This window comes from Zingiber officinale, chromosome 9B, assembly GCF_018446385.1.
Source record: "Zingiber officinale cultivar Zhangliang chromosome 9B, Zo_v1.1, whole genome shotgun sequence".
Classification (NCBI taxonomy): Eukaryota; Viridiplantae; Streptophyta; class Magnoliopsida; order Zingiberales; family Zingiberaceae; genus Zingiber; species Zingiber officinale.
This window is the reverse complement of record NC_056003.1, coordinates 32,051,867-32,196,045: the sequence shown is the minus strand read 5'-3', so window position 1 is coordinate 32,196,045 and position 144,179 is coordinate 32,051,867. Positions and strand designations below refer to the sequence as shown.

At 39.0% G+C, this 144,179-nt stretch overlaps 3 protein-coding genes, 3 long non-coding RNA genes and 2 pseudogenes across 9 annotated transcripts; 2 read left to right on the top strand and 6 right to left on the bottom strand.

Annotated features, from left to right (window-relative positions):
* Positions 1-25,629: 25,629 nt before the first annotated feature.
* On the bottom strand, positions 25,630-26,215 carry LOC122025689. The gene is made up of 3 exons (XR_006123808.1): positions 26,049-26,215; positions 25,848-25,956; positions 25,630-25,676 (listed from the first exon to the last, which is right to left on the bottom strand). It is a non-coding gene; the product is annotated as an uncharacterized LOC122025689 (long non-coding RNA).
* A 6,859-nt stretch (positions 26,216-33,074) lies between these two features.
* On the bottom strand, positions 33,075-34,129 carry LOC122025488. The gene is made up of 3 exons (XR_006123733.1): positions 33,494-34,129; positions 33,293-33,401; positions 33,075-33,121 (listed from the first exon to the last, which is right to left on the bottom strand). It is a non-coding gene; the product is annotated as an uncharacterized LOC122025488 (long non-coding RNA).
* Positions 34,130-40,640: 6,511 nt separating this feature from the next.
* On the bottom strand, positions 40,641-41,148 carry LOC122022354. Its single transcript, XR_006122961.1, has 3 exons — positions 41,060-41,148; positions 40,859-40,967; positions 40,641-40,687 (listed from the first exon to the last, which is right to left on the bottom strand). It is a non-coding gene; the product is annotated as an uncharacterized LOC122022354 (long non-coding RNA).
* A 3,014-nt stretch (positions 41,149-44,162) lies between these two features.
* On the top strand, positions 44,163-62,083 carry LOC122022731 (flowering time control protein FCA-like). 4 transcript variants are annotated; one of them, XM_042580813.1, is made up of 20 exons: positions 44,166-44,653; positions 45,709-45,779; positions 46,338-46,416; positions 51,694-51,776; positions 51,859-51,910; positions 52,527-52,597; positions 53,089-53,155; positions 53,247-53,326; positions 53,397-53,461; positions 53,550-53,612; positions 54,228-54,372; positions 54,442-54,537; positions 54,618-54,689; positions 54,774-55,184; positions 55,344-55,514; positions 55,595-55,888; positions 55,963-55,998; positions 56,832-56,891; positions 56,970-57,015; positions 61,807-62,083. In XM_042580813.1, the coding sequence occupies exons 1-20, from the start codon at positions 44,335-44,337 to the stop codon at positions 61,824-61,826; spliced, it is 2,301 nt and encodes a 766-aa protein (XP_042436747.1). In that variant the 5' UTR covers positions 44,166-44,334; the 3' UTR covers positions 61,827-62,083. The 4 variants fall into 4 exon arrangements, with proteins under 4 accessions (XP_042436749.1, XP_042436747.1, XP_042436750.1 ...); XM_042580814.1 differs by having other exon boundaries at positions 44,169-44,653; positions 54,442-54,516; XM_042580815.1 differs by lacking the exon at positions 55,963-55,998 and having other exon boundaries at positions 44,163-44,653.
* Positions 62,084-64,792: 2,709 nt separating this feature from the next.
* On the bottom strand, positions 64,793-69,544 carry LOC122024758 (ubiquitin C-terminal hydrolase 22-like). Its single transcript, XM_042583446.1, has 3 exons — positions 68,303-69,544; positions 67,335-67,456; positions 64,793-66,032 (listed from the first exon to the last, which is right to left on the bottom strand). The coding sequence occupies exons 1-3, from the start codon at positions 69,253-69,255 to the stop codon at positions 65,257-65,259; spliced, it is 1,851 nt and encodes a 616-aa protein (XP_042439380.1). The 5' UTR covers positions 69,256-69,544; the 3' UTR covers positions 64,793-65,256.
* Positions 69,545-69,807: 263 nt separating this feature from the next.
* LOC122025279 (ER membrane protein complex subunit 7 homolog) lies at positions 69,808-73,833 on the top strand. Its single transcript, XM_042584057.1, has 7 exons — positions 69,808-70,009; positions 70,096-70,139; positions 71,892-72,000; positions 72,189-72,252; positions 72,344-72,460; positions 72,539-72,647; positions 73,615-73,833. The coding sequence occupies exons 1-7, from the start codon at positions 69,897-69,899 to the stop codon at positions 73,698-73,700; spliced, it is 642 nt and encodes a 213-aa protein (XP_042439991.1). The 5' UTR covers positions 69,808-69,896; the 3' UTR covers positions 73,701-73,833.
* Positions 73,834-80,479: 6,646 nt separating this feature from the next.
* Positions 80,480-114,004, bottom strand: LOC122022914 (annotated as a pseudogene).
* Positions 103,966-104,063, bottom strand: LOC122025973 (annotated as a pseudogene).
* Positions 114,005-144,179: the final 30,175 nt, after the last annotated feature.

Below are 144,179 nucleotides of genomic sequence, written 5' to 3'. Positions count from 1 at the left end.
GCTCAATATAATGCTACAGTAGGCATTTTAATAGCTCAGTTAATGCAGTAGAAGCATTTAAAATAACTTATTTAGTCTTGCTTCAGCTTATATGGGACTACAGTCCAATGGGTGGGCTCCCACAGTCGCCTCTAGGTTCAGATAACCTAGTTCTAGGTTCAGATAACCTAGTTAAAGCAAGGTAAGAAAATTAATTATGAAATCAGTATTTTATTTTCAGCAGTGGCACTGTACTGGATTAGATATTCATTGGGTTGGGCTCCCACAGTCGTCCCTAGGTTTAGATAACCTAGTAAACCCTACTAGACTCGGAACTTGCAATCCCGGGTTTAGTTAGGGATGCGCGCACAGCAAGTACAGTTGCCGGGCCCATCAGCAGCATGATTACTATTTTGATCTATTATGTAAATAGTTTTCAAAACTTCACAAATTAGTTATGTGAATACAAGTTAGACTCAGTTTAGCATTAATTAGTTCAGCTAATGTATCAGTTCAGTTTCCTATTGATACACATGATAGTTCTATGATTAGCTATACATGTTTAGTATTTTAGTTAGTATGATTCCTTTGCTATTTATGAGCATGATTAGCTATACATGTTAGTTTTTCAGTTAGTTGATTTCTTTGCTATTTATGAGCATGAGTAGCTATACATGTTAGCTTTTCAGTTAGTTGATTTCTTTGCTATTTATGAGCATGATTAGCTATACATGTTTAGTATTTCAGTTAGCATGATTCCTTTGCTATTTATGAGCATGAGTAGCTATACATGTTAGCTTTTCAGTTAGTTGATTTCTTAGTTATTTATGAGCATGAGTAGCTTTACATGTTAGCATTCAGTTTTAGCATGTTTTTATTTATATACATGCATATCGAGTTTTTGTGAGTAGGATAGCGCTCACTAAGCTTTTAGCTTATAGATACTATTTTCCTCCTACTGCAGATAAAGGAAAAGCTAAAGTATAAGGAAGAAGGCGACAAGGAGATGCTGTGATGGTGTATGATGTGTGGACTATGGAGATCCTTTGGACTTAGCTAAAGAACTCACTTAGTTTAAGAATTTGTTTAGTTTAATTTCTTATTAAGTTGATAAGAAAATTTTGTAGTAAGAAGTTATGTTTCCGCTTTTCATTACCTGCATGTTTTGATTTATTAAACTGCGTGGTTGTGAAAATATATGTTCCAGCCGCCTGTGGCTGAGTATACTCTATATGTATTTACGGATATGGTCACCGGTACAGGGGAGACTCTGCCGAAATTTTTAGGTAGGGTTTCCATGTGATTTTTTTTATCATACCGGTTAAGTAGAGTTAGTAGTCAAGTAACGGTCATCCTTAGAGTGTAGTAGTAGTAAGAAGGGTGGTCGTTACATTAATAGTAGGATGTGCTAACATTGTGGATGCAGGATCCAACTATTATGGCTTATAGTTATTATGTGTGTGATTGGACCCTTGGACTTGTCAAGGGCATTTTATTGTGTGTGCATGATTGTATTATAAAATACAGCAAGAGCTGTATTTAGTTTTATTAGGATTTTATTTTTGATCTAGTTATATGTACATTCCTTTTATGGAATATAGGATCGATGGATGTAAATTTTATTTTATGTTCGATCTAGTTTACATGTACATTCCTTCAAGGAATATAGGATCAAAATGTAAAATTCTATTTATGTCGCGGATCGAATCTTGCAAAGCGTGGAACCTTCTAAGGACCAGAGGCGCAGCGGAACTAGGAGCAAGATGGATGCGACAGCTAGACCCGGTGGCAGTGGCCAAATATGGCAGCAGCTTGGGATGACAACACACGGAGGACAACAAGAGATAAAAGTCATAATAGTTGAAAATTAGATTTTCTATTTATTGCTTTTATATTGTGCTGTGTGTGCATGTTAGTTTACATATTTAGTAGGTTAGCATAGTTAAAATTCCTCATTTATAAATAACTAAGTGGGAGAGGGATTTTTAAGTAAATCTGTAACGCCCGAAAATTCTCAAACTTGCATTAGAATTATTCTATGATTTTTCTGAAATTTTTAGATATTTTTCCGGAATTTTCCGAGTAGCGGAAGTAGCAAAAATAATTAAAAGAATAAAATAGCTTAGGCGGGAATCGAACCCGAGACCTATGGTGTAAGGGATAATGCTAGTAACCGGTGAACCCAGCAGGGCCGTGCTGAAAGGAAAGGGAGACGATTTAATTTATATTAGAGTTGGGCCGGAATTACCACTTAATATAAATAGAAGGTTTAAGTGGGGTTTGGGTTATTTTCTTTTATTGGTTCGGCAAAACCCTTCTTCTCCAAAGCCTCACGCCGACACCTTCCTCTTCCTCCTCTCTCGGCGCCCAAGCTCCAAGGGCTCTCGGATCATCATCCGGCGACGACTCCAACACGAAAGAGGTTCTTCTCCGCGAGAGGAACGCAAAGACGTGAGCGGATCGTTGAGAAGGTCATCTCCACCGGAATTCTAGCGAATAGAATCGTAAGAAATTACGAACAGGAGGTAAGAAACCCCTCACCTGCAGTATAATAGCTACCGTTTGATTTTCTGTGCATTAGTTTAGTTATATGCGTATGTTTTCGACATATAGGGTGTATTTAACCTTCCTCGCAGGTTTAGGGATTTAGTGAGTACCTTTAGATGGGCCGGACACGTCTTTTCTCCTTCAGTTGGAGGTTTAGATGATGTTGGGTGCCTAAAGGTAGTCTCCCTAATAGAGAGGGGAGTTAAAGCACACTAGGTGGTCGATTAAATAACTAGCTTAGAAAAAATGCAACCTAGGTATTTTTATTAGCACAGTTGAATGCATTAGAAGCATCTAAATCAGTAAATCAGTTATCCTAGCTTATATGGGACTACGGTCCAATGGGTGGGCTCCCACAGTCGCCTCTAGGTTCAGACAACCTAGCTCTAGGTTCAGATAACCTATACTCAGCTATTTAGAACAGTTTAGCTATACTCAGCTATTGAGTACCCAGGGCAGGTTAGAAGCCCCTCCAGCTACGGCGAATGCGAGGATCAACTCACTCACCAGAGAGGACGTAGCCAATGCCTCGACAGTGGTCACAGGTCAGATTAGCATTTTTCAGTATAGTGCTACTGTTTTATTTGATACTGGAACAACCCATTCATATATAGCCAGGGTGTTCTCCGAAAAATTAGAAATACCCTCAGAGGTACTCAGTGGTCAGTTTCTGACGGCACTACCTTCAGGAGAGATCATGGCATCCACGCACTGGCTCAGAGCAGTGCCGGTCATTATAGCAGACAGGGAACTCTTTTGTGATCTGATCCTGCTGGAAATGACTGACTACGACGTCATCCTTGGAATGGACTTCCTGATCAAATACGGTGCTTCCATAGAGTGCCGTAAATAGAAGGTCGTATTCCAACCCGAAGCAGAAACACAGTTCGAGTACATCGGAGAACCAAAGAGAAAAGCCAGAAAATTTCTCTCAGTTATGAAGGCACAGAAGTTGATGGATTCGGGTTGTACGGGGTACCTAGCACATGTAGTCAATACCAGCCAGGACAAGGACCAACAGCTAGCAGGGGTCCGAGTTGTATGTGACTACCCAGCAGTCTTCCCTGAGGAGTTACCAGGCCTAGCACCAGTCAGGGAGATTGAATTTGAGATAGAGCTCTTCCCCGGCACCAATCCTATTTCCAAAGCGCTATATCGCATGGCTCCAGCAGAGTTGAAGGAACTTCAGGAGCAACTACAGGAGCTGCTCGACAAGGGTTACATACGCCCTAGTCACTCACCATGGGGAGCGCCTGTGTTGTTCGTGAAGAAGAAGGATGGAAGCATGCGACTGTGCATAGACTACAGATCACTGAACCAAGTCACAATCAAGAACAGGTATCCCCTTCCCAGAATCGATGACCTGTTCGACCAAATCAAGGAGCGCAGTGTTCTCTAAGATAGATCTCGATCGAGTTATCACCAGTGAAGGTTAAAGAGGGGATATACCCAAAGTGGACAATATCATGCAATTGTGGAGATATCTATTCTTATCGATGCTCCACTACATTCATGGATCTCATGAACAGAGTATTCAGGGAGTATTTAGATAAGTTTGTTATTGTGTTTATCGATGACATTCTTATCTACTCAGGAACTCAGGAAGAACATGCAGAGCACCTGAAGACAGTACTACAGACACTTCAGCAGAACCAGCTATACGCCAAGTTCACGAAATGTGAATTTTCGTTAGATCAGGTGTCCTTCCTGGGTCACATCATCTCCAAGGATGGTGTTATGGTAGATCCCAGCAAGATAGAAGCAGTAAGTAACTGGAAGAGACCTAAGAACGCCAGCGAAATCAGGAGCTTTCTGGGATTAGCAGGATATTACAGAAAATTTGTAGAGGACTTCTCCAGGATAGCCTCCCCACTGACAGCTCTTACCAGAAAGAACAGGAAATTTCAGTGGACAGAGGACTGTGAGAACAGCTTCAGCGAGCTAAAAAGGAGATTGACCAGTGCTCCCATTTTGGCTCTACCAGACGACACCAGCAGCTTTGACATCTATAGTGATGCCTCTAAGTTGGGACTAGGAGCAGTACTGATGCAAAACGGCAAGGTGATCGCCTATGCCTCCAGACAACTCAAGGATTATGAGAAGAATTACCCTACTCATGACCTTGAGCTTGCAGCAGTAGTGTTCGCTCTCAAAATTTGGAGACATTACTTATATGGAGCTCAGTGCAGAGTGTATACAGATCATCAGAGTCTGAAGTACTTCTTCACTCAGAAGGATCTGAACATGCGACAGCGCAGATGGCTTGAGCTGGTCAAAGACTACGATATAGACATCCTCTACCATCCAGGGAAAGCCAATAAGGTAGCCGACGCACTTAGCAGAAAATCCAGTGCTACCTTATTATCTCTTACAGCCATGTCACCGCCCCTACAGAAGGAGTTCGCAGATTTCGGTCTCGAACTCATCGTTGGACAGCTCTCTACTATGACCTTAGAGTCTACCTTACTTGGTGATATTCAGTCAGCTCAGGAGCAGGACCCTGGAATTCAGAAAATCAAGCAGAATCAGAAAGTAGAGAATTCAGAGTGTCCGATAGCGGGGTGTTGTATTTCGGTGACAGACTCTGTGTTCCCGATCAGGAGGAGCTACGGAGACAGATTATTGATGAGGCTCACAAGACTCCCTATGCGATGCATCCAGGTTCCACTAAAATGTATCAAGACCTGAAGAAACATTTTTGGTGGCCCGGGATGAAGCGAGACATCGCCAGATATGTTAGCACCTGCCTCACCTGTCAGAGGGTCAAGGCAGAACATGAGCGACCAGGGGGAGTTCTGCAGCCTATACAGATTCCAGAGTGGAAGTGGGAGGATATCTCTATGGATTTCATAGTGGGACTGCCCAGAACCACGAATGGTTTTGACGCCATCTGGGTAATAGTCGACAGGTTGACTAAATCAGCCCACTTCTTAGCTATCAAGATATCCTACTCCGTGGAGAAGCTAGCTCAGTTGTATCTCCAGGAGATCGTCAGACTACATGGAGTCCCACGAACCATCATTTCAGACAGAGACAGCAGATTCACATCACACTTCTGGGAGTGTGTACAGTGATGGGCACTAAGTTAAAGTTCAAGACAAGATTCCATCCTCGCACGATGGTCGACGAGAGAGTAAACCAGTACTCAAGATATGCTCCGAGCTGTGCCCTAGACTTCAAGGAAGTTCGTAAATATCCTGAGTTTAGCAGAATTTGCATACAACAACAGTTATCAGGCCACTATCGGCATGACACCTTACGAGGCTCTCTATGGGCGGAGGTGTAGATCTCCAATTTGCTGGTACGAGAGTGGTGAACAGAAGGAACTAGAGCTTCAGACAGATCTAGTCGCAGATACCACAACAGCCATACAGCAGATCCGCCAGAGGATAGAGACAGCTCAGAGCCGCCAGAAGAGCTACGCTGATACGCGGCACATTTCAGTTGGGGATTCAGTGTTCCTCAGAGTGGCTCCCATGAAGGGAGTAATGCGTTTTGGGAAAAAGGGCAAGCTAAGTCCCAGATATGTGGGACCATATCTTATTAGCAGAAGAGTGGGCAAGGTAGCATATGAGCTAGAGCTACCCCAGGAAATGCCAGCTGTCCACAACGTATTTCATGTCTCTATGCTGAAGAAGCATACCCCAGATGCCACCCAGGTGATTGAGTCCCAGTCGGTACAGATCCGCGAAGATCTCAGTTATGATAGTCGGCCTATTCAGATAATAGACCGAACAGTTAAGAAATTGCGGAACAAGGAAGTACCATTAGTCAAAGTCATTTGGCATAGTCACACAGCAGAAGAGGCAACTTGGGAGACAGAAGTACCCAGAATTGTTCTAAGTTCGAGGACGAACTTTTTATAAGGTATGGGGGATTGTAACGCCCGAAAATTCTCAAACTTGCATTAGAATTATTCTATGATTTTTCTGGAATTTTTAGATATTTTTCCGGAATTTTCCGAGTAGCGGAAGTAGCAAAAATAATTAAAAGAATAAAATAGCTTAGGCGGGAATCGAACCCGAGACCTATGGTGTAAGGGATAATGCTAGTAACCGGTGAACCCAGCAGGGCCGTGCTGAAAGGAAAGGGAGACGATTTAATTTATATTAGAGTTGGGCCGGAATTACCACTTAATATAAATAGAAGGTTTAAGTGGGGTTTGGGTTATTTTCTTTTATTGGTTCGGCAAAACCCTTCCTCTCCAAAGCCTCACGCCGACACCTTCCTCTTCCTCCTCTCTCGGCGCCCAAGCTCCAAGGGCTCTCGGATCATCATCCGGCGACGACTCCAACACGAAAGAGGTTCTTCTCCGCGAGAGGAACGCAAAGACGTGAGCGGATCGTCGAGAAGGTCATCTCCACCGGAATTCTAGCGAATAGAATCGTAATAAATTACGAACAGGAGGTAAGAAACCCCTCACCTGCAGTATAATAGCTACCGTTTGATTTTCTGTGCATTAGTTTAGTTATATGCGTATGTTTTCGACATATAGGGTGTATTTAACCTTCCTCGCAGGTTTAGGGATTTAGTGAGTACCTTTAGATGGGTCGGACACGTCTTTTCTCCTTCAGTTGGAGGTTTAGATGATGTTGGGTGCCTAAAGGTAGTCTCCCTAATAGAGAGGGGAGTTAAAGCACACTAGGTGGTCGATTAAATAACTAGCTTAGAAAAAATGCAACCTAGGTATTTTTATTAGCACAGTTGAATGCATTAGAAGCATCTAAATCAGTAAATCAGTTATCCTAGCTTATATGGGACTACGGTCCAATGGGTGGGCTCACACGCCTCTAGGTTCAGACAACCTAGCTCTAGGTTCGGATAACCTAGAAACTATTTAGAATTTAGCTATACTCAGTATTTTACTTTTCAGTTGGCACTGTACTGGATTAGATATCCATTGGGCTGGGCTCCCATAGTCGGTCCCTAGGTTTAGATAACCTAGTAGCTCTACTAAATTCGGGATTTGCAACCCCGGGTCTAGTTAGAGATGCGCGCATAGCAAGTGCAGTTGTCGGGCCCAAACAGCAGCATGATTACTATTTTCACTTATTATGATATTAGCTTTCAAACTCCTAATCTAATCCAGTGATTATAGTTTAAGATTGGCTTAGTTCAGTTTCAGTAACAATATCATGCTCCAGCTTAGTTTTTCCGTGTGAATATGCATGATAACTTTATGTGCAGTTGTTATCCATGTTTATATGTTCAGCTTTAGATATGCCATGATTGTATGCTTATATGCCATGCCATGCTTAGTTTATTCAGTATATCCAGCATAGGTTTTAAACAGCATGATTTAAAATCATATTTGCATCGTTGCATGTTTTTGTGAGGTAGATGGTTTCTTACTAAGCTTTTTAGCTTATAGATACTACTTTTCTTATACTGCAGATAAAGGTAAAGGAAAAGTGGACCAGTAGCGGAGGCTGGAGGTCAATGCAGATCAGGATGTGTGTGGAAGGAACTGGAATAAAAGATCCTCAGGGGTTTTAGTAAGCTTAAATAGTAGAAGTCTTAGTATTTCTTCCTTTATGCAATTTTGAACCTTAGAGTGTTTAAATCATGGGAGATTCATTTAGTTTGTTAGTAATTATGTTAGAATGCTGGTTAATAGTTGTTAGAATGTATTTCCATTGATTTTAGAATTGTTGTGTGAGATTTTGGCACGCCAAAGTGCTGAAATCAGAGTTCCCGGGCGAAATCAGAACTCTGATCGGTCTCCAGACCAATCAGAGCCTGGGTCGTGCCGACCGATCCAGCGCGATACAGTAGCGATTGCAGGTGTTTCGGGTGCCTGGATCGGTCAGTCGACCGATCCAGACATACCTGGATCGGTCTGACCGACCGATCCAGCCACACCTGGATCGGTCAGCCGACCGATCCAGTTGGGAACAGAAACGTCCCCAGCTTCGATCGATCTGTAGATCGATCAGCAGGCCGGTAGGTAGTTGGGAAGTTAGTTTCTAGTCTCTAGCTCAGTTGGGATGTTCAGTTTCCCCTTCTTAGCATATGTACACCAGCAAAGGAGGTCTTTAGACCTTTCTTATCAGTTGTATCCGTCATTAGTAGAGTAAAATTTTAATTAGCCCAGCTTTCCGCACAGTATAGTTTAGCATTATTGTGACGATCGGCCTTACAGCCAGTGCCCAGAAGGCGGGTCGTTACAAAATCCCATGGTCTCCATTACTGGTTTGTAAGTGATACAAACAAGCTTGCGCGTTGGCTCTGAGTGCCTTCCTCCATAACGGATGAGCTTGTTTGTGGATCACTAGAACAGACTTCCATTTTTGGATGACTATAGGAAGTTAATTAAGAGCGTGTGATCTTCCCCAACGGAAGGGGCATAATCTTATTAATGGACTTAGTGTCAAGTAATGGTATACACTTAGACACATCTAATAGTATCCTCCCCATCGGAGTCACTACTATTATTTGTGTGACCAAATGATACCAACTATTAATTTTATTTGTCAAAAAGATAGGTTGACAAGATAATAAAATTAATGGGTTAAAACCCTCCTTTTACAAATGTTGAATTTGTATACGTCCACACTAACGTGGCATGCAAAATTCACGGTGTTTTAGGTGTTGGTGAATTTAAATAATATTGTTTGAGGAATCAATATTTTTTTAAATTCAAAAATTTTTGACCAAATATTTGATCAAAGACAGATCAACTATTAATTTTATTCGTCATAAAGTAAAGTTGACGAGATAATAAAATTAATGAATAAAATCTCCTCTTCGATTTTGTATACACAAAATTCATGGAAATTTTAAGGAGTTGATCTTGACCAAATATTTTTGTAATTCTTAGGATTTAAAATGTTTGTCAATCCCTAATAGTCATACTATAGAAAAGACTTAGTAGTCCCAATTGTAATGATTGGAAATAGGACTTGGACATTAAGGTAGACTGTCTTCTTAGAACTAAGAACAATATAGGTGTATTTAATTCATTAGTTGAAACATGTTTAGTGGTGTTATCTACCAGAACTTTGAGTGTAGATACAGATGCCATCAATCATGTCCGCAATTCATTGCAGGGTTCCAGGAAACCCGACAACTAAATGAAATTAAAACACCATCAACATGGGCACTACTGTAAAAATGGTAGTTGTTGCAGTGGGAGATGTTTATCTTTTGATAAGAACAAAACATGGATTTTTGAGTAATTGTCTTTACGCACCAAGTTTAGAAAGAACTAGTTTTCAGTTTCTAAACTATTCAAAGAACTTGATATTCTGTCTCTTTTAATAACAAAGTTGTTATTAAGAAAAAGAGGGAAGTTATCTGTTCTGGTACGTTGGCTGGCAATTTATAAATCCAATAACTCTCAAGATACAACAAATGAAAATTAGTAACGCATCTTCTAATTTTAACAGAAAGCAACCTTCGGAAATGAACCATTAATATCTTTGGCATCTAAGGCTAGGTTATATTAACTTGAGTAGGATTCATTGGTAGCTGATGAACTTTTGGGTTCATTAGTAGTGGAAATCTTTCCAACCTGCGAGTCTTACTTGGAAGGAAAAATAACCAAGAAGCTTTTAAGTCTAAGGGGTATGGAGTCAAAGATATGTTGAAATTGGTTCATTCTGATTTGTGTGATCCTATGACAATCCAGACAAGAGGTAGTATTGAATATTTCGTCTATTTTATATACAACTATTCAAGATACAAATAAATTTACTTAATGTACCGCAAGACTAAGTACTTTGATTAGTTCAAATAGTACAAGGCTGATGCGGAGAAATGTTAAAGTAAAAGTCACTATGGTAAGAACATAGTGGCAAGTACCTCTTGGGAGAATTTAGGAGTCACTTATCAGAAGTAGGGATTCAATCCCAACTAACTGCACCTGGTACACCCCAACAGAATGGTGAAGAAAAAGGAAGGTATAGGACTCTTATGGAAATAAGTAGATTGATGACTTATTTAGAATATTACCAAAATCATTTTTAGGATATACTCTGGAAACGGAAGTGAATATAGTACCTTCCAAAGTCAGAACTCTCTACTCATATAGAATTGCTGAATAAGCATAAGCCTATTTCGAAACATATTCGGATACGGGTAGTCCAGCACATATGCTGAAGAGAGACAATGATAAGTTGGACAGGAATTCACTTGTTTGTGGGTTATCCTAGAGAAATGAAAGTAGGTTTATAGTCTTAAAAATCAGAAGGTCATTATTAGCATCAATGACCGATTTTTAGAAAAAGACTATGTAATAAACCACGTGCCCATAAGAAAATTTGTTCTTAAGGAAATATTAAAAGGCATGTCTAATCTAGTACCAACTGTACAAGATGAGATATCACAAGGAAACTGCAACACGTATCACAAATGATACACAATTGCAGAAAGTACCTTGTCGTAATGGGAGGGTTGTTAAGCAACCTAAAAAGATTCATGTTTTGGGAGAGTTTTTGGACTCGATCCCTGGAGGACATGAACCTGATCTCCGGACATATGACGAAACACTCCAAGATAAAGATGCAATATCTTGGCAAAGAGTAATAAATAACAGAATTAGAATATATGTATTCTAATAAAATCTGGAAGCTTGTAGAACCATCAAATGGTGTAAAAGCCTTTGGGTATAAAAAGGTCTATAATAGGAAAAGAGGGATAGACAGGAAGGTAGAAACTTTCAAAGCAAGGCTAGATGAAAAAGGAAACTTTTTCACTGGTAGTCATGCTTAAGTCTATCCGGATTCTTTTATCTATTTGGTAAGTGGATGTCAAGACAACATTCCTTAATGGAAGTCTTGAAGAAAGCATCCATATAAAGCAACCAGGAGGGTTCATTGCAAAGGGCTAAGAGCATCTTGTGTGCAAGCTCAATCAGTCTATGGATTGATACAAAGCTTCAAGGTCTTGGAACATCCAGTTTATCAAAGTAATCCAGACCTTTGGATTCATTTAGTAACTGGATAAGTCTTGTGTATACAAAAGGTGTGATGAAAGCGTGGTGGTATTTCTTGTACTATACGTAGATAACATTTTTGGTAGTTGGAAACAATATCAAAATGTTGTCAGAAGTAAGGGTATGGTTGTCCAAACAATTCGATATAAAGGACTTGGAAGAATGTATATATTCTTGAGATCAAAATATAAGGGATCGCAAGAAAAGAATATTTTACTTATTCCAAGCTTCATACATCAGAAAAATCCTTGCTCGTTTTAAGCATGCAAAACTCCAAGAAAGGTTTCTTACTTTTTAGGATGGAGTAACTTTATCTAAAGATATGTTTCTGTAGACATCAAAGGAGATAAAGGAAATAAAGGCAGTTCTTTATGCTTCGGCTATCGGAAGCCTAATGTATGCTATGCACGAGATCAGAAATCTGTTTTACCAAGGGCTTTGTTTGCAGATATCAAAGTAACCCTAGACAAGGACATTGGACTGCAGTAAAGCATATATTAAAGTACCTTAGAGGCGCTAGAGATTATATGCTAGCTTACAAGGCAGTTAATTTGGTCCCTGTGGGTTACACGGATTTTGACTTCCAATCGGATAGGGACAATAATAAGTCGACCTCGGGGTTTTGTGTTTACTTTAGGAGGAAAAGTCATAACTATGGAAGAGTGATAAGCATAGGTGTTTTTTCTGGACTCCACTATAGAAGCTGAGTATATGGCAAGCCTCTGAGGTAGCCATAAAAGCTGAATGACTTAATTACCTCAAGATAGACTTAGATATAATTTCTAGTTTGTCCAAAGATTATTACAATTTATTGTAATAATAATGGTGCAGTAACAAACTCGAAGAAACCATGAGTCTATAAGGCAAGAAAACACAATAGAGCGCAAGTACTACCCAATACAAGAAATTGTATAACGAGGAGAAGTTGTTGCCGCCTAGATTGCATCAGATGATAACCTAAGGTCCTTACGGCAAGAGCTTTTTGAAAGGCTTGGGAATCAGATGTATGGCAGCAGATATGGCAGCTTAATCTTTTAGTATAAGTGGGAGATTGTTAGAGTGTATACTAAAAGCCTAGCTTTTGGTATGAACATTTATCTAGAAATAAGAATCACATTGGTCAAATGTCTACATTTATGATAAATGTAGTTGCTCAATTAATTTATATTGTAGATAACATGGTGTGTGGTGTCACACACAGAAGATCATATTATCGGTTCCTTATAAATTATAAACAGTGGCTCACGACCAAGATGGAAAGGAACAAACCATTGAAAGGTCATAGTGTAATTAGGTATTAGTTTATCTTAACTATATAATTACACTAGTACACTTAGAGTGTATTTAGTAGGACCATTTGAGGTCGTTCCTTTTATACTGACTTTATAAAGGAACAAAGACCTCAGTTATTATGGAAGTGTGTGCTCTTAATCCTAATATAATAACAAGCACATATATTTGATATTTATTTCTTTAATTTATCAATGGGTGAGATTTAGTTCAATAAATCAATAAGCCCGATAAGTTGGGAAATGATATCACTTATAGTGTGTGTTGTTGATTATAGAAGGAAACTGTGTCCTAGTGATCTAGGTTGAGAATATCCCCAAGAGGAGCTCATAAGGATTGTCATGTTAAACCCTGCAGGTGGACTTAGTCCGACATGACGATGAAGTTGAGTGGTACTACTCTTGGAGCTAGATATTAATTAAGTGAGTTGTCAGTAACTTACTTAATTAGTGGACATTTGTTATCTTAAACACAGGGAGACTAACACACTCATGATAAGAAGGAGCCCAAAATGTAATTTGGGATTGGTGCGGTAGTTCAATAATAGTTCTCTAGTGGAATGAATTATTATTGATAAAATTAAGTTGTGTGTTCGGGGCGAGCACGGGATGCTTAATTTTATCGGGAGACCAAAACCAATTCCTCCTCTCGGTCCCTATCGTAGCCTTTTAATTATAGAGTACTATACCCACCTTCTTACCCATCCTATAGGGGCCGGCCAAGCTATCTTGGAGACCAAGCTAGGACCGGCCATGGGTATGTTCATAGGTGAATTCATGTGGCTGTCCCTATTAAAATAAAAAGGAATTTTAATTTTAAAATTTTTCTTATGTGGATAATATAATTTAAAAGAGAGTTTAAAAATTTAAATCCTTCCTTTTATAAGATTCTACAAAAGATTAAGAGAAGAGTTAAAATCTCTTTCCTTATTTGTAGATTAAAAGGTTGATTTTAATTTTGGTAAAAACTTTCCTTTAAATTATATTTATGATTTAAAAGAAAGTTTGAAAATTAAAAATTCTCTTTTATTAGTTTCTACAAAAGATTAAGAAAAGATTTAATATCTTTCCTTATTTGTAGATTGAAAGGATATTTTAATTTTTAGAGATAACTTTCCTTTTTGGAAATTATCCACATGTTTAAAAGAAAGATTTTAATTTATAAAATTTCTTTTTATTAACCAATCATGAAGGGATTAAAATTATTGGAGAAATTTTTATAAATTTCTAGAAACAAATTAGGAAGTTTTAATTTTTGTTTTAATTAAAACTCTCCTTGTTTTGGGGAGAAGAGTGGCCGGCCATTATAATTTGAAAAGAGAAAATTATTTTAATTAAATAAATTTTCCTTTCCAATGGCAAAAGAATTAAGGAAGTTTTTATTAAATTTTCCTTATTTGCCAAGACCTAGGATTATAAAAGAGGGGGTAGAGGAGGCTTCAAGGCTAACGACTCTATTCTATTTTTCCTCTCTTTTCTCCTTGGGTGTGGCCAGCCCTTTCTTTCCTCTCCTCTCCTTTGTGTGGCCAAAACCTTCTCATGGTGGAGATAGATTTGGTGGCCGGATCTAAGAAGGAGAAGAAGGAGAGAAAAGAAGCCTCTTTTCTAGCATCCCTTGGAGCATGGTGGTGGTGGCCGAACCTCTTCATCCTAGGAGAAGTTTTGATGGCCGAAACTTGTAAGGAAGAAGAAGGTGCTTGGTGGTTCTCATCTCGGAAGATTGTTGCCCACACAACGTCCGAGGTTAGAAGAGGAATACGGTAGAAGATCAAGAGGTCTTTCTAAAAGGTATAACTAGTAATTTTTGTTTCTGCATCATACTAGTTATTTTTGGAAATAATACTAAATACAAGAGGCATACAATTCTAGAGTTTCGAATTTGTTTTCGATATAGTGTTCTTTTGTTTTTCTTTCCCTTGTGATTTGATTGTTCTTTTCAGTTAACCTAAAGTTATTTTAGGAAATTAAATATTAGCTTTCCATAAAAGGCTTTGTCTAGTCGGTGGTGGTTGCTCCCATATCCAAGAAGGCCATGTGCCTCGCCACGTCAGTACTGGGAACCAATTATGGAAATTAATAATTAATGGAATTAATAACTTAAGGTGATTTGGATCGAACGTGTTAAGTTCCGCAGAAGACCCAAGCCAAAACCTAAAAGAACGAATAGATTAAGTTTTGGATCAAACGTGTTAAGTTCCGCAGGCGATCCAAAATTTAATTTAAAAGAACACATGGTAGCTAGGAAAAGGTTCAGACCTTTGTACAAAATTTTTGTACAGTGGAACCTCTAGGTTTTCCGAGTAGCAACCAACAACTAAATCTATAGATCTGGATTACTTTGATAAATCGGATGTTCCAAGACCTTGAAGCTTTGCCTCAGTCCATAGACTGATTGAGCTTGCACACAAAATGCTCTTAGCCCATTGCAATGAACCCTTCTGGTTGCTTTATATGGATGCTTTCTTCAAGACTTCCATTAAGGAATGCTGTCTTGACATCCTCTTGCCAAATAGATAAAAGAATCCGGATAGACTTAAGCATGACTACCAGTGCAAAAGTTTCCTTTTTCATCAAGCCTTGCTTTGAAAGTTACTACCTTCCTGTCTATCCCTCTTTTCCTATTATAGACCTTTTTACACCCAACGACTTTTACACCATTTGGTGATTCTACAAGCTTCCAGATTTTATTAGAATACATATATTCTAATTCTTTTATTCATTACTCTTTGCCAAGATGCTGCATCTTTATCTTGGAGTGCTTCATCATATGACCGGAGATCAGGTTCACTCTCCCAAAACATGAACCTATTTAGGTTGCATAACAACCCTCCCACTACAACAAGACACTTTCGTGTTGCAGTTTTCTTGTGGTATCTCATCTTGTACAGTTAGTACTAGGTTAGACATGTCCTTTATTATTTCCTTAAGAACAAATTTATTTATGAGCACGTGGTTCATTATATAGTCCTTTTCTAAAAAATCAGTCATTGATGCTAACAATGACCTTCTGATTTTTAAGACTATAAACCTACTTTTGTTTATCTAGGATAACTTACAAACAAGTGAACTCCTATCCAACTTATCATTGTCTCTCTTTAACATATGTGCTGGATTACCCGAATCCGAATATGCTTCAAAATAGGTTTTCACCTATTCAGCAATTCTATATAAGTAGAAAGTTCTAACTTGGAAGGTACTATGTTCACTTTCGTTTTCAGAGTTTATCCTTAAAACAAATTTGGTAATTTTCTGAATAACTCATCATCTATCTAATTATTTCATAAGAGTCATTTACCTTCATTCTACTACATCATTCTATTGGGGTGTACCAGGTGCAGTTAGTTGGGATTGAATCCCTACTTTTGATAAGTGACTCCTAAATTCTCCCAAGAGGTACTTGCCACTACGATCTTACCATAGTGACATTTACTTTAACATTTCTCTGCATCAGCCTTGTACTCTTTGAACTAATCAAAGTACTTAGTCTTGCGGTACATTAAGTAAATTTATTTGTATCTTGAATAGTTGTCTATAAAATAGATGAAATATTCAATACTACCTCTTGTTTGGATAGTTATAGGATCACACAAATCAGAATGAACCAATTTCAACATATCTTTGACTCCATACCCCTTGGACTTAAATGCTTCTTGGTTATTTTCCTTCCAAGTAAGACTCGCAGGTTGGAAAGATTTCGACTACCAATGAACCCAAAAGTTCATCAGCTACCAATGAATCCTACTTAAGTATAACCTAGCTTTAGGTGCCAAAGATATAATTGGTTCATTTTCGAAGGTTGCTTTCTCTTAAAATTAGAAGATGTGTTACTAATTTTCATTTGTTGCATCGTGAGAGTTATTGGATTATAAATTGTCAACCATCATACCAGAATAGATAACTTCCCTATTTTTCTTGATAACAACTTTGTTATCAAAATAGACACAATATCTATAATAGTTTAGAAACTGAAATCAGGTTCTTTATAAACTTGGTACGTAAAGACAATTACTTAAAATCCATATTTTATTCTTATCAAAGGATAAACATCTCCCACTGCAACAGCTACCACTTTTACAGTAGTGCCCATGTGGACGGTGATTTACCTTTCATTTAGTTGTCGGGTTTCCTGGAACCCTGCAATGAATTGCAGACATGATTAATGGTATCTTGTATCTACACTCCAGGTTCTGGTAGATAACACCACTAGGCATGTTTCAACTAATGAATTAAATACACCTAAATTGTTCTTAGTTCTAAGAAGACAGTCTACCTTAATGTCCAAGTCCTATTTCCAATCATTACAATTGGGACTACTAAGTCTTTTCTATAGTATGACTACTAGGGATTGACAAACATCCTAAGAATCTCAAAAATATTTGGTCAAGATCAACTCATTAAAATCTCCATGAATTTTGTGTATACAAAATCGAAGAGGAGATTTTATTCATTAATTTTATTATCTCGTCAACTTTACTTTATAACGAATAAAATTAATAGTTGATCTGTCTTTGATCAAATATTTGGTCAAAACTCTTTGAATTTAAAATAACATTGATTCCTCAAATAATATTATTTAAATTTACCAACACCTCAAACACCGTGAATTTTGCATGCCACGTTAGTGTGGACGTATACAAATTCATCATTTGTAAGAGGAGGGTTTTACCCATTGACTATCTTGTCAATATAACTTTTTGACAAATAAAATTACCTCAAACACCATGAATCTTGTATGCCACGTTAGTGTGGACGTATACAAATTCAAACATTTGTAAGAGGGGTTTATTAATTTTATTATATTGCCAATCTAGTTTTATGACAAATCAATAGTTGATTTCCTTTTGGTCACACAAGTGATAGTAGTGACTCCGTTGGGGAGGATACTATTAAATGTGTCTAAGTGTATACCATTACTTGACACTAAGTCCATTAATAAGATTATGCCCCTTCCGTTGGGGAAGATCACACGCTCTTAATTAACTTCCTATAGTCATCCAAAAATGGAAGTATGTTCTAGTGATCCACAAACAAGCTCATCCGTTATGGAGGAAGGCACTCAGAGCCAACGCGCAAGCTTGTTTGCATCACTTACAAACCAGTAATGGAGACCATGGGATTTACTTAAAATCCCTCTCCCACTTAGTTATTTATAAATGAGGAATTTTAACTATGCTAGCCTACTAAATATGCATACTAACAAGCACACACAACATAAAAAGCAATAAATAGAAAACTAATTTTAACTATTATGGCTTTTATCTATTGTTGTCCTCCGTGTCACCAACCCTAGTTGCTGCCATCTTTGGCCACCGCCACCGGGTCTAGTTGTCGCATCCATCTTGCTCCTTGTTCAGCTGCTCTGGTCCTTAAAAGGTTCCACGCTTGCAAGACTCGATCCATGACATAAATAGAATTTTATATTTTGATCCTATATTCCTCGAAGGAATGTACATGTATCTAGATCAAAAATAAAATCCTAATAAAACTAAATCCACTTCTGTATTTTATAATACAATCATGCACACACAATAAAATGCCCTTGACATGTCCAAGGGTCCAATCACACACATAATAACTATAAGCCAAAATTTGGATCCTGCATCACAAAGTTAGCACATCCTACTATTAATCTGCCTAAATTATGTATGACATGTGCATAATTAAACTAATACCAAATACACAGAGGCAATACCCTAGCTCTGATACCAATTGTTGGTTGCTACTTGGAAAACCTAGAGGTTCCACTGTACAAAAATTTTGTACAAAGGTCTGAACCTTTTCCTAGCTACCATGTGTTCTTTTAAATTAAATTTTGGATCGCCTGCGGAACTTAACACGTTTGATCCAAAACTTAATCTATTTGTTCTTTAAGGTTTAGACTTGGATCTCCTGCGGAACTTAACACGTTTGATCCAAATCACTTAAGTTATTAATTCCATTAAATATTAATTTCCATAATTGGTTCCCAGTACTCACGAGGCAAGGCACATGGCCTTCTTGGATATGGGAACAACCACCATCGACTAGACAAAACCTTTTATGGAAAGCTAATATTTAATTTCCTAAAATAACTTTAGGTCAACAAAAAAGAACAATCAAATCACAAGGAAAAGAAAAATAAAAGAACACAACTTCGAAAAACATATTCGAAATACTAGAATCGTAAGCCTCTTGTATTTGGTATTATTTCCATAAATAACTAGCATGATGCGGAAAGGAAAAATTACTAGTTATACCTTCTAAAAAGACCTCTTGATCTTCTACCGTATTCCTCTTCTAACCTCGGACGTTGTGTGGGCAACGATCTTCCGAGATGAGAACCACCAAGCACCTTCTTCTTCCTTTCGGCCACCACAATTCTCCAAGAGAAGTAGAGGTCCGCCACCACCACCAAGCTCCAAGGGATGCAAGAAACAAAACCACCTTTCTCTCCTTCTTCTCCTAGCTAGAACCGGCCACCATCAAGAGCTCCAAGAGAGGTTGCCGCCGGCCATAAGAAGAAGAGAAGAGGAAGAAGCTAGGGCCGGCCACCAAGGAGGAAAAGAGAGGAGAAGAATAATAGAGTTGATCACCCGTGAAGGCACCTCTACCCCCTCTTTTATAATCCTTGGTCTTGACAAATAAGGAAATTTTAATAAAAAATTCCTTAATTCTTTTGACATAAAAAAGAAAAATTATTTTAATTAAAAAACAATTTTCTTCTTTTAATAATAATGGCCGGCCACTTCTAATTCCCCAAAACAAGGAAAATTTAATTCACACAAGAATTAAAACTTCCTAATTTGTTTCTAGAAATTCCCTAGTTATAAGAGAAGAGAACTTAAGTTTTCTTTTTCCCCGAACCTTTCTCTCCTTTTCTCCTCTTCCCTTCTGCGACGGCGCCGATTCTGCCGAGTGAAGAAAACAAAGCCCTAGCTTCGTTTCCGGTGGCCAGCGAAGGCGTTCTCTGAAGGTTCCTTCACCGTCGTGATTCTTCGTCGAGGAGGACCCGTGAGCACGAAGAAGAGCCGGAGAACTTGAGTTTTCTCCGAACCCTAGCAGCTCCTCTTCCCGGTTTTGAGTCCAAGGATAGGTAAGTCACTGCTCACCTGCAGTAGGATAGTTCCAGATTTCTATCTCCTTTGTTTTCGAGTTCTTTCTGTGATGATTGTCGGTTTAGGGTTTTTGTCGTGAGTTGCTTGTTTCGGATTTGATCAGGAAGTATAATTAGGCATGTGGTTTATTTTTCGAAGCATGAAGTAGGGAGCAAGGAATTTATATTGCTGCCGTGAGTTGCTGTGCAGTTTGGAATTTGTTGTTCTAAGCAATGAGCATGAAGAACAATTGGGATTTTAGGTTTCCAGTAGCGAGTTGTTTACAGTAGAAATTCCTTCTTTGGTTTCCTTGCCGTTGCACATAGCAATCACCTTTTAATGGCATGAGCTTAACAAAAAAATCTGTCAATGCGCTGCTTAACAGAATAGTTGAGGTTTCGGGTTAGATTTGCAGGCTTCCTTTTTCCTTCTCCCTTGCAATTCTGCTGAAGCAATGAATCAGTTTATATAGTTTTGTTTTAAGTCTTCAGCAAGTTTAATTTGGTCTGTTTTGTGCTATGTATGACATTCATGAAAGCTGTTTTGCTAATTAAACTGCCAACATATATAGTTATTATTAGTGGTTGTCTATTACTTGATTGTTCCTATTTTTCATGGAGGAAAAGAACACGAAAGAGGATAATTGTGAGGAGCATTTAGCTCCTTTTGGTTACCTGCCATGCCACAGTTCCAGGAGGAATTGCCCCCTTAGTTTTAGGGATTTTGGCACAGCATTCATTATATGATTTTAAGAAATTTGAGCATAAAATGGGTTAATCTGGAACATGCAGTCGGTTGTATTGGATAGTACCTTAGTTTAGACTTCTTTAGTTTTGGCAGTAGGCGGGTACCATATTTAATAGAAGTGTAGAATTTTAGATTCCTATAAGCATCAAGTTCTTTTCAATTTGCAGTTTAGCAAGTATAAGATTTAGTTTTTCTTACCGTGTAGTTTTAGTTTTCCTCTTCGTGCTCAAGTTCCAGATTTAGTTCTCTTTAGTTTTCCTTTTGTTAACTTTGTATCTAAGTATAAGATTTCAGTTTCAGATTTAGTTTCTTATGCTTCCTTAACTAGTTGGAACAACCCTTATATTTAGCATACAAGTTTAGATCTTTTTGTGCCATTAATGGGCACGAACAGCCCTATGTTTAGCATTTTCTGTTTAGACTTTTTTGTGTTATTTAGAGGGCATGAACAGCCTTGAATCTAAGTACATAGTATTAGTTTTCTTTGCTATTTTAACAAACATGATCAGCCCTGTTTATTAGCATTTTAGTTTTAGTTTCTTCTCTGTTTTAACAAGCATGAACACCTACTCTCTAAGTGTATGCAGTTTTCCTTTTAAAGAATGCAGATCTTTCTTTCTTTGATTTATTTCTGCTGTAGCATGTCTAAAGACTTTAGATTTGTTTTCCTTTGTTTTAATCTGTTATAGCATGTTTGAAGAGGCTAGTATTTTACTTGAACAAGTATAAGAAAGATAAAGAAAAGAAAGAAAAAGGCCAAGGCCTTAAGTAGATCTCAAAGTCAAGACTTTAGGGATTTTGGCACACAAGGTGCTAAAGAAAATGCCGATGCATTATATAGAAGTATTAAAAGATAACAAGTATTTTACTTTTATCAGTGACACTGTGTTGGACTCTCTGTCCTTGGGCTGGGCTCCCATAGTCGTTCCTAGGTTTAGATAACCTAGTAGTAACGGCTCGACCGACGGTCGACGACCATAGGGTCGCCAAATGGGCCGCCAAATAGGTCGGGTCGTTACAAAAGTAAAAGCACAGTTGCCGGGCCCAAGAGAAGTTGATTATTATTTTAAAGTATTATAAGTATAAGTTTTTGAACAAGTAAAACGAGTTTTACATAAACATAAAGTATTAAAGATTAAGTTAGAACAAATGAAATAAGTTTCATATAGTTCTGAGAATCAGTAAGATTAGTTCTTTATTCTACCATGTTTATCTAGTGGATGAGTAGTTTTCATGTTTACCTATTAGATGAGCAGCATGATTAACTATTAGAATTACATGAGTAGATTCCTTAGCTTTTCTTTGCTATTAGTTTGACATGAGCAGTTATGTTTATGCTTTATTTCTTTTTAGAGCATATAGTTTCTAGTTCTTTTCGTATACATGCACATTCGTGATTTTGTGAGTTAGATAGCGCTTACTAAGCAAATTTTGCTTATAGACTACACTTCCTCTTACTGCAGATACATGAAAGAAAAAGATATAGAAAGGAAGGCGACAAGGAGGTGTTCGAAGGATGTGTGATGCCAGGACTATGGAAGCCTTGGTACTAGGAAAGAAGTTTTAATTTTAGTTTCCGCATTTTAGTTATTGTAAACATTTGAGATTATTCTGTTTAGATTGTATGTAGGATGAGTTCAGTTTAGTAAGTAGAGTGTTTTATACTTATTTAACTGCGTGGGTGTTTGATAAATGTTCCAGCCGCCTATGGCTGATGTATACTATGCTTGTATCTCGGTTTATGGTCACCGGTACAAGGGAGATTTTGTCGAAATTTTTCGGTAGGGTTTCCATGTGATTTTTAATCATACCGGTTAAGTAGAGTTAGTAGTTAAGTAACGGTCACTCTTAGAGAGTAGTAGAGTATTAAGAAGGGGGGTCGTTACACCTCTTTTAATCTCGGACGTTGTGTGGGCAACGATCTTCCGAGATGAGAACCACCAAGCACCTTCTTCTTCCTTACAAATTTCGGCCATCAAAACTTCTCCTAGGATGAAGAGGTTCGGCCACCACCACCATGCTCCAAGGGATGCTAGAAACAAAACTTTCTTTCTCTCCTTCTTCTTCTTCTTCTCTAAATTTGATCCGGCCACCATATGAATCTCCACAAGAAGGATGAGGTTCGGCCATCAAAGAGAAGAGAGGAGGAGAGGATGGCCGGCCACACCAAGGAAGAAAAGAGGGAGAAAATAGAATAGAGTTGTTCACCATGAATCCTTCTCTACCCCCTCTTTTATAATCCTTGGTCTTGGCAAATAAGGAAAATTTAATAAAAACTTCCTTAATTCTTTTGCCATTGAAAAGGAAAATTTATTTAATTAAAAATAATTTTTCTTTTCAATTTACAATGGCCGGCCACACCATAAAATTTCCAAGCAAATAAAATTTTAAACACAAATTAAAACTTCCTTATTTGCTTCCGGAAATTTATAAAAAAAATTTCCAATAATTTTTCCCTTCATGATTGGTTAATAAAAAAGAAATTTTATAAATTAAAATCTTTCTTTTAACATGTGGATAAAAAGAAAGTTATCTCTAAAAATTAAAATTTCTTTTAATCTACAAATAAGGAAAGATATTAAATCTTTTCTTAATCTTTTGTAAAAACTAATAAAAGAGAATTTTTTAATTTTTAAACTTTCTTTTAAATAATAAACATGATTAATAGGAAAGTTTTTACTAAAATTAAAAACAACCTTTTAATTTACAAATAAGGAAAGAGATTTAGCTCTTCTCTTAATCTTTTGTAGAATCTTATAAAAGGAAAGATTTAAAATTTTAAACTCTCTTTTAAATCATGTTATCCACATAAGAAAAATTTTAAAAATAAAAATCCTTTTATTTAAATTTGGGTCGGCCACACCAAGCTTGAACCCAAGCTAGGGCCGGCCACCTTGAAGCACCCATGAACCAAACTTTGGCCGACCCTAGCTTGGTCTCCAAGTTAGCTTGGCCGGCCCTTATGGGATGGGTAAGAAGGTGGGTATAGGTGGGTATAGCACTCTATAATTAAGAGACTACGATAGGGACCGAGAGGAGGAATTTGGTTTTGGTCTCCCGATAAAATTAAGCATCCGGTGTTCGTCCCGAACACACAACTTAATTTTATCAATAATAATTCATTCCACTAGAGAACTATTATTGAACTACCGCACCAATCCCAAATTACATTTTGAGCTCCTTCTTATTATGAGTGTGTTAGTCTCCCTGTGTTTAAGATGTCGAATGTCTACTAATTAAGTGAGTTACTGACAACTCATTTAATTAATATCTTAGTCCAAGAGTAGTACCACTCAAACTTATCGTCATGTCGGACTAAGTCCACCTGCAGGGTTTAACATGACAATCCTTATGAGCTCCTCTTGGGGACATTCTCAACCTAGATTACTAGGACACAGTTTCTTTCTATAATCAACAACACACACTATAAGTGATATCATTTCCCAACTTATCGGGCTTATTGATTTATCGAACTAAATCTCACTCATTGATAAATTAAAGAAATAAATATCAAATATATGTGCTTGTTATTATATTAGGATTAAGAGCACACACTTCCATAATAACTGAGGTCTTTGTTCCTTTATAAAATCAGTATAAAAGAAACGACCTCTAATGGTCCTTGTCACGCCCCAGAGGAGTCCCTGTCCGAGAAAATTTCGGCAGCATCTCCCCTGTACGGTGGACAATCTGAAACTTTTCTACATCTCACAAATACCTCAGCCACAGGCGGCTGGAATAATAACAATAAAATAAAACATCACCACGCAGTTATATATAATCTATTCAGCCTCTGGCTGTCACAACCACGCAGTTAAGATAATTAAACAGTAAAATAATACTCTGACTCGAAATCCACCCTACTCCACTACACTCGTAAAACTCACCTCTTCTGCCGTCCAGGCAGGCATGTAGTAGAATAAAAACCAAATCCAAATCCATCGATATAATAAAATCTATATCATGTCCATAAGCAAATAAATCCAGAACATAACAAGTGCAAACAGTCTAGAACAGAGAAGGAAACCAAACGAAAAAAACAGGAACTCTCTCCTGACAGCATCAACCTGAAAATATCAACAATGGAGGCGAGGTGAGTCCAACACTCAGCAGGTACAATTGATATGCAAAGTAAAGAAATAACACCTAGCACTAATCATGCGTACAGTCTCCTGATAAAGATAAAGGTAACTACAAACCGAAGAAGACAGGAGAGAATCTGTACTAACCAGGACCCGGTAAAAGGACAAACAGTCCGAAAGGTATAGAAGACCTGTATGCATGTCAATCAAGGTATCCAAGCAATGTGCAGCATATAAGTGCAACAAATACAAACACAAACAATAAATGCATCATGCATATGATGCCAATGTCATGGTCACCCCTGACGCCAGTCGACTCACAACAACAGTGGGACCGAGTGGGTAGGGTGACACCGCGTGCACTCAACACTACTCCCGATGGTGATCGAGTGTACGGATCGTCGAGTACATACGCGTACTCTACCCCAAATCATAAATGGGGAGCGCAATGCTCTCAACTCCCGGTCGGGACGGGAGGGATCTCTAACGTGCTACACGCTGCGTCACACTACCCATGAGCGGACCAGCGGCAGGAAGAGCACCCGCGTTGTCCCGCTACCCATGAAGCGTCCACAACGAGCGATGATGAGCGGCAAAGTGCTCGACAATAAAGGAGCAATCAATCACTCAACATGCAATCATGCGAATGGTGCATGTCACTAAACATGGTAATATACTAAACCAATCTCTGGACATATCATAATGTGCACCAAAGCGAATGAATCATATCAAGGTATCTGATCATATAAGGTATCAAACCTAGGTCCTGACATGGTAAAATATGGTTATATCACTACCCATGAGCATGTGGAATCAGGTACATATCCATACAAGATGTAAACAAACAATCAATCAACAGGTAGCATGTATTGGGCAGTGATTAACCGAAACAAGTAAGAAACACAATTAATGCATCTTGTTAATTTAATTACTAAGCATATCAAAGACAATAAGTCAAAAGTACCCGCCTCCAAATCGAAAAGGTCCAAGTCTGACTCCGAGATACTCGTCTCGCGTCAAAGTCCTGTGTCAAACAATAAATCTTTTTATTTAGCTACATTTCACATAAATAGCTAAATACAACCTCTAACCCTAAAATTTGGGTAAAACCCTAATTCCTTTAACACAAACACTATCTGAAATAATTGAATCAAAACCATGATTCATAACATATATCAAATGTCCTACACCTTACCTTATTTCTCAGCCTTATTGATTTCTGGAACAATGGGGTGCTGCTGGTCGGAATTAAGCAGGGTCAGCAACAACTATTAATGCTGTGATATCCGGAACCAACTAGGTGCCTTCCAACAATCGAATCCAAAAATCACACTACGAATGCATCAACTACCCAATCAAATACAAGTGCACACTAAAATTGCAACCTGATCCTTACCTTCATCCAGTAACTCACTGGAATAGAGAACTGAGGATTTAGGGCACGAGAGAACACCAACGTTGCTGGAGTGTGCCTGCTGATCTGCGGCGGCAGTAGCCGTGGCAAGGGGAAAATAACTAGGGCACAGGCTACTCCGGTCCAGAGAGAGCAGTGGCGTCGGCAGAGAGATTCGGCCGTCGGCGGCACAGAGGGAAGGAGGATGGCGCTAGAGAAATGTGAAGGCTCTGCTCGGTTGTGCTCGCACGTCACCGGCGCTTGGAAAGGAAGAAGAGGAAAGGCGGCTTCACTGCTCCCTGTGGCGGCTGTGGCAGAAGGAAGGCTAGGGCACTATGGTCGGCTGCCGCGCTAGGGCATAGCAAAGACAACAACAAAATGGCCGCCAGAGAGAGATGGAACCGTGGCCGTCGACTTCGGCTAGGGCACAACGGAGAGACCAGCGTCACTCGGCTGCGGAGAGGGAGAAAGGCTAGGGCATGGGGAGGCGTCGGGAGGAATGGCTCGGCTATGAACCGGCTACCGGCGCTCGGGAAGAAGAAACCGTCGGCCGGCGGTTAGGGCCGGCGTCGAGCGCGAGAGAAGAAGAGAGGAGTTTTCGGCGAGGAAGAGAGAATCGGCGAGGATCAGAGGAAATAAAGGAAAATAAGATAAGAAATAAGAAAAGGAAAAAGAGATAAATAAATAAATCTTTTCCTCTCTTAAATGGGTAGCCCAAACAGGCTTTCTCGGGGTCCCGTTTTTATTTCCGTGAACTCGTCCGTACAAGCTCCGAAAAATTCCCGAAAAATGTCCAAAAATTCCGAAAAATTCCCTTATTCATATTCGACTATTTCCGGTATTTTACATTCTCCCCCACTTATAAAAATTTGGTCCCCAAATTTCGTTATCTACCATCAGCAATTACTAACAACAGATATAGAGTATAAATGCTGAACGGTAAAGAAATCACATACCTCAAGTAAAAAAAAAAAAAAAAGATGGGGATATCGAGCTCGGATCGTATCCTCGAGCTCCCAAGTAGCCTCCTCGTCTGAATGATGCTGTCATCCGACTTTAACCAGCCGGATAGTCTTGTTCCGCATCTGACGCTCTTTCCGGTCTAGAATCCATACCGGAACCTCCTCATAGGTGACGTCAGGCTGAAAGGAGAACTGAGATTATCTATCAACACATGTATCAAATCGGGTACGTATCTCCTCAGCATAGATACGTGAAATACGGCGTGAACGCCTGCCAAGGACGGCAATAGTGCCAACCGATAAGCTTCTGCTCCAATCCTTTCCGAGATCTGGAAAGGTCCAATTTATCGCGGAGCTAGCTTACCTCTGAGGCCAATCTCTTCACCCCTTTCGTGGGTGAAACTCGTAGAAATACCTGGTCGCAAATGGAGAACTCTAAGGGTCTCCGACTCCGGTCAGCATAACACTTCTGGCAGTCTTATGCCTCTGACATCCTCTGCTGATAATAGGGACCACTTTGCCTCACGTTGAGCTCCATGAGGTCTCTCGGATTCTCTTCCTGATCGACGACTGAGCAACCATCGTAACAAGAATACCCTGCTCTGTCTGTCCCTGCTCCTCAATGTCTAACTCAGAGAAATCCTGAATCAAATCTATGACCACAACTCGGTGGCAAGCTAAAGTCCCTCTGGACCTCTAGCTAAGTGCATCGGCAACCACATTAGCTTTTCCCCGGTGATAGCTAATGGTACAATCATAATCCTTCAGGAACTCCATCTATGTCCTGTGTCGAAGATTAAGTTCCTTCTGAGTGAACAGATATTTGAGACTCCAATGGTCAGTGAGAATCTCAATGTAATATCATACAGGTACTGCCGCCAAATCTTCAGGGCAAAAATAACAGCGGCCAACTCCAGATCATGAACTGAGTATTTTCTTCTCAGGCTCCCTCAACTATCGAGAAACATATAAAAATACTCTACCGTGCTGCACCAGAACAGCACTCATACCCTGTAGAGACGCGTCGGTGTAGAGGACAAATTCGTCCTCTTCCGAAGGTAAAAACCAAAAAATCAAAGCCGACACTAGTCTCCGCTTCAACTCCTAGAAGCTGGTCTTGCAATCCTCAGTCCAAGTAAACTTCACGCCTTTCTTGGTCACGCGTGAAAGTAGCATAGCTATGCGGAAGCAACCCTCGACGAAAGGTCTGTAATATCCTGCGAGTCACAAAAGGCTGCGGATCTCCTACACTGATTTCGGCTGCTTCCAACGGTAACAACCTGTACCTCCTGTGGAACCACGGTACACTCCTACTGGTGACCGTGTGTCCCAAACATCATAACAAAAGACAATCCAAACCAGCACTACTGATAATCACATATAGATGTTCTTGTCGAATCATCTCTAGATCTATGCAAAGGTAGTGTACGTGACTCACCTCGGATCCGTAATAGATCACAACATCGTCCACAAAGATAATGGACACCTATCCAAACATCATCGACATACTAGGATCATCGAGTCCCTGAAAACATCTAAGGCACTGTAAGCCTATATGGCAAAAACCAATACACATAATGTCCGTATCACAGACATTCCTATCCATAAGATATCCAATAATAAATCGAAAAATCTGATCATCAATAACATAAATCACCAAAGAATAAATCCTCCAGGGTGAGAGCAACGCTCCATCACAGGAAACACCACATATGTGGGAGTAACGCTCTACCACAAGAAATCCTCAATATGTGGGAGCAACACTCCACCACAAATAATCTGAAATATGTATCTGCAATAAATATAGGAGCAATGCTCCGCTACCAGCAATCCGCGATATGTGGGAGCAACGCTCCACCACAAAATAATACATAAGTACCCCAAGGCACCTAACTATCCAGCTAAAGGCTGTACAAGATCTCCTACCACAATTCATGTGGTTAGCCTAGGCTATAACTACCTAGTAACTAATCAAATCCATCATCAACTCTATCAGCATCCTAGTGGGTCATCCACTGATAGGAAAATTAATTGATGGGTTAATCCAACAAATGACATAATGCAGTCACTCCACATTCTGCATTCAGCATAAGTAAAATCATCATGCTGCTACCAATATATACCTAGCACACATGCTCACACAACATATGTATGATCGACATATTCCTCCAATTAATATACACCAAACATACTCACAACATAGGTATAAATCATCTTGATACCTCCAACAATGCATACCGAACCCGTGTACAAAATCAACATAGGTAAAATCAACAATACACCTCGAACAACACTCATATGACATATATACACCTATGTCAAGAGTATAACCAACATATACTTCCAATAAAGCATACTAAATCCAGGTGCGCTCACAAATCAAACATAATCAAAAAGATACCTCAAATACCACACCAAACACATATGTACATATCACAACTCAGATTAAATCGACAAAATGCCTCCATCAAAACACCACCGATGTACTTATACTACATCTCGGATTTAATCAACAAGACATCTTCAATAATACCTCCCGATACATACACCGAACTACATAGCTATGATCCATAAGAAACCTACAAACCATATCAGAACATGGATACATATACTATTTGCAAATCGACAGTCTTCCACAAGACTCTTACAACACATAACAATCAAAATTACATGCAACATAGACATGTAAAATGAGCATACCAGCTCAATCAAAGAGACCAACCTTATGCTACCAACACTCATGGATTACGGGTACATCTAAACAAGATTCATGCATATGTATCAAGCATGAATACATCACTCAAAAGTAACCCAAAATAAAGTAGCCTAATCATCCAGTAACAACCCTGCTCTAAGTTCAAAGGAACTAGTATCGGACAAGAAAGGTATACACACCCTGGTATAACATTGCAAGTCAATGTCATATGCTACCAAGACTATATCTAATGGGAAGATTTTATCATCATAAATCCAAATGTACTCTTCCAGTATACACTAGTAACGAGTGTATCCCATAAGTGTTAAGCAATTAGCTCTACACTTCCTTACATCAGCGGGGCCATATACCCCAATGCACCCTCTAAGTTATCCCACCAGATATATACAGTCCATGGTCAAAGTCTTCATGGAATAGGATACATCGATCCGCTATAAACTATCCAAACCGACAATGATATACGGCTGAATCCGTCCTTTCCACGTCAGTACAAAGCATGTACTCAAATGTGCTCTAGATATATAACTAAGCACAAACAACCTAAAAGTTCAAACCTCCAAAAATAGAGTATGACAATCCTCTACTGATCAACCAACAAAACTAAATCATTCATCTACTAACTAATCAAGAATACCTTAATCCTCCACAAGCAACTAAGGTATATCAAACCACGATCAAATGGTATACTACATTATCAAATAACTAAATCAGTTCATGGGTCAATTCAACACTAATACATCATCTCAAACTAGAGAATGTCAATCCACATAATATCATATGAATAAATGTGTACGACCCAAAAGAAAAAACTAGAATTCAATATCATCGAGACACCCTCATTTTTTTTTTTATCCTCAAAAATATCAGCCCACTAATATCAGATGAATAAGTCTCTACTCTTCATGAGGGTAAGTTAGCATTCAAAACATCAAATCATTATTTATCCACATAGTTCAATATCAGATGAAACAAATATCAATTTTATCATCCTGTTAACTAACCACAATTAACCAGATTTATTAAAATCATAAATCTCATAGGCACATAAACTCTCTAGCTTCCAATTTATAATCTGATCATCAACTATAAACATCAACCTGTGAACACCATACATGATACTCACTATATCACCATCAATGACAACCCAAATAAAAGATCATCAAAATAGTTATCCCCTAAAAGATCATCAACAACCACATAACATTTACTCTCTTAAATCATTAGAAATCAACACATCAAAATATCTGATCTCACAATATCCCTCAACCTCAAACCATTCTCAACAATGATCAAACATGGTAACTCCCCAATAAACAATTTTCATCGTATCGGGTACCCTAATATCCAAAAGATATGAGTATAAAAACTCAACTGACTAAGTCAACAGGAATAGGTAAGTGTCATCCACTACCCAACTAACAATAACAGAGACTGGTATGTGCCCCCATCTCCTACTAGTAGTAACAGAAGATAAAACTACTGATGCTATGATAAGAAAATCACTAGAGATAATAATCCTTGATATCTATTAAGGTCAATCATGCTCAATGGATAACCCATCACATGTAATATGTGCTACAACATCCAGACAAGTACTAAATAAAGAATGCTAATACCTGTCATAAACTATAAAATTAAACATCATACCTATATGCCGTCTGGAGATGTTCCGTCGCTGTCCAGTCCCCAAAATGGTACATATCGCCGGAAATCCAAATAAATCCGAAACGGAAATCCGAAACATCACCATATCGAAAATCCGATAATGCCCAGTTTGACTCGCAAACCTGGCTAACCCAAATATCCAGAATACCAACAACCGGTATCCGATAAATCTCCAGAACACCAAAAGCAGGTATCATAACCGCTGATACCAAATAAATTGGTATCGAATAAATTCAAAATCCAAAATACGAAACAAAAGATCGAAACTGGGCTCGATACCACTAAATTATCACGCCCAGAGGAGTCCTGTCAGAAAATTTGAAACTTCTACATCTCACAAATACCTCAGCCACAGGCGGCTGGAATAATAATAATAAATAAAAACAATCACCACGCAGTTAATATAATCTATTCAGCCTCTGGCTGTCACAACCACGCAGTTAAATATATTAAACAAAGAAATAATACTCGACTCAAATCCACCCTACTCCACTACACTCGAAAACTCAAATCCGACGAACTCACCTCTTCTGCCGTCATGTAATAGAATAAAAACCAAATCCAAATCCATCGATATAATAAAATCTATATCATGTCCATAAGCAAATAAATCCAGAACATAACAAGTGCAAACAGTCTAGAACAGAGAAGGAAACTAAACGAAAAACCAATCACATCCTCGAGGTCTGCAGGGACCAACAACTGGAACTCTCTCCGACAAGATCAACCTGAAAATATCAACAATGGAGGCGGGGTGATATGCAAAGTAAAGAAATAACACCTAGCACTAATCATGCGTACAGTCTCCTGATAAAGATAAAGGTAACTACAAACCGAAGAAGACAGGAGAGAATCTGTACTAACCAGACCCGGTAAAAGGACCGAAAGGTATAGAAGACCATATGCATGTCAATCAAGGTATCCAAGCAATGCGGCATATAAGTGCAACAAATACAAACACAACAATAAATGCATCATGCATATGATGCCAATGTCATGGTCACCCCGGACGTCAGCCGACTCACAACAACGGTGGGACCGAGTGGGTAGGGTGACAACCGTGCACTCAAGAACACTACTCACGATGAGTGATCGAGTGTACGGGATCTGTCGGAGTACATACGTACTCTACCCCAAATCATAAATGGGGAGCGCAATGCTCCTCCCGGTACGGGAGGGATCTCTAACGTGCTACAGTGTCACACTACCCATGGCGGACCAACGGCACCGGAAGAGCCAAACGACGTGCTACCACGTTGTGTCCCGCTACCCATGAGCGCCACAACGGAGCACCGAAACTGGCAAAGTGCTCGACAATAAAGGAGCAATCAATCACTCAGCATGCAATCATGCGAATGGTGCATGTCACTAAACATGGTAATATACTAAACCAATCTCTGGACATATCATAATGTGCACCAAAGCGAATGAATCATATCAAGGTATCTGATCATATAAGGTATCAAACCTAGGTCCTGACATGGTAAAATATGGTTATATCACTACCCATGAGCATGTGGAATCAGGTACATATCCATACAAGATGTAAACAAACAATCAATCAACAGGTAGCATGTATTGGGCAGTGATTAACCGAAACAAGTAAGAAACACAATTAATGCATCTTGTTAATTTAATTACTAAGCATATCAAAGACAATAAGTCAAAAGTACCCGCCTCCAAATCGAAAAGGTCCAAGTCTGACTCCGAGATACTCGTCTCGCGTCAAAGTCCTGTGTCAAACAATAAATCTTTTTATTTAGCTACATTTCACATAAATAGCTAAATACAACCTCTAACCCTAAAATTTGGGTAAAACCCTAATTCCTTTAACACAGACACTATCTGAAATAATTGAATCAAAACCATGATTCATAACATATATCAAATGTCCTACACCTTACCTTATTTCTCAGCCTTATTGATTTCTGGAACAATGGGGTGCTGCTGGTCGGAATTAAGCAGGGTCAGCAACAACTATTAATGCTGTGATATCCGGAACCAACTAGGTGCCTTCCAACAATCGAATCCAAAAATCACACTACGAATGCATCAACTACCCAATCAAATACAAGTGCACACTAAAATTGCAACCTGATCCTTACCTTCATCCAGTAACTCACTGGAATAGAGAACTGAGGATTTAGGGCACGAGAGAACACCAACGTTGCTGGAGTGTGCCTGCTGATCTGCGGCGACAGTAGCCGTGGCAAGGGGAAAATAACTAGGGCACAGGCTACTCCGGTCCAGAGAGAGCAGTGGCGTCGGCAGAGAGATTCGGTCGTCGGCGGCGGTGGCACCGGAATCTCCACAGCGAGGGAAACAGAGGAAGAGTCGGCTCGGCAGCACAGAGGGAAGGAGGATGGCGCTAGAGAAATGTGAAGGCTCTGCTCGGTTGTGCTCGCACGTCACCGGCGCTTGGAAAGGAAGAAGAGGAAAGGCGGCTTCACTGCTCCCTGTGGCGGCTGTGGCAGAAGGAAGGCTAGGGCACTATGGTCGGCTGCCGGCGCTAGGGCATAGCAAAGACAACAACAAAATGGCCGCCAGAGAGAGATGGAACCGTGGCCGTCGACTTCGGCTAGGGCACAACGGAGAGACCAGCGTCACTCGGCTGCGGAGAGGGAGAAAGGCTAGGGCATGGGGAGGCGTCGGGAGGAAAGGCTCGGCTATGAACCGGCTGCCGGCGCTCGGGAAGAAGAAACCGTCGGCCGGCGGTTAGGGCCGGCGTCGAGCGCGAGAGAAGAAGAGAGAAGTTTTCGGCGAGGATGAGAGAATCGGCGAGGATGAGAGGAAATAAAGGGAAAATAAGATAATAAATAAGAAAAGGAAAAAGAGATAAATAAATAAATCTTTTCCTCTCTTAAATGGGTAGCCCAAACAGGCTTTCTCGGGGCCCCGTTTTTATTCCCGTGAACTCGTCCGTACAAGCTCCGAAAAATTCCCGAAAAATGTCCAAAAATTCCGAAAAATTCCCTTATTCATATTCGCCTATTTCCGGTATTTTACATTCTCCCCACTTATAAAAATTTGGTCCCCAAATTTCGTTATCTACCATCAGCAATTACCAACAACATATATAGAGTATAAATGCTGAACGGTAAATAAATCACATACCTCAAGTAAAAAGATGGGGATATCGAGCTCGGATCGTATCCTCGAGCTCCCAAGTAGCCTCCTCGTCTGAATGATGCTGTCATCCGACTTTAACCAGCCGGATAGTCTTGTTCCGCATCTGACGCTCTTTCCGGTCTAGAATCCATACCGGAACCTCCTCATAGGTGACGTCAGGCTGAAAGGAGAACTGAGATTATCTATCAACACATGTATCAAATCGGGTACGTATCTCCTCAGCATAGATACGTGAAATACGGCGTGAACGCCTGCCAAGGACGGCAATAGTGCCAACCGATAAGCTTCTGCTCCAATCCTTTCCGAGATCTGGAAAGGTCCAATTTATCGCGGAGCTAGCTTACCTCTGAGGCCAATCTCTTCACCCCTTTCGTGGGTGAAACTCGTAGAAATACCTGGTCGCAAATGGAGAACTCTAAGGGTCTCCGACTCCGGTCAGCATAACACTTCTGGCAGTCTTATGCCTCTGACATCCTCTGCTGATAATAGGGACCACTTTGCCTCACGTTGAGCTCCATGAGGTCTCTCGGATTCTCTTCCTGATCGACGACTGAGCAACCATCGTAACAAGAATACCCTGCTCTGTCTGTCCCTGCTCCTCAATGTCTAACTCAGAGAAATCCTGAATCAAATCTATGACCACAACTCGGTGGCAAGCTAAAGTCCCTCTGGACCTCTAGCTAAGTGCATCGGCAACCACATTAGCTTTTCCCCGGTGATAGCTAATGGTACAATCATAATCCTTCAGGAACTCCATCTATGTCCTGTGTCGAAGATTAAGTTCCTTCTGAGTGAACAGATATTTGAGACTCCAATGGTCAGTGAGAATCTCAATGTAATATCATACAGGTACTGCCGCCAAATCTTCAGGGCAAAAATAACAGCGGCCAACTCCAGATCATGAACTGAGTATTTTCTTCTCAGGCTCCCTCAACTATCGAGAAGCATATAAAAATACTCTACCTCAGAACAGCACTCATACCCTGTAGAGACGCGTCGGTGTAGAGGACAAATTCGTCCTCTTCCGAAGGTAAAAACCAAAAAATCAAAGCCGACACTAGTCTCCGCTTCAACTCCTAGAAGCTGGTCTTGCAATCCTCAGTCCAAGTAAACTTCATGCCTTTCTTGGTCACGCGTGAAAGTAGCATAGCTATGCGGAAGCAACCCTCGACGAAAGGTCTGTAATATCCTGCGAGTCACAAAAGGCTGCGGATCTCCTACACTGATTTCGGCTGCTTCCAACGGTAACAACCTGTACCTCCTGTGGAACCACGGTACACTCCTACTGGTGACCGTGTGTCCCAAACATCATAACAAAAGACAATCCAAACCAGCACTACTGATAATCACATATAGATGTTCTTGTCGAATCATCTCTAGATCTATGCAAAGGTAGTGTACGTGACTCACCTCGGATCCGTAATAGATCACAACATCGTCCACAAAGATAATGGACACCTATCCAAACATCATCGACATACTAGGATCATCGAGTCCCTGAAAACATCTAAGGCACTGTAAGCCTATATGGCAAAAACCAATACACATAATGTCCGTATCACAGACATTCCTATCCATAAGATATCCAATAATAAATCGAAAAATCTGATCATCAATAACATAAATCACCAAAGAATAAATCCTCCAGGGTGAGAGCAACGCTCCATCACAGGAAACACCACATATGTGGGAGTAACGCTCTACCACAAGAAATCCTCAATATGTGGGAGCAACACTCCACCACAAATAATCTGAAATATGTATCTGCAATAAATATAGGAGCAATGCTCCGCTACCAGCAATCCGCGATATGTGGGAGCAACGCTCCACCACAAAATAATACATAAGTACCCCAAGGCACCTAACTATCCAGCTAAAGGCTGTACAAGATCTCCCTACCACAATTCACTGTGGTTAGCCTAGGCTATAACAACCTAGTAACTAATCAAATCCATCATCAACTCTATCAGCATCCTAGTGGGTCATCCACTGATAGGAAAATTAATTGATGGGTTAATTCAACAAATGACATAATGCAGTCACTCCACATTCTGCATTCAATATAAGTAGAATCATCATGCTGCTACCAATATATACCTAGCACACATGCTCACACAACATATGTATGATCGACATATTCCTCCAATTAATATACACCAAACATACTCACAACATAGGTATAAATCATCTTGATACCTCCAACAATGCATACCGAACCCGTGTACAAAATCAACATAGGTAAAATCAACAATACACCTCGAACAACACTCATATGACATATATACACCTATGTCAAGAGTATAACCAACATATACTTCCAATAAAGCATACTAAATCCAGGTGCGCTCACAAATCAAACATAATCAAAAAGATACCTCAAATACCACACCAAACACATATGTACATATCACAACTCAGATTAAATCGACAAAATGCCTCCATCAAAACACCACCGATGTACTTATACTACATCTCGGATTTAATCAACAAGACATCTTCAATAATACCTCCCGATACATACACCGAACTACATAGCTATGATCCATAAGAAACCTACAAACCATATCAGAACATGGATACATATACTATTTGCAAATCGACAGTCTTCCACAAGACTCTTACAACACATAACAATCAAAATTACATGCAACATAGACATGTAAAATGAGCATACCAGCTCAATCAAAGAGACCAACCTTATGCTACCAACACTCATGGATTACGGGTACATCTAAACAAGATTCATGCATATGTATCAAGCATGAATACATCACTCAAAAGTAACCCAAAATAAAGTAGCCTAATCATCCAGTAACAACCCTGCTCTAAGTTCAAAGGAACTAGTATTGGACAAGAAAGGTATACACACCCTGGTATAACATTGCAAGTCAATGTCATATGCTACCAAGACTATATCTAATGGGAAGATTTTATCATCATAAATCCAAATGTACTCTTCCAGTATACACTAGTAACGAGTGTATCCCATAAGTGTTAAGCAATTAGCTCTACACTTCCTTACATCAGCGGGGCCATATACCCCAATGCACCCTCTAAGTTATCCCACCAGATATATACAGTCCATGGTCAAAGTCTTCATGGAATAGGATACATCGATCCGCTATAAACTATCCAAACCGACAATGATATACGGCTGAATCCGTCCTTTCCACGTCAGTACAAAGCATGTACTCAAATGTGCACTAGATATATAACTAAGCACAAACAACCTAAAAGTTCAAACCTCCAAAAATAGAGTATGACAATCCTCTACTGATCAACCAACAAAACTAAATCATTCATCTACTAACTAATCAAGAATACCTTAATCCTCCGCAAGCAACTAAGGTATATCAAACCACGATCAAATGGTATACTACATTATCAAATAACTAAATCAGTTCATGGGTCAATTCAACACTAATACATCATCTCAAACTAGAGAATGTCAATCCACATAATATCATATGAATAAATGTGTACGACCCAAAAGAAAAAACTAGAATTCAATATCATCGAGACACCCTCATTTTTTTTTTATCCTCAAAAATATCAGCCCACTAATATCAGATGAATAAGTCTCTACTCTCCATGAGGGTAAGTTAGCATTCAAAACATCAAATCATTATTTATCCACATAGTTCAATATCAGATGAAACAAATATCAATTTTATCATCCTGTTAACTAACCACAATTAACCAGATTTATTAAAATCAAAAATCTCATAGGCACATAAACTCTCTAGCTTCCAATTTATAATCTGATCATCAACTATAAACATCAACCTGTGAACACCATACATGATACTCACTATATCACCATCAATGACAACCCAAATAAAAGATCATCAAAATAGTTATCCCCTAAAAGATCATCAACAACCACATAACATTTACTCTCTTAAATCATTAGAAATCAACACATCAAAATATCTGATCTCACAATATCCCTCAACCTCAAACCATTCTCAACAATGATCAAACATGGTAACTCCCCAATAAACAATTTTCATCGTATCGGGTACCCTAATATCCAAAAGATATGAGTATAAAAACTCAACTGACTAAGTCAACAGGAATAGGTAAGTGTCATCCACTACCCAACTAACAATAACAGAGACTGGTATGTGCCCCCATCTCCTACTAGTAGTAACAGAAGATAAAACTACTGATGCTATGATAAGAAAATCACTAGAGATAATAATCCTTGATATCTATTAAGGTCAATCATGCTCAATGGATAACCCATCACATGTAATATGTGCTACAACATCCAGACAAGTACTAAATAAAGAATGCTAATACCTGTCATAAACTATAAAATTAAACATCATACCTATATGCCGTCTGGAGATGTTCCGTCGCTGTCCAGTCCCCAACTTCTGATCTCAAAATTCCGAACGTACATATCGCCGGAAATCCAAATAAATCCGAAACGGAAATCCGAAACATCACCATATCGAAAATCCGATAATGCCCAGTTTGACTCGCAAACCTGGCTAACCCAAATATCCAGAATACCAACAACCGGTATCCGATAAATCTCCAGAACACCAAAAGCAGGTATCATAACCCGCTTTGATACCAAATAAATTGGTATCAGATAAATTCCGAAAATCCAAAATACGAAACAAAAGATCGTAAAACTGCGCTCTGATACCTCACGCCTAGGTCACAGAGAAGAGGCTCGTCTCCACAAAGAAGAGGAAAAAGAAAATACCCGGCACAGGCGGCTGGAATAATAACAATAAATAAAACATCACCACGCAGTTATATATAATCTATTCACCTCTGGCTGTCACAACCACGCAGTTAATAATTAAACAAAAATAATAATACTCGACTCAAATCCACCCTACTCCACTACACTCGTAAAACTCAAATCCGACGAACTCACCTCTTCTGCCGTCCAGGCAGGCATGTAGTAGAATAAAAACCAAATCCAAATCCATCGATATAATAAAATCTATATCATGTCCATAAGCAAATAAATCCAGAACATAACAAGTGCAAACAGTCTAGAACAGAAAGGAAACCAAACGAAAACCAATCACATCCTCGAGGTCTGCAGGGACCAACAACTGGAACTCTCTCCTGACAGCATCAACCTGAAAATATCAACAATGGAGGCGGGGTGAGTCCAACACTCAGCAGGTACAATTGATATGCAAAGTAAAGAAATAACACCTAGCACTAATCATGCGTACAGTCTCCTGATAAAGATAAAGGTAACTACAAACCGAAGAAGACAGGAGAGAATCTGTACTAACCAGGACCCGGTAAAAGGACAAACAGTCCGAAAGGTATAGAAGACCTGTATGCATGTCAATCAAGGTATCCAAGCAATGTGCAGCATATAAGTGCAACAAATACAAACACAACAATAAATGCATCATGCGTATGATGCCAATGTCATGGTCACCCGACGCCTCAGCCGACTCACAACAACGGTGGGACCGAGTGGGTAGGGTCATGACAACGTGCAGCAACACTACTCCTGATGAGTGATCGAGTGTACGGGATGCTGTCGAGTACACACGTACTCTACCCCAAATCATAAATGGGGAGCGATGCTCTCAACTCCGACTGTTGTGACGGGAGGGATCTCTAACGCTACACGCGTCACACTACCCATGAGCGGACCAACGGAGCACCGGAAGAGCCAAACTGACGTGCTACCACGTTGTGTCCCGCTACCCATGAGCGTCACAACGGAGCACCGAACAGTGATGAAACTGGCAAAGTGCTCGACAATAAAGGAGCAATCAATCACTCAGCATGCAATCATGCGAATGGTGCATGTCACTAAACATGGTAATATACTAAACCAATCTCTGGACATATCATAATGTGCACCAAAGAGAATGAATCATATCAAGGTATCTGATCATATAAGGTATCAAACCTAGGTCCTGACATGGTAAAATATGGTTATATCACTACCCATGAGCATGTGGAATCAGGTACATATCCATACAAGATGTAAACAAACAATCAATCAACAGGTAGCATGTATTGGGCAGTGATTAACCGAAACAAGTAAGAAACACAATTAATGCATCTTGTTAATTTAATTACTAAGCATATCAAAGACAATAAGTCAAAAGTACCCGCCTCCAAATCGAAAAGGTCCAAGTCTGACTCCGAGATACTCGTCTCGCGTCAAAGTCCTGTGTCAAACAATAAATCTTTTTATTTAGCTACATTTCACATAAATAGCTAAATACAACCTCTAACCCTAAAATTTGGGTAAAACCCTAATTCCTTTAACACAGACACTATCTGAAATAATTGAATCAAAATCATGATTCATAACATATATCAAATGTCCTACACCTTACCTTATTTCTCAGCCTTATTGATTTCTGGAACAATGGGGTGCTGCTGGTCGGAATTAAGCAGGGTCAGCAACAACTATTAATGCTGTGATATCCGGAACCAACTAGGTGCCTTCCAACAATCGAATCCAAAAATCACACTACGAATGCATCAACTACCCAATCAAATACAAGTGCACACTAAAATTGCAACCTGATCCTTACCTTCATCCAGTAACTCACTGGAATAGAGAACTGAGGATTTAGGGCACGAGAGAACACCAACGTTGCTGGAGTGTGCCTGCTGATCTGCGGCGGTAGTAGCCGTGGCAAGGGGAAAATAACTAGGGCACAGGCTACTCCGGTCCAGAGAGAGCAGTGGCGTCGGCAGAGAGATTCGGTTGTCGGCGGCGGTGGCACCGGAATCTCCACAGCGAGGGAAACAGAGGAAGAGTGGGCTCGGCAGCACAGAGGGAAGGAGGATGGCGCTAGAGAAATGTGAAGGCTCTGCTCGGTTGTGCTCGCACGTCACCGGCGCTTGGACAGGAAGAAGAGGAAAGGCGGCTTCACTGCTCCCTGTGGCGGCTGTGGCAGAAGGAAGGCTAGGGCACTGTGGTCGGCTGCCGGCGCTAGGGCATAGCAAAGACAACAACAAAATGGCCGCTGGAGAGAGATGGAACCGTGGCCGTCGACTTCGGCTAGGGCACAACGGAGAGACCGGCGTCACTCGGCTGCGGAGAGGGAGAAAGGCTAGGGCATGGGGAGGCGTCGGGAGGAAAGGCTCGGCTATGAACCGACTGCCGGCGCTCGGGAAGAAGAAACCGTCGGCCGGCGGTTAGGGCCGGCGTCGAGCGCGAGAGAAGAAGAGAGGAGTTTTCGGCGAGGAAGAGAGAATCGGCGAGGATCAGAGGAAATAAAGGAAAATAAGATAAGAAATAAGAAAAGGAAAAAGAGATAAATAAATAAATCTTTTCCTCTCTTAAATGGGTAGCCCAAACAGGCTTTCTCGGGGCCCCATTTTTATTTCCGTGAACTCGTCCGTACAAGCTCCGAAAAATTCCCGAAAAATATCCAAAAATTCCCTTATTCATATTCGCCTATTTCCGGTATTTTACAGTCCTACTCAATACACTCTAAGTGTACTAGTGTAATTATATAGTTAAGATAAACTAATACCTAATTACACTACGACCTTCCAATGGTTTGTTCCTTTTCATTTTGGTCGTGAGCTACTGTTTATAATTTATAAGGTACTGATAACATGATCCTCTGTGTGTGACACCACACACCATGTTATCTACAATATAAATTAATTGAACAACTATATTTATCATAAATGTAGATATTTGACCAATGTGATTCTTATTTCTAGATAAATGTTTATACCAAAAGCTAGGCTTTTAGTATACATCCTAACAAGGGGCGCGAGAATCTAGAAGCTTCGTGCCCGTACGAGGAATGTCAAAGGGGTAAGGACATCGTCGGGGTTGCCCTAGCTTCTCTTCGAAGGTTTGACGAGAGAGACGATGAGGGGCGCGAGAATCTGGAAGCTTCGCAGTTGCACCAGGATCTAAGAGTGAGGAACACCGAAGGGGTGAGGAAGGCGCCATGGTGACGAAAATGCGGTTGCCCTAGCTTCTCTTTGGAGGTTTGATGAGAGAGATCAACTTTGGCTGCGAAGAGGAAAGTGGTATGTGAAAAATAGAAAAGCAAATTAAACATGTTCGGTGAAGAAACGCAAAAGCCAAAAGAAAAAGCCACGTCCCGTATGCTAACAAAGCAGTCGTGCATAGGCGCAGATTAGCAGGATATCAATCATTTTTTTTTATTTTTTTTTATTTTTTAATATTTTAAATTAAGAAAATCAATTAAAAAAATAAACATTTCCTTATATAAATTTCTAATACATTAATATATCTCCTCAACATATTACAATACTCAATAAATACTTAAATTGATTTTATTTTAATTTTTTTTTAAAACCAAACATTATAACCTAATTAGGAAGCTTGAACTCCATAGGTAAAATTTTTAAAAAAAAAATAGCTTTGATATTATAACTCAAAGTCTGAACCCTAGAGGTAAAATCTAAAAAAAAAATAACTTTAATACTATAACCCAAAGTCTGAACTCTAGAGGTAAAATCTAAAAAAAAAATAGCTTTAATACTATAACCCAAAACTTGAACCCTAAATAGCTTTGATACTATAAGCCAAAACCTGAACTCTAGAGTTAAAATATTAAAAAACATAACTTTGATACTAAAACCCAAAATATGAACCCTATGAATAAAATTTTTAAAAAATATTTTAATTATTTTTTTATTCAAAAATTAATTATAAAAAAAATATAACAAAACACAGAAATATTGAATTAAAAAATAATATTTCTTTATATAACAGCTAATACGTTAAGATATCCCCTTAACATATTACAATACTCCATAAATACTTAAATTTAATTCATTTTTAATTTTTTTAACTAAATATTATAATCCAATTGGAAAATCTAAACCCCATTGGTAAAATCTTAAAAAAAAAATTAACTGAAAAATTATATCCCAATTAGGATGCCTGAATCCTACTAATAAAATCTTAAAAAATATATTTTATTATTTTTTTAATCAAAATTAATATATTTTATTTATTTTTTAATCAAAATAAAAAAAAACGAAAAAATCATGATATACTGTGCGACGTGCACAGTCACGCACTGTGCGTGTCGCGCAGTATATCAAAATCGTATATATATATATATATATATATATATATATATATGTTGTTTGACACTTCCTATGTGACAGTGAGCGACATCCGACGTGGGAGATCTGACATGATCAAAATATATTTTTTTAAATTTCTTTTATCTCCATGCAATAATTTTTTTTTCTTTTTTCTCTTAACTTAAAATAAAATTCTCTTTTTTTTCTCGTAATAATTATTATGGTGCTAATTTTTAAATATGATGTAACTGCTACAATATTGTAACAACTACTGTACTATTATAGTAGTTATTATACCATTGTAATAGCTAGTATATCATTGTGACAGTTATAACTGCTACAATAATATAGCAATTTTTATATAGTAATTATTATAATGTTATAATATCAATAACATAATGATTTTTACCTATAATAATAAAAAAAGAATAGAAAATTTTATTTTAATCTAGAAGGAAAGAAAAGACAAAGATAATTATACCGTATAAATAAGGGAGATTAAAAAGAGAGAGTTTTCTCTACTTTACCCTATAAATAAGGGAGATTAAAAAATTAAATTTGGACTGTGTCACAATCCACGTTAGGATTTTGTTCAAGGTCGGTCGCATGGGAGGCGTCGGAAAGATGAGAGATGATTAAAAAAAAGTTGGGTTTTCTTCTTATTTATCTTTTCTGATGCAAAAAGGCCTTAAAAAGGCCGCTCCCTTCGCTCCTTTCTAATCCTTTTCGCTCGAGTCATTACGTTGTTGCCTGCAAACCCTAGTCGTCGTCGATCTCCATGGACAGGCACCGGAACGAGCGCTTCGACGACCGCTTCGGTGACGACGGCGTGCGGCATGTGCCGTCTCGCTGGTCCTCCGGCAGTCCCACCGAGCGGCAACCCCGCTACCCCAGGAGCGGCGCAGGATCCGGCGGCGAGGGATTCACTGGAGGAAGTAGCGGCGCGGGAGGTCGCTACCATCCCTACCGTGCAATGCAGGACCTCCCTCCGCCACCTGCCGCTGCTGGGTTCCCTGGCGGAGATCCCGGGGGCTTCGGCCACGTGCCGCCCGCGAGTGGGCCAAGACGCGGATTCTCTGGTCGAGGGGGTTCTCCAGGTAGGTCTAAGTCTTAACTTTGCAGTTATTTTTCTTGCGTCGCCAAGTTAGGGTTCATGACAACGTTTCCTGTAAAAGTTGAACTTTTAACTTCTGAGTTCCTTTTATACTAGCTCAATTCTAGTGAATATTCTCGTTTTCACTTGTTATAGTTTTCTTCTTCGTAGTGAATTATTATTCCGGTCCTTGTTATTTTGAATGAGGGTTCTCTTGTGTTCCTGCATATATTTCAGAAGAACTACCCAATCGTGGAACAATTTGTTCAATGTTTATGATCATTCCACGGACACAACCTGATAGGTCGGGAGGGCCATTGCTGTGCCAGAAATTCAGTAGTTGGTTAATACTAAATTAATCAATCATATATGTGATACTTCATATTTTTGTTTGTATGTTTTTGTGGGGTTGAGTTAAGGGACTTAGCTTGTTGGTATCTAAAATCCATTTGACTTTATATTCCACCAAAACCTAGGCTGTCCATATGTTGATTTTTGTCAATATCCTTCATGTTAAAGGAGGGAAATTGAACTAAAGATTTTATGTTCTTCAGAAATTGTTGTACTTTTTGACATTCAATGTTAAAAAAATGAGCATATATTATATAAGATATGGTTTATTGGTTTCTTATATTGCTTTAATAGAATCTTTATTAGTAACATTTTATCATTTATGAATATATATTAATCAGATATGTATCTGCTGTTATGCTCACATCGACTTTCACTTTTAAAGGGCCTACCTATGTTGGTATATAATATATTTATATAAACATTTCACGTTAATTTGTAATTCAATAATTCAATGGTGAATTGTTATACAAATTGTTGTGACTCACAAATTGAGTTTAGTGTAATGTGTTCTATAACTTTGTTATTGATGAAATTATAGGTCTTTCTGTATACAACAATGCATGATAGTGTGGAAGGATTTAACTTGAATTCTCTCGTGTTGTTTTTTTCCCCAATTGCTATCAGGGAAATTTATACTTGTCCTTTCCTGATTGCTCACCTTGATTATTGTATAACCTTTTGTCATGTTATTAACATTTAATGTAGATCGCACTGGTGGAAATCAATTTGCCAAGCTTTTTATTGGAGCAGTTCCAAGGACAGCAACTGAAGAGGATGTAAGTGACTAATACTTTATATACTGGTTGGTTCTTTTAACAATGTTTAATCTATGCATTTGTTGACATTTTTTAAATTTATTTCATTGCGCCCATTGTAAGACAATTATTAACCATATTTCCCTAATGTTGGCACTCAATGATTTCTCATTTTGTAATGGTTCCTAAGTTTCAGATTCTTGTTTGGATAGATTTTGTCTTTTCTTAAAATTAGAATCAACACCAAGAGCATCACTGTTAACTAGCTGGATATTTCATAAAAATGAACCTCATTGCACATGTGAACTTTAGATTTTTGAATAAGTTTCTATATTTGTCGAAACTGTTGTCTCAATAATAACAAAGGAAGACTTGAGAAATGAAATGTGTTTGTTCATTACTTTCTGTGGAGCTTCCGTCAGTTAGCTATTGACATTTTTCTATGGGGTTTCGATGTGCTATTTGATGATGTTAATCATAGTTGCTGACTTGTGTTTAATATTCAATCTATTTTACCCAGTAATATTGTTTCAGAACATTTACTTATGGACATTATTAATATAAAATGTTTCTTCTTAGATTCGTCCTTTGTTTGAGGAGCATGGATATGTCATCGAAGTGGCATTTATAAAAGATAGGAAAACTGGAGAGCAACAAGGTATGAATCATATTTCTTTTGTCTTTATATTTTTTTTATCAGCTCTTCTTTTCCAGGTTCCTGAGAGTAAGCAGAGAACAATCTGGCCATCTCTCCTATCATTTTGTTTCAGAACTGTCACCACTTGTTATCCTTTGCTTGGCATTGCTCCCTTTGTGTTATTTTTCTAGATCAAGAAGAGGAAAGTACCAAGATTGTTAAGGTTTAGGATGATGTACTGTTTGGTTCTCTATCATTGTTGTATTACAAGTTATGCATATGATGTGGGCTTTCAAAGTGTGTTAAGACATTTATATGCGTTATGATCATTAATTTGAAAAAAAAAAATAATCATGTTTCATTCTTTGATTAATTTTGAACTTCCACCTTTATCTTTATGTTGTTGGATATAGCTGATGTTCTTTGAGCCAAATGATTGATATGGTCTGTTGGATTTCCTTTGAACTTGGATACTTAACTTGATTATATACTCTCATGTGAAAGCTAAAACCATTCTGCTATTCTTGCATGATGTTCTCCTCCTATTGTCTTACTAGCACCGACCAAAATAAATGATTGTACTGAGCTTTTATGTGAAATGTTCATCCTAGCGAATGCTGTGAGAATTTGTGACCTTCACCTGGTCATCAGTCAATGTGGAGTAGCCATGATTGTCAAGTGTGCTATTGCTTTTTGTCAGCTCTTGGATGGATTAGTTTGTTTTCTCTCTCATTCTTTCTTAAGAGTAAATGGGACCTTTTTTGAAAATGTTATCATCTTGAATTGTCATTTCTGGTGGTGCTGAATGTAGTGATATTTCTTATTTGGTAAATGTATGGATTCTTAACACTCTTCATACCCACAAGGAAAAATAATCTTATTGAGGCATGGCTTGTTGTCGTCTCTGTTTGTGTTATCAATCTGCAATTTCAACTTTTCTGAGTCATGCTAACTATTTTTTTTAAATAGTGTATGTCGATAATATGGGCACTAGTTGTTTACATGATACCATTTAATGGATCGGACTTAGATTTTGTTATCTGCGTTTGCGTGGTGGTTTCATTCTCCTAATCCTTGTGTGATATTGTTCAGACCTTCAGAATCTGAGTTATGACATTATAATTTTTGTGATCATATGTTTGAGAGTTCTATTGATGCCAGAAACATTTATGATGCTAAGTGCTGATGTAAACAAGATCTGGTGTGGTTCATTTTTCATTTTATTGCGGTAGAATGACATGATCTTTTGCTGATATCATCTAGGATCTTTAAAGTTGAGTTCTGTCCTTAATGCCTTTTAAGTTCTTCAGATAGTTTTTGGAGTTGATTGCCATCTGTGATGCTGTATAATGATCTCTAGTAGTTCTATTTCCTAAAGCAAGAGCTCCTTTTTTGAGCTTCTATATTGTATCCCTTCTAATGTGACTCGTGGTTTGTTGAATTATGTGGTCCTTAAAATCTTGTTTAACGTTTTTGCAGTTTTACCTTGATAGTGATGGTGGTTGTGCAAATTTTATAAATGATAACGTTCTGCTTATTTATTCTTTTTTTTTTCTTCATTTCTTGATTTTGCTATATGCGTTGTGGCATTTCAAATCTTGATCCAGTGAAGTGTTTGGCTGCATTACACAAGTTAAGAAATTGATTTGTATTGTTCGTTTATGATAGGATGAAATGTCTTTGCCGATTGTTATCCTATTTATTGTTTTTTAGTTTGTTTATTGAGGAAAATGTGATTGATGTTAAATATCTCATGTTGCACATCCTGTGTTCGATTGTAACTTAAATTCTATTAGTATTATTGTATGAGCAAGATACTCTCTCTCCTTTGGTTGACTATGAAACAGGGGATGTCCTTGCAAGTTCCATTCTCCTTTTCTTTTCATCATTTTGCCTATTTATATATTTTCTATAGCCTGATAAGGTACATACTTGTGGATTATTGATTGTCTCTGGGTGGCACTTTTTTCAGTCAATGAATTTGTTATTTATCTAGATTGTTAATGTTCTCGTAATGGTGGTTTGGTGGAGGATAGTTTGGAAGCATGGTCAATTATGTGGTGCTCGGATTGCCAGTATTATCCTGTTGTTGATGATGCAATATGATCTGGTGACACCTTTTTTATGCTGTAACAAGTTAATATCATGTTTGCAGCTGTTTATTCTTCAAAGATAAGTTGTAGATGTTTTACACTTTCTTTTTGGTTCCATTAAAATAATTGAGGTTGATAAAGTGTATCTAAGTGAAATATTGAATCAAACTTTAGGTCAGCTTTGTCTTGTTATATATTTGAATCCTTGAATATCAAAAATAGCTTGTTCCTTTTTGGTTATTTATCACTTGTCTATTTGATATTGTTTATCCCAACTAAAACCTGGATTCGTCTGCAACAAGGGTGCCTTTTAGCTTTTAATTTTTTTGTTGTTGTAAGAGTATTATTGTGTCTCTGATTTTACACCTGCTCTAATGCACTTGTGTTCTGTGTCTTCTGTTTGTGAAAAATCCACATTGCCTGATGAAAAAGGTTGTGAATATTTACTATGTGACAGCATGAATCTTGTGCCCTTTTGTCATTTATGAAGAATATTCGTTTAGTCATTTGAATAATCAAGATATTTTCGTAAACATGTCTGTTAAGTTATTTCTTCTTGTATTTTTTTAGTTCCTTGGATAAAATAATGCATATGTAGGTAATATTAACTGCTTGTACTCTAACACTGTCATCATGCTATAAAATGTTTTTTTTTTCTGGGATGTACTTGCTGAGGATTCCTTTTACTTACAGCGTTGATACAGAAAAAAAGTTCTATGTTCTTTGGAAAATAAAATAAATAAAGAGCATGTTAAAAGATGGAAAATCAATTTAATTTCAGATAATTGAATTGATTAGGCTTTTGGGCGTGAGGGATTGGAGAAGATAAAGAAAGCTCAATTTAATGTAATTGAAAGTGATTTAATAAATTTAGATGCTATTAATGATATAGCCGTACATATAGTTCATTGGCTGGATAAAGTACATGGGTAAGGTATGTGTAGCAACACCAAATAGTTGGCAGACTAGTGTATCTTTGCCGTAAGGTTATCTTATTTAATGATGACCATATTTATTTTGTCAAGCATTTAACGAGTTTCAAATGCAAGGTATATCCATGTTCAAGTGTAGACAATGATGATTGCATTGTTGTTATTGACGGTGCTGTGATTGCATTGGAAATTTTCATTTACTTTAAAATGAATGCATTTATTTTATTGAAATTTTAGCGAAGTATTAGTGCAAGTTATATCCAGGTTAACATGTAGACAACGATGATTGAATTATTTTTGGTGTTTAAAGTTGCATTATGTTTATCAATTCACTGTATAAGTTTGCATCATATTTATTTCTGTAAGTGATGCCAGTCCTTAGCCATGCTGTTTGTTGTGATATTATGGAGATTTTTTGCATCATTACGAGCATTTGAATCATGGGTAAATAAAATATGGGGATCACGTGTGCAATCTTGCCTTGGAAGAGTTGGAATTCAATGCTATGATTAACACATGGAAAATAAACATGTAGTTCCATCTGCTTGTTGAATAGTACTAGTCCATTGTGAGCGTATGTGGTTGGTATTGCATATAGAGTTTGATGCACTGAACTTTCCTAATTTATGGATTTAGAGATGTGCCCTCTCTGTCTTCAGCTTGAAACTTGCTTAGGGCCTATAAATGTTGTAAAATATAATTGAAAGTGACCTTGAAAATATAGCTTTGCAGAGGACATTCTTATGCTTAATTTTTGAAGTTGATTGAGACATTAGATATATGTCATTGATTACTCTATTGTGTCCCTGATATTCCCATTCTTCTGTTGCTTGGTATTCCTGGGTGATCAGTGTATGCATGCAATTTGAATGGAATCTAGAAATATATACTCCTTTGTTTGAGGTTCTTGACAAAATAAATTACAATCACATGCATCAAAATGGAAGCTATTTTGTTTGGTACATTGGGTTGATCAAACATTTTGCATTTTTGTCTATTATGGTCTTGATTTGTTAGTTGCGTTGGGTTACTAACCATGGTTCAAAATCTTCAGCTGTAACAAAGTTTTGGACATTCGATGGATCATTTCTGATTTGGTATTGTGTTGGTGTTACATAGGAGATGAATAAGAAGAAATGTACACAGCTATAAACCTTACTTTATGTGCCTAACTTCTGACATTTTATCTTGAATGCCACAGATTTGACATTGCATTATATTAATGCATCGTAAAAAAAAATAACAAACATTATTTAAATTTATCTTAGTGTTTGTCAATGGCAATGTGACATGATACTTGTTGATTTGTTTGAGATAATGACACAGGAAGCATTTTTCGTGCCGATTAGTATTGTGGGTTGGTAATTGATAAGAATGATATATTTTAACTATGCCACCTGACATCGTATGATGTTTAAAATCATGTTATTGTCACCATCAGGGCATCAAAGTCATCTGACACCGTGTTTATTTTCAAATTGATTCCTTGAGAATATGTGAGTAATAACAACTATAAAAAGCCTTTTTTGGCAATTGACCCAACTATTTGGGGTTGACTAAATGCATCTGAACTTGCCCTTAAGATCTATGCGAGAGTATACTCATAGGTAATAATGAATGATATAGGTGAGTGATAGGTAACATGGAAGTCTTCAGAGATCTTATTCAAGATAAGGTATGCCAGTATGCCACGAAGCAATATTGAAATTCTGGTGTCTAATTGTCTGCATTGCATTTGATTATGCGACTTTGTTCTGGGTTAATTGCTATTTTTTTTTATTTGTTATCTCATTCCTTTTCACTATTATTATATCTCTGTTTCTTTTAGTTAGAATTTGTACAAAATTTACTATTAAATATTAACCTCTCATTTCTTTATTTTGGATATGTATCTCCATCTGTATCATTTGTTGTCATAAAAAATTATGAGCATGCTGACCCAATGAAATTTTAGTTAAGAAAGTCTCTTATCGCTAATCTTACCTTGTCTGTTTATAATTCCAATAATTTCTTTGCGTATGAGTTTTATTCCTGTTCAGTTGTATCAAGTGATTTGGGTAACATGAAAGATTTAGTTATTCAGGAAATATTATTAGTTTTTTCAAACATACAAAAGATGAGCCTTTTGGTTTCCTTTGCACGATTTATTTAGATATTACTAAATTAAATATATATTTTGTTTTTTCTAATACCCGCTGAACTTGTCTTACGTTTACCATTTTCACAATTGATTTTTGTTATTGTGTTCAAGAAAAGAAACCTTTATTTTGCAGGATGTTGTTTTGTAAAATATGCCACTTCTGAAGAGGCTGATAAAGCCATCAGGGCTTTACATAATCAATATACTTTGCCTGGAGTGAGTTTTTTCCCACTGCCAAGATTTTAATGGTGCTTTCAATTTTGTAATTTGTGTATCAACTTTAGATCCATTTTCTCAGGGATCAGGACCTATTCAAGTAAGATATGCTGATGGAGACAGAAACCATCCTGGTAATATATAGTTTCCATTACTTTGCCTTTCACAAACTTCATGACATATAATTTTTGTTTTCTGATTACATCACGAGGAAGAAACATCTATCGCATTATTATTGTAAATTATGTATGCCTTTGCTTTAATGATATGTATTGCACTTATCAATATAACAAGTAACTTTGTGTAGATTCCTTTGTGGCTTGTAGTCAATTAGATTGGCAGGAGGATACATTATGTTATTGCACCTGGTGGAAAATTTCCAGATTATGTACTGTTACAATGTATTTTGCATGCATGTTATTGCAAATGCAACTTTTAATAGAATTTCAAGCAAGTAGATTTGTTAGTATTCAATTTGTCACAAGAGCATTTGGTATTCCAACAAATCTGGTAAACCAAAATTTCACATTTTGGTTTTAATAGGATAAAAAACATTCATTATAAAAAAATGGATATTCTCAGTAATTACTTTCTTTGTTTAAATTCCTCTATGCACTTAAACACTGTTCCTTTGTTGAGAGATGTGAAGTCTTCCTGCTAACATCTGAAGTTGTATATACGCATATGTGCTAATTTTGAAGTGGTTATTCTGTTCTGATGAGTGTTGATCGTGCACTATTTGTGTCTTAGGTGCTGTTGCTGAAGACAAACTGTTTGTTGCATCATTTGGCAAGCAAGCAACTGCAAAGGAGATTGAGGAAGTAAGTTCGAATATCTTGCATAGTGGTAACTTTTTGATGATACTGTCTTTTCTTAGTAAACTAATATGGATTATCTGTAATATGTACTTTCTATTATACATAACAATACAAACATTTAGATTAACCTCTTTTCTAACAACTCAACTGCTCATGTTTTTGGTTTACTTGGTCAGCCAATTAAATTCAACATGATATCGGAGTGTGAGTTCATTTCTTGCTTAGCTAGTAATTTATATTCATTTAAGTTAGGTGAGTTTACATGTCTGAATTTGGGCCAGTTGAAACTAGGCAAGTCCAGTTTGACGTTACCTCACATGAATGAGTGTTTAGTACATAATGGATGGAATGATTTCTGTCTATCAGCTTGAGATTTTGGGGATAAATGTTTAGGGCACTGGAAGATGTGTAATTGGAATACACTACTATTTCAAATTAGTGATGTTTCTTAGAATATCTATATAACCTGTTAAAGATTGACAAATATGTGACAGGTTTTCTCTCCATATGGGCCAGTCGTAGACGTATACATAATGAGAGATTCATGGGGTCAAAGTCGTGGTATGTCTATTGGTCATTAGTCGAAGTTTTTTCTGCATGCCTGGTTACTGAAATTACAGGTAATAATATAATTTTAATATGGGATCTGAAGGATGTGGTTTTGTTAAATTCGCAAATAGAGAAATGGCAGCAGCAGCTATGAATGCCCTCGATGGAAGTTTTGTGATGATGGTAATTTTTCCATCAACTAATGCTTCATTTGCTTAACTTAATGATGGCCTTTTCTTTTCTCTGCTATTAGGGATGTGATCAACCATTGGTTGTTCGATTTGCTGATCCTAAGCGACCTAGGACTGCAGACCAGAGGTCTTCACTGTATTCAAACTTACAGTAGTTTCCACCAATAAGTTTATTTCATCCCTTTACACTAATTTGAGCACTTTGGTTGTTACAGGAATGGACCTGCATTTGGTGGACCTGGTGTTAGTCCTCGATCTGATGCAGCATTAGTCATCAGGTATGGTGGATCTCTTCAGTATCTGCTGCATATGCAAGTGCGATGTTGGAAATTTTCAGTAAAGAATAACAGTATTGCTGATTCAGAAAATTCTGATACCCATGTTTTGACAGTTGTTTTTTTCCCCAAGAGCTGTAGATGCTAGCAGGTTAACATTTCAGCTTTATCTACTGTTAACATCATAAAATTTTCTGGCTGGTATGGGATGGTCTATCTGCATGGTCATGTTGTTGTCTCAAAGGTTAGCCAGGATGTCTCTAGGTTAGCACAGCAATGATGATTGGTCTGCACAGGCTAGGTCAAAAGAATAATTTCTTTTCTCTAACAAAAATAGATTAAAGCTTAAATTAAAAATAGGATAATACTGATTTCTGTTGGACCAGGCATGCTTGTATAACTGCTTTGTTGATTTCATGTACGTTTAGAGTATTGATGTTGCTTTTGCAACTTGGTAACATTATTCACCATCATCACTGACCTTTTGCTGCAATATTCAGAGAGCTCAGTTTTCAATTTTTAATGTACGAGCAATCAGAACCAAAATTGCAGAAAGATTTTTAAATTCGCCGACAGTGTGTCCTTTAAGTTTCTGAATCCAAATGCTATTTTTTCCAGACCAACAGCTAATCTTGATGAGCCAAGGAATGGGCCTAAGCCAGCTGATGCTTGGCACCCGTTGAGTCCTGCAGGTCAGTCGAATTCACATGGATCTGGAGGTGTCATGCCAATCAAAGGTGGTCCCCTTGGAACATCTTCAGATGTAAGTATCAAAAAAGTCTAATTTTCTTGTTGCTTTTCTTTTCTGAATGAAATGAATCTGGTTGTGTAGCCAAGTCATTTTGGATCAACTGTTGGTTCGAATGCTGGTCCGGTCTCAAGTCCTTCAGTGCCACCTTCATCACAAGTCTTAAATGATCTTTTCCTTGTGATTCCAGTTCATGATTGATGATGCAATTCAAACAGAAATTTTGGAACTTCTAATTTATGATGAGTTGTGTAATGTAGGGATTCAATCCTTCAATGGCGACAGTCCCTCAGTTTGGTAGCCAGCAAATATCAGCATTGCAGAAGCCAATGGTGCACCTACAAAACTTTCCACCACCTCCAATATTGCATGCTCAGCAAGGTCATCTGTCACACCCACTTTCGTTGAATTTGCAGGGACCTTTACAGCATTTTGGTCAGCATCAACTTCTTCACTCTGGTGGCCTATCCTCAAACCAAAACATATCATCACAACAGCTAGCTGGAGTGAGTGGGCCACCATCCTCTCAACCTTTAATGCAGCAAATTACCTCTTCTATAGGCCTGCAGACTCCTTCAAACCTACAAGCACAGGCTATGCCTGCTAATGCCAACCTTCCACAGTTTGCCACATCTAATGTCACGCCTCAGATGCTTCAGCAGCCTATTCAACCGTTTCCATCACAACTGCCTCAGATGCTGCTCCAGCAACAGGCACAAGCCTTACAATCTAGTTTCCAATCATCTCAACAGGCAATTTTCCAATTGCAACAGCAGCTGCAGCAAATGCAACAGCACCAGACACTTTCCGAGGGTTCTAAATTGCAGGTAAATCAATTCTAGATGGATCTTGATCTTGTCTACCTTCCTTCCCTTCTATAACTTGGAAGATCTTTCATGTAATAATGTTACTATCTAAAAAATTTTCCTTTATCCTATGCTGTAATAGAATGTTATATGCCCTCCTACATGTTTTTATTCTTCCAGGCTACTAGTACAGCTGCCAGCACACCTGCTTCAGTCATCCCTACGACTGTGTCATCTCTTCCAGTTCCAGTAAATTCTTCACTTCCAGTTCCTATAACCTGCAATTGGACAGAGCATACCTCTCCTGATGGATTTAAGTATTACTATAATAGTGTTACTCAAGAGAGTAAGGTAAATTGCTTGTGCAACCTAATAGTATGTTCTAGTTTTTAGTTCCTTTAGTTGGAAATGACTTAACTGTTGTGGTCCAGTGGGAGAAGCCTGAAGAATTGGCAGTGTTTGAACAGCAGCAACAACAACAACAGAAGTTGCTTTTATTGCAGCAGCAGCAGCAGCAGCAGCAGCAACAACAGCAGCACCGGCAGCAGCAACAGCACCGGCAGCAGCAACAACACCAACAAAAGCTTTCTTTCCAACAGCACCCATCACAATTTGACACCAAATCACACTTGCCCATTCAGCTAAACCAGCAAGTTTTGCCTGCACAAGTGCAACCTCAGATGATGAGGCAACAAGCACAATTGCAACTTCAAGCTATGCAAATGGTTAGTTTCTATTTTGTCTGTACACTCAGATTCTTTACTTCCTATAGCTTATACTTCATTTATTGCTATTTCAGTATCAAGCTTCTGGTGGAGCCCAACCACATGGGCAAGTAAGTTTCACATTCTATTAGTTCGAGGGTTATGTTGATTAATAAAAAAAATGTTTTAATAAAACTTTTTACTATCTTTGCAGCACATTTAGTGGTAATATTTTTGAAGATATCTTTAGTACAATAGGAAATTGTCTCCTTTAAGAAATGGGTTGGAAATATATATATGTATAAGGCAGTCCGGCGCACGAAACTCCCGCCATGCGGGGTCCGGGGAAAGATCTATTGTACCTAGTCTTACCTTGCTTTAGGCCACAAAGCAACAACTTTGCCCTTGCACCAAGGCTCCCTTTCAAATGGGTTGGAAATATACTGTCAAAAAAAAAGTTGAGAAGAAAAATGTGGAATGTTCTTTTACTTATACATCTATAGAATCCACCTTCCAGTTTATATATTCTCTTCATGAGACGAGTGCTGTTACCAATTATCTTTCTTCGTATGTTGGGATATTCTATCAAGCATAATAATTTTCAAGACGGACGTTAATTATTCTATTCCTATTTTGGTGTAGTTAGAGTTTGCATTGCCACCCAACAATGTCTATTTATTCCATACCTTTACTAACTTGAGATTCAGTGCTAGTTATCAACATTAAACATTTTTCTAGTATTTGTCTGTTCTCCAATCAGCTGTTGCATAAAACTGAAAGTTAATGGATGAAAGGTTCAGAACATGGAGATGATTACTAGGAAAATGTGCCTTTCAGTGATGGCTATAGATGTGTATTTGACTTTGAGAACTAGCAATCTTTGCCCAGGCTTATCTCTATGTATGTTGTAACATGGAAGATTTTAAAGTCTAATTCACATACCTTAACCATTGTTCTTTTGTAGGATTTTTCTGGACAAGTGAAAGCTGCTGGGTCTGCAACTGATCCTGCAAAAGTCCAACAGGTATTGGATTAGTGCTTTGATTTCTTTTTTTGGAACTACTACATTTATTTTACTTTTGTTCTTTGGCATTTCGTGCAGGGGATTCCACCAGCACAAGAATGGGTTTTGAAAAACAAACCTTCAGGTCCTTGAAATTCTCACATCACTGTAATCTTCTATATGATATTGAATGCTGGTACCATCAACCGGTCAACATTGATTCATCTCGAATCTTTAATGTGCTAAATCTATTCTTGGTAGATATTAGTTGGTCAATAAAATGCCATGGTTCCATTGGCTAGGCCAATATCTATTGACTTTTTTTTTTCCCTTTTATCACCATCCTTTCCCTTTAACATCAAGACCAATCTCTTTATGTCTCGGACCTGTTATAACTCACATTACATTTTTGTTCCTTGCATGCTAAAGCTAGTCATGTCTCCCTTCTGCATCAAAAATATATTGTCACACATGATAATTGTTGGTGCAGCGGAGACCGGCAAGAGGGGGGTGAATTGCTGTAAACAAAAACAAACTATACCTTCCTCGGATTTCAACTCAGAATTTAAATCAGCAATAAAATAACAACTAAATTAAGGAGACAGAAAAAGAAACAGAAACAGAATTTAACCTGGTTACAACCAAGGAGGTTGTTAATCCAGGGCGATGAAAAGCTCTACTAGCAGAATCTCCTTTACTGTAGGCGGAGAAGTCTTTTTACACTTAGAACGCTCACTTAGTTGCTTGGAATTGATTACAAGTTGGATGCTTGAGTTGTTATTGAATTCCTAGCTTCAGGGGCCTTTTTATAGCTCCTGGAAATTCTATCCCGAGGGTCTAAGGCGCCTCCAACAAGGTTTAAGACGCCTCCAGCTCGGCCAGCGGATAAAACTTTATCTGCAGCGCAAACGGTCAAAACAGACCTGTTGAAGGCGCCTTCATGATGGAGGCGCCTCCAAGCTGGCAGCTCCATTTTTCAGCTTGGTTTCTTCAGCTTCCGATGCTCCGTTCTTTTGGTTGATTGCGACCAACCGGAATAGGGCTCACCCGAACCCAATTCTCGGCCTTTTCCTCTAGCAGCCTTCCGTCCCGGCTTAACGTCCCTCGAACGCCGTGCACGCTCTTCACGCCTACCGGAGTACTCTTCCGCAGCTCTCTCGTCCTTCGGACGCACCGAGCCCATCGGCTCCATTCCCGTGCCGTCCTTCTCGCTAGCTGCGTCTTTCGCCCGACTTCCTGTGTTCCTAAGTTCCTGCACACTCAGACACAGGGATCAAACACAGCAGGACCTAACCAACTTGGTTGATCACAACAAAACTACCATGGGGTCCAATAATCTCCCCCTTTTTGATGTGCATCAACCCAAGTTCAAGTTAGGGTTAAAATAGATATAAAAAGTAATTTTAAAGAAAAATTACTAAACTAACAAGTTAAACATAATTTTTGCAATTAGTAAAATTGTAACACTTTATAAAAATAAAGGAAATTTTAAAATTTTCTAACTCCCCCTAAACATTTATAAAAATAATAAAAAAAAAACTTTAACTTTATCTAACTCCCCCTAAACTTGTACTTTTCTCTCCCCCTTTGATCATAGCAAAAATGGGGTCTTAAGAATTTTCAAGTAAGATTGAAGTTTTTGAAAATTTTCTAAGTAGTTTTTGAAAATTTTCTAAGTTAATTTTTTTTTTTTAAAAAAATGCCAAGTTAAAATAAATTTTCCAAAAAAAATTTCTAAGGAATTTTTGTTTAATTTAACAAATATTTGATAAACTTTCAAAGCATTTTTTAATTCTTGTTTAATGCTTTTTCAGAAAGTTAATTAAACATTTTCTTTCAATATTTTAGCTTCCAGGTCGTGGCGAGGCACTAGGCCTTCTTGGTTATTGGAGCAACAATCACTTCCTTAGACAAAGCTTCCATAGAGAATTTCAATGTTTAATTTTCTCACTTTAAGCTTTTAATTTTTGAAAAATTAATTAAGCACAGATTTTGGAACCCAATAGAGGTTCCTTCTTACATGATTATTCAAAAATCTAGGGGGTACATAGTTTCTTGGTATTTTTCTAAGTTGACCTTGATGCTTCCTTATATACCAATTTAATTTACCATAAATTCTAATTTTTGACTTTGGAAATTTCTTTAAGCATGCATCATTTTTCAATTTTTCAATTTCTAATTTTAAATTTTCATTTTCTGATTTTAGATGATCATACATTTCTAACGGGCATGCTCTTGTTAGGTTCAACTTTAGTTCAGCATTCTTTTTTTCTAATTGATCTAACTCTTTAGAAAGAGACTGATAAATTTGAAAGATTGAGTTGGGGTTAGATTGCGTACCTTACTTACCTGGTTTGGTGACGCTCCCCCTTCACTGCTGCTTTCTTCTTCTGATGTTCCTCCCCCTTCATCGATGCTCATCTCTGAGCCTGAGTCTTCTTCCGGTTGATGGTTCGCCAATAGCGCTAACCCTGAGAATTCTTCGATGTCCGACTCAGAGGTTGACGAATCTGACCAAGTAGCCTTCAGATTCTTGTGCTTGGAGGGTTCTAGTTTCTTGTATTTTGGCTTTGCCCTTTCTTTCTCCTTTCTCTTTAGCTTTGGGCAGTCATCTTTGATGTGTCCCTCTTCGTTGCAGTTGTAGCAGCGAACCGTCCTCTTCTTTCGATGATGCCTCTGCGATTTAAATTTATTAGTACTAAAAAACTTATTGAAGCGTCTTACCAGTAGTGCCGCTTCGGATTCGTCGACTGAGGTTTCGGAGTCAGAACTCTTCATCTTTGCCTTTAAGGCAATGTTCTGACTTGTCTTCTATGCTCCGTTGGGTTCTGAAACTCGAGATTCGTGAAGTTCAAAAGTTGAAAATAATTGTTCTAACGTACTTACCTCGAGGTCCTTAGAGATGTAGTACGCATCTACTAAGGAGGCCCACTCTGGAGTTCTCGGGAAGGCATTGAGCGCGTATCAGATAGAATCTCGGTTGGTTACCTCTTCTCCAAGGTTCGTTAGTTGCGTTATCAGCTCTTTGATTCTCGCCTGGAGTTGCGCTACCTTCTTGCCTTGGTTCATCCGGAGGTTCGTTAACTGGTTCCGGAGAATGTCGCGCTTCGCTAGCTTCGCTTCGGAAGTACCTTCGTGAAGCTCCAGGAATTTCTCCCAGAGATCTTTTGCTGAGTTGTAGCTTTCGATCCGATTTACCTCCTGCGGCGGCAGCACACTGAGCAGGTGGAACTCTGCCTTTCCGTTGGCGACGAAATCGGCTTGCTCCTTCTTGCTCCATGTGTTTTCTTCTTTGTCTTTCGGCGCTGCAAAACCATATTTCATTGTAATAAGAATATCAAAATCCGTTTTAAAAAATACCTCCATTTTGTGTTTCCAAGTGGCGAAGTCTCCGTCGAACTTCGGGGGATGAATGTTCGCTCCGGTCATCGTCTTGATCGTAGTGCTTCAGTTGACGGTTAGTCCTTCTGAGGCGATCAGGCTCTGATACCACTTGTTGGTGCAGCGGAAACCGGCAAGAGGGGGGTGAATTGCTGTAAACAAAAACAAACTATACCCTCCTCGGATTTCAACTCAGAATTTAAATCAACAATAAAATAACAACTAAATTAAGGAGACAGAAAAAGAAACAGAAACAGAATTTAACCTGGTTACAACCAAGGAGGTTGTTAATCCAGGGCGATGAAAAACTTTACTAGCAGAATCTCCTTTACTGTAGGCGGAGAAGCCTTTTTACACTTAGAACGCTCACTTAGTTGCTAGGAATTGATTACAAGTTGGATGCTTGAGTTGTTATTGAATTCCTAGCTTCAGGGGCCTTTTTATAGCTCTTGGAAATTCTATCCCGAGGGTCCAAGACGCCTCCAACAAGATTTAAGGCGCCTCCAGCTCGGTCAGCGGATAAAACTTTATCCGCAGTGCAAATGGTCAAAACAGACCTGTTGAAGGCGCCTTCAACAGTTGAAGGCGCCTTCATGATGGAGGCGCCTCCAAGCTGACAGCTCCATTTTTCAGCTTGGTTTCTTCAGCTTCCGATGCTCCGTTGTTTTGGGTGATTGCGGTCAACCGGAATAGGGCTCACCTGAACCCAATTCCCGGCCTTTTCCTCGAGCAGCCTTCCGTCCCGGCTTAACGTCCCTCGAACGCCGCGCACGCTCTTCACGCCCACCGGAGTACTCTTCCGCAACTCTCTCGTCCTTCTGACGCACCGAGCCCGTTGGCTCCATTCCCGTGCCGTCCTTCTTGCTAGCTGCGTCTTCCGCTCGACTTCCTGTGTTCCTAAGCTCCTGCACACTCAGACACAGGGATCAAACACAGCAGGACCTAACCAACTTGGTTGATCACATCAAAACTACCATGGGGTCCAACAATAACTTCTCCTGAATTTTTAGACTTAAGCAGCCTGTGTTACATATGGTTCAACTTTTTATTATCCAAAGTCATTCTATACATCATTTTTTCTTTTCATCTGAATTACTTTGTTCACTAGCACCCTCTATTATTTGCTGAGACTTAATCTTATGCACAAATGTAGTTCTCTCTTATTGCCTGTTCTATCTTAAGGTGTTTATATTTAATTGATATCACTTTCATTTTGTATGGTTCAGCGACATAAAGATGTGCTTGTTATTCGGGATCTGCTATGTTATTACTCTTATGGTCCATTTTGATCAAATTTAAACTAGTATTGCAAGCATAAATTGTGGCTAGTGGGTTACGATGCTCCTTGAAATACTGAATTATGTACATGTAACAAGCTTACCCAGCAAAAATCTTCTTTGCAAAATACTTGGGGCTTCTGCCATTTTGTTGCTGGTTTGATAATATTCATTACATTCGTTTTGGTAGAAATTCTGTTTATTTTTTTTATTGAATTCAGTGTTTTTCTTGCCATGGTACTTTCCAAACTATGCTTTAAATTTGATGTCTCCTTCAGGTACTTGGATCCAGCCTTGAGGTCAACTGTAGGAGAGCTTAAAGATCCACAGAAAATAGCTGTTGTAGCTGTTTGATGCGTTCAAACTTTGTACTATTAACATTTAGCAAAATAATTATTGCTTATTTATATCAGTTTGTCTCCGGATTATGCCTTGTGTTCTAAATTTTGTTAAGGGTTGTCATCACCCTTTGATCTTTTGTAGCAAGGATCATAACCCTTTGATGCATGTATTTCTACTATTAGCATTTAGTGAAATTAGCACTGCTTATTTGTATCCCTTTTCTTTCTTATTAATAATGATTTCTATTTAAAATTTTCTTGTTCGCAAGGATTGTCATCACTCTTTGATCTTATGTAGAAGTCTTTGATGCATGTATTTCTCTGCAATCTTTGTACTATTAGCATTTTAGCAAAATGGGCAATCACTTATTTATATCCGTTTCCATGGTAGCAGATCAGATCATGGCTTGTTTTCTAAATTTTGTTGTTCACAGGGCTTGTCAACACAGCATTTGATGCATATATTTCCTTGCCATTTTAGCATTTAGCAAACCAGTAGTGCTTGTTCATTTCCATATTTGTGGTAACAGATCACGCCTTATGTTTTAATTTTTGTTATTTATAAGGGCAGTTATCACTCATCGATCCTGTGGGAGTAGATCATGATGCATAGATTTCTTTGCAAGCTTTTTACTATTAACAGTTGAACAAAATGAGTATTGCTTATTTATATTTTTTTGTAGAAGTAGATAGCCTTGTGTTCTAAAGTTTGTTGGCGATAAGGGTTGTCATTGCCTGTTGATCTTTTATAGCAAGTCGTCGTCGTTGTATATGTATTCTTTTGCGAGATTTGTACTATTAGCATAACAAAACATGTATTGCTTATTCATTTGCATAGTAGCAGATCATGGCTTGTGCTCTATATGTTGTTTGTAAAGGTCATTATCACCGTAGAAATAGCACTTGGATGCATATATTGCTTCTCATGCTATTAGTATTTAGCTAACAAAATATATAATTGATTTTGCAGAAGTGGATCATGTATTGTTTTAGATTTTGTTGTTTTTAAGCATTGCCGTTGCCATCATTCGTAGATCCTTTGTAGCAATTGTCATCGTCTCATTGATATATTCCATGTTTCTTTGCAAAATTTGTACTATTTGCATGTAGCATAACTAGCTTTGCTTGTTTGTTTTTGCAATAACAGATTGCAGCTTGTGTTCTAAATTTTCATCAGCCATGTCACTTGTCATGTTTAGATATTTCATTACAATAGCTTGTGATGCAAATTTTTCTTCTTCGCTTTAAAATGAGTATTGCTTATATTTGTTTTCTTCGTAGTGCATGACATGTATTCTAAAAGTAGTATCGTAAGTGTTAGCCGTTGCGCAGATCTTGTGGCAAGTCTTTGGTGCGCATATTTCTGCTCGAGCTTTGTACTACTGCAATTTACATCAGTTTTCGTCTGTAGCCGACGATGGCTCGTGTTCCTAACTTTGCTATTTGTCACCACTCGTCAATTTTGTTGTAGCAATAGTTTATTTGCAAGCTGTGTACTCTTTGCAAGCTTTGCGCTATTAGCACTTTACAAATCGTGTATCGCATATTTATATTCGATTTCGCGGTAGTAGAATGGCTTTTGTTCTAGATTTTGTTATTTATTGCAAGTCTTTCTGCATATTTTTAAGGAGAAAGAACATTTTTCTTTCCTCCAGATGCTTTTTTTATGTTCTTAGTATCTTTTGTTTTGGGCTAAAGTTAAAAAAAAGCACTTTTATTTTTGGAATAAAAGGGCACTCCATTTTGATTTTTTATGGAAAAGACATTCATTGTATAATTACTCAATTGCTCTATAGTACATTGTTCTCATTATCTTCTCTTTATATTTTTCGTCTAAATCTTGAATCGGGGGTATGTTGTGTGTTGTAACAATTATGAAATTATAGTTGTTATATATTCTCTAGTTATAATTTCACCTAAATCTTGAATCGGGGCATACTACGTATTGTAGCAATTATGATGTCCTTACGCATTGTAGCAATTATGAAATTATAATTACTACATATGTAGCAGTTACAGTTTCACTGTTGCTACAACACATAATTTATTCAAAAACATTCACATTGTAATAACTATGATTTTGTAATTACTAGAATGCAGATTGAATCCTGTTACCTATCATTTACGTTACGATAATTATGAAATCGTAACTGTTACAATTTCATAACGTTGCAATGTTGATTCAACGTGTTTATCTAACATTTATATTGTAGTAACTATGAAACCATAATTACTACAACATGTGTAACAACTATGACTTTGTAGCTGCTATAACTGCGTACTCGTTCAAGAATTAGACAAGAAATATAGACAGAAGATAATAATGGGAATAATGTATGTGTAACAGCTACAAAACAAAACATATACATTGTATACTTAAATCGTAGTTGCTACAATATATATTCAACTCTAACATCTACCATTCACGTTGTAACAATTATAATTTCATAACAGATATAATACGGATTCAGCCTGCTTATCTAATATTCATGTTGTAGAGCTATGAAATCATAGCCACTATAACATGTGTAGTAGCTATAGTTTTATAACACATCTATGATAACACTGTCTCCGGTTCATAATTTATGTAGAAAATATAAACAAAAAATAAAGGGTTGCTGGTAGATGAACATCTTTTGATAAAAAAAAAAAAAAATCAAAATGGAGTTGATGATTTGGAAAAATTAGAGCACCATTTTTATTTTTGCCATTTTGTTTTTAATATTAAAAATTATAATTTTTCTATATATTTGGCAAAGTCAATTTCACTATATGGATTAAACTCTCGTTCCTGGTTCGATATCAGGCAACACAATGAGCAATGCCACAAAATACATCGAAGTGTCATTAAGATGCCATAGCAGGCATAATAGCTAGTCGAATCACTATACCGAGAATAAAATCATGTTCCTTGTTCAATAAATTCAACCCTTCCAATTGCTTGTGTTCCTTAGTTCGCGATCATCGACTTCATAAGACGAGACCGATAAATCACATACCATGAGCAAGTTACTTCATAGAGAGAGAAATAAAGGAACAACCTTCAAGCATAAATGCTTGAAGCAACAAGTGAGCAATACTAACCGACAAAATGTCGACTACATTTAGCAGAGAGGACAACCTCTAAACCTAAGGGTTCCCTTCAATCCTCTGAAGGAGTGGAAGATCTCAAGTACAAACAGCTGCTAGGGCTGTTAAGTTGTACCAAAAAAACTGACAACTCATTGGGTCAAAAGACACTCTAATATCAATCAATTTGTTTAGGTTGTATCGAGGTAGTCTGTAGGAGACTTTAGAATATAGAAGTCGGTAAATCTGCAATCAGCTGCTCGTAAGTTGGCTTTCTGGTGTCAAAACTGGAGCTTGTTATTGACAAATAGGAGTACTTCAGGGGCTGATCAGACTCTCACTTGCTTTGTAGTAAAGAATTTTCTGTACATAGAAGAGCATGTACGCCTGCGAAGACCGTACCATGCTCTCGTTGACGTGAGTGATCCATGCGTCATCGCACCGGTACCATTGGCTGTTGAGACGAAGGTACGTCAGGTAATGGCCGGCATCTAGTTTGCCGCTGTGGGTGACCACCGCGAACAGCTCCAAGTTTGAAACCAACTCGACTGATGCATCTGAATCTGAGTTGTAGTCCTCAGAGGCCAGCACACGGTTGCCATATCTGGCTCGGAGGATGGAGGATGAGAGATATGGGGCCAGGTCGAGGGAAAATGGGAAGTCCAGATATTGGTCCACCTTCCTCAATGCTTTCTTCATTGACGAATGTTCGAAGCGCTTGATGTGGAAGCAAGTTACCAGTGGAATCTTCCTTATCGACATCTGTTTCAAGGATTCCTGCCTCACCTGGCATTGTTGGCAGAAGAGCTTCTGGTCAACGCCCAGTTTTTCTGGTCTCGTGAAGCGATCAAGACATTCCATAAGGGTAGAAGTTCCGGATTTTTGGCCCGTGGATATTGACTTCGTTACACCGCCGTTCATGTGGTGTTTGGGACCGTTTGTTTTCGTAGAATTCTTCTTAGAGTCTAAGTCCAAGGATATGTCGACGCAAGGATCATATGTTGTAGATGTAAACCCACAAATGGTGCAAGTGACATCTGATCTCAAGGTACCCGAAAAGACCCTATGAGCAATGCAGCATTCTCCACTGCTTACTGTACAAACAAGGGGAGAAAGCAAAAGTCGAAAAATTCACCATTAAATTTTAGAATGAATATCGATATAAAAGAAGAGAAGGCTGTAGTATGATGCCACACATCACAAAGTCAATGACAGAAATACCATCTGCAGTTGAACTAGTACTAAAATCTTGAGACTAAATGTCAACTAAAGCCTAAGCTATTTGTGGAGTATTAGCCGCAAGATTCAAGGAATGTAATAGCAGTTTGGAAGATCAATTAAGTAGCTTCATATAATGAAGAAAAAAATGCAAGAATGAGCACTATTTATGGCCAAACTGATTAATCTTCTGCTCACAAATCATATGCACTTTTTCAAGTGAAATGGCAAAACATCTTGATAATGCAAGTGTTTCACTGGTGAGTATTCATTTTCAAGTTCAAACCTGAAAAAGAGTGAATTTTGCAAATGTAACCTAGAAATGATGATGACACTCGAGAGTGAAACAAGAATCGTATGACCCTGGGGTAGAACAGAGAAAATATTGCTTGACAAGAAAAAAAAATAATAAGGAAATGCACAACTACAAAGATGTGACTGTTATAAATCTTGTTTCAAGAAGCCATTCAGAATCCTACCAAGAGTTATCAAAAGTCAAAAACCATTCAGAAGTAAGAGTTGTGGTAATCACAAATAATGCAACAAAGTGAAATCAAGATTCATATACCTCAAAAACATACAGGTCAATAATAGGCACAATAGAGCAATTTCCTGTTTTCATTAGAACAGATGATATTCCTAAATGCTTGTTTGAGGTAGCAAGAATAATTCGTCTACCATTATGCTGATGCCAAATCTTCCATCTTAGCCAATTATCAAAAAATTAGTAATCAGTAAATATATCAGCAGAATATATATTCGGCTATTAGGTAATTTTGGAGGGGCATATTAGGCTATTAGTTATATTCTTTCCCATTAAATAGATTTTGCTAGCATTTAATCATAGGAAAACAACATATTGCAAAGAGAACTTAGCATCTTGATAATAATCAGCTGCTTGGATGACCAAAGGCCAACATCAATAACAACAAGAGAGATGTCATGTCAAAAAGAGATGTTCGAATAAGAAAAAGAACATGTGATGATTAGTGGCAAAAGCCAAATTGCCCAAAGATTTTACCAAGGGCGAGTCTTTTTGAACTCTAGCAGTGAATTTCTCTAAATATGTTCAGTAATCAGATTAAATCTGATAATAGTTATGGGGGTTGATTGGCAAAATAGAAACTAACATATCTGAAAATGAATGTGGTAGATTTGCAACAGATGAAGAATATTACCATGGCTGGAAGGTTTGCACGGATCCTGCTCCTTTTCATGGATTCCATCAAGCATGCAAATGAAAAATTCATGTGCATCATGCTGTTGATAATTTGCGAGGTTTGATGCATATCGCCACCAGCTGTGACATGAAAAAAAAAGTTATTTGGTGCTTGTAAACAAGGCATATTCAGTTTGAAATTCTAGGGATATGCAATAAAATAAATGGACGTGGACAAAATATTATCCATTTAAGAAGGAAGCCATCAAAAACATTGTTTATAACTAATCAGATACAGTGCTTGCACGAATGTTGCATCTAATCTAATATTTGTTGAAAAACAAAAAGCAGGTTAACAACCAATTGTTTGAATTAAACCATAAACCTGGCACAAGTTTGTTCAATCGCCAGTGAGAGAAAATAGTATTTAGTTATGAACATCAAATGCCATAGAAGAGAAAAATACTCGTTTAATTTCACTAGACATATAAGACAAAAAGACATCACATTGAAGTTAAGAAAATAGCAATTAGCAACTCCCCTTTTCCTTGTTAATTAATTAATCATGAACTGACAAATTTAACTTTCCTTAGAAGACACTTTTAACCTGATCCTTCTTCACAAGTTGCATCTTTCAACTGCTCTTTGCAACTGACAGTTAATGAACATAAATAAACTTTCAATTAGAGAGAAAGAGGTCGGAAAAACAATATCATGTTTAGAGCAAAAAAACACCTAAACTAAACGACATCTCCATCTCTCCTCACTCCTTGAACATTTCTTGAAAGCAAACCAAGCAAAAAAACGGATTCACGGCTTTGTCTTAGTGTAGGGATCGAATCATGAAACAGAAGCACGCAGGGAAAAAGAAGAGGCATTCACCAACCATTGATTTAGGGAATTTTGGAGTCCTTTCAACCAGAATGTCGATAACAATTAGCTTGCAGGATGATAAATCAGATCTTTTGAAGGGGGAAGCAATCTTACCTGTAAAGAAATTTGGCAGGGCTGTAAGGCTTCCGATCGCCGGAGAAGACAGCCGAATACATCGCGTCCAAGTCACAGGCCAAACAGATTTGCAAGCCGCCTGCTCCATCCCGACCATTGTTCCTATCCTTGGCGGTAGCCTTCTTCCTGGTCTTCTGCTGACAGACGAGGGGGTTGTGCCGATCGCTCAAGAAATAGTTCCTCAGCAATGGTGTGTGTAGCAGCGCTTGCAGCACAGAGTTCATGAAGCAGGTATTGCCCAGATTGTTCAAACCCCTCAATCCCCACGGCAGCGAAGCGGAAGAGGTAGCAGAGGAGGTGGTGGCAGCGTTAGCCGTCGAATTCACTGTGGCGGTGGTGGAGCAAGCGTAGGCATTGCCCTCGCGGACGAGCAAAGGGCCAGATCTCCGCCCGATCACCGCTCGCTCGTCCGCATCGGGTGCCCACCGGCGGTACTCCACCCTCCTAGGACGCTTCGCCCGACTCCCCGTCCGCGTCTGCGGGGCCCAGGATGCTGCGGGCGCGGTAAGCGCGATCACTACGGCAGCGTCGAAATCGGGATCGTAGACCTGATCGCGGCACGCGGCGCAGAACAGCTCCGCCCGGTCGACGTCGACGCCGATCTCGTGCCCCGGGCGCATCGCGGCGTGGTCGGGGGCGTGGCGGCTGCAGGACACGGCGGCGCAGGCAAGACAAGCGTACAACCGAGCGCCACCACCTTGGCAGGCGCCACAGCGGGGCACCTCGCCTGGGTCACGACGGACCTCGGGGCGTCCGAGCGGGGGCCGCCGGCGGAGGCAGCGATGGAGCGATCGCAGTCCTGAACCACCGCAGCCGGAGCGGTAGGCGGCGAGATGAGGGCAAGGCGGCGGAAGGCGGAGGGCGGAGTTGGAGGCCATCGGAGGTGGATCTGCGCGCTGACTCGTGTGGGGCATCGTGGAGATAAGCCTCATGGATCGGACCGGAGACGATTCGACTCGTTGCCGAACTCACTGAGTCAATCAAATCGACTACTACTAAAAATATACTAAAATATAATCACTATAAAATTGAAAATAAAAAAAGAGAAGAGAAATTATTTATTAAAAAAAGAGAAAGAAAATATAAATAATATAAATATATATTATATAATGGTTAAAATAAAATGGAAAACAGGGCGAATGAGAAAGAGGACTGAGTCGACTCGGAGGCGGAATCGGCGACAGCAGCGGTTCGTCGAACGAGGAGAAGCAGAGGATTCATTTATGCGAACAGGAAGGGTTAAGCCAGCGACTGTATACGTTAGCTGCATTCTACTTTGTAAATATATTCATGTTTGCTAATAAAAATACGCCACGTGTTGAGTTTTACACGGGTCAAGTTATAGTTGGATTTCGATTTTGTCATCCGTGTTTAATAGATGTATTAGATCCAGTTTCCAGCATACGGCCCGTGGGCTCCATAATGAGATCCGTTGCTTGGTCCAATGAGAAAGAAGGTTCGGTAGTGAACGTGTCGATGTAATTCCTTTATGGAAATTTGGATTTTATGTGGGTCTTCATGAAAATATCACGGCGTTAAAGCTTAGATCCGCCGGCCCTCCATCACCTCCGTGATGAGATCGGCGGGGGCTATGGCGGCAACTTCTGTGAGTTCACCGGCGGCGATCCTTCTTTTAGCTCTGTTTTTCTCGTACATCCTTGCTTGGACCGTTGCTGCCGGCGCCAGGTGCCCTTCTCAATCGATTCTAATTACTTTAGCCGAACCCTATCTGGAAATTTCCTCTTTTGATTTTGTTGACGCTCAATTCGCAGCTCTGACGACGGGTACACGATCGCGGGACGGGTCAAACTGGGAGGTTAGTGTTGTCCTTTTTGTTCTCTTTGATTTGATTTTTGAGGAATCCAGACGGAAGATAAATTAACATAATTTAATTTGGAGAATATTAGACTGGGAAATGTCAGATTTTGTTGCTCTTTTTCTTGATGGGATTAGAGATCGATTTTGTTTCTATATTTTTCAGATAGGTTTCAAGTTTGGCTATCAGATGCTAACCCTAGCTTCGATAATTGAATGGAATCTCCTCGTGGCTGATTACGATCTGCTTATTTCATTTGCTGTTTCTTCTGTGTCAGTGCCGTGCCTAACTAAACTAACCATTGAGGTGTGGATCACATATATTTAACTTAGGCCTTCCTTAATTCTGAAGTAAATCAGTACTTCAGCATGAAATCCTATTGTATTTCAGCAATTTCATGTCATGAGATTAAAATTTACAAGTATTTTTAAGCCAAATACATAATCAACTTGATCAGCATATTGGACAAGGTTGTTGCATTGGAAAAGGACTTTGAGGAGTGCCTTCTAGGATAAAGGCCACATGTCCTGGCATCCCGAACCTAATGAGAGCTGAGTCTATTTTTGAACAATTCTAGGGCGACAATTATAGTCGAATTTGAGTACAGAAAGTTTTGGTTCACCATGATTGAGTCAGGTTCACCTTAGACGAGCAATTCTCCTTTGCCTTCGCTTGACCATGTCATCCCATCTGACCACATGCTAACTAATCTGGACCTGCTTTAGCCACGATCTGACAGCAAGTATGTGTTCGCCTTCGCCCCTGGGTTGAGTAAGCTCCTATTTCTGTTATAGGTTCACCCATAACAAATCATGAAGTTCCCTTAACTTTATTTCTTTTTAACACTATTGGAAAACTTCAGTATACTCCTGAGTCCTAACTACATAATAATATTTAAGTTGTGATTATGCTTGTCTGTGATCTAAAATTCTTCTATCAAACCTTGGTACCAATATGCCCACTGTTTTTTCATAGTTAGACATTATGATTATCTTTTTGGTTTCTTGAAAGTCAGCAATTCTTACAAGTTGCCTTGCGTGTTTGTTTTAGCTTCTTTTGAAGTTTTCAATGAGATAAGATTATTAAAATCTGCAATGTCTTCTCAGCTTGTTGTCCAATTATATTGGCTTAAAAGTTTTGTGAAATAATATTAATTTTATGTAAATTATCTTCTGACTTTGGAAAACACTAGCCATGCTCTATCTTGGTAATGAAATTTATTGGCATACAGTTACAAATTTCTTTCATTTTGTTTACCAAGTTTTACTGTGGAGGTTGAACTACACAAAATGGACAAAGTTTTGCACCCAATCTAAGCCACTGTGAATCCTTAGGAGTAGTAGTTCAAGACCAAATTTTACTGTGCAGGCTGAACAATGCGATTGATGAAATTTCAAATCTGTTTATTTTCTGGTCTGTAACAAGCAGTTTAAATGCTGCTTATTAATTATATTTATCATTTAATTAGGTACTTGTTCCCATCAGCTGTTTTCTCTTGCTTCCACAATGATAAGGACTAAACGGCATTGTTTCACCCTGATGTCACCCTTTGTGTTTTTGGTTAGCCCAAACAAATAGCTTTAATGTACTGATCTTACATCTGCTTATTGTTGCTATTTGCATAAATTAAAATGTTTCTTTCATCCAAACATGCAAGCAAATGACTCCTAAAGCTCGTTTTACATATCCATGCCTTGATTGATGTTCTTTGGACTTTTGCTATAGAATCCAATCATTGTCTTTCTTTGTTAGGTAAAACTCCCAAGGAATTTGGCCATTCATCAAAGCTCACAAATGCCAAAGTCATACTTAATGGTGGCCAAAGCATCACTTTTACTAGAGCTGATGGTTATTTCTCATTGTATCCTCTCGAGCGGTATATGCCTTCCGTTTACTTTCACAGTTTCCCTCGATTTTCCTGTTGGTTCATATCCAGACATATTTGCTGTGCCCTTGAAAAATGTAGGATTGTTTGGAAATGTTTAATTTTGGCATTTTAAATAATCAGTAAATTCATTGAAATTGTGATCTTGACCTACATGCTCAAAGCCACAATGTGCCTTCTGGGACTCATCTGATTGAAGTAGCTGAGCTAGGCTATTTCTTTTCCCCGGTAATGTTTCTTCTCTCACATTGTGTGTCGAATATGATGGAATAGTGACTTTACTTCCCCTTTATCAACACACACGCACACATATTGTCAGGTTCGTGTAGATATCAGTGCTAGAAACCCTGGTAATATCCATGCAGCGCTCACAGAGAATCGCAAAGTTCTTTATGAGTTGATTCTAGAGCCGCTAAGAGAAGAGCAGTACTATGAGGTGAGCATTTTAAGCTACTTGTGATCATTCCTACTTGTTTTGCAAAATGATATTGATGTTTTTGATACTGTTTTACAGATAAGGGAAGCTTTTTCCATTTGGTCAGTAGTCAAAAGTCCAATGGGTTTAATGTTGGGTTTCACGCTTTTGGTGATATTCGTCATGCCAAAATTAATGGACAGTATTGGTAAGATTTTAGTCTCTGTTTATTTAAGTATTGATCATGTGTAATTTGAACAACACATCCACAGAAAATAGATGAAAATTTTGAATTTAGAACACAGATATAAATGAGGAAGCTAGTATATTACCTGAACATTATAAGTGCTGCATATACACGCTATCAAGTGATATCTGTTATTTGGACATCTATGCAACTCAACTTTTTTTTAGATGAAATAAGAAAAGTTGAGATAATTAGAGACGGCAAGCATACTAAAACAAAGTTTTGACCTGCCTTTGTTGTATAATTGTCTCCCTATTATGTTCATTTGCTAGTTCATGCTTCAGTTAGCTATCTTATTTTAGAAAGCAATGAGAGTTCGTGTTTCCTTTGTTAACAGTATGTTAAAGTGTTCATATATTGTGTAAAATCAATTGGCTGTTCCGATAAGTTGCAGCTTTTGTCCACAAATGGCATTCATGCTTTGCGTAGTACAATCACCCTAAGCAATATGTGCAATTTGAGAAATGGTGTTGCTTGGTTCGTACGAATAATTATTCTATTCTCTACGAATTCTAAATGGTACAATAATACTTATGTTTGGTTACAAAAATGAACTTGGAACGCCAGTTTCCTCCCAAGGAATTATCGTTCATTCATTATCCTTCGTAATTATTCGCTATACCATATTTTTTTCCCACTCTATTTGATAGTGGGTAAAACAATCCTGAAGATAGAGCTGGATGAGCAGGAGTTGTGCTTAGTTTAGAAATACATTGTGCTTGGGTTTGGATTGTTAGTGCTATGCTATGTTATATGTTCCATCATCTTCAACCTGTCTCTCTATGAATACTATACAAGTGCATTGTGCCTCAGTTTCTAAAGTTATTGCTATGTCGTCACCCTATATCTATAACTAATACAAGTAGCAATGATATCGTCGGTCTAGATCCGCAACTCTTATGTGATACACGTACATTTTCTACTTCAGATCCTGAAGAAATGAAACGGGCACAGGAGGAGATGAGGGCGCAAGGGATTCCTTCCATTTCTAACATGCTGGCGAGGGCCAGTTGAGCTTTTAGAGATTGAAAGAGGAGATGAAACTACACCTGAGAAATTATTTTGTGGCAGATTTTAGGAATTTGTGATGAAATAATTTGTTCTCTAATTTTCTTCTTTAATTACTTTTATGGTTGAAGTTCTCTAATTTTTTTCTTTAAAATGTTAGGCATATTTTTTAAATTTTTATCTTGATGTTGTTGTATTGGCGGCCACAGATTCAAATTGCCAAATGGAATTGGTTGCTCGGGTTAGTAGTCACTCGTGATTTAATTTTCTTCAGATAACTTGGGACGGACTATGAGGGATATTTGGAGTAAGTGCTATCATCTCTTGCCACCATGAATACTAGTCAAATTCCAGCAACTCATCGGATTCCATCAGAGAACCTTCTCATTCCAGTACCTAGGCATCCCCTGGGTTGCGGAGAAGCTATGGACCAGCACCTTGACGGATACTGAAATTTGCAAACTTGTGTCGTGGCCCAAACACACGTTGTCTACACAGGTAAACTTGAGCCGGTCAAAACTATTTTGTAGGACGTCGAATGTTTTGGCTCTCTATCTTGCCGATTTAGCGTGTGGTAGTTGACAAGTTAAATATCATTGTCGCTCCTTCATTTGGACATCAAAGCACCTGCCTATTTCCTAGGCCACGATGTGTTTAGTTAATGATGAAGGAGAGTATGAAATATTGACGATAGAATTTACACATATTATTAATGATAATATATGATATATAAAATATCATTATAAGTGAAAATTGAAAATATATAAATTAAAAAAATAATAAGTATTTTCTAATAATAATTATTCTCTAATAATTAGGAAACAAATAACTATTTTCTAATAATAATTATTCCCTAATAACTAAAAAATAAATAACTATTTACTTATAATAATTATTTCCTAATACGCCCTCTCAAGATGGTGTCCCAAAAAATGGCGCCAATCTTGTTGTAAATAGCAAACAACCGAGGTCGAGAAAATGACTTTGTAAGTGCATCAGCCAACTGATCCTCAGCAGGAATATGAGTAACTCGTAGTTCGGAGGCCTGCACTAGATCATGAACAAAGTGATAGTTAATAGCCAGATGCTTTATCCGAGAGTGAAAAATAGGATTAGCTAAAAGATACGTGACACCCAAATTATCAATAAAAAGCATAGCAGGCGTGATAACCGGAAGAAGCATATATGTCAAAAGTGACTTAATCCATTGGATCTCAGTTGCTGCAGAGGCAATGACACGATATTCAGCCTCAGTCGAAGAGCGTGCAACTGTGCGATGTTTGGTAGATTTCCAGGAAGCCGGATTAACACCTAGAAAAATAATAAATGCACCCGTAGACCACCGATCATCTGGATCTCCTGCCTAGTCTGCATCGGAGAAACTATGAAGAGTAAAAGGTGTATCTACAAGAAGACGAATGCCAAGATCCCTAGTACCATTGAGATACCGAAGTAGACGCTTCACAACACCCCAATGCGTCTCTGAAGGAGCATGCATAAACTGTGAAAGCTTGTTGACCGCAAAGAAAATATCGGGACGAGTCATACGGAGATGTTGTAAGCCTCCAACCACTTGTCGGAACTTAGTCGTATCAAAAGATGAAGACCCATCATGCAAAGTAAGACGAGAGCCACCAGTAATAGGAGTGGAGACCGATTTGGAATCAAGCATGTTGTGTTTGGAGAGAAGATCAATGACATGCTTTTGCTGAGACAAGAGAAGACCATTTGAGGTTGGGCGAAGTTCAATACCACAGAAGAGGGAAAGAACCCCAAGATCCTTAATCACAAATTTTACATGAAGTTTACATACTATGACGTCAATAGAAAAAACATCACTCCCTGTAATAATTAGATCATCAACATATACAAGGAAATAGATAACAGTATCATCTTAAGAATAAACAAATAAGGAGGTGTCAGCTTGGGATGCGATAAAGCCAAGAGAGACCAAGAAAGCGCGAAACTCCAAATACTAGGCGCGTGGAGCCTGCTTCAGGCCATAAAGCACCTTATGCAACTGGCATACATGATCCGGAAACTCAGCACTGTGTATACCCGAAGGTTGCGCCATATAAACCCCCTCTGCAAGATGACCATTAAGAAATGCATTGTTTACATCAAGTTGGCGAAGACACCACCTCGGATTCACAGCTAAACTAAGAACAATGCGCATTGTTACTGGATTAATAACAGAGTTGAATGTATCATGAAAGTCAACACCAGAGCGCTGATGAAAATCCTTGGCAACAAGGCGAGCCTTATACCGATCAATTGAGCCATCAGAATTACGCTTAATGCGAAACAGCCACTTATTACCCATAAGATTTTGGTCTGGCGAAGGTGGGACAAGAGTCCAAGTCTGATTACGGAGAAGAGCATCATACTCTTCATGCATGGCTTGTACCCAATTCGGATCTTTGAGCGCATGCGTGACAGAGGAGGGTTCACAAGGTTGTGGAAGACTAGTATGAAGAAGATACTTTGGATTGAGTTTGTAGATGACATTTTTGGAGCGAGTTTAAATGGGATGTTGGTTTAGAGAAGCGAGAGCGGGAGAAAGAGTCGGTGGGCTAGAGTGTCGGTTGCCACCAGGCAGCGTGGACGACCCAACAACAAGAGGTGATGATGGCAGAGATGATGGCGGCGAGGATGACATCGGTGAAGAAGTCATTTGCGGACGGCTATGGTTAGTGGTAGGTTGCGACTTCGATGCTGGAGGGTCCCACGAACTGGTGCAGCAGAGAGCTCAAAGTCAGTGTCTATTACTGTGGAATCCAAGGAGGAGGTGATGGTAAATGGGAAAACATTCTCCACAAACTTAACATGACGAGATACAAAGACTCATTTGAGAGCTACATGCCAAGGAAGACACATGAGGTTGCCTTGGGATCAAGCTTGTGGTGAGAGTAGGGGCGCAACCATGGAAAGCATAGACACTCGAAAAATCGAAGCTTAGAAAGATCAGGAACGGTGGTGAATAATTTTTCAAAAGAGGACATATGGGAGAGACCGACCTTAGGCATGCGGTTAATCAAATAGACTGCCGCAACAAATACATAAGGCCAAAAAGTGAGTGGAATAGATGCTTTGTGCAACAAAGTGAGACCAATTTCGACTATATGGCGATGACGACGTTCAGAGTATCCATTGTGTCCAAGAGTGTGTGGAGGAGTGGTAAGATGACTAATACCATGAGTAGTAAGAAAGGAGCGAAGGGCTAAGAATTCACCTCCATTATTAGTGAATAGTATTTGGATAATCATCGAGAATCGATTTTCAACAAGAGTTTTAAATGCAATAAAGGTAGAGTATACATCCGATTTATTGCGTAAAGGATAAAGCTATATATACTTTGTAAAATGATCAACAAAGATAACATAATATTTGAGTCCATCAAATGATGATATAGGAGATGTCCAAACATCAGAAAAGATAATATCCAAAGGAGCACGAGACGAAATACTAGATTTATGAAAGGACAGTTTATGACTCTTATTAATATTGCATGAAGTGTATGAAAAATTAGACAAAGTATTCGTAGGAAATGAAAGACCCAAGGATAAAAAAAAAACGTTGCAAAACATCTAATGACGGATGACCTAAACGACTATGTCATAAGGAAATAGATGACGAGACAGACATGACGGAAGATGATGATAGCGTAGACATAAATTTTGGCTAGTAATAGACAACATCTCTATGAATCCCGTTGACTAGTGTCGCTTTCGTACGACGATCCAACACCTGAAAATATGAATCAAAGAAAAGAAATGTAACAGGATTAGTAGCATAAAGTGCTGCGACAGAAATCAAATTTTTTTGACATAGATGACACAAATAAAACATTGGAGAAAACTAAAGGGAAAGATGGAGTAGGGAAAAAGAAAAGAACCAGTGTGTGTAATAGGTAGTCTAGAACCATCACTAATGACGACGCTATCATTCCCAGAGTAAGGCTCATGCAACGAGAGAGTAGCGAGATCAGTGGTGACATGATGAGAGGTGCCAGAGTCAACAACCCATTCCCGAGAATCAGACGAAGGTGTATAATGAACGACAGTGTGTGCAAACGGCGCACTATACGTGGGACGCGGAGCACGCGGAGGAGCCGGCGGAAGCAGAGCAAGCATCGAGACAATCATATGACTGCACTGGCGAGCAGAGTGACCTTGGACACCACAAATCTAACAACGCCCAAGATAATGATTGGGACTGGATACAGCTGGATGTGTAGGAGGACGCGCAAATAGCCCAGGAGTAGACATGCGTGGCTGATGGGATATAGGCGGAACCTGCTGGCGATCACCACGATAGTTTGAATACCGATTACGAGAATTTCTTATTGGAGCCACAAGAGCAGTCATTGGCATCGAAGATGAAGATGATGTTGAGACTTTTAACTGGGCTTCATAGCTGAGGAGCTGCTCGAATAGCTCATCAAGGGTAATAGGGACGCCACGAACTTGTAGAGCATGTGCGATATTGCAGTAATCTTGGCTAAGACTATTCAGAACACGAATAGAGAGCTCATCAAAGTCAACTTTAACATTCATAAGCGCAAGAGCGTCAATATTTCTTTTGATGTCCTGCATATAATCAGTGATAGACCTGTTACCCTGCTGAGGGCTGACAAGATTTTGACGAGTCATAATCCTGCCACGTGAGGGAGTGGCGTAGGTTCTCTCCAGCGTCTGCCATGCGTCTCTAGATTAAGTTGATGAAGAAATAAATTGCACAAGAGCAGGAGATATCGAACGTATAATAGCGTTGAGGAGAAGTTGATCCTGGCAAAGCCAGAGAATATGATCAAGATTCGCCTGAGGGAGCGTGGCATCTGTAGGCGTTATCTGCGCAGGAGGACAGGGACGTGAGCCATCAACAAAACCCAGTAAGCAATATCCGAATAGAAGAGACGTGAACTGCAATAGCCAGGCAGAATAATTGGAGGTGGTGAGTTTCAATGGTGCCTGAACATTGACGTTGAGAACCACAAGAGAGGCAGGAGAATCAAGAGTATTTGTGAGAGATAGCCGGCGGGTGATGTCGTCGGCGGCAGCCATTGTAGAAGGCGGCTGGAGCCGGCAGTTGATGTCGTCGGCGACAATCATTGTAGAAGGCGGCTGGTAGGTATTGTGGAGAAAAGAAAGAAAGAAAAAAAGAGAAGAAAAAAAGGGTTGCTGTTAAGCTTAGAGCTATGATACCATATTGACGATAGAATTTACACATATTATTAATGATAACATATGATATATATAAAACATCATTATAAGTGAAAATAGGAAAATACATAAATTAGGAAAACAATAAAGTATTTTCTAATAATAATTATTCTCCAATAATTAGGAAACAAATAACTATTTTCTAATAATAATTATTTCTTAATAATTAAGAAATAAATAACTATTTACTTATAATAATTATTTCCTAATATGAAATTTGAGATCCGAAAGCTTAGAACTCAGCCTCGCTATACAAGTCTCTATGAAATCTAAAACGGAAAAAGGACTCTCTTTGGGTGAAATATGTCCATCATCAGTACCTCCAGCATGTTGATTTGTGGGACTGGAATGCCAAGTCTGCTGGAATGCCAAGGCAGCAGACTCGCCTTTGATCAAGAAATTACTGCAATTTCGTGACACTTTGTGCAACCGAACAGGATCCAAATTCCAGGCGCAGACCCTGTTGGCCAGCTGGTTCAGCACTGATCAGCGACATACAACACCTGCATACGACTTCTTCCATCCACGAGGTGAGTCCAAGCCATGGGCAAAGGCAGTGTGGAAGGCTTACCTTATGCCCAAGCATCAGTTCACGCTATGGCTCCTTGCGCATGACTACCTACGCACAAAGGATCAGCTAGAGGACATGCCATGCAAAACCTATCCTCTATGCAAAGATGAGGATGAATCTTCGATTCACACCTTCTTTTGGTGCCCCATTAGCACTGCTCTATGGGACAAGGTGAAAACTTGGCTTCACCTACGGCATGAGATGAGCACCTCCAAGCGAATGCTAGAGAGGTCTTTTTCCAGAGATACTGTAGCAATGATCACTTGACCAGAGCTAGATACTTGGGTATATTGTGCATGATATTTTTGTTATGGTAAGCACGTAATCATTGTCAATTTGAGGGAGATGTTCCTGATGTCGAAAGGGTATTTCGTAAGATTCAGACAAACGTCTATCGCTCTGTGTCCATATATAATTTCTCATTTGATATATAAACTATTTACCTTTCTCAAAAAAAAGTAAATGAATACGAGCCGAATTTCCTTCTCGAACAAAAGTTAACAATTTGAAAGAGCAAATTGGATAAAATAATGTAACGAAATAATAAGTGATCTAGAGATCACAAACTTTCAATTCTACAATTGAACTTTGAAGAGCATCGAAACCAACTTGGAATTCTCAACTAGAACAATGCACTTCAATAAAAATGGAATTCTCAACTAGAACAATACAGTTCAATAAAAATAAGATAGATTGCAAATACTAGACTCTGTTTCTTACGAGATGAAGCGAAAGAATTAGAAGAGACGAATGAGGAACGATTTCACTGGTTTATATTTCATGGAGGGAAAGGAGAATGAAATTCTAAAATTAATTTGACCAAAAAACGTTTTTAGAAAAGAACACTATTAATAATAAAAAAAATTGGGGGGAAGTGAATTTCAATTATTTGGTGGGATTTAACAGTTAATAATAACCCAAAATAGGAGAGCAGTGCCACTTCCATCTGATTTGGAGGAAAGCCAAAATAGACAAAATTGAGAAAAAGTATTTTACTTGTTTCCCTCAATTTCCATCAAGAAACAAGGGGAGCAAAGAACAGCTGGAGAATTCTTTCCATCCTCAAGTGTTTCTGCCTAAAGAAATGCAGATAAATGCAAGGGAAATACCACGCATGTTTGTTATGTTGGAACACATTAAAACATAAAAGACAGAAGGTTATCTATTGGATTGTATCGAAGAAAAAAAATTACTCTCTTGAACATGGAAAGGATGTACCTACCTCTTCATCTCAGCATGGAGCAAGAATCATCTTTTTCTCGTTGAGGCAGGGCAGCTATAAACTCATCCCAGGTGTTGACAGCCTTGATTGCAGCATTGAACAATCTTTCCTGGATACTTATAAGTATCTCCTTCACTTGATCCACAGAATTACCCATTGATGTCTGTTTTAGCACCATTGTCGCGGCGAACAACCCGTACCTGCAGAATCACATGTGAGATTTGACTCCTACCATACAAGAAACAAAAACATTGCATAATTAGACCAAAAAAAAAAAAACATTTCAAGAAGCATATAATATTATGCCATAAGATCATCTTTCAGGTAAGTTTTCTAAGTTTATATTACAGTTAAGTGAATATATTGAATCGAGCTGTTTTTCAGATTTTCCAAATCAAAGATTCAAAATTCAAGACCCAAAATAAACAACTAAAACTTAACCAGTTCAAATCCCCTAAGATTGCCTCTGCAGTGCATGTAGGCGCAAATATATGAAACGTTTGACGAGTGTAGTTTTATGGGTGTAAGCAAGAATATCTACTTGTGTTTGCATTTGCAACTGCATCCAAGAGCTGAAACAGCATGTACTAAGTACTTAGTGAAAAATATATTGTAAATATGGATGATTTAATTTAGGCGGATCAAATTTTATTTATTTAGGCAGATCAGATTTTATTTATTTAGATAGATTTTATTTGATTGTATTTCATTCCATAAATGAGTAGGAAAGAAGTGTATAAATTATAGTAAGAAATCCTTTCAAGAGGCTTTTGCAAGGACCCGAAGCCAAGATGCTGAATTCGAAGCATCTAAAGCACGTAATTATTTTTTTTAAAGAGTTTATTGCCCCTAGTATCTTGCTAGACCGGATTATAATAGGCAATCTCTTCTAGATATACGATAGATTCTCAAATAACAAAGTAGCAAATTCTTTAGTTGTTTGCATAAGAATAGGGAATAATTATCTTTTAATTTGGCCAAGAGGACTTATTTATGAGGACGGATCCTCCCGTTCATTTGCGGACCCGAGGATGATTAACTAAATGCATTGGTTGATTTTAGTGAACCCTATCTATTTACAGATAGGGTCTGTTAAAATCAACCAATCAAAATTTATGAACTATTCTCTGGTCTACAATTTGTGGATCAAAGGATCCCGCCTACTTATTTATAGAATTATTTCAATCAGCCATAAAAGGACACAATCATTCATCAGCCATGTTAGTTCAAAAAGGACAACCATTCACAATGAAATTGTTGGTCACAGAGAGAGATGCAATTGTTCGCATTTTAAACATTGTTTACAATGAAAGTTAAAGAGATGCAACTATTTAAAATGCAAACTCTGTTCACAATACAAACTAAACTTCAACGTAAATAAGATCCTCATGTACAAATTTATATTATCAAGTATTTTTGAGAAATACAACATGAGCTATTCCTCGGCAGAATTCTTCAACAAAATGCTTCATGGTATCAGAGCCATCAGCCATCTCTTTCTACCATTGAATCTATTCTATCACAAAGGCTACTTCCGACACTGTAAGCCATCTCTTTCTTCAACCGCAGCAAACTCTCAGCGACCACAGCCTTGTTCTCGCCATGTCAACCCCTAATGTTCCTGTTGGAGTTGAAGGCTCGTATATCACTGGCCACAAACTCAATGGTCTGAATTATCTCTAAAGGTCGTAGTCCGTAAAGATGCATATCTGCGGCAAAGGGAAAGAGGATTTTCTCACCAGCGCCTCTGTCGCACCCTCACTCGAATACCCAAAATACAAAATCTAGAACGCTGAGAATTACATGGTGATGCCATGGCTGATAAATTCGATGACCAACTAAATCGGGGAAAACTTTCTTCACGACCTTAGACAAGGTGAGCTATCTATTACACAATATTTCAACTCCCTTTCTCGCCATTGGCAACAAGTCAACATCCTTGATGCTCACCTATGGGCTTGTAAAACCGACGCCGAACTCCATTGAGAAATCAATGAGCAGAGGAGGGCCTTCAAATTTCTGTTCAGGTTAAACTCCTCACTGGACAACATACACTCGTGCATTCTCAGCCTCAAGCCACGGTCGAGCGTGCATGAGGCTTTTGTTGAAGTTCGCCAAGAGTAAAGTTGACAGAAGATTATGCTCTAGCCGACTACTGCTGCTGAAGCTTCTGCACTTGTGATTCATCGATTCCAGCCTCAACTCAACGACGACAATCATGATCCTTGACAGAATGATGGAGACAGCCAGCCGCGTCGTGGTCATCCTTGGTGCGACCTTTGTCGCAAAGTTGGGCACACCAAAGATAAATGTTGGGTGATTTACAGGAAGCCACATGACTAGAAGATCAAGTTGGAGCGCCACCCATGAGCTCACGTCGCCCATAATCAGCCCTCGGCAGCTAACCCCTTCAGTGCTGAACAGATTGACTTGCTGATGAAGATGCTGCGTGACCTACCAAGCAACGAAAGATATGGGAAGGTTGAGAATCATGCTGAGTTTCTTTTTCAGCACAGGTGCACCGAAAATCATGCCCAATCTGAAATTTCAACCCGTTCAAGCCTAAAAAAGCTCACCGTTGCCTCAACCCATCTGGAGCCCACTGGTTACTTAACCCACAACGAAGGTATTCTCCCTAATACTTTAAATATAAATAGGTTTCTCAGACAATGCATTATTGACTCAGACGCATCGAAATATATGATCGGCGATATATCCCTCCTTTACAATTATATTCCCTGTTGAGACAATTCCACTATTTGAGTTGCAAATGGGTCTATCGTTAAAACGTTGGCGTTGGTTCCATAAAGATAAGGCCAAACATATACTTGCAAATAGTCCTTCATGTTCCTACATTAAATGTACTGTAATTTATTATCCATAGGAAAGTTGACTCATGATTTAAAATATCTTGCTAAATTTTCTCCTAAATTGTGTAAATTTCAAGATACGAAAACGAGGAAGACGATTGGTAGTATTGAATCGTGTTCTGAACTCTACATTATTCATGGGACTTCGCCTCACTGAGAAAATTTAGCTAGCTACCACTCTACCTCTTCCAACAATAAACATGCTGAAATCATGTTATGACATTATCGTCTTGGTCATCCAAACTTTACTTATTTTGCAAAACTCATTCTAAACTTATTCCTTAATGACAATGTTGCTAAACATACACAAGTATCCTTTCCGAGCTTAAGTTACAAACCATCTAAACCCTTTTCACTCATTCATAGTGACGTTTGGGGACCATCCCATGTTAAAACTCTTCCAGGAAATCATTGGTTCTTTCATTTGTTGATGATCATACTTGCCTGACTTGGTTGTTTTTAATGAAAGATACATCTATAGCGAGACTGACAATGCCCATGAATACTTAACATCAAATCTTAGCACTTTTCTATCATCAAAAGGCATCATCCACCTCAGTTCCTGCGTTTATACTCCTCAATAAAATAGGATTGTTGAACACATAAAGGGATCAAAAGAATTTAGATATCTTCACAATGATATGATATTGTCCACTTTGGCCCAAACTCTTATGATTTTGCTCTTGGGCTATACCCAAAATGCTTCATACCAATGGAGATATTTTTTCTTATAAACCCATAATCTTTCCCATGTGTTTTCAATATGAGACTATGTTTGCAACCTTGTAATCTCAATAATTCCTCCCTCAAACAAAGGACCTTACGATTTTCCTCAGGTATCAAGTCACTCTTGACCTGCTTAGGGCCTCCTCTCGAGTATCAGGTCACTCTTGACCTGCTCAGGGCCTCCCCTCAAGCATTAGGTCACTGACCTGCTCAAGGTCTCCCCTACTTTGTTCCAAGTTTCACCCACGTGGTTCGATCTTGTATCATGGCTCTTTCGGCGGTTGGTTCGATGAAGAGAAATCTAACTCTAATACCAATTAAAATAATCAAACGAGATAGAAATCCCTAAAACACAAAACCCAGCATTTGAACTCAAACCATGCACTGATACCAATTGTAGGATCAAAAAAAATTTAGATATCTCCATAATGGTATGATATTGTCCACTTTGGGCCTAAGCCCTCATAGTTTTTGCTCTTAGGCTCTATCCAAAAGGCCTCATGCCAATGAAGATATTTTTTCTTATAAATTTATGATCTTTCTCATATGTTTTCAATGTAGGACTATGTTTGTAACCTTGTAACCCCAACAATCCCTCCTTAAACAAAGGACCACTGGTCCTTCTCAAGCATCAGATCACTTTTGACCTACTCAGAGCCTCCCCTCAAGCATCAGGTCATTGACCCGCTCAGGCCTCCCCTACTTCATTCAATGTTTCATCCATATGGTTCAATCTTGGATCATGGCTCTAGCTTGTGGAAACTCTAACCATAAGCAACGAAAATAATAAAACGAATAGCTCAACATAAATCTAACTCTAGCAAGATTGACGGCCAAGACCTCTGAGCGACACAACACCTCTTCTATTTGTTAACCTGAAAGTCAAAGAAAAAAATAAAGGGTACTGAGTATAATAACTTAGTGGGTAGAAGAAAATAGTGCATAGATAACATACTGACAGGAGATCAAAGGATACAATCTCAAGTAAAATACTTACTAACCAAAAGTATAATCAATAACATAACACTTCACTAGCCTGCATACATACACGCATTATCATTATTAGCTAGTCGTGTTGGCTTTAAATGATTTGATATCGATTATTTCTCATACTGTCACTAGGGGGTACCGTTCGGTTTGGTGGACAAGTATACCCTGGGGCGTGACAACGCAAGAACAAACATCTTCTCGAGGTAGTTCGCTCACTCATGTTCTCTTCCCATGTACTAAAGTTTTTTTGGGTAATGTCGTCTCCACAACCATCTATCTCATCAATTGAATGCCCTCTTGAGTTCTCAATTTTCATAGTCCGGTTCAACTTCTCAACAAATCATACCCCCACACCAAGGTAATCTCTCAAAACATTCTTGCAAAAGTATTTGGTTGTACATCATTTATTCACATCCACCAACACAATCGTAAGAAACTTGATCCAAGATCCACCAAATGCATTTTCCTTGACTACTCACCATTCCAAAAAGGCTACAAATGTTACTCACTTGTCACCAAGAAAATCTACAACATCATGGATGCCACTTTCTTTGAACAACAATCATACTATTCCAGTTCTGATATTCAGGAGGAGAATCTGAGTGAATATCATCATTCATCATACTGTTCCAACCATATCTCGACATCAAGGTGTCACATCCCAACACCTCACATGCATCACCTCCTCCTGTAGTGAAACATTTGGTGTATACACAAGACGAAAGGCATATTCAGTACCATTTCAAGAGTTAGAACTGGATCCAACTCCCATAGACATTCACTCATGTATGATACTCAATCATGAATCTACTTCACCTATGGATAATAACCTTAACATTCCAATTGCGTTAAGGGAATTAGATCTTGCACCATGGATCTCATTTCCAACTTTATTTCTTATAAAGGATTGTTCCCAAATTATCAAGTGTGTGTCGCCGCCTTTGATAATATTCAAGTCCAACCACCATTGATGAAGCTCTCAAACACCCTGAATAGAAAAACTTGTTGACGAGGAAGTTAAAGCCCTACAAAAGAATGGTACATGGTATTGTGAACTACCAAAGGGAAAGAAAGCAATTGGGTGCAAATAGACTTTTAAAGTCAAACACAAAGCTGATGGAACATTTTTTTAAGACTAGAGGCATGTCTTGTAGCCAAGGGATTCTTGTTGGTTGCTACTCGGAAAACCTAGAGGTTCCACTGTACAAAAATTTTGTACAAAGGTCTGAACCTTTTCCTAGCTACCATGTGTTCTTTTAAATTAAATTTTGGATCGCCTGCGGAACTTAACACGTTTGATCCAAAACTTAATCTATTTGTTCTTTTAGGTTTTGACTTGGATCTCCTGCGGAACTTAACACGTTCGACCCAAATCTCCTTAAGTTATTAATTCCATTAAATATTAATTTCCATAATTGGTTCCCAGTACTGACGTGGCGAGGCACATGACCTTCTTGGATATGGGAGCAACCACCACCGACTAGACAAAACCTTTTATAGAAATCTAATATTTAATTTCCTAAAATAACTTTAGGTTAACCGAAAAGAACAATCAAATCACAAGGAAAAGAAAAAACAAAAGAACACAACATCGAAAAATATATTCGAAATACTAGAATCGTAAGCCTCTTGTATTTGGTATTATTTCCATAAATAACTAGCATGATGCGGAAAGGAAAAATTACTAGTTATACCTTCTAAAAAGACCTCTTGATCTTCTACCGTATTCCTCTTCTAACCTCGGACGTTGTGTGGGCAACGATCTTCCGAGATGAGAACCACCAAGCACCTTCTTCTTCCTTGCAAGTTTCGGCCACCACAATTCTCCAAGAGAAGTAGAGGTCCGACCACCACCACCAAGCTCCAAGGGATGCAAGAAACAAAACCACCTTTCTCTCCTTCTCCTAGCTAGAACCGGCCACCATCAAGAGCTCCAAGAGAGGTTGCCGCCGGCCATAAGAAGAAGAGAAGAGGAAGAAGTTAGGGCCGGCCACCAAGGAGGAAAAGAGAGGAGAAGAATAATAGAGTTGGTCACCCGTGAAGACACCTCTACCCCCTCTTTTATAATCCTTGGTCTTGACAAATAAGGAAATTTTAATAAAAAATTCCTTAATTCTTTTGTCATAAAAAGGAAAAATTATTTTAATTAAAAAACAATTTTCTTCTTTTAATAATAATGGTCGGCCACTTCTAATTCCCCAAAATAAGGAAAATTTAATTCACACAAGAATTAAAACTTCCTAATTTGTTTCTAGAAATTTATAAAAATTTCTCCAATAATTTTTATCCCTTCATGATTGGTTAATAAAAGGAAATTTTATAAATTAAAATATTTCTTTTAAACATGTAGATGATTTCCAAAAGGAAAGTTTTCTCTAAAAATTAAGATCTCCTTTCAATCTACAAATAAGGAAAGATATCAAATCTTTTCTTAATCTTTTGTAGAAACTTATAAAAGAAATATTTAATTTTTAAACTCTCTTTTAAATTATTATCATGGTTACCAAAAGGAAAGTTTTTCTTAAAAATAAAATCTCCTTTCAATTTACAAATAAGGAAAGATTTCAAATCTTTTCTTAATCTTTTGTAGAAAGCTTTAAAAGGAAAGATTTAATTTTAAACTCTCTTTAAAACCATGATATCCACATAAGAAATAATTTTAACAAAAAACCTTTTAATATGATGTGGTCGGCCACCTAAGCTTAGGCTCCAAGCTATTGGTCGGCTACCTTAAGGCTCAACCTTTAGGCTTGGCCGGCCTTAAGCTTGAGCTTCAAGCTTGGCTTGGCCGACCCCTATTGGTTGGGTAAGAAGGTGGGTATGTGGTGGGTATAAATCTCTATATGCAAGAGGTTACGATAGGAACCGAGAGGAGGAATTGGTTTTGGTCTCCCGATGAAATTAAGCTTCCCGTGTTCGCCCCGAACACACAACTTAATTCCATCAATAATAATTCATTCCACTAAAGAACTATTATTGAACTACCGCACCAATCCCAAATTACATTTTGGGCTCCTTCTTATTATGAGTGTGTTAGTCTCCCTGTGTTTAAGATGTCAAATGTCCACTAATTAAGCGAGTTACTGACAACTCATTTAATTAATATCTTAGTCCAAGAGTAGTACCACTCAACCTTATCGTCATGTCGGACTAAGTCCACCTGCAGGGTTTAACATGACAATCCTTATGAGCTCCTCTTGGGGACATTCTCAACCTAGATTACTAGGACACAGTTTCCTTCTATAATCAACAACACACACTATAAGTGATATCATTTCCCAACTTATCGGGCTTATTGATTCATCGAACTAAATCTCACCCATTGATAAATTAAAAAAATAAATATCAAATATATGTGCTTGTTATTATATTAGGATTAAGAGCACACACTTCCATAATAACTGAGGTCTTTGTTTCTTTATAAAGTCAGTATAAAAGAAACGACCTCTAATGGTCCTACTCAATACACTCTAAGTGTACTAGTGTAATTATATAGTTAAGATAAACTAATACCTAATTACACTACGACCTTCAAATGGTTTGTTCCTTTCCATTATGGTCGTGAGTTACTGTTTATAATTTATAAGGTACTGATAACATGATCCTTTGTGTGTGACACCACACACCATGTTATCTACAATATAAATTAATTGAACAACTACATTTATCATAAATGTAGACATTTGACCAATGTGATTCTTATTTCTAGATAAATGTTTATACCAAAAGCTAGGCTTTTAGTATACACTCTAACAATTCTCACAATCCTATGGCATCAATTACCTTGAAACCTTTGCTCTAGTGGCCAAGCTCAACACTATCAAAATCTTATTCTCTTTGTCTGCAAACAAGGACTGACATTTATATCAATTGAACGTCAAAAATGTCTTTCTAAATGGTAACTTGGAAGAAGAAGTTTACATGAAAATTTCACCTGGCCTTGGCGCTCATAACAACAAGGTATGCAAGTTTCACAAGTCATTATATGGTCTTAAGCAATCTCCCAAGACATGATTTGACAAGCTTGCTACTTCTACGACAAAGCATGGATACACTCAGTGTCAAGTAGATTAAAACTTATTTGTGAAAATCTCTCCTGAAAGATAGATCACCATTCTTATTGTCTATGTCGATGATATCATCATCACCAGTGATAATGAGAAAGAAATCACAAATCTAAAAGAGCTCCTCACTTAGGAATTTGATATAAAAGATTTTAGGAACCCAAAATTCTTCCTTGGCATGAAACTAGCTCGATTTGAACACGGAATATTCCTTTCACAATTGAAATACACGTTGGGTCTACTAAAAAGAAACAGACATGCTTGGGTGTAAGCCTGTGGATACTCTGATGGATGCTTCCAACAAAATTGATTTTGGAAAGGACCATGCACCAGTAGACAAGGGGAGATATCAACGACTTGTAAGATATCTCATCTATCTATCTCACACATGATTTGATATCAGGTTTTCCATCAGTGTAGTAAGTCAATTATGAATAGTTCGATAGAAGAACACATGAACGTTGTCTATAGAATCTTGAGATACCTCAAATGGTCCCCTCGGATGGGTCTAGTGGTTAGCGCATGAGGTGTTGTCATCATGAGGTCTGGGGTTCGAATCTCAGTAAAGCCGAGGTAAATGTCTCCCTTATGTGCTAGTCATTATTCCAAAGGCTAGTAGCCGCCCGTGATTTACTTCCTCCGTGTTGGCCCTGCGACGGGTTGGCGGGGGCGCTGGGGGTGAGCGTATTCGCCTTTTTACCACCTTAAGATACCTCAAGCGTACCCCAAGCAAAGGGTTACTAGAGAATCTTGAGATACCTCAAGAGTACCCCAAGCAAAGGGTTACTATTTTGCAAGAACAAAGACTGAGGTATACATGTGTACTCAGATGCAGACTGGGTTGGGTATCTTATAAATAGATGATCAACCTCGGGCTACTATATGTATGTCTGAGGTAATTTGGTAACATGGAGAAGTAAAAACAGTCTGTGATAGCAAGAAGCAATGTTGAAGCAAAATTTAAACTTCTTGCACTCGAAATTTGTGAAGAAATATGGATACTTAGAAAAATCTCAGAAAAAATTGTCAAACTACAATGCGACAATTTAGCAGCCATCAGCATTGCAAACAATTTTGTTCACCATGACAAAACGAAACACATAGAAATTGACAGACATGCGAAAGAAGCTGTGGAACTCTCATATATTCCTTCACGACATCCAGACACATACAAAAGCTTTCCCAAGGATCAACTTTGAATAACTATGTGACAAGTTAGGCATGTACAATATGTACAACCCAATTTGAGAGGGAGGGTAGAATATATTATAAATATGGATAGTTTAATTTAGACCGATCAAATTTTATTTATTTAGGCAGATCAGATATTATTATTTAGGTAGATTTTATTTGATTTGATTGTATTTAATTTTATACATAAGTGGGGAAGAAGTGTATATAAATAAGATCCTCGTGTACAAATTTATATTGCCAAGTATTTTTGAGAAATACAACATCAGCTGTTCCTCTCATATGCCTCGACAGAATTCTTCAACTCTTGGCGGAATTCTTCAAGGCAGAATTCACCAGAATTCTTCACTTAGCAAACCCAAATTTTATTTGAGTCATAGTTTACTTGGTTATTTACTAAATCCTTTGGTCCAATCTCAATCCTCAGAGGAACACCTTTCATTTTCCAGTAGGAGTACTTCCAGCCAGGGGATTAGTTCTCCCTCAAGTCCACTTCGGCTCTAAACCCTGCTTCACAAAGTGTCTGAACTGTTGATGAACAAGCATTAAAGATGCAACATCCTTGTATGGCACAGGAATGACAATAATTTGAAGTGCTGCAACTTTGGGTGGCAACACCAAGCCTTTATCATCTCCGTGAACTATCACCATAATCCCAATCTGCAAAAATCTTGAGATTAATAAAGGTCTACTCCAGTAAAGCATGTAATTTTAAGTTACAAGGTCAAACTGAGTTTAGAAAACTTTGATAATCCATGTTAAACAACTTTTGATAATTGCGCCTATGAAGAATATCCACACTTTGTGACTCTAGGAAAAAATTAAGGATCCTTATTGAATAAATTGCTATGATATTTTTAGTCACCTGGAATTGTGAGCCTGTGCTATAGTATAATTTTCTCTCGTAAGGTCAAATTATAAAGTTAAATTGCAGTTGCTAGATCAGTCTCCAAGTGTGACTATGAACAAACTATGGACCTGACTGCTACGATTGATTTTTAGCTAAGTGCATATAGGGATTGATACGGTGCAAAAGGTAAGGTCCGATAAGGTCAGGTAGTCGAAAGTTAAGGGGGAGTGACAATCAAAAGTCAAGGGAACATGACAGTCAGAAGTCAAGGGGACATGACAGTCAAAACTCATGGGGGCGCGACGGTCGGAAGTCAAGGGGATGTGGCAGTCAGAAGTTAGAGAGAAGGAGTTAAACCGCCTGACATCATCAGCTGCATAATTCTCGGTCGGGTACTGACAGATCAAGATCCTAGATCAGAGACATGAGATACAACCTGAAGTAAGGCCTAACCTTCCCCGACTAGTTCGATTTTCTCAACGCGATCTGCATAGAGACAGACTTGGTACTTTCAGTCAGACAACCCTCGGCCGACCTTCCAGTACTCCAAGTGTGGGGAGGGGACCCTAGTCGTAGTTTGTCTCCCTCAGCAAGACTCGAGCCAAGCGCCACATCCTAACAGCCATCCCGAGCGGCTCATAACTAAACCTGGGCGGGACAGAAGGCACTAGGCGACAACAATATCAGGGAATCATAATCACCTGCCAGATAATAACTGCCATATGTCAAGGAATATTCCAATGGTCTGTTGTCATCTACGAATGGAACCTTTTTTTAATCTATAGGAGGTGCCACGCGTCCTCCATCACCTGAGAGGCCTTGACACCCGACATTCTATGATATTAGTCAATCTCTAGAGGTACGCACAGTCATATAAAAAGGGAGGTCCTCTCCCTTGAGCAGGTACGCTCTTTCGCACATTTGCACTTGTCTTCTACAATTCTTTTTCCTTCGTACATTGTTCTTCTGGGGAAAAAGTACTTGACTTGAGCATCGGAGGGCCTGCACCGGAGACTTTTTCCCTGGTTTATGGTCTCTAACGTTCCGGGTGCTTGTTTGAGTGTGCGCAGAGCCTAAGTACTGTCGGGTAGGTCACCGCCGTCCTTCAGTTCCACGTGGGGGTCTATTTTTCAGTGCGCATATGCCAGGTGTCCCCAAGTCGCCTCTCCGTCAACACCGACGACACCTCAGCTAACTTTCTTCTAACTCAGATTCTGGACAGGATCAATTTGGAGTCGTCTGTGGGAACTTCTTTCGCCTGTTCTGGAGAGTGAAGATGAAGGATACCGGAAGGATCAACGTCACCATGACAACAGGAGAATATGAGCTGTTCAAGGAGGCCAAGAGGCGAGCGACTTTCAAAAAACAGACCACTGCTTTACATCCACACAAGATGCCCGCAGTTTCTAAGGACCCGACCCGTGTCTCAGATTTGTTAAGGTTATAGCCAAGTCCCGATTTGTTGTACACGGCTCATTGCGACCCAAGTACCATATTTAGACACTTGGATCCCAGTTCAAACTTTTTCAACGTTTTCTTGAGTCGCTTGACTTATCCTTTCAAGTTGAAATTTTCTTCCTCAAGTTTTGTAACTTGAGTTGAAGTTCCAACTTGAACTTGGTTAGTCGAGTCACTCAAGTTAACTTGCTCCTTAAGGTGATCAATTTCCTTAAGTAGTAAGTTATTTTGTTTTTAGATTTTGGTTAATTTTTTAAACAAACATTTAACTATTTTAAGTAAATTTGACTTGGAATAAAATGTTACCATATTGAGACCTTCAGAAATAGATGTGGATCCGTGGCTGGACATGATGTCGATCTCGGACTCAATGTCAGTCTCGAACTCGTACTCTTCCTAGGACTCGGAACCTTTGTTTCTTACCATAAGGGCAAGATGACTTGAATGCTTCGGTTCTTCTGCATCAGACTCTTCGGAAGATGACTCATCCCACGTTGCTTTGAGGGCCTTCTTTCTTTAATTTGTGTTGATTTTGGATTTTGCTCCTTCCGGTTAGGGCATTCCTTTTTGAGATTCCCCTTCTTGTTGCATCTGTAACAAATCATTTCTGATTTATTTTGTGTCTGGTTGATTGGTGTCCTTTTGGTGCTCCTTTTGAACTTCTTCCTTGTTAGTAGTTTTTGGACCATGTTGACTAGCTCCTCTTCATTGGTTGAGTTTGAGTCAGACTCACTTTCTGGTTCAATCTTGGCCCTGGTCTTGGTTTCTTTGCTTAATCCTGCATACAAGACAACACCTTTCTCGACTTGACTCAAGTTAGATTGTTCATGTAATTCTAATTAACAAAAAAGTTCATCTAGTTTAAGAATTGAAAGATCCCTTGAAACTTTGTATACATCTACTATTGATTCCCACAAAACATTTCTCGGGAAGGCATTTAGTGTGTACCTTATTGTGTCGTGATTCTCTAGGTTGTGTCCGATTAGATGCAGTCTATTGAGAATATCTTTCAGTCGGGTGTGCAGTTGCGTGGCTGTCTCTCCAGGAAGAATTTTAATATAAAACAAATTATTTAATAACAAATCTTTTTTTTTACCTTAGATTTGTCGGTTCCTTCGTGTAATTTTATCAGATGATCCCAGAGTTCTTTTATATTTTCGTAGGCCTGACTCGATTCAGTTCCTCCATCGTTAGGCCGTATTGAATGGTGTTGATTGCTTTGTAGTTCAATTGCGCCTTCTTGATCATTGGAGGAGTTCAGTTTTCTGGTTCTACCGGCTTTCCATCTACTATCGGGGGAGTGCATCCTTTGAGTATGGTGAACCAAGTTCAATGTCAAACTTGAGGTAGCACTCCATTCTATTTTTCCAGTAGTTGAAGTTCTCTCATTTGAACAATGGAGGGTGGACTGTACTGTACCCTTCTTGGTAGGAGTTTGTCATCTTTGCTATCAAAAAAAAGGAAAGGAAACTTTCCAAGACTCTCGTCTTGGGATTAGTAGTGCTGGATATAAAGAAAAAACATTTTAAGAGGAAAAGAAAAAGTTTTTAAAATTTCTTTGAAAAATAATTAAGTATTTTTAGAGCTACCAGACTCTGATACCAATTGAAGGATCAAGAAAGTGTGTGAATATCGCTTTTTAAAAAAACTCTTTTCTTTTTAAGCATTTAAACTAAACTAGTGCAGCAAAAAATAAAGAATACGATTCGGTTACTTGGTTCAGTGCCTAGGTCGACTCCTACTCCAAGACCCGCTATCTTTGATCGCACCATTAGGCAATTCACTAAAATTCTTCTTTCTAAAATCTTTGGATAGAAGTAATTCGTACAATGAAATGTGTAAGATAATAACAACCTACTATCTTATTTGAAATTAAAGTACAAAGCAAGTTAAATAAAAATATACCGACACTAGATGTAGGATGAAGCTTGGTCGATACTTCTTGGATGGAGTAGCAGCTTGCTTGGAGATGAGTAGTAGACTTGTCACACGAACAACAGCTTTTGCACAGAGATGAACTCAGAACAGATACCCAACCTCGAACCTCGAGCACCACTTTTATAAAAATCGTCAACGTTTAGTCGACCGATCCTTGGGTTCGGTCAACCGAACCCACTCCCTTCCTTCTTCACTGAGATTCGATCTTTGGGCATTGATGATATTGAATGGTTCAGTCGACCAATCACCTTGTTCGATCGACCGAACGATGCACTTTCTCTGTTCGTCGAGATTCTTCATTAATATGACTTTAATGTGATGATCATTCGGTCGACCGATCCTCTGGTTCGGTCAACCGATCAGTCTGGCTTCCTTCTTCACCTCAGCTTTATCTGATTTGTGCCATGTCTGCTTGGTTTGGTCGACCGATCAATGTGTTTGGTCTATCGATCAGTCACTTTACCAACTCTACTTCGATTGATCTCTAGTTTGAATCAACTTGGTTCGGTCTACCGATCCAGGTGTTCGGTCGACCAATAAACTTCAGTTCCTACAACACAAAGTTAGAATGAAAGTTCCTGCAAAACAGAATTAGCACAATAATAGTAAGATACATGAGTAGTAATTAATAGTAACACTGTCTTGATCTCAACTTGGAAACATTCCTGATTTCTTCAGTTGGATCAGCAACCTAAGGTTTGTTCCCTTCCAGAACATGACTTCACTGTTGCTCCTCTAGTTGCTTACCTTAATTTACCTGTCAAACATAGTCCTCCAGACCTATTTGGACTTTACAGCTTAGCATTGGATCGACCACCCAGGACTTTCCCTCGATCTTTGGTCCTCCAAACCTATCAAGATTCTCTGCTAAGTGTCGAATCCTCTTGACCCACTTATTCTTTTCTCCTGGCTTCTACGATCTACTAAGTCTTTCCTGCCTAGTCGCGATTAGGGCTTTCTCGATTGAGTAAACCACCTGCACAATCAGTCAACTTGTTAGATCACAACAAGTCAACTTGTTAGATCACAACAAGACTTAACTTGAACCTTTGATAACATCAAAACTTAGGTTTGATTCTAGAGCAACCTACACCAACAAAGATGAGAACTTCGATATGGAGATTGTTTAGCTCGATCTACATTTAAGGTGGGTACTTTCTGCCTTGTTCCTTTAGTACTTTGACCTTAGTGCATGATCTATATTTAGATAATTGCTATATTTACCATGACTCTATCATTTTTATTTATTAAGCTTGATCTTTTATCTCTTGATCTTGTATGTTGATTTATTTTGATATTCATGCAGTCTCATTGTTATCCATGCTATTTATGGCCATTTATACTCATACTATTATGCTACTATACGATACCGTAGAATAGTTGTAGAATATTGAACTAAGTTACCGACTTCATATTTATTCATGCCCAAGTATTTGTAAGATCATACCATAGTCAAGGATATCGAGTATCCTACTTGACCTTATCTATTATTTAGGCTCATGCCTAAACACTAGTGAGGTTAAACCCTTCTATGTATTGTTACATTGTTATACCCTGTCCACTATTGTCTCCCACTCTTGGTTGAGAGAGTCGTCAGCCATTGTTGTTCTATCCTATCGACTATTATCTCCCACTCTTAGTTGAGAGAGTCGTTAGCGATCATTGGAATATCCTATCGACTATTGTCTCCCACTCTTGGTTGAGAGAGTTGTTTGCAATCATTGGAATATCCTGTCGGCCATTGTCTCCTACTCTTGGTTGAGAGAGTTGTTAGCAATCATTGGAATATCCTGTCGACCATTGTCTCCCACTCATGGTTGAGAGAGTTGTCAGCAATCATGATATATAGGACTGCCCATGATACCATTCGTGGTAGCGAGTCTGCGTGCGGTATGTAACTAGACAGTTACGTATATACCCTGTCTGCCCACGAGACTATTCATGGTAGCGAGTTCACCCACATATAGTGACTATTTACTTACCCTGTCTGCCCACGATACCATTCGCGATAGCGAGTTCACCCATAGATAATGACTATTTACTTACCCTGTCTGCCCACGAGACCAGTCATGGTAGCAAGTTCGCATGCAGACAGTGACTATTTATTTACTCTCACTTCCCACGGGACCATCTATGATAGAGCGTTCTTCTGTAGTCAATGCTTGTTATTAACTTACTTTATGCCAATCATGTATTTGTTCGTGTAGGTTGAGATGTGCTGTATTACTCCCAATTTATTGGTCACACCTTGCTGAGCAGGTTAGTGGAGGATTATTATTATTATCGGTTATGCTTTAGTTAGCAAACGATTATTGTAGCACATGCTTTTGTAGTAAGTATTTCTTGATCTGTATACCTTGTTTCTCTTTATGTTATTATCATGCACTATCATCTATTACCCGTGGAGTCATTTAGACTCACTACCTGTTGTATTTTTCTTCTTTTAGGTAGCAGGTAGATGATATATGTATGGAGTTGCTTGGAGGATCCTGCCTGCCAGTCCCACATTACATTGAGAGTTTTAGTTCTTGTTTTTTCTCATATTTTAATTTTCTGAACATGTTCATGTAATAATTAACTTGAGTACAGATTTTTATCTTTTGTTGGCCTTTTGTTCGATTTGATGTTTGTTGTGTCAAGCCGGGCTGACTCGCAGTCCGTTGTTTTGTTCATGTAGTTTACCTTATATCTTTCGTTGTGGTTGTTTCCAGCCATGTGGGTTGATATTTTTATTCTTGTGCAGCCGTGTTGCTATGTATCGAGATTTTAATTGTCATTGTTATAGGGGATGCGCTGCCCGATTTTCTTCGGACAACCTTACCCTCGAGGCATGATAATTTATTTGTATCAGAGCCAAGTTTGCGATGCCTATTTTCATGTTTCGATTTTCATAATTTATTTTCTCGATGTGATTTTTTTTTTGAGTTTTGAGACCACGTAGTGACAGGACACCTCCGAGCTATAGGAAGTAAGGTATATCGTTATTATTGTTATACCTATTTTGATTCACTACCTTGTTTAGATATGTTAGATCAGTTGAATGTTGTAAGAATTAATGCATGATTAGTTAATCTTTCTCTAACTTAGTTGGATCGTGAAATTGTCTCTACACCTATTTGTTAAGTACTCACTGACTTGGTATTAGTATGGTGACACTAAGTGAGTCAGTTTTATTTGCAGTCGTGGTCGAGAACGACCATGAACACGATAAGTTGACATTACAAGACCCGAGCCTAACAAATAGAATATAGATTATTTTGTGACACCAACTGATACCGAGGATGTAGGTGTCAGGCCCATCAACAATCTATTTGAGATTAAAGATTACAGTCTTAGGAAATACTAGTGATATGGGTTATGATGGAACGACCTGTCAAATGAAGTAGAGGTCATGGTCGAGAAAGATAGGAGGGGTATATAGCTGGGTGAATGTATGAATAATAGGATGATGAACGATCAAATAAAAGGGTTTTTACACGTGCTCGGCCAGGCAAAGCCCGACCGAGTGTAAAAGTATTTAGCCTTATAGAAGCTTTTAGTAAATTATCGGCCGAGTGAAGGCTGAGCGAGCACCCATATGCTTACAGGCGCTCAGTCAGGTAAAGCCCGACCAAGTGTAAAGGTATTTAACCTTATAAAAGCTTTTAGTATATTATCTGTCGAGTGAAGGCCGAGCGAGCACTAATATGCTTACAGGCGCTCGGTTAGGTAAAGCCCGACCAAGTGTAAAGGTATTTGGCCTTATAAAAGCTTTTAGTATATTACTGGTCGAGTGAAGGTCGAGCGAGCACCAATATGCTTACAGGTGCTCAGTCAGGTAAAGCTCGACCGAGTGTAAAGGTATTTGGCCTTATAAAAGCTTTTAGTATATTACTGGTTGAGTGAAGGTCAAGCGAGCACCCAGGTGTTTACACGCGCTCGGCTAGGCAAAGCCCGACCGAGCATAAGAGTATTTAGCCTTATAGAAGCTTTTAGTATATTACCGGCCAAGTGAAGGCCAAGCAAGCACCCATGTGCTTACACGCACTCGGTCGGGCAAAGCCCGACCGAGCGTAAAGGTATTTAGCCTTATAGAAGTTTTTAGTATATTATCGGTCGAGTGAAGGCCGAGCGAGCACCCATGTGCTTACACGCGCTCGGTCAGGCAAAGCCTGACCGAACATAAAAGTATTTAGCCTTATAGAAGCTTTTAGTATATTATCGATCAACTGAAGGCCAAGCGAGCACCAATATGCTTACAAGTGCTCGGTCAGACAAAACCTAATCAAGTGTAAAGGTGCTCAGCTTCATAATGTTTATGGTACATTCCTAGTTGAAACACACTTAACAGAAGGTATTCTCAAGGAATTCTCAATATATATATATATATGGTCGGCTTGAATGATTGGCTGATACATGCTTAACATAAGGTATTCTCAAGGGATTCTCAATATATAGACGACTGCTCAAATGACCGGTCGAGACATGCTTAACAGAAGTATATAAGCATAACAACCTAGCAAATTTGGCAGGAAATATCTTCTAGAAGCTTCTTCAGTTATAGCGACTTGTTCCTATGCACATTTCATCATGAATATGAGTTACAAATGACGAAAGAGGTACATCTAGAGTACAAAAAAGATTCCTTAAAGATTATTGCATGAAGCTTAGAAGATAACTTCATCTTCTAACAAATTCGAACAAATCAGGGACCACTTCATGATTACGGAGGCTACATGAGGTAGTATAAAAAGGGAGATCCTCTCTATTGGCAGGGTAAGTAAGTTCTAACATCCAAAACTCTGTTTCTAAGTACTTCAGTCATTGTACTTCTTCTTCTTCTTCTTCCACCTTCGAGAGAGGAACTGACTTGAGTGTCGGAGGGCCTAGCAAGGGATCCTCACCCCGGTCTTAGGTCACTAACACTTTGTTTATTGGCTCGTCTCATTATGCGTAGGATCATTGAGGATCTCTTCCGGATCTTTAGGAGTTCGTCTTCATCAGAAATCGTCGTTCACCAGAGCCAGCGCACCACCTCGCATATTTCAGACAGGATCAACTAGTAACAATATTGACCCTGCCACTACCAGTTTGGTAAGTGACAAGGAACGTATACTTATACGATTATAGTTAGTAGAGGATCAATGTATCATATTTCATGGGGGTTTTAACCATGGATCGCTTGTACCTAATTAGATAACATGGAAGGTACATTCAGATATATGACTTGTATTTATGCGAAAAGATAATACTAACTAGTTATCACATACGAGACTAGGCCACCTCTTGGTGGAAAACACTGAGGACGATCTTTAGAAACAAAGCATCACTTGGTGATTATTTTGAGGTGTCCAAAGAAATGATATTTCTATGCCTCCTATTCTATAGCTCACCATCAATGGTTTCCAAACCTTAGGTAGAGCAACCTGTAGCATAATGGTATATAAGGCGATAGTTAGTCGACTCATCTAATGCTATTTCATGGGAGATTTTAACTGATGGACCTATTGTATATGGTTAAATATTCTCAATGGTACATTGAGATATATGACTCGTAAGGATGCGGAGAATGTAGTGTTAACTTCTTAACACATATGAGATTCAATCGTAACTGAGTTGAAATTTTAGATGATGATCTTCGAGAGGTAGAACATCGATTGATAGTTATTTTGACAAACTATTTAGTGATAGTTCTTCTCTACCATTTTGAGCATACCTCATCACTAGAGGTTCCTGAACCTTAAGTAGAGAAAGTGCAGTAAGACAATAGTTAGTTGACTCAACTAACATTGTCTTTATTAAGTAGTTCAAGATCTTGACCATATGTTCATATATCTAAGGTCTTGAAGTTTATATTTTAAATCAGAGTGTCTGACTTTTTGTCGACATTTATCGAAAGACATTTATGAGCATAATTACGAGAGTTGTGGTGTTATCCTCTTAATGGGTAGACTTACAGTCAAAAGGTTAAGTGACCCTTTGAGCTTTGAATTGTCATTTCTTTATTGTGGATATTTAAGTACCTAATGATGAGAGATGATCACTGGGAAGATAGACTTCTGAGCGCATGATAGGTTTGCCTCACTAAAAATATACTACAACAAACTTCCCCATAAACTATAAACCTTTAAGTTGGTACAACATAGACAAACAATATTGATCTATGGTGGATGACTTCCCTTTAGTCTATTTATTATTTAGGAAGCTATTAAGTTTGATTAATGTTGAGGACAAATGAGGATTGACTTATTTTTTGTAATATGTTGCTTTCCGACGGACTATTAGTGGATATTTGATTTTGATCTTATTATTAAGAGTTGTTGTTGATAGTGACATGGGGAATAGCATGTGAGAGATGTTTTAAGATTTGGTGATTTTAGTTGGTGATTAGATTATAAACTTGGTGCCAGTGAGTATCCGATTGAGCGAACCTGTGCTTTGAATTGGTGCAAAAAAGAGCCAACTTTAACATCTGCAAGGCTCCATCCCCGAAGAACTTAGAACTAAGACCAGGACAAACGAGTTCAAGTAGTTTTCCTTTCTCATGGCAAACATAGACCTATTTTCCATATATGAAAAAGTTCACCAATTAGTGTTTATTAGAACCAAAGATAGCCATTTTGAAACAGTTAGGAGGTTGGAAGTAGAGCATACGATCAATCAATTGAAGAGGTTACATGATGTGCGTAGATTGTATACACTTGTTAGCATGTTTTGGTGCACAATCACATACTTTGAGCATGCTTGATCTATGCATTTTTGTACTTCCAGCTTTCCTTTTTAGCATATTTACTCTTTTTGTTCGGAGATATATTTTTGTGCATTTTCTGTACGCAGGAGTCGAATTTAGTGAAGGATGTGTGTTCGAGGCCAAATCTGCAAGCAAAGCGATGTTGGAAGTCATGATACCTGAACCCCACACGACCCTGCCATGGGGGTTTGCCCAGGCCGTGTGGAGATGAGAGGCCATGTAGCTGCAGCAGAGAAAGAATATGGCTTGGCCGTGTGAACCTCACACGGCCGTGCCAAGTTTTGAAGCCCAATGAAGCCTAGGTCATGTACACCACACGGTCATGTCAATTTTCCAGAGACTAGAGAAGCCTCGGTCGTGTGTGCTATACGACCGTGTGAGGTTTCTAGTGAGCAAGAGAGTTCTGGCCGTGTGCACCACACGACCGTGCCAGGTTTCCAGAGGCGAAGGCAGTACAGGCCGTGTAGATCTACACGCCCGTGCAAGGGGGCATTGGTAGAGGCAAGCTACGGTCGTGTACCTCACACGGTCGTGTGAGGTTAGCAGAGAAGAGAATGGAGCAGGACGTGTGAACCTCACACGGTCGTGCTTCGGGGTCGTGTGACACCCAAACCTCTCTTCTATATAAGGCTTCCTTCAAGATTTGAAAGGGGATCTTCTCCTCTTTGGGAGAAAGGAAGATTTGGGTGATTCCCTCCATTCTTGGGTGGATTTCTGGGCGATCTAAGGGAAGATCTTCACCGATTCGACTCCGGGAGCGTGGATTGGATCCGAAGACCGTCTTCATCATAGTAAGCCTTCTTTCTTTCCTTTTCTTGGATTGGCATCGAGAATGCTTGTAATCTTTATGTTTGCGGATCTCTTTCTTCGATTGATGGAGTAGTTTGTCTTTGTTCTAGGATGGAGGGAGTATTTGTAAGGATTTCTTGATGTAAACTCTTGTGGATTTGCCAATTCCCTATTTCTATGATTTTGCCCTATTTGTATCAACTAAATCTTGGATGTATAGTTGTGATTTGGACCTAATGCACATTCTTGATTGATTGTTTGAATGTCTTGTGGATCTCGTAGAGATTATCTCTCACTCGATTTTTTGAGGGAAGAATGTGTAAGGTGCAAGCCCGTGTAAGGACGTTTGAGGGATGAGCTTTAGGGGGAAAATAGGATAATTCAAGAGGGTAGGATAGATTTATGCATTAATCTTTATATCTTATGGGTTGAGAGGTAATGATTTCTATGTTGATTTTTCGAGGGATCTTCGTGACAGGAACATGCCCGTGTAAGGACAACATAGGCTCATATCTAATTGATCGCATTTAGGTATAGATTTCAGTCTAAGCCGGTTATCTATTGCAAGAGAGAACCGACAACCTTCTACAAATGGTGGACAATTGAGAAATAAGATTTGGTAGATCATTTACATTGAGGTACCTTACAAAGAAACCAAAACTCCTAAAACATCCCTTATTATTGCCCTTGTTCTTGTTTCCTATTCTTTTATTACTTTGTTTACTTTTCATAGTTACACTTAGAATTTGTTAATCCATTGATTTGTTGTCTAGCTAGTTCGCGTTAAGATATTCTTAGTGCTTATTACAGTCCTGTGGATACGATAATCTTTTATATTACTTGCGATATTTCCGTACACTTGCGGAGGTTAACAAGTTTTTGGCACCATTGCCGGGGACTGCGTTATAACATTAGGAATTATTAATTGAGTTAGATTAGACATAACTTTTCTTTTCATTTGTATAGTTGTAACTAATTGTTAGAAATCTGTTTTCATAAGTTCTTCCTTTCTTGTATAACTTTCTTTACAATTATTTTTGTTGTAATTCTAATTCTGCATTGTTGATTCTAACATTTTTTGTCTAACTTTTCTCTGTTTTCTTTTGATTTAGTCTTTTTCTTTTGTAAACATATCTTGGTATCTTGTTCTTGTGTATGCGAAGATCTAACTTTGCAGGAGAACTTCTTCCTATAGACCCTGAGATAGACAGAACATTTCATAGAAGAAAAATTCTGCAAAGACAACAAGAAGAACAAAAACATTCTATTATGGTAAATAGACAACTAAAGGATTATGCAGCACCTTATGCTAGGGGTTTTCGATCTAGTATTTCAAGGCCTTCAGTTGAAGCAAATAATTTTGAGATCAAACATGCAATTATATCTATGGTGCAGTAGAATCAGTTTGGTGGAGGACCGCATGAAGACCCAAATCAACATTTGGAAGTCTTCTATGAAATATGCGGGACAATGAAAATGAATGGTGTTCCTTCAGAGGCAGTGCGCCTACTATTATTTGGATTTTATTGGAGAGATAGAGCCAAGCAATAGCTTAATTCTTTGGCCCCAAATAGCATCACCACATGGGAGCAATGCGAGCAACAATTCCTTGATAAATTCTATCCTCCAAGTAAAACAGTGCATATGAGGAATCTCATTGCAAGCTTTAAATAAGCAGACTCTGAATCTTTATTTGAAGCTTGGGATAGATACAATAGTATGCTCAGACAATGCCCACACCATGGTTTGGAAAGGTGGTTAGTGATGCATATATTTTATAACGACATTAATTATCATACAAAAGTGTCCCTTGACTCAGCTGCTGGACGGGCACTTATGAACAAGAGTTTGGATGAAGCCGAGGAGATAATAGAAAGTGTAGCACAAAACCACCATCAATGGGCTAATGAAAGAAGTGGTGGTTATTCTTGTATGAACCCAACAGTAAAAGCATCAGGAAAATTTGATGTTGATGCAGTGACTTTATTGGCTGCAAAACTGGATGCTCTTACAAAAAAATTTGAGAATATGGGAGCTAGCTCAAGTACGGTCAATGTCATTGTTTCTTCTTGTGAAGTATGTGGAAGTTCTGAACATTCAAATGACTCATGTCCATTGAGGGCTATCACTGCACAAATCAATCAGTTAGAGCAATGTGATGCAATCATGGGTTTCAATCAAAGGCAGAACAACCCATACTCAAATACCTACAACCCTGGATGAAAGAGTCATCCTAATTTCTCTTACAAAAATAACCAAGATCAATGACCATCCATGGGGACAAGACCTACTTTTCAATCCAGGCAGCAAAATTTTCAGCAACAATCTTCTCAAGACTTTCCTATGTCTAAAATTGAAAAGATGTTTGAAGATATTATGTCTACTCAGAATGAAATGAAACAAGACATTTTAAAGCTCACTTAGAGAATGGATAATTCTGATAGACATCAAAAGATCTTGGAAAGTCAGATTGCCCAACTAGCTTCTTCATCTTCTAGAGCACCAGGACAATTACCTGGCAAGCCTGATGTCAATTCTATGGAGCACTGCAATAGAATTGAGCTTAGGAGCGAACGGACCTTGGGAGATCCCCAAGTGACTGCTCCAAAAGGGATGCACACTGAAGAAGAGATCTCTCCTCCAGCACCAAATCAGATTCAAGTTGATGAGGAGAGTACTACTAAGGTTGAAGAGACTCTTCCACTCCACCATCAAAGTATAGCAGTCCCTTTTCCTCAAAGACTTATTTTGTTAAAGAAGGATGAAGAGTTTGGTAAATTCTTGAAGAAGGTAAAAGAAATATGTGTTGAAGTACCACTCATCGATGCAATCCTTCAAATGCCCAAGTTTGCCAAATTCCTGAAGGACATCATGTCGAATAAGAGAAGGAAAGGTGATGTAGAGACCATTGCACTTACAGAGGAATACATCGCTCTTTTTGAAAAGAACACTTCCCCAAAGTTGAAGGACCCTGGAAGCTTTTATATTTCTTGCAATATAGGAACTGAATTTATTGAGAAATCTTTTTGTGATTTAGGGGCAAGTGTTAGCCTCATTCCTTATCCTATTTGTAATAAATTAGGTCTCAACAACTTTAAACTTACTACCATGGCACTACAACTTGCTGATCACTCCTGCAAGTACCCTATGGGTATCGTTGAGGATGCCAGTAGAAGTAGGTGGGAGTATAATCCCCACCGATTTTGTTGTGTTAGACATGGAGGAGGACCCAAAAATCCCTATCATATTGGGAAGACCATTCCTTGCTACAGCAGGAGCTATCATAGATGTTAAGAATCATAAACTTTCTTTGGTAATCGGTAAAGAATGGTTGGAATATGATTTATCTAAAGCCTCTAACCATGTCTCTTCTCTCTTAAATGCTTGTAGCAGGGCAAGCATTTACAAATTGGAGGAATGGAATTTCCATCCTCATGGGAGGCCACCAAACGAAGAAAATAATGTGGTGGAAGATGTTGGGAGAAGACCTCCCAACAAAAGTGACAAATATGTCTGCCCTCTAAGGGCAAGGAAAAGAGAGGAGTAATCAAGCTTAGTCGAGCTAAAAACCTTAAACAAGCACTTCTTGGGAGGCAACCCAAGAGTTCTTTTTAGTTAGATTCATTCCATGTTTTTGTTGTTCATTAGTAGTATTTTTACTTTTCTTTTTTGCTTTATTTTCAGGTTGAAATTTCACTTCCATGAGCTGACCATGACTTCTTCATGGGCATGAAAGTGTTGGAAGAGCTAGAAGGGAGAAAAATCATTAATTGGAGCAAAACAGAGCATGGTCATGTGCTGTACACGGCCAGGCTCATGGTGCAGAGAAGGGAAATGCTTAGGTCGTGTCTACATGACACGGCCATGTGGAGTCTCCAGAGAAGCAAAGGTGGATGGTCGTGTCCCAGGCACGATCGTGTGAAGAATCCAGAGGAGGAGAACTTCTTGGCCATGTCTCACACATGGCATTGTGAAGGAACCAGTGCGGAAGCATACACTGGCCGTGTCATCTGACACGGCCGTGTGCTGATTCCAGAGAAGGAGGCTGTTGAGGCCGTGTCCCAGACACGGCCGTGCATAGACACCCGAGAGGAAGAAGTATATGGTCGTGCCAATTGGCACGGCCGTGTGACTCAACCTGAGAAGGACAAGGCAGGGGCCGTGTATATCTACACGGCTCGTGTGGAGATACTTATTCAGGCCGTGTCTCCTATACACGGCCAGATCCAGGTCGTACCCCCCACACACCCACCTCATCTCAACACCCTCTTCTCTCCAAAATTCCTCTCTTCTTCAACCTTTCTCCTAAACCTTTTTAGATCTAAACCTAAAACCCTTTCTTCTCCACAAACTTCACCTAGATCTAGATTCTTCTCTTCTCCTAGATCCAAGATCTCTCTAGTTCCTCCAACCCTAGATAGTATCCTTCCCCATTCAAGCTTGACAATATGTCCAACCTATTGAAGAGACTTCGCAAGGGTGGTAGTGGATCTAGTGGTGGAGACAAAGGGAAGGAGCCATCCAAAGATAAAGGGAAACAACCGGTGCAAGGCAAAGGAAAGAGGACCTCACGCAATGAAGGTAATGACAACGAATTCAATATTGTATTTAGAAATGATGATCAAATTACTAGATTTGCAATTCTTGTCAATAGAAAGATCGTGTGTACTAGGTATATGGACCCAACCGTTTTAGATATGATGGGAATTAGGGATGATATAGATTGGATGATTAGGTTCTTAGATTGGAGTGATATGTTGTACACACATCTACCTACTTATCCTCGCCTTGTTTTGGAGTTTCTAAGCTCACTAGATGTCCATTTTGCCAATGAAGATGATTTTGTTGGCAAGATAACTTTTAGGTTGATGAATCAAGACTTTCAATGGATATTTAGTGACTTTAACACTTGTTTTGGATTATCTTCCGGTAGCTCTCGAAGGTTTGATTCTAGGTTTAATTAGAATCATTTTTGGAATTCAATCATCGGATTAGATCACCCTTATGAGCCCTCTAGAGACAAGGCTTCTCACATGCAAAACCCTATTTTTTGATATCTACATAGAATCATGAGCAAAACTATTTTTGGTAGGGGGAAAGTGATGGAGTCGTCAAAAAAGTAGAACTTTATTCTCTATGGGCTATGCTACATAAGGTTAATTTTGATTCCGATTTTCATTTTTTGCAAACCTTAGTGAGAACTGCGAGGGCGTCTTCGGGATCAATAGTTCTTGGTGGGTTGATTACTCAAGTAGCAATTAACTTGGAACTTGATTTAGATGGGTTGGAGGTTGTTCATGGCAATGATATGATCGACATGGATGCATGTCTTGCTATGAAAATGATTATTCGGGATGAGAACGGTTTCGCATTTCCTAGGAGGAATGGTTTTCCTCTACCTCTTCCTTGTCCCGAACGAACTTCCATTTGTAACCCAGCTAATTGGGTAATCACTACTGATGTAGACCCCGAGAATGTCCCCTCCATATCCGGAGACATAGAGCCACACATTGAGCTCTTGACATTTAGATACCCGCAGCCTTTCGGACACCCGGATCCTGCTAGGCATTCTTTTGCTTATGGTACGGGTCCATCCAGATTTGACTTTTCTGATTTTCGTACTTCTCTAGAATCGCTTCATAAGAAGCATGATGCCTAACGAAGAATGTTGGAAGGTCGCTTCTCTTTATCAGATAGTCAGTTTAGAGAAGTACAAGAGTATTTTCAATCTACGAGGAATTTTCAAGGTCAAGTGGCCAAATTTGTCCAGGATTATGATACAGATCAAGCTAGAATGAGAGATTTTATGCAAAGCATGAGTGTCACTAGCCAACAAGTAGATGCTTTGTTTGAGTATCATATAATCCTGAGCGAAACTCTAGGTTTCCCTAGTTTTCCCATTGGCCAACCATGTCGTAGGCATCCTTTTCCTCGTCCTCCTCCACCTTCACCTCCTCCACCATATTGATTTCATCAGGACGATGAAAAGTTTAAGTCTGGGGGGTGTCGAACCTGATTTTTCTTTCTGCATTCTAGTTTTCAGTTTTTGCTTGTTTTCTGCATGTTAGTTGTTTTTGCTCTGCATTTTATTTTGTTTGGCTTGCTTAGCTTGAATTGCTTGTTTTGATAGTCATTTGACTATCTTTTGAAAATCTTGTGGCATACATCTTGAGAACATCAAAACTTCACTTATATGCTTTCTCGTCTTCAAGATTAAATGTTAGCACGTTCATTATCTAGATTCATGATGTTGTAAATGATGTTAGTAGTATGCTTAATGTACCTCTTTTCTCTATCTTGAGTAGCATGACATAAGCTAAGTATCATATGGAGATGAGTTTTAGTCTTGGCTTGACCTTAAGATCTTATTTTCATTACACTTTGACTTAATGCTTGAATGGTTGATATCATTGAAATAGTCATGATTCATCTTATTTGTTTAGTACTTGGTTTTCATGGTGATTTCTCAAACTTCATTTTGGTTACTGGATGAGGCTCAACTCATGTAAGCTCATTTAGAAAAATCAAAATATTCCAACATTTGTGCTAAAAGTACACTTGTGAAATAAGATTTGCATAATGCAAATACTTATGAAAAAGGAAAATGTGAAAAAAAAAAGCAAAGAAAAAAAAAGAGTGAATAAGGGATATAAAAAACAGTTGTCATGAGTGGAATCTAGCTAGTCACCCCTTTGAGACCAAGTTAGGTTACTGGGGAAATGACTGCTTAGCTTTTCTTGAGATTGAGCACGCCTTTGAGACCTTGGGTTGATTGAGGAATATGAACCAAGTGTGTGGCAAGTAAGTGTCTATCATTGGTTACTTGTCTATCACTGGAAACACTAGGAATTCAAACTTGATGACGACTTGACTAGGACATGGATTGAAACTTGAAGAGTTTTGAGTTGTTTTTGCACTATGCACAGGGTACTTATGCTTGAGCCAAACTTAACTTGTTTTCATGATCATGCTTACTAATGAAACTTTTTGATAGAGTTCGGAGAATGTATTAGGGATATGAGAGCATTGTAGAGTATATGAATTTAGATTGTAGCATTTTACTTGAAGACAAACAAAGGTTTATGTCTGGGGGTGAGATGTGCGTAGATTGTATACACTTGTTAGCATGTTTTGGCGCACATTCACATACTTTGAGCATGCTTGATCTATGCATTTTCGTACTTCCAGCTTTCCTTTTTAGCATATTTACTCTCTTTGTTCGGAGATATGCTTTTGTACATTTTCTATACGCAGTAATCGAATTTGGTGAAGGATGCGTGTTCGAGCCCAAATCTGCAAGCAAAGTGATGGAGGAAGCCATGATACCTGAACCCCACACGACCCTGCCATGGGGGTTTGCCCAGGCCGTGTGGAGATGAGAGGCCATGTAGCTGCAGTAGAGAAAGAAGATGGCTTGGCCGTGTGAACCTCACACGGTCGTGCCAAGTTTTGAAGTCCAATGTGTTGGGATCGTTCGTACTCGGCTAGAGAGGGGGGTGTGAATAGCCGACCCCAAATCGTCGTTTCTTTCTACAAAACGTGTTAGCGCAGCGGAAAATACAAAGAAACGAAAGAGAAGAAAACCAAACCTTAACACAAGGATGTAACGAGGTTCGGAGATTAGGGCTCCTACTCCTCGGCGTGTCCGTGAGGTGGACGAGTCCAGTCAATCCGTCGGTGGATGAGTCCCCGGAGAACCGGCTAATACAATATACTCCTTGTGGGTGGAGAAACCTCGCCACAAACGTTTGCAACAACAAACAAAGAGTACAAGAACAGTAAGAAAAGCAATACAATATGAATACAATAGCATTCTACCAATTGCTTGCTTTCTTGTCGACTGGAGGTGAAGCAGCAACTTCACAACCCAAACGCAGCAGCTTGTCGACGACTGGAAGCTCACGCGAAGCTTCGGAGGCGAGCTCAATCAAAGCTCAGTTGAAGAAGAAGCTTTAGCAGCAGAAGAACAGAAGTTCAAGGAAAAGAGAAGAAGTACTTGTGCAGCAGCAGCCCTCGACCCCTTTATACCTGCGAAGAAGACAGCGAAGAAAACTAGCCGTTGCGTCGCAACGGCTAGAACCCTGATCGGTCTGCAGACTGATCAGGGAAGAGATGGATCGTCACTGATCGGTCTGTGGACCGATCAGGATCCCCAGACCGATCCCAGCTCTCCCAGCTCTCTCACAGAGAATCGCACTCGTCTCCTGATCGGTCGTGGAGACCGATCAGGCATACACCTGATCGGTCCCTGGACCGATCAGGAGCTTCTTTTTTCACTTCTGATCGTCGCCTGATCGGTCTGTGGACCGATCAGGAACTCCACAGTATGCTACCGAGTGGAATCTGATCGGTCACCAGACCGATCAGGAAACACTGAGTATCACTAGATCGGTCTGCAGACCGATCCAACTCCTAGGTTTAGAGTGCCCTCTCTAACCTAGTTCGGAGAACGAGCTACCGAGCCCTCTCCGACTCCATATGCCAAGCTTCACTCACTTGGACTTCTCAACACCAGATGTCCGATCACCCTTGATCTATCTGGATTTTCCCTTGCCCGGCTTCACTCACCAGGACTTTCCACCTGGCTTCACTCACCAGGATTTTCACACTACCTAACATCCCAGTTAGGACTTTCTCACTGCCTGGCTTCACTTACCAGGACTTTTCCACTGCCTGGCTTCACTCACCAGGACTTTCCAACTGCCTAACATCCCAGTTAGGACTTTCCCACTGCCTGGCTTCACTCACAAGGACTTTCCAACTGCCTAACATCCCAGTTAGGACTTTCCCTCGTGCCAAGCTCCCTGCTTGGACTTTTCCCGTGCCAAGCTCCCTGCTTGGACTTCTCCAGTGCCAAGTCTCCATACTTGGACTTTTCGCGTGCCAAGCTCCCTGCTTGGACTTTTCCAATGCCAAGTCTCCATACTTGGACTTTTCCAGTGCCAAGTCTCCATACTTGGACTTTTCGCGTGCCAAGCTCCCTGCTTGGACTTTTCCAGTGCCAAGTCTCCATACTTGGACTTTTCAGGTCAACCAGGTCAACCTTGACCTAGGGTTGCACCAATAATCTCCCAACCATCTATTATTGTCTCACATCAAGAATAGAACTCTCTCACGAGTGTCAAACATCAACATGCAACTCAACTAGGTCAACCTTGACCTAAGGTTGCACCGACAATCTTCCCAAGTCAAACATCAAAATACAACTCGAGTCAAGTCACCTCGAGTCGGGTCAACCAGGTCAACCTTGACCTAAGGTTGCACCAACACAATGAAGCCTAGGCCGTGTACACCACACGACCATGTCAGTTTTCCAGAGACCAGAGAAGCCTCGGCCGTGTGAGGTTTCCAGTGAGCAAGAGAGTTCTGGCCGTGTGCACCACACGGTCGTGTCAGGTTTCCAGAGGCGAAGGCAGTACAGGCCGTGTAGATCTACATGGTCGTGCAAGGGGGCATTGGTAGAGGCAAGCTATGGCCGTGTACCTCACAAGACCGTGTGAGGTTAGCAGAGAAGAGAATGAAGTAGGCCGTGTGAACCTCACATGGCCATGCTTCGGGGCCGTGTGGCGCCCAAACCCCTCTTCTATATAAGGCTTCCTTCAAGATTTGAAAGGGGATCTTCTCCCCTTTGGGAGAAAGGAAGATTTGGGCGATTCCTTCCATTCTTGGGTGGATTTCTGGGCGATCTAAGGGAAGATCTTCACCGATTCGACTCCGGGAGCGTGGATTGGATCCGAAGACCATCTTCATCATAGATAAGCCTTCTTTCTTTCCTTTTCTTGGATTGGCATCGAGAATGCTTGTAATCTTTATGTTTTCGGATCTCTTTCTTCGATTGATGGAGTAGTTTGTCTTTGTTCTAGGATGGAGGGAGTATTTGTAAGGATTTCTTGATGTAAACTCTTGTGGATTTGCCAATTCCCTATTTCTATGATTTTGCCCTATTTGTATCAACTAAATCTTGGATGTATTGTTGTGATTTGGACCTAATGCACATTCTTGATTGATTGTTTGAATGTCTTGTGGATCTTGTAGAGATTATCTCTCACTCGATTTTTTAAGGGAAGCATGCGTAAGGTGCAAGTCCGTGTAAGGACGTTTGAGGGATGAGCTTTAGGGGGGGAAATAGGATCAAGAGGGTAGGATAGATTTATACATTAATCTTTATATCTTATGGGTTGAGAGGTAATGATTTCTATGTTGATTTTTCGAGGGATCTTCGTGACAGGAACATGCCCGTGTAAGGACAACATAGGCTCATATCTAATTGATCGCATTTAGGTATAGATTTCAGTCCTAAGCCGGTTGTTTATTGCAAGAGAGAACCGGCAACCTTCTACAAATGGTGGACAATTGAGAAATAAGATTTGGTAGATCATTTACATTGAGAAACCTTACAAAGAAACCAAAACTCCTAGAACATCCCTTATCATTGCCCTTGTTCTTGTTTTCTATTCTTTTATTACTTTGTTTACTTTTCATAGTTACACTTAGACTTTGTTAATCCATTGATTTGTTGTCTAGCTAGTTCGCGTTGAGATATTCTTAGTGCTTATTACAGTCCCTGTGGATACGATAATCTTTTATATTACTTGTGATATTTCCGTACACTTGTGGAGGTTAACATTACACGAATATTAAAGACTAGTTTGTTGGTTAAATATAGTGGCTTAGCTCAAAGATTTATTGAACTGAATTGTCTCGGACTGCAATAATATCAAGGCACAGGAGGATAAGCAAAATTTGTGCTTACAGGAAAACTCAGAGTGAAGTATTCTGTTCTAGACAATTGATTCTCTAATAATTAATTCTCACCACTAAAATAAAAATAAGCATAAGAAAGCTGCTTGGTGCGGCAAAATGTGTGAGCAAATTAAGATCCATTGTATTGTTTCAGTGGATAACCCTTTTTCTTTGAATGGAAGGGTGTCATTGCTAAAACAATCATAACTGGCATGTTTTATTGCATGATCTACTAATACACTGTTTTGGATTATGAAATTGTTTAATGATGGTAGAATTACATATCATAAGTTCAGAGAAGAAATTAAAAGTTCAGAAATGTTTCCAGATGCTAATGGCTTGACAGTCAAACCATAGATGTGGGCATATCATGTGGCAGTGACTTTACAAATCAAATCACTAGTCAAAATGCATTAAAAAAAGTTACTTTAGCATGATTCAGATGCTATTACAAATAATTAGACAACCTATCTTAAGAATTCTTACACCCATCCAGTCAAGAAGATAGACACAATCTTCTTCTAGCCTATACCTTGTGTTGCTCTTTCCACTGATAACTTCAAGTGTCGCATGTTCATGAGCCATGTTTCCGTTGCCTGAACAAATTCATTGTATATAAGTTAACAAAGCAAGCAGTATCAGCTAGAATACCAGCTAAAGGTATGTCCTTTGTTATATTTTGGATATAGTTGATTAACAGATGATAAAGTTGTATAGCATGCTACTGGATCTCGGTACATATATATCAACTAATCCTACTGGTTATGATTGGGGCTTACTTACCAGTGCTCCAGTCATATTCATGAATCTGATGTACTGGATATCTATAGGACATTTGGATCAGTTTGTTATTATCTTCATTGACGATATTTCGATATACTCTCGGTTTGAGGAGGAAGATGAACAATATCTTCACATGTTCCTGAAGGCGTTTCGACGAGAACATCTCTATCCGAAGTCAGTGAATGTGCATTTTGGCTGTCCTTCGTGGGATTTCTCGGACAAGTGGTTTCTTACAAAAGCATTTTCATGTACCCTCAAACCGGTAAAAGCAATTATCGGATGGGATGTTAAAGCACTTACGAGTATCTATGGTTGCTTAATCACTTTTGGTCACTTACAGGTGTCTATGGTCGCACGTATTGAGTAAGAATCAATTAGTGATTAACACCTCAAATTCTGAAATAGTAAATGAGATTCATGACTAAATATCGATTTATGAGGCGCACGTAAATGAAGAAGATCTACTTCTGAGAGTGGATCGATCACAATCTTGCGATTTATCTAGGAAGTACGCGTATGAATCATGACCTACGATGCTCTTCTCAGAGGAACACTGTGAAGAAGTTCAATAAGAATCTGGTATCCTAGCACTTTGTGTGTCAACTAGTGAATGCAGAACATCAAAGTGGTGCAACGAAAGTTGGGTAAGCTCATAACCCACAGAGTCATTATTATCTACTTGGAAGAGGATCATCATATAGTTTTTGGGGAGTTATAAATTTGTTCATGATACTAGGATGGACTAGTATATGGGGGTGTTGTCTAGTTGCAACTCTTAGATGAGGATCCCCTACTTTGAGTAGTAAATTTAGGGACCAAATTCTTTTTAGTGGAAGAGAATGTAAGATACGATAATTAAATAATAAGAGTAATTGGAGAAATAACCCTATAGAATTTTTTGAAAATTTTTAGAAATTTATCGGGAGTTAAACGGAGTTCGTATGATATATTAAGAGGATGAATCAAATAGGCTTTGTGAAAGCTTATTTAGAATTTCAATTAAGTGGGAGTTGATTACAATTAATTAAACTAAGTTGGAATATAAAAACCTAACTTTACTTTCTTCCATTCCTATTTTTGCTTCTATGCCCCCTAATCTCAACCCACGCCGCCAACCCTGTTGGTGCGGGAAGCATCTGACGATCGAATCTGAGTTTTGATAATGGCAAAGGATTCAAAGTTAAGGTGTGTTGTGATCTAACGTGCTTGACTAAGTGTTTCAGGAAAGTCCTAACTGTGGTTAGGCAGGTAAAAATCCTAGGGGGTGGTAACCCTAGGTCATAGGGGTGATAATCCTATGCGGAAAGTCTTGGTGGGTCGAGTGCTTCAGGCAAAAGTCCTAGGGGGGGTAACCCTAGGTGAAAAGTCCTGGTGTTGCGAACCAGGTGAAAGACTGGACCAGTCGGGAAGCGGAAGTCCAGCAGAAAGTCCGGAAGCATCGATCACCGAGCAAAAGTCCAGTCGATTTGGAGGATCGCACTGGCAACAGGTAAATCTCCTGAGTGGAGTAGGTGAGGACGCGTTCCCCGTAGAGGGAACTGTTGGTTGCTACTCGGAAACCCTAGAGGTTCCACTGTACAAAAATTTTATACAAAGGTTTGAACCTTTTCCTAGCTACCATGTGTTCTTTTAAATTAAATATTGGATTGCCTGCGGAACTTAACACGTTTGATCCAAAACTTAATTTATTTGTTCTTTTAGGTTTTGACTTGGATTTCCTGCGGAACTTAACACGTTCGACCCAAATCACCTTAAGTTATTAATTACATTAAATATTAATTTCCATAATTGGTTCTCAGTACTGACGTGGCGAGGCACATGACCTTCTTGGATATGGGAGCAACCACCACCGACTAGACAAAACCTTTTATGGAAAGCTAATATTTAATTTCCTAAAATAACTTTAGGTTAACCGAAAAGAACAATCAAATCACAAGGAAAAATAAAACAAAAGAACACAACATCGAAAAACATATTCGAAATACTAGAATCGTAAGCCTCTTGTATTTGATATTATTTCCATAAATAACTAGTATGATGCGGAAAGGAAAAATTACTAGTTATACCTTCTAGAAAGACCTCTTGATCTTCTACCGTATTCCTCTTCTAACCTCGGACGTTGTGTGAGCAACGATCTTTCGAGATGAGAAACCACCAACCACCTTCTTCTCCTTCTAGCTAGGTTCGGCCACAACAAGGAAGCTTTACCAAGGATGAAGAACAAAACACCAACCAAGCTCCAAGAGATGCAAGCTTTCTCTCCTTCTTCTTCTTCTTCTTCAAGTAGTATCTGGCCACCGCAAGAGCTCCAAGGGAGATGAAGGATTCGGCCACCACAAGAGGAAGAGAGGGAGAGGATGATGGCCGGCCACAACACCAAGGAAAAGAGGAAGAGAAATAATAGAGGTTGTTCCCATGAAAGCACCCTCACCCCTTCTTTTATCTTCCTTGGCCTTGGCAAATTAGGAAATTTAATTACAATAAAATTTCCTTAATTTCCTTGACATGATTTAATTGAGAAAAATAAAATAAAATTTCCCAATTAAAAACATAATGGCCGGCCACATCATGAAGGAATAAATTAGACAAGTTTTAATCAACAAATTAAAACTTCCTAATTTGTTTCCGGAAATTTTTAAAATAAAATTTCTCTTCAAAAATCTCTTCATAGTTGATAAAAAGAAATTTCTATAATTTTAATTTTCCAACATGTGAATAATTTTTAAAGAGAAAATAAAATATCTCACCAATCTACAAATAAGGAAAGAGATCTAATCTCTTTCTTTAATCTTTTGTAGATCTTTTACAAGAGAGATATTTTAATTTTAATTCCCTTTAATAAATTATATCTTCCACATAATAAAAATTAAAATTAAAATTCTTTTTAATTTAATATGACCGCCCCCCTCTAGCTTGGGTTCAAGCTAGGGCCGGCCACCCTAAACCATGCTTAGGCCGGCCCTAGCTTGGTCCCCAAGCTAGCTTGGCCGACCCCCTTTAGGTGGGTATAGAAGGTGAGTATAGGTGGGTATAGTACTCTATAAATAAGAGGCTACGATAAGGACCGAGAGGAGGAATTGGTTTTGGTCTCCCGATAAAATTAAGCATCCCGTGTTCGCCCCGAACACACAACTTAATTTTATCAATAATAATTCATTCCACTAGAGAACTATTATTGAACTACCGTACCAATCCCAAATTACATTTTTGGGCTCCTTCTTATTATGAGTGTATTAGTCTCCTTGTGTTTAAGATGTCGAATGTCCACTAATTAAGTGAGTTACTGACAACTCATTTAATCAATATCTTAATCCAAGAATAGTACCACTCAACCTTATCGTCATGTCGGACTAAGTCCACCTGCAGGGTTTAACATGACAATCTTTATGAGCTCATCTTGGGGACATTATCAACCTAGATTACTAGGACACAGTTTCCTTCTATAATCAACAACACACACTATAAGTAATATCATTTCCCAACTTATCGAGCTTATTGATTCATCGAACTAAATCTCACCCATTGATAAATTAAAGAAATAAATATCAAATATATGTGCTTGTTATTATATTAGGATTAAGAGCACACACTTCCATAATAACTGAGGTATTTGTTCCTTTATAAAGTCAGTATAAAAGAAACGACCTCAAATGGTCCTACTCAATACACTCTAAGTGTACTAGTGTAATTATATAGTCAAGATAAACTAATTCCTAATTACACTATGACCTTCCAATGGTTTGTTCCTTTCCATTTTGGTCATGAGCTATTGTTTATAATTTATAAGGTATGGATAACATCATCTTCTGTATATGACACCACATACTATGTTATCTACAATATAAATTAATTGAACAACTATAACAAATGTAGATGATTTGACCAAATGTGATTCTTTATCCGAAATAAATGTTTACAAAAGCTTAGGCTTTCAGTATACACTCTAACAGGAACAGTAGGCGTCGCGTCGACCTAGGGTTTCCGGTGGGAAATCCGAAGTCAGACCCAGACAGTCCGGTGACTGTCATTATATTCTGTTATCATATTTACTATTGTTTTGTGCTAACTTTGTTTTGCATGGTAAGTGTTTGGGACTAACACTTTTACAGGACAAAAGGAGCACAAGTTAACCTCGGATGAACAGTGTCCGAGGCGCCTCCATGGAGCTTGGAGGCGCCTCGGGTGCGAGCCGAAGCCAGCTGTCCAAAAGGGTTGGAGGCGCCTTGAAGGAAGCTCAAGGCGCCTTGAACAGGTGGTTTAAGGCGCCTTGGACACTGATGAAGGCGCCTTAAGCTGGATAAGAGGCAGCGGTCAAAGCTTCATCGCAGAATTATTTACGGGATAATACTTAGGGATTCAAGGCGCCTTGAACACCCTTTATAAGGGGGTTTCGACCAGCAGCTAAAAATATATCTGACTCCAAGCGGTTCCTTTGCATATAGCTGCTAACGACACGATCTAGAAGTGCTGCAACAACCTCCCGACGACCCAGAGCTCTGTTTCTTCTTCCTTAGTTGTCGGTATAAAGTTGTTATTATACTTTCATTGTAATTAGTTTGTAATTTTATCGAGCTTATAGTTGTTGCCCACGGAAAGCGATCAAGGATAGCGGGCCTTCGAGTAGGAGTCGATCAAGGCTCCGAACGAAGTAAATTTCACTGTGTCTCTGTGTTTGTGTTTCTTTATTCCGCTGCTTGTTTTTAACTCCGATAGTTTTACGAATCGAACGAAATAGCCGCGAGCGCTATTCACCCCCCCTAGCTCGTCTCGATCCAACAATTGGTATCAGAGCGGGGTCGCGTTGATTTGGTGCAACCACCAATCACGCAATTTTTTTGCGGTGTTTTAAATTTTTTTCGGAGTCAACTGAAATTAGTATTATTACTATATTCCAATTTTTTTTCGTTCGTATCGAATTCGCTCGAGGTTGGTGCAACACCACTCGAGTTAGTTCTTTTTCAATTCTTTACTCCCGCACTACTAATCCAAGACTTAGTCTTGGGACATATTTTTTATTTTTCCTTTGCATATTCTCTCTATGGCCCAACAAGAGGGTTTCAGCACCATTTGTCCCCCCCTCTTCTCCGGAGAAGATTTCGGGTACTGGAAGGGACGAATGGAAACCTACCTGAAAATCCAATTCGAAACCTGGATGATAATCAAGACTGGTTTGGAACTGCCAACGGATAAAGACGGCAAGCCTACACCCTGCGAGGGCCGGGAGTCATCCCTAATCAAGAAGGTGGAAGCCGACGCCAAAGCTACCTGCACCCTCTAGTGTGGTCTTACCAAGGAGGAGCTCAACAGAGTCGGTCCATTTTCAACCGCAAAGGAGCTGTGGGAGAAACTGATAGAACTCCACGAGGGCACCTCCGACACCAAGGTAAGTAAAAGAGATCTTTTACTTAATAAACTATACAATCTGAAAATGCAGGAAGGTGAGACGGCAAGCTCTCTACACGCAAGAATTCAAGACATCCTCAACTCTCTCCACGGAATAGGGCAAAAGGTAGAGAATCGGGACGTCATAAGGTACGCATTAAATTCGTTTCCGAGGAGCACATTGTGGGCATTAATGGTAGATTCCTACAAAGTCTCCAAGGATTTATCTTCACTAAAATTAGATGAATTATTCTGTGAGTTTGAATTACATGAGCAGACTAATGCACAACCAACCGAGAAGGGGGTTGCTTTGGTTGCAGGTACCAGTCGAACACGCGAACCGAGATCACGAAGACGAACTGAACTAGAGTCAGAAGAAGAACCCGACTCAGATAATGAAGATGAAGAACTAACAATGGAGCTTATGAATCTTGTGAAGAGACTTTACAAGAAGAAGAAAGGCTTCAACAAGAAGGGCCTAAAGAAGGCAGTCTAATCCAAGGAAGTCCAACCAAGTTCTAAGGTAAAGTTCGAAGTGATCTGCTACGGGTGCAACCAGAAGGGGCACATCAAGGCCAACTGCCCGAATCAAAAGGATGCAAAGAAGTAGAGAAGGAAGAAGGCCTTAAAGGCAACATGGGACGAATCTTCCTCAGAAGACGACGACGACGAACTCGATCAGACGAGTTTACTTGCGCTGATGGCCCGGGAACAGATCGACGAATCCGAGAGCGAGACTGAGTCGGAGACCGAGTCCGAGCGAAGCCACGGATCCGTATCCATTTCCGAAGGGCCCGATCCCTCTGTAAGTATCCCTCGCCTTAATAATCTAGTTAATTACTTATTGCGAAAATTAGCTAAGTCGAATCTTAGAATTAAGTCACTTCTAAAGGAAGTAACTGTCCTTAAAGAAGTGACTAACTCCAAATCTCTGACTGAACTAGTTCAGACTGGAAACTCAATTCAAGTTCAAAAACTTGAAGAAGAGAACTCCAGTCTGAAAACTCAAGTTAAGGATCTGGAGAAAACTCTAGAACGGTTTTCTTTAGGTTCCAAGAATCTTGACCTAATTCTTGGGACACAAAGAGCCGTTTACAATAGAACTGGTCTAGGATTTAAACCAAAAAGAAAATATAAATCCTACTTATCTCTTGTAAAAAGAACAGATAGAAAAATAGTCCAAGCATGGGTCCCCAAGTCCAAATTAATTAATCAAGTTGGACTTGGATTTGGTCAATATTGGATCCCGAAGGATCAAATACACTACCTCGATAGACCATGTCGAGGATATGATCCAGGGGGAGCAAAAAGAAAAACTATATTAATTAAACGAACTCAAAATTCAAAATTAAATTAAATTCAAAATTAAATTAAAATTCAAAATTCAAAATTCAAAATTCAAAATTAGATTAAATTAAAAATTCAAAATTAAATTCAAAATTCAAAATTAAATTAAAAATTTGAACTTAAATTCAAAAATTCAATTTAAATCAAATAAAAATATAGAAAGAGGATCCAGAATAGTTGGCACCCCTAACTAAACTACCCGACTGGGTAACCGAACTTAATCTACCCGAAATAGGTAAACAAGAGTAGACTACCTGGCAGGGTAATTAAGGTTAGAAAAAATGGGCTAAGTTTAACTTGACTCACGGTACTGGTGAAGTTTTTGGATGATAGTACGTTAGGGAAGCTTGGACATCGCATGTCTAGGAAGATATGGCTTCGACCTGGTGCATTTGGCCAAGTGGAACTGACCGAAGCTACCCTTAAATGGATCCTAACCAATTAGACCAAGGTTTAGTATTAAGTTCAATGGGTAGGACTATTTGGAAAACCTCGAAGGCATGGTTACTTTAATGAGTTCCTTGTGACTCACCATAGCCCAGAAGTTTATCCAAAAAATGTTTACTTGTTGAACCCAAAGCTAAACATTAATCTAACACAAAGTTAAATCAAAACCTTAAATTGAACCTCAATTCATGTCACAAAAATTATAGGATTCCCTGATTGAAAATTTAGATCGGGTGAGATGACTAAGTAATTAAAATCAAACTGATAATTAATTCAAATTCAAATTAATTTCAAAATTATTTTAAAACTTAATCTCAAATTCTTTTAAAACTTAATTTCAAAATTATTTTAAAACTTAATTTCAAAATCTTTTTAAACTTAATTTCAAAATTCTTTTAAAACTTAATTTCAAAATCTTTTTAAAACTTAATTTCAAAATCTTTTAAAACTTAATTTCAAAATTATTTTAAAACTTAATTTCAAAATCTTTTTAAAACTTAATTTCAAAATCTTTTAAAACTCAATTTCAAAATCTTTTAAAATTTAATTTCAAAATTACCTTTCAAAATTATTTTAAAAATCTTTTAAAACTTAATTTCAAAATTACTTTCAAAATCATTTTAAAAACTATAAGTAATTCTATAATCAATTTTAAAAACTTATTTGAAAAATACTTTAAAAATCATTAAAAAAAATCTTTTAAAAACTTAATTTCAAAATCATTTTAAAAATCTTTTAAAACTTAATTTCAAAATCTTTTCAAAAATCATTTTAAAAATCTTTTAAACTTAATTTCAAAATTATTTGAAAAATCATTTTTAAAATGTTTTAAAACTTAATTTCAAAATATTTGAAAAATCACCCAAAGTATTAATTGATTGTCAACTTAGATTGGGTGAGGTGGAAAACTAGGGAGCGTTCTTCAATTGAGCTATCTATCAATCCATTAAAAAGAAACCAATTCAACTACTTTATGTGTAGGAATTGGATCAATGGATGTTGGATAGTGGATGCTCCACACATATGACTGGAGATAGATTGAAGTTTACTAAACTCAAACTAAAGAACCTAGGATCAGTTGCATTCGGCAACAACGGTAAACTTAAGGTAATCGGAAAAGGTAATATCGAACTTAGTTCCGATTTTATTATTAGAAAAGTACTACTAGTTGAAAATTTCAATTTTAATCTTCTAAGTATAAGTCAATTATGTGATAGTGGATACTTAGTTACCTTTGACAAATCTAGGTGTGTAGTTAAAAATATTGAAAACCCTGAAATCATTCTTAAGGGGCTTAGGAAAAATAACATCTACACAATTGACCTACCCTCTACAAAGTGTTTTCTAACACAACAAGAGGAAACTGATCTGTGGCACAGTATACTCACACTAGACTTATTTCAAAAATGAGTCAAAATGGTCTAGTTAGAGGTTTACCCAAACTAAAATTTATTGAAAACTCAATCTGTAATGCTTGTCAACAAGGAAAACAAACCAAGTCAACCCACAAGTCAACTAATCTAGATAGAACCAACTCATTACTTGAGCTCCTACATCTAGACCTATTTGATTCACATGGAGCCAAGTCACTAAGCAAGAACCAGTATTGCTTAGTTATAATTGATGACTATTCTAGGTTCACTTGGGTAAAATTTCTAAAAACGAAAGATGAAACCTTTGAAGTATTTAGTAATTTTTGCAATTTAATAGAAAATGAAAAAGACACTAAAATTAAAAGAATAAGAAGTGATCAGGGGGGGTGGAATTTGAAAATCATAGGTTTACCCAATGCTGTAGAATCAATGGGTATAAACATGAATATTCTTGCCCTAGGACCCCCCAACAAAACGGCCTAGTAGAACATAAAAACCGAACCCTACAAGAAGCTGCTAGGACTATGTTAAATGAGTATAATTTAAATCATCAATTTTGGGCTGAAGCAGTAAATACTGCAAACAATATCCAAAACTGAATTCTAATTAACAAACTTCAAAATAAAACCTCTTATGAAATATATTATAATAAAATTCCTAACTTAAACTATTTAAAAGTTTTCAGGTGTAAAGTTCACATTTTAAACACTAAAGATTACTTAGGAAAATTTACACCCAAATCAAACCAAGGAATCTTTTTAGGGTACTCTACAACAAGTAGGGTATATAGAGTCTATAATCAAAATACCCTACAAGTTGAATAAACAACTAATGTAATATTTGATGAAGAAAATAATCTACCAAATATAGATGAAAAATTGACATTAATCCAAAAACTGATGAAGATGATGAAATTCATCCCAACACTAATAAACCAGATGTGAGATCTCAGAAAATTTAAATAATAGGGTTATTTGAGAAATAGCCTTACAAATTTTTCCAGAATTTTTAGGAATTTTCTGGGAATTTTTTCGAGCCCGTACGATGGGTTTTGAGGGGATCAATTTTGGGCGCGGATAAAGCCTGTTTGGGATACCCGTTTAAGTGAGGAAAAGTTTATAATTATAAATTCTTTTCCTTTATTTTTATTTCCCTTCCCAAACGCCGATCCACCCTTCCTTCTTCCCCTCTGCCCCGACGCGAACTCCCCTCTTCCTCTCTCTGTTCTCTCGCGGACGACTTGACGCCGAGGCCGGAGGAGTACATCACCGGAGCCCGACGGTGCCGAGGAGCTGGATCTACTCAGGGGGTTCTGTCCGGTGGGTTCTGCGGCTGAGCGTCGACGGCGAGGTGGCTAGGGCACTGTGAGGAGCAAGATTTGAGTTGGCTCCCAACCGATCGACCTCCGCTCTTCTCTCCTCGCGCTGCTCACAGGGGGATTTGCATCTTCTCTAGCCAGATCGAGTTATGCGACGTCTTCTGGAGAGTTGAGGTAAGGTTTCATCGGGAAATCAGAGGGGGATCAAGAACGATCTTGAATTAGGTTACCCTTCTGTGTTGATTAATTCTATTACTGTTTTTCCTCTGATCAAATCTTGATCCTCTTCTCTTTGTGGCTGATTTAGGTCACGAGATTGGGTGTGTTGAATTGTTGATCTCATCTCTTGTGATCGGATTGACTTCAATGAAATGAGGATCTGTGATCATGAAGTGGATTCAGCAGAGGTGTCCTGTAGGTTGTGAGGTTCCTTGCTTGATTCATTGCTTGATCCGACTGATTCCAGTGAGGATTTGTTTTGTGGATTTCAACTTGGTGCTGTGGATCAACAGGATAGTAGCTGGGAATTGAGGTAAGGTGTAGGGTAATTGTTTCATGTGTTGATGAATTAGATTCATGTATTGGATTAGGAATATATTGGATTAATTCATGATTAGTTGATACATGATGTGTAGATTTGAATTAGGGTTATGTTGATTGTGATTAGATGTAATTGCTTAGATTAATCTAATGGAATAATTAGGGTTAAGACACTTAACCCTGGTCAACTATTAGATTTAATCTAAGTTTAGATTTCTAATCTATTGGTGATTAGGGATTAGGTAACTAATCCTAATTAACCATTAGATTAATTAGGAAGATTGAGGTTATGTGATTAGGGTTTTGCCCTAATTTAGTTTTGGAGATTTTATTTAGCTATTCATTTGGATTTAGCTAAATAAAATATATATATTGTTTGACACAGGACTCTGATTTGAGATAGGCGTCTCGACGTTGACTTCGGATTTTGGATTGTACCTTCTATTTGAGGCGGGTACCCTTTGACTTATCTTTTGATAATGTCTTATGATATGTGTAGCTTATATATATTTACTAGTGGTAGATAGTAGATTATTTCTTCCCTGGTCTTAGCTAGTTGATACCTATCACATGCTTCATCTGCTAGTTGCTTTACTTCAGGATTGGATATTTTATCTCTTGTCATGTGTATATATGTTCATAGAGATGTATATCTATAGTCCTTTACTCTACTGGATTAGTTGCTTTACATGTGTGATACATGCTCTTGGATTCATGATACTTACATCATTGTTATATGTGATGTCTTTGAATTTATGCTGTTTATATCATGGTTATATATATGCGTTTACCTTTTGGGCACACACATATATGGAGGAAGCTATGTTCAGGTATGACATACTGTAGCCGCATGCACCATATTGCATGATTGCATGCTGGGCGATTGACGACTCCATTATTGTTGAGCTCGTCGGCCAGCTACATGGACCCGCACACAACGTGTTCACTGCATGGGTAGTGGCACAACACTCAGGGTGTGTAGGGTAGATTGCCCGGTAGTTGTAACGCCCGTCCTTCTTACCCTAGGGCGGCGCTACGTTCGTACGTGCTTCAGTTATACTATGGCAGCGGAAGAACAAAATTTTTTTTTTCTTTTTAAACATTCATTTTATAAGCATGATATCACAGATTAAATGTGCATATGTTGATTCTATAACTAATCATATTAATTTGTCCGGATCGTTCTTTGCCGAGCCACCACCACACACATCACTATCTGCTCCTCCTGTTGCTCCTCTAGCTCATCCAGCTTCTTTATCTGCGGTACAAGGAAAGTAAGCTGTGAGCACTCATGGCTCAGTAAGTTCCTTTCCTACTCACTAAAACCGAAAATCATCGTATATTAATATCATGCGTAGTATCATAAGCATACGACATACAAGGGTATCATATTCATATCATGACATTATATCTAATCATCAGATAATTCAAGCACATATGTAGGCAATGCATCATGAATTTGAAAGCTTATACTTATAAGTACTTGAAATTCATATCATCATTAGAGGGGATCCCGGTTTGTACCACATACATAATGCGCGCGCTTCTTAAGTAGGTCCAAGGTAGCAAGTCTTGAACCCTACCATACATACATACTAGGTCCGAGTCTTACTCCATCGACCTAGGGCATTCAGAAGCCCATTTCTGACGAGGCCCGAGTTTTATTCCATCGACCCCGGGGCGTTTACGGAGCCCACCCTTGGTACAAACCATACAAAAATAATTTATCATGCATAACTATCATATCATATCCCTAACAATCTTTCATGCATTTCATTTTTCATTTCTTTTCATTATGTATAGCATTTCCTATGCTATCACATATCATGACATTTACATAACATAAATTTCATTCTTTTCTCATTATGTATAGCATTTCCTATGCTAACACATATCATGGCATATACATAACATAAATTTCATTCTTTTCTCATTATGTATAGCATTTCCTATGCTATCACATATCATGACATATACATAACATAAATTTCATTCTTTTCTCATTATGTATAGCATTTCCTATGCTATCACATATCATGGCATATACATAGCATAAATTTCATTCTTTCTCATTATGTATAACACTTCCTAGGTTCCTTTCCTTTTTTTTTTCTTTTATTTTCAATTATCTTCTAAACAAGAAAACAAATACATGATCCTTAACATTTCATAGGGAGAACCTCGTACTAGTTGGGTAAAACAATAATTTCCCTAGCCTCTTAAAACTATTTTTGGCCGAAATTCTAGGGTTAAGTACTCCTTTGATCAAGCATCATATAGGTGTAAAAACATGAAGAAGATCCCTTTTCCATGGCATAGAAAATCTATCATGTAGTGTAGACTTAGTTAAACCTCACTAGATTTCGAAAGCTCTTCTTAACCAAATTTTCTCAAACTTGTTTCTAGATTTTAAAATCCTCATAAAATCTGAAAAATATATAAAAAGCCTTGTACCACAGGTGAGGGGAAGCTTACTTTCTTCGCTTAAGTTTCCTAGAGTTGAGAACTTGCTTGGACCTTTCTTCCTTGCTTGCTTTGCTCGGCACCAATGGAGGAGAGGAGTGGCTAGGTCTTTTGGTGGAGAGGAGGAGGAAGAAGAGGCTTCTCTTTCCTCTTGTGTTGCTCGGCAACAACAAGAGAGAAAGAGGGAGAGAGTGAAGAGGAAGAAGAGGTTCTTCCTCTTGTGTTGCTCGGCAACAAGAAGAAGAAGAGAGGGAGAGGTGAGTCTCGGCACAAAAGGGAGGAGAGGAGGAGAATGAGTGGGGGATGAAGTTGAAGTCCCCCCTCCATGCCTATTTATACTAAAATGAGGGGAGGAAACTTGACTTGATTCATCCTCCCTATTCATTTCTCCCCTTAAATGACAAGAATATTATAGAGAAATGCCTTTTGAGTTCTCTCCTTTCTTTCCCTTAATTTCTCTCTTTTCTCTCCTTTAATTAAAATTCCTATCTCTCCTCTTACAATATCCTCTCCTATCCCACTTGGTTAACACATGCATGCATCCACAAGAGAACCAAGGATCAAAACTTGTTTATGTATATTTTTATTTCTTTTTACTTCCTTTTCCTTTTAAGTAGAAAGAATCCTTTCTTATTCTTAACTACTTAATCCTTTCTCTCCTTATCAATAATTCTCCTATCCCCTTTGGTATCCTATACATGTTCCTTACAAGAGATCCAAGGTTCAATCTCTAACATTTTATTTTCTTTTGTACATAATAATTCATATATTACTATATTATGCATTATGCATAAATATTTCATACATATATATATTATCTCATATTTCTTCCTTTTGTCCATATTAATTCCATACATTTTAAATCATGCATAGATGATTTATATTCTCAACTTTATTTTCTTTCATAAAGTTTTAATCATCTAAATCCTTCCCATCTTAATATTTAACTTAGAATATCTACACCTTCTTTTCACTACATTCGTACTCTCATTACCCTTACTTTCTTATCTAGGCTTTCTAGGGGTGTTACAGTAGTGCTCCGCTAGGACGCTCATGGGTAGCGTGACAGGAGCGTGGTAGCACACCGGGGTCCCTCCCCGTCATTGCGTACCGAGAGATGAGAGCATTACGCTCCCTCACTATGTTTGAGGCAGGAGGATAGGTGTACTCCGACAGCATCCCGTCCACTCGGTCACTCATCAGGGGTAGTGAAGACAGAGTGCACGGTTGTCACAGCCCTACCCACTCGGTCTCACCATTGTGTGTGAGACGGCTGAGCATGGCAGTAGGGGTGACCAGGACATGTCATTTGCATCATATGCACAGATTGCATTATTTATGATTGATGCATTTTGGTGATTGCATATGATTGACATGCATACAGGTTATATGCTTTTGCTCTGACTATTTTTATCTGTGTATGTTCACAGTCAGTTGCACAAGCCTCGCAGGTGAGTACAGTTTATTTCAGTTATGCATTTTCTTATTTTTCTTGCTATAGACTGTACTTTATGCCTATTGCTGGTTATTACAGTTTATTTCAGCTATGCATATCTGTTATACTGTTAGGAGACTGTACCGTAGGTTGTACTGTTAGGAAACTGTACTATTGATCCTATGGTTTAGGAGACTGTACCTTAGGTTTTTACTGGTGGATATATATTGCTGTACATGTCTATTGGTTTACCTGCTGAGTTCTTGAACTCACCTCGTTGTTACTATTTTTCAGGTTGAGGCCGTCAGGAGAGATTCCCGTCGCTAGCCCCTTGGTCGCGAGGATTTCTAGATATCGTTTTCTGTATTCACTTTTATACGTATACTTGTGATGTGGGTTTGTATTGTGGACTTTACATTGAACATTCGGGTTTGCTACTTTTGTTTTCCGCTGCGGTTGTATTTTCATTACTTCGTGGATTGGTTTTCTTCGTTGTAGTTGAGTAGGCTGTTTACATATATCTTCGAGATTCTATATCGTCTTTCCTTATTAAACTGCGTGGATTGATTTTATATTGAATTGTGTGGAATGTTGATATAAACTGCGTGGTTTGTTTCTTATTTGTATTATATTGTTCCGGCCGTGTGTGGCCGAGGTATAGATATATGTATACTGAGATTCATATTGTCCGCCGTACAGGGGAGATGCTGCCGAAATTTCTTCGGACAGGGACTACCTGGGGCGTGACAATTTATTTGGTATCAGAGCCAGGTTCACGATACTTGCTCTTCGTTTTGGATTTGTGGGATTTTATCTGATACCAATTTATTTGGTATCAGAGCAAAATTTTGGGATACCTACTTGTCGGGTTTCGGATTTACGATGCTTACTTTCGTGAGCCTTTTTTGGTATTTTCGGATTGTACGGATTTCCGTCGATTTTCTCGTTTCGGAATTCCGAGGCATTTTGACGAGGTTTTATTGGTTCTATTTGGGGCTAAGCAGCGACAGGATATCTCCAGACGGCAAATAGGTAATTTTTCTGTTCTTATACCTGTAGTGATATCTGGGTAACATTTTCTTTACAGATATGCCACCTACACGTGTACCGGCACCGAGACGTGGGCGGCCACGTAAGAGGCCGTTAGATTCTCCTGAGACAGAGTCTCCAGAGAGTTCTGTTAGGGTTGAGCCTGTCCGTCAGGGATAGACTCCTCAGGGTATGGTGACCACGTTAGACTGTCAGATCCTGACGGTTCTGACTTCAGAGGTACCTACCTCGCTTGTACCGCCAGTAGTACCTACAGGGTACTCGGCACCTTCTCTAGTCATGCCTACTGCATACTCGGTACCACCACAGACATCTGTGCTGGTTACTACATACTCGGTACCTGCACCAGCAGTACCGGTTACATCTTACCCGGTACTACCCATCGTACCTTTAGTCGTCCCTACTTATGCCTACTCCGTAGTTCCACTAGTGGTTCCTACCCTGTTTATGTGGCAGCACTAGTGGTACCTCTTCCAACCTATCCATCAGTACCACCCATAAGATCAACTCCAGTGATTCTGCCCAGTACCGCAGCGATATCTACGGATATGGTTGTAGCACGAGCATGGATCCCAGCCTTGGCGGAGTTGGTGAAAAGCCAATTCACGCTATTTCGCGGGGAGACTGATTCGAGCGTGGCTCAATCTTGGATAGAGTCTATGGAGCGGACATTCTTTTACATGGCCTGCTCCGAGTGGGAGAAGGCTGAGCTGGCTGCTTACCACTTACGAGACGGGGCAGAGATCTGGTGGGACACACAGTGCTCGATTATAGGCGAGCAGCATGTTATATATACGAGATTTAGAGAAGCATTCGAGAGTCAGTGTTTTCCCCGGGCGTATCAGATGACACGTCGGCGGGATTTCCTGAGTCTTCGACAGAATAACCGCTCAGTGATGGAGTATAATGCCGAATTTAATCGGTTGGCCAGATTCTGTCCTGAGTTAGTTGCCGATGACAGATCTCGTATGTTTCAGTTTGACCAGGGACTGGACGGGCATCTCCAGCTGAAGATTTATGGTTTTAGTACTTCATCATACATCGAGACACTGGATAGGGCTCTTATGATTGAGTTAGCTCACCAGAGAGCAAATGCGGATAAGAAGAGAAAACAGACTGATCAGACTTTCGGGCAGACCCAGTAGCCATAGACTACTAGACAGCAGCAGAGCAGTCGCCCTCAGACGGGTCAGAGTACTTCTGGGTCATCTGGTTGACCCCAGAAGTCACGACGATCTTCATCTGGACCTTTTCGGTCTGCTCAGCAGAACCAGAAACAGTCCTTCGGTGACTCTCACTGTATTCGATGCAGATCCCGAGATCACATCACCTCTGCATGCACCCTGGGACAGCCAATTTGCTATTATTGCAAACTGCCTAGACACTTGAGCCGAGACTGTTCGTTGAAGGCTCAGCATGTAGCTTCCGGGATTTCTGTTCCGGGAGGACAGTTTGGTCAGTCCGGGACTCAGCGAGGAGGGCCGAAAGCCCAATCTTCGCATCCTCAGCAGAGGACAGCTCCCCCTGTAGCAGCTGCATATGGTATGCACGTGCAGGAGCATTCCAGTGCCCTTGTGGAGAACCCCACGGTATTCCGCCTTAGTGGTCTCCAGTACTATTCGTCAAGAAGAAGGATGGTACTCTGAGGTTGTGCATCGATTATAGGCAGCTGAATGCAGTGACTATCAGAAATAAGTACCCCTTGCCCCGGTTTGAGGATTTATTTAATCAGCTCAGAGATACATCAGTATATTCTAAGATTGATCTGCGGTCTGGATATCATCAGCTGAGAGTTAGAGATTCTGATATTCAGAAGACAGCATTTCGCACCAGATACGGACATTACGAGTTTTAGGTAATGTCATTTGGGTTTACCAATGCTCCAGCAGTATTTATGGATTTGATGAACCGTATCTTTTTGGAGTATCTGGATCAGTTTGTGATTGTATTTATCGATGACATATTGATCTATTCACGTTCCGAGGAGGAACATGCGCAGCACCTTCGCATAGTCCTGGAGACTCTTCGACGACATCATCTGTATGCGAAGTTCAGCAAATGTGCATTTTTGGCTATCCTCAGTTGGTTTTCTGGGACATGTGGTGTCTAGCCGAGGTATTTCTGTAGATCCTCAGAAGATCGAGGCTATCACTAGCTGGGAGCAGCCGAAGTCAGTCCAGGAGATCCGTAGTTTCTTGGACTTGGCTGGATATTACCGACGATTCGTTGAGGGTTTCTCCAGCATTGCTATGCCATTGACACGTCTGACTAGGAAAGGCATGAAGTTCACGTGGTCAGAGGCTTGTGAGACCAGCTTCCAGGAGCTGAAGCGGAGATTAGTATCAGCACCAGTTTTGGTTTTACCTTCTGGTGATGACGGATTCGTACTTTACACAGACGCATCTCTTCAGGGCTTGGGCGCTGTTTTGATGCAGCACGGTAGGGTAGTCTCTTATGCTTCTCGTCAGTTGAAGGAGCATGAGAAGAACTACCCAGTACATGATTTAGAGCTAGCCGCTATTATCTTTGCTTTGAAGATTTGGCGACATCATCTTTATGGCATTACTTTTGAGATTCTTACTGATCATAAGAGTCTCAAATATATTTTCACCCAGAAGGACTCAATCTCCGACAGAGGAGATGGATGGAGTTCCTGAAGGATTATGATTGTACTATTAGCTACCATCCGGGTAAAGCTAATGTGGTTGCTGATGCACTTAGCAAGAAGTCCAGAGGGACTTTAGCTTGTCATCGAGTTTTAGTCACGGACTTGATTCAGGGGTTCTCCGAGTTGGGCCTTGAGGAGCAGGGACGGACAGAGCAGGGTATTCTTGTTACCATGGTTGCTCAGTCGTCGATCAGGATGAGGATTCGAGAGGCCCATGCCGGAGATCAGCATTTACAGTTCATTAGTAGCCAGATAGCTTCCGGACAGCAGACTGAGTTTACACGAGATGATGAGGGGATTGTTTATTTTTGAGACAGATTATGTGTACCTCAGTCTCACCCGGTTATGGAGGAGTTACTTCAGGAGGCTCATCGTTCTAGATTTGCTATCCACCCAGGTGGGACCCGTATGTATCGTGATTTGAGGCGTTCCTATTGGTGGAACGGTATGAAGAAAGACATTGCAGATTTTGTAGCTAGATGTCTTGTATGTCAGCAGGTGAAGGCTGAGCACCAGAGACCTGCTGGTTTACTTCAGAGGATCCCTATTCCAGAGTGGAAATGGGATCATATTACTATGGATTTTGTGGTAGGATTGCCTAGGACTCGACGAGGCCATGATGCGATTTGGGTAATCGTTGACCGATTAACCAAATCCGCACACTTTTTAGCGATCCGGAAGACTGATTCTCTGGATCGATTAGCAGAGTTATACTGTCGTGAGATTATCAGGTTGCATGGTGTTCCTTTGAGTATTATATCAGATAGAGATCCACGATTCACGTCCCGGTTCTGGCAGAGTCTGCAGCAGGCGTTGGGCACACAGCTCCGTTTCAGTACGGCATTCCATCCGCAGACAGATGGACAGTCAGAGCAGACCATTCAGACTTCGGAGGATTTGCTGAGGTCTTGTGTTATGGACTTCGGAGGCAGTTGGGAGGACCACCTGCCATGGGTGGAGTTCGCCTACAACAACAGCTATCATTCGACTATCCAGATGGCACCGTTTGAGGCGTTGTATGGTAGACCTTGTCGGACACCCGTCCTCTGGGAAGAGGTTGAGGAGGCCCAGTTGGTAGGACCTCAGAGAGCTCAGCAGGATGCAGAGTTAGTTCGCACTATCAGACGGAGGATGTCAGAGGCTCAGGACCGTCAGAAGAGTTATGCTGATCAGAGACGGAGACCCCTAGAGTTCTCCATTGGTGATCATGTATTTCTTAGAGTTTCACCCACTAAAGGGGTGAAGAGATTTGGTCTTCGAGGTAAGTTAGCTCCACGATATATTGGGCCATTCCAGATCTTGGAGAGGATTGGAGCAGTAGCTTACCGTCTGGCGTTACCACCATCTCTAGCTGGCATCCACGATGTATTCCATGTATCTATGCTGAGGAGATACGTATCCGATCCGGCACATGTTCTGTCAGATGTATCCGTTCCTATTCAGCCTGACGTCACTTACGAGGAGGTTCCGGTACGAATTCTGGACCACAGAGAGCGTCAGCTACGGAACAAGACGGTCCGACTGGTTAAAGTCGGATGGCAGCATCATTCTGACGAGGAGGCTACGTGGGAGCTGGAGGATACGATCCGAGCTCGATACCCCCATCTTTTTACTTGAGGTATGTGGGTTAGAGTATCTTCAGCATTTATACTGCATGGTTATATTTCAGTGGTTGTTATTGGTTATAGCGAAATTTAGGGACCAAATTTTTATTAGTAGGGGAGGATGTGAGATCTCAGAAAATTTAAATAATAGGGTTATTTGAGAAATAGCCTTACAAATTTTTCCGGAATTTTTAGGAATTTTCTGGGAATTTTTCCGAGCTCGTACGACGGGTTTTGAGAGGATCAATTTCGGGCACGGATAAAGCCTGTTTGGGATACCCGTTTAAGTGAGGAAAAGTTTATAATTATAAATTCTTTTCCTTTATTTGTATTTCCCTTCCCAAACGCCGATCCACCCTTCCTTCTTCCCCTCTGCCCCGACGCGAACTCCCCTCTTCCTCTCTCTGTTCTCTCGCGGACGACTTGACGCCGAGGCCGGAGGAGTACATCACCGGAGCCCGACGGTGCCGAGGAGCTCGATCTACTCAGGGGGTTCTGTCCGGTGGGTTCTGCGGCTGAGCGTCGACGACGAGGTGGCTAGGGCACTGTGAGGAGCAAGATTTGAGTTGGCTCCCAACCGATCGACCTCCGCTCTTCTCTCCTCGCGCTGCTCACAGGGGGATTTGCATCTTCTCCAGCCATATCGAGTTATGCGACGTCTTCTGGAGAGTTGAGGTAAGGTTTCATTGGGAAATCAGAGGGGGATCAAGAACGATCTTGAATTAGGTTACCCTTCTGTGTTGATTAATTCTATTACTATTTTTCCCCTGATCAAATCTTGATCCTCTTCTCTTTGTGGCTGATTTAGGTCACGAGATTGGGTGTGTTGAATTTTTGATCTCATCTCTTGTGATCGGATTGACTTCAATGAAATGAGGATCTGTGATCATGAAGTGGATTCAGCAGAGGTGTCCTGTAGGTTGTGAGGTTCCTTGCTTGATTCATTGCTTGATCCGACTGATTCCAGTGAGGATTTGTTTTGTGGATTTCAACTTGGTGCTGTGGATCAACAGGATAGTAGCTGGGAATTGAGGTAAGGTGTAGGGTAATTGTTTCATGTGTTGATGAATTAGATTCATGTATTGGATTAGGAATACATTGGATTAATTCATGATTAGTTGATACATGATGTGTAGATTTGAATTAGGGTTATGTTGATTGTGATTAGATGTAATTGCTTAGATTAATCTAATGGAATAATTAGAGTTAAGACACTTAACCCTGGTCAACTATTAGATTTAATCTAAGTTTAGATTTCTAATCTATTGGTGATTAGGGATTAGGTAACTAATCCTAATTAACCATTAGATTAATTAGGAAGATTGAGGTTATGTGATTAGGGTTTTGCCCTAATTTAGTTTTGGAGATTTTATTTAGCTATTCATTTGGATTTAGCTAAATAAAATATATATATTGTTTGATACAGGACTCTGATTCGAGATAGGCGTCTCGACGTTGACTTCGGATTTTGGATTGTACCTTCTATTTGAGGCGGGTACCCTTTGACTTATCTTTTGATAATGTCTTATGATATGTGTAGCTTATATATATTTACTAGTGGTAGATAGTAGATTATTTCTTCCCTGGTCTTAGCTAGTTGATACCTATCACATGCTTCATCTGCTAGTTGCTTTACTTCAGGATTGGATATTTTATCTCTTGCCATGTGTATATATGTTCATAGAGATGCATATCTATAGTGCTTTACTCTACTGGATTAGTTGCTTTACATGTGTGATACATGCTCTTGGATTCATGATACTTACATCATTGTTATATGTGATGTCTTTGGATTTATGCTGTTTATATCATGGTTATATATATGCGTTTACCTTTTGGGCACACACATATATGGAGGAGGCTATGTTCAGGTATGACATACTGTAGTCGCATGCACCATATTGCATGATTGCATGCTGGGCGATTGACGACTCCATTATTATTGAGCTCGTCGGCCAGCTACATGGACTCGCACACAACGTGTTCACTGCATGGGTAGTGGCACAACACTCAGGGTGTGTAGGGTAGATTGCCCGGTAGTGCTCCGCTAGGACGCTCATGGGTAGCGTGACAGGAGCGTGGTAGCACACCGGGGTCCCTCCCCGTCATTGCGTACCGGGAGATGAGAGCGTTACGCTCCCTCACTATTTTTGAGGCAGGAGGATAGGTGTACTCCGACAGCATCCCGTCCACTCGGTCACTCATCAGGGGTAGTGACGACAGAGTGCACGGTTGTCACAGCCCTACCCACTTGGTCTCACCATTGTGTGTGAGACGGCTGAGCATGGCAGTAGGGGTGACCAGTACATGTCATTTGCATCATATGCACAGATTGCATTATTTATGATTGATGCATTTTGGTGATTGCATATGATTGACATGCATACAGGTTATATGCTTTTGCTCTGACTATTTTTATCTGTGTATGTTCACAGTCAGTTGCACAAGCCCCGTAGGTGAGTACAGTTTATTTCAGTTATGCATTTTCTTATTTTTCTTGCTATAGACTGTACTTTATGCCTATTACTGGTTATTACAGTTTATTTCAGCTATGCATATCTGTTATACTGTTAGGAGACTGTATGGTTAAAGAACTGTACTATTGATCCTATGGTTTAGGAGACTGTACCTTAGGTTTTTACTGGTGGATATATATTGCTGTACATGTCTATTGGTTTACCTGCTGAGTTCTTGAACTCACCCCGTTGTTACTATTTTTCAGGTTGAGGCCGTCAGGAGAGATTCCCGTCGCTAGCCCCTTGGTCGCGAGGATTTCTAGATATCGTTTTCTGTATTCGCTTTTATACGTATACTTGTGATGTGGGTTTGTATTGTGGACTTTACATTGAACATTCGGGTTTGCTACTTTGTTTTCCGCTGCGGTTGTATTTTCATTACTTCGTGGATTGGTTTTCTTCGTTGTAGTGGAGTAGGCTGTTTACATATATCTTCGAGATTCTATATCGTCTTTCCTTATTAAACTGCGTGGATTGATTTTATATTGAATTGTGTGGAATGTTGATATAAACTGCGTGGTTTGTTTCTTATTTGTATTGTATTGTTCCGGCCGTGTGTGGCCGAGGTATAGATATATGTATACTGAGATTCATATTGTCCGCCGTACAGGGGAGATGCTGCCGAAATTTATTCGGACACGGACTACCTGGGGCATGACACCAGAGGAACCGATTTCTGACCCAAATATAAGACCAACTAGAGCAAGTACCTCTCACCCACCTGACCAAATTTTGGGTGATCCAAACCTAGGAGTCAGAACCAGATCCTCATATAGGAACCTAAGTCAGATTGCCCTTATTTCAAAGATTGAGCCTAAGACTATAGAAGAGGCCCTACCCGACCCAGACTGGATCATTGCTATGCAGGAAGAGCTAGCACAATTTGAATGAAACCAAGTCTGGGAACTTGTACCTAAGCCCATAGATAAGTCCATAATTGACACCAAATGGGTATTTAGGAACAAATTGGATGATCAAGGTGAAATAGTTAGAAACAAGGCCAGACTAGTAGCCAAAAGATTCAGTCAGGTTGAAGGTTTAGATTATGACAAAACCTATGCACCAGTAGCTAGACTCGAATCCATTAGGATGCTGCTAGCCTATGCAGCACATAAAGGGTTTAAGTTATACCAAATGGATGTAAAATCCGCATTCCTAAATGGATTCACTAAGGAAGAGGTCTATGTAAACCAACCCTCAGGATTTGAGGACCTAGATTATCCTAATCATGTATTTAAATTAAAAAAAGGCCTTATATGGACTTAAGCAAGCTCCTAGAGCATGGTATGAAAGGCTATCTAATTACCTAACATCCAAAGGCTTTAACCAAGGTCACATAGATCCAACTCTATTTGTAAAAACTATAGAAAAAGACATCTTCATAGCCCAAATCTATGTTAATGATATAATTTTCGGCTCAACCAACTCTAAATTTCTAAAAGAATTCGTTAAATTAATGGAAAATGAATTTGAAATGACTATGGTGGGAGAACTAAATTTCTTCTTAGGTTTACAAATTAAACAAACAAAAGATGGAATCTACATTTACCAAACTAAATATGTTAAAGAAGTAATTAAGAAAATTGGCATGGAAAACTCAAAAATCATAAATACCCCAATGGCCACTAACATCAACATTGACTCAGACCCAGAAGGAAAATCAGTAGACCCAAAGTACTATAGAAGTATAATAGGAAGTCTACTCTACCTAACTACAAGTCGACCAGATATAATTTTTGCAGTTGGTATGTGCGCAAGATACCAGTCTTGTGCAAAAGAATCACATTTAACATATGTTAAAAGAATACTTAGATATATAAAAGGCACCCTCAATATAGGACTTTGGTACGCTAGAACTAGCACCTTTGACCTGTTTGGATATTCTGACTCAGACTATGCCGGGTGCAAATTAGACAGAAAAAGTACAAGTGGTAGCTGCCAAATCCTAGGTCAGTGCCTAGTAAGTTGGTCAAGCAGAAAGAAACATTGTGTTGCTCTATCCACTACTGAAGCTGAATACATAGCCTTAGGAGAGTGTGCCTCTCAACTTTTTTGGATGATGCATACCTTAAAAGACTATCAATTAGAATACAAAAATACAAAAATCTTAATTGATAATGTAAGCTCAATTAATCTAACTAAAAATCTAATTCACCACTCTAGGACTAAACACATAGAGGTAAAACACCACTTTGTAAGGGATCACGTCGCTAAAGGTGAACTTGCACTCAACTATGTTGAGTCCAAATCAAACCTAGCTGACATTTTCACAAAACCCTTACCTGAACTTGAGTTCAATACACTTAGAAGACAAATAGGAATGTGCTGGATAGAATAGATGTTGATTTTCAAAATTATTGTCTTACTTAATTATCCTGTTCTTCTCAAAAATTTGTTTTAAATTCTAGGAAAATAATCATTTTAAAATCCCATTTTCTTAGAATTTTCAAAAAATTGGACTTAGCTTAGGCTCTACCCTAGAAATATTGTTCTCCTAGATTTAAGCCAGAGAATCTCACAAACACCTAGGTATACCTTGCTTGTGTTTGAAAAATATAGAATGATGTGAGATGCATAGGGTACAGCCTGGACTCAAGAATGCTTATTTCTGTGTATCAATGTGAGTCCGGGCGTTAAATACTTTATTAACAGTAATCAAGTCAAGTCTTCCAGCTCTAGTTAAATCTAACTGGACTAAATGACTTAACTTGACTAACCAAGTGAAAGTTGCTGCCCTCTAGGCAATCAGCAAGTAGCTAAAGGTTAGACAGGTGGTGAAGGAAATATTAAGTTTAAGCATGCTTGTACTTTAGGGCTTTGATACCTGATCAAAACAAATTAATAAATTATCAACTATTTCACTTGACTCATGCTTGGACTTAAGGACCAACCAATTTAAGTAAATTAAATTTTAGTTTCTCCCTCTTCGTCCTGAAAATTAATAAGTTCTTACTCCTATGTTTTCAACATTAAGTATTGTTTTATTCAAAATTAAGCTAAGTGTCTTTTTAACTTAAGCTCTATTTTCAAAATTCATTGTTTGCAAAAGACTAACCTAAGTAGTTCATATAGAAACCTTCAATTTTTTTTCAAACTTAGCCAACCTTCAAATCTAACTTTTTATAAGTTCTTGCTAAGCCATTTTTACTTACCTAAAAGTATTAAGAATCATTGCTTTCAAAATGTTTTTTGCTAAGTAAAAAGAGACTTCAAATTTCTTTAAGATTTTCAAAATTTAGCTAAGTATATTTCAAAATCAACTAAGTTTCAAAAGTGGCTAAAATCATTCTTAATAGTCTACTAAATATTATCCTTTTAAACTTAGTTAAATTTTTTTTTCCAAAGTCAATTTACCATTCATAAGCCTAATCTGTTTTACAATAAGAAAAAATTAAAAGTTGCTTAAACTGACTTATTTTTTGGTAAATGACAGAGGAAAGTAGAAAATTTAAAAGTAAAAATCTACAACTGGCTTATTTTTTTGATAAATGGCAAAGGGGGAGAGTAGGAAATTCAAAAAGTAAAAATCTATCTAATTCAAAAGTAAAAGGAAGCCCTGTATTAAGGGGGAGCTTCACAAAGCTTAAGTGTTAGCTTAAGTTATGCTTTTATTTGAATTTATATACTTAAGCTTACTCACTTAAAATCTTTTAATATACTTATGCATTTGTTTTACTTAACTTTGAATTTGGGTTGCCATAATCAAAAAGGGGGAGATTGTTGGTGCGGGAAGCATCCGACAATCGAACCTGAGTTTTGATAATGGCAAAGGATTCAAAGTTAAGGTGTGTTGTGATCTAACGTGCTTGACTAAGTGTTTCAGGAAAGTCCTAACTGTGGTTAGGCAGGTAAAAACCCTAGGGGGTGGTAACCCTAGGTCATAGGGGGTGGTAATCCTATGCGGAAAGTCTTGGTAGATCGAGTGCTTCAGGCAAAAGTCCTAGGGGGGTAACCCTAGGTGGAAAGTCCTGGTGTCGCGAACCAGGTGAAAGACTGGACCAGCCGGGAAGCGGAAGTCCAGCAGAAAGTCCGGAAGCATCGAGCACCGAGCAAAATTCCAATCGATCTGGAGGATCGCACTGGCAACAGGTAAATCTCCTGAGTGGAGTAGGTGAGGAAGCGTTCCCCGTAGAGGGAACAGTAGGCGTCGGGTCGACCTAGGGTTTCCGGTGGGAAATCCGAAGTCAGACCCAGATAGTCCGGTGACTGTCATTATATTCTGTTATCATATTTACTGTTGTTTTGTGCTAACTTTATTTTGCATTGTAAGTGTTTGGGACTAACACTTTTACAGGACAAAAGGAGCACAAGTTAACCTCGGATGAACAGTGTCCGGGGCGCCTCCATGGAGCTTGGAGGCGCCTCGGGTGCGAGCCGAAGCCAGCTGTCCAGAAGGGTTGGAGGCGCCTTGAAGGAAGCTCAAGGCGCCTTGAACAGGTGGTTTAAGGCGCCTTGGACACTGATGAAGGCGCCTTAAGCTGGATAAGAGGCAGCGGTCAAAGCTTCATCGCAGAATTATTTACGGGATAATACTTAGGGATTCAAGGCACCTTGGAGCCTGATGGAGGCGCCTTGAACACCCTTTATAAGGGGGTTTCGACCAGCAGCTAAAAATATATCTGACTCCAAGCGATTCCTTTGCATATAGCTGCTAACGACACGATCCAGAAGTGCTGCAACAACCTCCCGACGACCCGGAGCTCTGTTTCTTCTTCCTTAGTTGTCGGTATAAAGTTGTTATTATACTTTCATTGTAATTAGTTTGTAATTCTTATCGAGCTTATAGTTGTTGCCTACGGAAAGCGATCAAGGATCGCGAGCCTTCGAGTAGGAGTCGATCAAGGCTCCGAACGAAGTAAATTTCACTGTGTTTGTGTTTCTTTATTCCGCTGCTTGTTTTTAACTTCGATAGTTTTATGAATCGAACGAAATAGCCGCGAGCGCTATTCACCCCCCCCCCCCCTCTAGCGCGTCTCGATCTAGCAAACCCCTCTCCCTAGCTTCGTTGTATACCGTCGGTGTCGCGCCCACAAAGTGTTGGTCGTTGCCGGAGCAGCCTTGGCGATCGCCGCCACCGCCGGATTGTCGTCGCACCGCCACCCTTTTCGTGGGAGTCCAGCACGGCGACGCTGCAATGCTACCCTCTTTGCTTGTTCTGTCTAGTAGCCACTGCTACAAGGTCATAACCACAGCCAGCTTCATGGTTACCATGGTTGGTCAACAACCTACTTGAACTTAATTGCGAGTAGTTCCTTCTCAATGCCAACCTCTTCATCGTTAGAAGCCCGATCGACCATCAAGAGTCGTCGCCGTCAACCTTCCTCTGGTGCTGAGTCTAGCCGATTATCTTTGTGGCCTTTCCCACTGTCGCAACCAATACAGTCGGCTGTCTTACGCCAAGTCTCACCACAGCCGACTCCACACTCGACCAACCAGTGCTTCCCTACCTGCCAACGCTGCCCCACGCACCTGCGACCACAGTGGTTGGGGTTTCTGCCAGCAGCTTAGCCATAGCCTTGTGTTTTCCTACTCAGCCATCGTTGATTGGAGTTTGCTCCAGCTATGTGCAGACATCGACAACCCTCTCACCGCCACTGACCACTTGCTACCAAGAGTTGTCATAGGAATGGGAAGCTGTTTATTAGATCTCTTGGTTGATTTGGGTTGATTAATCTATTGCTAAACTTCACTCAATTGAGTATCCAGTGAGTTGAATCCCATTACTGATCAGATTTATGATCAAATTGAGTTAAGTATAGATTTATTAGATATGTAGAATGGTAAATGAAATAGTTAGATAATTGAGGCATGTTAACGGGAATGGTTAGTTAATTGGAATTGGATTGTTAAAATAGGTTGATCAACCTTTAAGTAATGGATAGATTGGGTGGATTAATTAGGGTTGATAATGTGGATAACTCTAATTTGATCAATGATTAATTGAAGTTAACCAATGATTAGGGTTAACTAATGATTATTTCGATTAAGGTTTCCTAATTGGATTTAGGATATTGGTTAGCTAATTGATGCATGATAGAATTAGCTAAACTGTTCAATTTATTACAGGACTCTAATTTGAGATGAGCACTTGGATATGGAGATTGTTTAGCTCGATCTACATTTAAGACAGGTACTTATTGTCTTGTTCCTTTAGTACTTTAACTTTAGTGCATGATCTATATTTAGATAGTTACTATATTTACCTTGACTCTATTCATTTTTACTTCTTGAGCTTGATCTTTTATCTTTTGATCTTGTATGTTGATTTATTTTGATATCCATGCAGTCTAATTATTATCCATGTTATTTATGACCATTTATACTCATACTATTATGCTACTGATACGATACCGTAGAATAGAATAACTGTGGAATATTGAACTAAGTTACTGGCTTGATATTTATTTATGGCTGTGTATTTGTAAGATCATACTGTAGTGTAGGATATCGAGTATCCTACTTGACCTTATATGTTATTTAAGATCATGCCTAAACACTAGTGAGGTTAAACCCTTCTATGTATTGTTACATTGTTATACCCTGTCGACTATTGTCTACCACTCTTGGTTAAGAGAGTCGTCAGCCATTGTTATTATATCTTATCGACTATGACCTCCCACTCTTAGTTGAGAGAGTCGTTAGTGATCATTGGAATATCTTATCGACTATTGTCTCCCACTCTTGATTGAGAGAGTTGTTAGCGATCATTGGAATATCATGTCGATCATTGTCTCCCACTCGTGGTTGAGAGAGTAGTCAATGATCATGATATATAAGACTACCCACGAGACCCTTCGTGGTAGCGAGTTCATGTGCGGTCCATAGATAGACAGCTACGTATATACCTTGTCTGCTCACGAGACCATTCGTGGTAGTGAGTTCGCTCGCAGATAGTGACTATTTACTTACCCTGTCTACCCACAAGACCATTCGTGGTAGTGAGTTCGCCGGCAGATAGTGACTATTTACTCACCCTGTCTGCCCATGAGACCATTTGTGGTAGCAAATTCGCATGCAGACAGTGACTATTTGTTTACCTTGACTGCCCACGGGACGATCCGTTGTAGAGCGTTCTCCTACAATCAGTGCTTATTATATACTTACTATATGTCAGTCATGTATTTATTCATGTAGGTTGGGATGTGCTGTATGTACTATCGATTTATAGTCACACTATGTTGAGTAGGTTAATGGAGGATTATTATTATTATTATTATTATTATTATTATTAATTATATTTTAGTTAGTAGACGATTATTGTGGCACACTTAATTTTGTAGTAAGTATGTTCTTGACACTGTATACCTTGTTTCTCCTTATGTTATTATCATGTACTATCATCTATTACCCACGGAGTCATTTGGACTCACTACCTATTGTATTTTTCTTCTTTCAGGTAGCAGGTAGATGATATATGTATGGAGTTGTTTAGAGGATCCTGCCTGCTAGTCCCACATCGCATTGAGAGTTTTCGATCTTGCTTTTTCTCATATTTTCGTGTTTCGAACATGTTCATGTAATAATTAACTTGAGTACAAGTTTTTGTTTTGTGTTGGTCTTTTGTTCGGTTTGATGTTTGTTATATCAAGTCGGGCCGGCTCGCAGTCCGTTGTTTTGTTCATGTAGTTTACCTTATATCTTTTGTTGTGGTTGTTTCCATCCATGTGGGCTGATATTATTATTCTTGTACAGTTGTATGACTATGTATCCAAATTTTAATTGTCATTGTTATAGGGGAGGTGCTGTCCAATTTTCTTCGGACAACCATACTTTCGGGGCGTGACAAAAGGTGTGTTCACTAACTTTGCATTACTCATGTTGAACCTATCCAACACCTTCTCTACATAGCTACGTTGAGACAACCATAATCTTCATATAACTCTATCCCTGTGAATCTCCAACCTTGAATCTTCTTGGCCTCACTCAAATCTTTCATGTTAATTTTTTTCTCAGCAGTCTTTTCAATTTGTCAATCACTTTCATCTTTTTTGTAGCAATAAGCATATCATTCATGTATAATAGTAAGAAAACTAGTGATCCATCATCCATGCTCTTCACGTATATACAACAATCATACTCACATCTCCTATATCCGTTTTGAATCATGTATGAATCAAAACGCTTGTACCATTGCCTAGGAGATTGTTTCAATCCATAGAATAATTTGTTCAACTTACAAACCAAATGCTCTTGTC

Coding starts and splice junctions, on each gene's coding strand:
- LOC122022731 (XM_042580813.1), top strand. CDS start 44,335: ATGGACAGGCACCGGAACGAGCGCTTCGACGACCGCTTCGGTGACGAC. Junction 51,777..51,858: donor ATCAATATACTTTGCCTGGA/GTGAGTTTTTTC, acceptor CCATTTTCTCAG/GGATCAGGACCTATTCAAGT. Junction 56,892..56,969: donor ATCCTGCAAAAGTCCAACAG/GTATTGGATTAG, acceptor CATTTCGTGCAG/GGGATTCCACCAGCACAAGA.
- LOC122024758 (XM_042583446.1), bottom strand. CDS start 69,255: ATGAGGCTTATCTCCACGATGCCCCACACGAGTCAGCGCGCAGATCCA. Junction 67,457..68,302: donor CCTGCCAAATTTCTTTACAG/GTAAGATTGCTT, acceptor TTCATGTCACAG/CTGGTGGCGATATGCATCAA. Junction 66,033..67,334: donor GTGCAAACCTTCCAGCCATG/GTAATATTCTTC, acceptor TTGTTTGTACAG/TAAGCAGTGGAGAATGCTGC.
- LOC122025279 (XM_042584057.1), top strand. CDS start 69,897: ATGAGATCGGCGGGGGCTATGGCGGCAACTTCTGTGAGTTCACCGGCG. Junction 70,010..70,095: donor ACCGTTGCTGCCGGCGCCAG/GTGCCCTTCTCA, acceptor CTCAATTCGCAG/CTCTGACGACGGGTACACGA. Junction 72,461..72,538: donor GAGAAGAGCAGTACTATGAG/GTGAGCATTTTA, acceptor ACTGTTTTACAG/ATAAGGGAAGCTTTTTCCAT.